Below are 121896 nucleotides of genomic sequence, written 5' to 3'. Positions count from 1 at the left end.
CACACATCTCATAATGGTGAGTAACAACTGTCACTAAGGCAGGGTGCTTTCCTTTGATCAGTTAAAATTTTTCTAAAGGATTAAAGGATTGAAAGCTGACTAGAAAGCAATGGGGCTGATATATTTTTTTAAGTACCAAAATTTATTTATTCAGATTGGAGTTGTCCTTCAAAGAAGTAACCCTGGGATTCTACACCTTATTCAAATGATTGCTCAAGACATTTTTGGAATGCCTCTCTTGGAAATGTCTTTAGGGATAGCTTACTAGCCACATGAAAGATGGCATCATCACTTACTTCAATACTATTTTCCTCCTTGCTGGCTAAGATGTGTACACTCCTGGAATTCAAAGCTGCCCAAACTGAGAAACTAACTCTAAAAGCTAGGCGTGTTAAGTGCAAAGCGGCATTTTTTTCCCCAGAGAGAGTAGTGTGTCACTTCAACGGTGTCCTTATGACAGACACACAGCAAGTAAAAGTAGCAGAAAGCAACCATGGGCCAGTCCCAACTGTATCCAGTGACTCTAGAGCTCCAGAACAAAGCAGCTCCAAGAAGCCAGCAGATTCCTATGGGGGTGCCTGCCTGGAGGCCCCAGATGTTCCAAGGGTCCTTTTATTTGAGACAGAGCTTGTTCCAGGAAGCATCCCTATTTGGAAATTTTGAGATATCATTAGATGGTCTCAGAGGAAATGGGCTAAATTGACTGTCAGGCCCTTCACCTTCCCAACCCCTCTAACAAAAACAAACAAAAACACACAAAAAAACACATCATTTAGACTAGGAGTCACACTAGTAGGGCCAAACAGCAGAATTACAAAACTTTGCTGTTGGCTTAAATGATGATGGATCATCTACAGGTTAAGAAATAACTGCCCAGTGACCAACCACGTGTTTCTGAATGTGCCTGACATAATCTTCCAAAGTGCAGGCCAAGGAAAAACTTAATGCTCACCACCCAGCACAGGCCTCTTACCCTAGGAGATGTGGAGATACAGGAAATCTTGTGCTACAGCCTATGTGCAATATTAGCAGCTGGAGGTAAAGGAAGTGTTCCCTTTGCTTCTCATTGATACTGCCAGATCATTCTCTCTCTCTATTCCCTAAAACTCTGATTTTGAAATTAGTCATTAGCCTATAGCCTCCTAAGACCATTCTCCTCGATTCCTTAAAGATTTAATTCCTGGCTTACACTCACTTATATTCATTCTAATCTGGGCATAGTCTTTGTGCTTGCACAGTGAAATAAATGATGTTTGCAATATTGCAGCTTCTTTGACCTTCTCTTCTCCAGAGATAATGTTTTCCTCCCCATATCAACAATCATTCCTTAGGCCGTTCCCTCCAACTTTGTCAGTATCAAGAACTGCTTGCCCACAATCTTGAATTCAAACTAAGATCAACATCTCCTGTCTTTCCAGCTTACTCTCTCAATTCTTTGACATCACTGGGGCCTTCAGTCAATTGATCTTGCCCTCTTCACACTGTCTCCACATCCCTCACACCCTCACTTTCCCCTTGGCCCCATTTGGGTGCCATAGCTAATTATTATACATACTTAGGTCCTTAGACATTTTGCTCTTTTGTTGCAGTTACCTAGCAAAGCCCAGTTCTAGGTTAATTTCCAGTTTCTCTACATACTGCCTACACCCACAAAGCGGAATGTGGCTGGAGCAAAACAATCAACTTTACGGGCTGCTCTCATAAATTCATGTTCTCTAGTTTCTTGAGAGCCCTTAAATGCAGCCTGGAAATTCTATTACATGTCCCTAGTCCTTTCCCTTTCCTTTTCCCTATGGGACTACTTTACACCTCCCCCGTCTTTCTCCTCAAACCTCCATCATGCCCTCCCTCATCCTAATTTTCTGCTGCAGACCTTGATTCCTTTTTTACTAAGAAAACTGAAGCAGTGAACAGACGTACTTGCTTTCCTACAACACACAAAAGTCCACCTGCATTCTGCATCCAGATATTCTTCCTTTTCCTGTCTCTTCTATTTCCAACCTGTTCACGGGTGTCCTAGATTCCATCCTGTCTCACTCAAAGACACTGCTTCAGTAATTGTTCTCTCTCACTCCTGCTTCATAAAATTTTTTGCTTTACTGGATCATTCTCATCAACATACACACATGCAATTTTTCCCCCTTCCCAACTTAAAAAGTAACACAACTCTCCTGAATCCATCCATATCAATGTCATACTGTCCCATTATAGCATCACTGTTTGCAAGTCTGTCAAGATGATCATCTCTCATGTCTCTTTTGCCATTTCCCCTAATTCTATTAAACTTTTGACCTCACCATCCACACAAACTGCGTTGATCAAGGTCACCAAGGAGCCCCAAATTGTTAAAGCCCCCAATAGTCTTTTTTTCAGTCCTCACCTTATTTGAGGAAACTCCAGGAGATACCGGAGGACAGGGAAACCTGGTGTGCTGCACTCCATGAGGTAGAAAAGAGCTGGATACTACTTAACGACTGAACAACACCTTACTTGACACAGATTAGTCCTTTTCCAGAAAACATCTTTTTCACTTGTCTTCCAAGGCAACACTCCCTCCCGGTTTTCCTTCTATCATATTTGTCTTTATCAGTCCTGTTGCTGCTTATTTTCTTATTTCCTTCTACCTTGAAATAAGGTCAGTCCTTGGTCCTCCTCTTTTCTCTGCCCGTGATTACTCGTTTAGAGATTTCATCAAGACTCTTGGCTTTAAATGCTATCTCTATATTGACGACTCCCAAATAACATCCCTTGCCTGGACCTCTCCCTGACCTCTTTAAATATCTAACTGCTCACTAAACATCTCCACATGTCCAAAATGAAATTTCTGATCTTTCTAAATTTTCTCCTTCCACAGTCTGTCCCATCTCAGTAACCAGGGACTCCATCTTTCTAATTTCTTAGGTCAAAACTCTTGAAGTTATCCTTGACTTTTTCCTCTCTCAAATATCACAACCAAACTATCAGCAAATTCTGTTACCTCTGCTTTCACAAATATCACAAATTTGACCACGTCTTACAACTTCCATTACTATTACCATACTCTTAGCCTTCCTTCTTATAGGGATGATTAAAATACTTTCCTAACTGGTCTCCCACTTCCATCTCTGCCCCCTATAGTCTATTTTCTAACATAATAGCCTGAATGAAACTTTCGTAAGTTAAACCTGCAGTGGCTTCCCAATTCCATTCCCCTAAGGTAAAAGCCATGATCCTTACAATGTCCTGTGAGGCCTTGGCCGTGCTCCGGTTACAGCCTCATCAACCCCTCTCCCTCTCATTAACTTGACTCTGGCCATGCTGGGCCCCTTGCTATCCTTTAACAAGTCAAGCAGCCTTCTGCATCAAGGCTTTTGAGTTTGATGGTCCCTCTTTCTGCACTGGTCTTCCCCAGATGTTACCTCACTGTCTTCCTCACCTCATTCAGTGTTTTGACTAAATTTAACTCCAGAAAAATCATCCTTTATAACCCTGTTTAAAAGAAGTGCTCTGTATTAGTTTGCTAAGGCTGCCCTAACAAAATACCACAGACTGCTAAACAACAGGAATTTGTTTTCTCATAGTGTGGAGGCTGGAAGTCCAAGATCAAGGTGTTGGCAGGTTCAGGTTTTATTTCTTCTGAAGCCTCTCTGTGTATCCTGCAGATGGCCACCTTCGCCTGTACAGTCCCCATGTGGTCTTTTCTCTGTGCATGAGCATTCCTGGTATCTTTCTAATGTCCTCATCTCCTTTTCCTATAAGGTATCAGTCAGATTGGATTAGGACTCACGCTAATGATCTCATTTTAACTCAATTTCCTCTTTAAAGGCCCTATCTCCCACTATGATCACTTCTAAGGTCTTGGGGGCTAGGGCCTCAACCTGTGAATTTTAGGGGGTTGAGGAATAGACACAATTCAATCCATAACACATTCCACCCCCATTTTCTTTATATCTCTACATAGCACTCATCACATTATGACTCACCATTTTCTTTCCTTGTTGGTTCATTGTCTGTCTGTCTCTGCTACAATTTCAGTTCAAAGAGGGAAGGGATTTTTGTCAGTTTTGTTCACCACTGTATCCTCAGTGTCTAGCACTGCCTGGCACATAGTAAGTAGTGAAAAAAAATTTAAATTAGCTAATGAATTTACATAGTTTGGAGTCATTGAACGTGGCAGCTCCTAAACCCTCTCTATCTTCTCAGGACTGTTTTCAGTCAATAAGCATTTATTTAGCACTTACTCTGTGCCCAGTATTGTGCCCCAGATCATGAGTAGTTTATAAGATCAATAATTAAAAAAGAAAACAATATTTTTGCAATGGTATGTGCTCAAAACAATTACAAACAAGTATATATAAGAGAAAAAATAATAGTAATTTATGGCACAAACTTCAAGTGCAATAAATAGGTTAGTTGGTGCTGAAGGACACAGGGAAAACTTATCTATAAAATGAGGATAACAAGCCTTATGCTTGATACAGGTTTGTGAAGATGAAATATGGTTATAGTTTATCAAACACTTCTTCATATATTAAATTAGGAAAAGATTAGAAATCTACAAGAATTAAGAGACTTCTGGGGTCACACAAACTCTCTTGTTGATGAAGGAGTTAACCTCCCTGGCAGTGCACAGGGGTCTGATGGGTCTCGTCAGCCAATATAAGCAGATTGCTGTGATGTCATTCTTGTAACATGATTCCTCGCTGGGGTGCACCAGTGGGGCATATTGGAGCCTCACAGAGGAGCCCCTCTCTAGCCTGCCCACATAGTTCAATTTACTCTCAATAAAAATGCAATAAAAAGCTCACTTGCCTTCAGACTGTTGAATGCTTGTGACTCCAGATTATTTGGAATAGAAATCCTGACTGACAGGATTTGGGAGAAAAAGATGGATGAAATATCCTTAAAGCGAAAAAGCAGGAAATGAAGGAAATAAAGTGGTTGTATTTTACCAAACTGGATGGTAGTTCAAAGACCCTGCAAGATTTTGGAAGTGCATAAGCCAGGGCTAAAATAATCTCTAGCAGCAAATGATGTTGTGTTCCTAATACAAGGTGATGGAATCAAACCGTTTCTTCTAAAGATCCACATGACTTTGGGGAAGCTGGGCAATGCTAACTGCCACCTCTTCATTATCAGAAAGAGTCTAAAGTTCCTGAGTCTCAAGATTGGCTAGTTTGAGGGCATGCTAATGCTTCTCCCATATTACTGCATTATCCAGAGTATTTAGCTCCTGTGCTAAAAATGTAAGATCAGCTTGCTGTGTATAGCGGTAATAACATTTTATTTAGCTTTTGGATTATCTACAGGTTTCAGTTATCTGCGTTGTCCCCTGTTAATGTGAATAATAAACTGGCTTTAATCTGAAATCATAGCACATGCTTTTATGAACTGCATCCATTGTCTCCCTTATTTCTTCTACTTTTATCACCCATCAAATCTGAAGTGTGTACAGGTTTTATACAAAAGACGCTAAGCACAAGAGTCCTTCCTTTCAGTCACCTGCCTTTCCATCCCACCACCAATCCCACACTGGCCTAGTCTGACCTAGCCTGGAGTTCTGGACACTGATGATAAGACAATAAGTGTGGTGACAGCAAAGACTGTAGTTTCCGTTCATGATATTGACGTCAGATACTTTCAGAAATAATTTAAACATTCCTAACTTGTGCTTAATGTAATTTTATGACTTTCTCACTCATTAATTTAATCCACACTCAACTGTTTTTATTTCTAGGCCATATAACCCTTTATAGGGTAATAAGTACTGTAATTTTACTACCCACAGTATAAAATAACTCCCTTTTCTTATTTGTCTCTCTTGGCTTCAGGAGACTTTCATTGGTTCTAATGTTGATAACCAAATTTGTGTTGACCTACAAAAGTAACTTCATTTATTTTCCCTTTTAGGATTTGCATAGACCCAAATGACCTAAATTTTTAGGCTGTCTATAAATAATCATATATATAAAGAAAAATAGTCTAAGTTAAATTATTTTGAGTTAATCTGATGAAAAAGGTGAGTAGACAGGAAATAGAAAGTCAAGACAATAATTACATTTTTGTGATTGGTTATCTATTTGCATGCCTTTTACTTCAATGTAAACTCCTCAGCTGAGGCTGGGTTTTATTCCGTTTTTATCTGCCCAGTATGTGATTCTCAAACATTAATGTGCATCCAGATCAGTTGGAGGGCTTGTTTAAACCAATTGCTGAGTCCCACCCCCAGAGTTTCTCATTCAGCAAGTCTGGAAAGCAGTCTGTGGGTTTGCACATCTAACAAGTTCCCAGGTGAGGATGATGCTGCTGGTCTGGGAGCCATACTTTGAAAACCACCACCATACACATAGAAGGCTCACATAAAATGCTGGTTGAATTGTAATAATCCAATTGCAGGAAGACATTGGACAAAGAGGCCAGTAAGGTATTAGTTGGGGTAATAGCGAAGGTACTATTACAGAGAGACCTCAAGTTAAAGTGGCTTAAATGTGATAAAAGTTTATTTCTCACATAACAGTCCCAAGGTACATGGGCAATCCAGGATAGAAAGGCAGTGCTTCTTGCCAAGTCCAGGGACCCAAGATGGGGGTTGACCCTTCCCATCTTTCTCTTGTGGCTTTCATCAATGGGTCCAATGTGCAGTTCCAGGAAGTGGGAAGAGAAAGTAATTTCTGTTTAAAAAGATGTGAATTGGAAATTTCACATGGGACTTCCCTGGTGGTCCAGTGGTCGAGACTTCACCTTCCAATGCAGGGGGTGCATCGAACCAATGCAGGTTCGAAACCTGTTGGGGGAGTTAAGATGACATATGTCTCCTAATCAAAAAACCAGAACATAAAACAGAAGCAATATTGTAACAAAGCCAATAAAGACTTTTGAAAAAATGGAAATTGAACATAACACCTTTGTTACATCCCATTGGCTGGAATAAATTTATACCTTCCTGCAGAATGGGTTGGGAAATGTAGTTCCTACCTGTGACTATATGCTCTGCTAAAATGAAGGGTGAGAGTTCCATTCCAAAAAGGAAGAACAAGAGACTGGATACTGGGGCATAGTTAGCAGTCTCTGCCACAACTTTATGGCAAACCTGTATAAAGGGACAAAAATCTAAAATACAATGAGAGTTCTTTATGTATCTGCACATATTATTTTCTGAGAGGAGAGGAGGGATGGGGTGGGGTGGAGAAACTTTTATGCTTAATACAGAGGTTTTTACTTTGGAATTAAGATGGATCAAATGGTAACAACTCTTTCATTTACCTTGACAAGTCAATATGCCAGTACTTCAAAAGGACATTGAAAGGTTCTTTCCCCAATTCCTCTATGGCTGATTCATGTTGATGTATGGCAAAACCATCACAACGTTGTAAAGTAATTATCCTCCAATTAAATTAATTTTAAAAATGAAAAAAAAGAAGAAAAAAACAAAAGGAAGAATATGGAGGAAAAGGTGGCTTGATGAATATGAAGTTGTAGAAGGTGTGAGAATGGCATTGAAGTCATGATAGTGGCTGGTGCAGAAAGGACAGTGGGGCACAGAGTGGGTAGGAGTGATGTACACAATGGTAGTTATTGTAGAACAGTGGGAAGGAAATAAGGAGGAATACACAGATGCCCAGGAACTGGCAGAAGGAGCTTATGTTGGCTATCATAATGTGAGACGTCAAGGCCGACTTGAAGAGAAATGAAACAGACACAGGCATCAGGGAAGATCTTGAAACAGCAGGGGTGGGAGAGCTAGCAGAGTGCCAACGTTGAAAGGTCTCAGGAGGAGGTGTGTTTTGCTTATTTGTCTCTCTAGAGAATAGTAGAAGTAATAGATAAGAGAAACGACAGCAGTAGCTAGACTGGCATCCATTCAGATATGGGGAGTGGGGAGGAGATGCCCAAGGATGAAAGCACATGCCCCTTCTGCATGATGTGGTGCACACTAGTTACCACGGAATTCTTTGTACTGAGCTTGCAGGAGTTTTAAAGATGATTAGAAAGTAGTGAGTAAAAAAGGCAGGCCTAAGAACAAAGTAATATAATAATGGTTGACTGGGGAACCACCAACCTCAGCAATTCCACTATTTGTTAATCCTAGGAGAGAAATCCATCAGAAAGCAGTTTGTGGCTTTGAATTCCCATCAGTACTTGCCTCCCCTTCCAGTATAAGAATAACCCTTCTGCCTGGTTCATGGTGGGAACACTTCTATCCCCAGGTCTGACTCCCATGTCATGTCTGGACAAGCCACAGAGTTTAAAAAAAAAAAAAAAATCACCGGACCTCCTTTTGGGGTGGAGGCTGCTGCAAACTCAGGGAACTCTCTGGACAAACTCTATTTGAACTGACAATTGCTCTCAATGAGCTTCCTTGAGGGCCAGGCTAGTGTGGGATGTGGTTGTAAATGCCAGGCCCACATGCATCTTCATTCTGTGTTCACAGATAGGACTGGGGACGTGGCTTTCTTCCCAGGAAGAGTCTGTACTTTAAAATCTTATTGGAAAAAGTAATTAAGTTGGACATGATGAGTTGGCAGTGACTATGTAAAATCAGATCATTTTATTCTAAACAGAGTCCTATAAAGTCACATCATTTGCTTTTTGAAAACACTTCTAGAAAATGAAGACCATCAGCCTGTTTTACAGTGTATGTGGGCAGGAGTGGAAAGGGAATATTTCAAAGAACTAGTTTGCATTCCATAGAGCCAACATGGTTAAATATCAAATACTAAATATTCTGTCTGAGAGCCACTGAGTACAACACTTAGAAGCCATATTTCAAATAATGCCTTAGTTGATATACCCTGAAGACATACAAGACTCAGAAGACTTTGGTTCTAGTTGCTCATCTGCCTCTCACTGGCTTTTTTTTTTTCCATTTATTTTTATTAGTTGGAGGCTAATTACTTTACAATATTGTAGTGGTTTTTGCCATACATTGACATGAATCTCACTGGCTTTCCATGCTCATCTCCACAGAGGAAACGGGGACTCTGAGGGTGGGGATTGTGTCTCATTCCTAATTCTTGGTGCTTAGATGGGGCCTGAAAAATAGGCATGCCACAAAATGCTTGTTCATTGGACACAGTGGGTGGATCCACATGCAACTAACTGCCAGTTTTGTTGGTATAATCAAGTATTGACAGTTTCATATGGTTCAGTCTAATATTTGCATTCTCATTTTGTTCATATACTGTATAGCTTGGCTTTTCCCTAAATGCAAATTTCATGTTTCTGGGTCCTTTCCTAGTTGAGATAGAAAAGTCCTTTCTCCTATCCTATATCTGTCTTCTTTCCTAAATATCTTGGTCAATTGCTCATTTCTATGCTCATCCAATATTTGCTAGCTAGTATCTCTGTGTGTGGGCTCAGTGGTTAAAAAAAAAAAATCCTCCTGCAATGCAGGAGATGCAGGTTTGATTCCTGGGTCAAGAAGATCCCCTGGAGGAGGAAATGGCAACCCACTCCAGTATTCTTGCCTGGAAAATCGCATGGACAGAGGAGCCTGGTGGGCTACAGTCAGGGTGGCAAAGAGTCGGACATGACTGAGACTGAGCGTGATATCTGTGTCTTCCTCTACATTATAGGCACATTGCATTTCCCCTGTGCCTTTCACAAAGCACACCCTACATGAACTTTTGTCATCATGTTGAATTTCATATCCGAGGATCAGTCACTAATGCTCTGAGCCAGTTTCCTTCCTGGAGAAATAAGATAATCCCAGCCTGGCCAATATAACAGAACTGTTGAAAGTTAACATAAGAGGGCTTAAATGATTAACAGTAAAGCCTCCAGGTTGACTGTCTGTGGGGGTGTTTGAAAATGTTACATGCTAGCAGTAGGCAATCTGTTTTCAGCTCAATTACAGGGAGAAATGGACTCTTCCCAGCCAAAAAAAATTCCAAAGTCCCCTCCAGTTGACAGAGTGAAAAGAGAACATTAGTCACACAGGGAGAACACACAGTGGATGAGAACAGACAGAGTCATCATGTTAAAGAGACCAAGTGCTGCCCCACAGTACTTTGCCTTTACCTAGAAACACAGGCATGCAGTGCTGGACAGGGTGAGCTGCAGGAAATGACGGCAGGGAGAAATCGGCCTAAGGACCACCCTGCGTGCACAAACTGAGACCTTTAAGGGAATTATCATAAGAGCATTGAAGGAAGAAAGGAGGCAGGGAAGGAGATGTGAAGGCTAAGATAATGGGACATGCAGGAGAGGAACAGAACCCAGAGTAGTCAAGAAGGGGCATGTCACTTCCTTGGGCACACTTAGAGTTAAGAGGTACCACTGATCTCCCAACTAGAAGAAACTACAGATTAATGGCAAATGTGTGAGTCTAGCCAAGTTACTGAATCTTTCTTTACTTATTTGAAAAAGTAGCACTAATAGTTTGTCTTATGATATAAATAGTAAATGAGATATTTCATATAAACACACAAAGTACCCAGCAAGTACCCAGAATACATAGCAAGTACATATGTATTCTTACTATCTAAGAAACTGAGAAACTATAGATACTAAGTTGTATCTGTATCTTCTGGGAAAGATTGAAGTCAGGAGGAGAAAGGAACGACAGGACAATGGTTGGATGGCATCACCGACTTGATGGACATGAGCTCGAACAAGCTCCAGGAGTTGGTGATGGACAGGGAAGCCTAGCATGCTGCAGTCCATGGGGTCGCAAAGAGTCAGACATGACCAAAGGACTGAACTGAAGTTTGGGAAACTATAAGGTCTGTCATTCTCACCTAATCACTTTGCTATCTTCATGAATTCTCTAGTTGAAGAATTCTCCAGGGAGAGTCCTCCACTGTAGGTGCTTGACCTATTACAAGCAAAATCAGTAAGCTGAAGCCTTAAAGCAGCAGGGTCCAAGAGACATTCCTGTGGTACTGAGATACTCCCACCTGTACTGTGCAAGATGCTAGTCACTAGTTACTGAGGCTGTTGGGCCCTTGAAAGTGCTGCAGAGGAAATGCATTTTTTATTTAGTTAGTTTTAATTAATTTAAATTTAGATGGACATATATACCTGTTTTTGAACTGTGATGTTGGAGAAGACTCGAGAGTCCCTTGGACTGCAAGGAGATCCAACCAGTCCATCCTAAAGGAGATCAGTCCTGGGTGTTCATTGGAAGGACTGATGTTGAAGCTGAAACTCCAATACTTTGGCCACCTCATGCGAAAAGCTGACCCATTTGCAAAGACCCTGATGCTGGGAAAGATTGAGGGCAGGAGGAGAAGGGGATGACAGAGGATGAGATGGTTGGATGGCATCACCAACTCAATGGACATGAGTTTGAGTAAACTCCAGGAATTGGTGATGGACAGGGAGGCCTGGCGTGCTATGGTTCATGGGGTCGCAAAGAGTCGGACACTACTGAGCGACTGAACTGATATACCATATTGGACAGTTCAACCTCAGTACATGACCCCAAACACACCAGAAGACATTGTGCAAGATCCATTGTGGCCTAGTAGGACCCTGGATCAGACGACCTGACTCTAACCCTTGGAAGCTGGACTCTCTTAGGCAAATTACTCAACCTCCTATGCCTCGGTTACATCCTTAATAATGTGAGATTGACAATAGTTTCATTTTATTGGGCTATGAGAGCTAAATGAGAGAATTCATATAAAAGTAGTTGTTCTTTTTTTTTTTTTTTTCCCAGTGGGTTTTGTCATACATTGATATGAATCAGCCATGGATTTACATGTATTCCCAATCCCGATCCCCCCTCCCACCTCCCTCTCCACCCGATTCCTCTGGGTCTTCCCAGTGCACCAGGCTGGAGCACTTGTCTCATGCATCCCACCTGGGCTGGTGATCTGTTTCACCATAGATAGTATACATGCTGTTCTTTTGAAATATCCCACCCTCACATTCTCCCACAAAGTTCAAAAGTCTGTTCTGTATTTCTGTGTCTCTTTTTCTGTTTTGCATATAGGGTTATCGTTATCACCTTTCTAAATTCCATATATATGTGTTAGTATGCTGTAATGTTCTTTATCTTTCTGGCTTACTTCACTCTGTATAATGGGCTCCAGCTTCATCCATCTCATTAGGACTGGTTCAAATGAATTCTTTTTAATGGCTGAGTAATATTCCATGGTGTATATGTACCACAGCTTAGTTCTGGCCACAGCAATCAGAGCAGAAAAAGAAGTAAAAGGAATCCAGATAGGAAAAGAAGAAGTAAAACTCTCACTGTTTGCAGATGACATGATCCTCTATATAGAAAACCCTAAAGACTCTACCAGAAAATTACTAGAGCTAATCAATGAATATAGTAAAGTTGCAGGATATAAAATTAACACACAGAAATCCCTTGCATTCCTATATACTAACAATGAAAAAACAGAAAGAGAAATTAAGGAAACAATACCATTCACCATTGCAACAAAAAGAATAAAATACTTAGGAGTATATCTACCTAAAGAAACAAAGGACCTATACATAGAAAACTATAAAACACTGATGAAAGAAATCAAAGAGGACACAAACAGATGGAGAAACATACCGTGTTCATGGATTGGAAGAATCAATATTGTCAAAATGGCTATTCTACCCAAAGCAATCTATAGATTCAATGCAATCCCTATCAAGCTACCAACGGTATTTTTCACAGAACTAGACCAAAGAATTTCACAATTTGTATGGAAATACAAAAAACCTCGAATAGCCAAAATAATCTTGAGAAAGAAGAATGGAACTGGAGGAATCAACCTGCCTGACTTCAGACTCTACTACAAAGCCACAGTCATCAAGACAGTATGGTACTGGCACAAAGACAGAAATATAGATCAATGGAACAGAATAGAAAGCCCAGAGATAAATCCACGAACCTATGGACACCTTATCTTTGACAAAGGAGGCAAGGATATACAATGGAAAAAAGACAACCTCTTTAACAAGTGGTGCTGGGAAAACTGGTCAACCACTTGTAAAAGAATGAAACTAGAACACTTTCTAACACCATACACAAAAATAAACTCAAAATGGATTAAAGATCTAAATGTAAGACCAGAAACTATAAAACTCCTAGAGGAGAACATAGGCAAAACACTCTCCGACATAAATCACAGCAAGATCCTCTATGACCCACCTCCCAGAATATTGGAAATAAAAGCAAAACTAAACAAATGGGACCTAATGAAACTTAAAAGCTTTTGCACTACAAAGGAAACTATAAGTAAGGTGAAAAGACAGCCCTCAGATTGGGAGAAAATAATAGCAAATGAAGAAACAGACAAAGGATTAATCTCAAAAATATACAAGCAACTCCTGCAGCTCAATTCCAGAAAAATAAATGACCCAATCAAAAAATGGGCCAAAGAACTAAACAGACATTTCTCCAAAGAAGACATACAGATGGCTAACAAACACATGAAAAGATGCTCAACATCACTCATTATCAGAGAAATGCAAATCAAAACCACAATGAGGTACCATTACACGCCAGTCAGGATGGCTGCTATCCAAAAGTCTACAAGCAATAAATGCTGGAGAGGGTGTGGAGAAAAGGGAACCCTCTTACACTGTTGGTGGGAATGCAAACTAGTACAGCTGCTATGGAAAACAGTGTGGAGATTTCTTAAAAAACTGGAAATAGAACTGCCATATGACCCAGCAATCCCACTTCTGGGCATACACACTGAGGAAACCAGATCTGAAAGAGACACGTGCACCCCAATGTTCATCGCAGCACTGTTTATAATAGCCAGGACATGGAAGCAACCTAGATGCCCATCAGCAGATGAATGGATAAGGAAGCTGTGGTACATAAAAGTAGTTGTTCTTTAATTCTAGCATACATCAGAATTCCCTGGAAGGTTGTTAAAATGGATTGCTGGGGTCATCCTCAAAGTTTTGCCTCAGTAGATCTGGGGTAGAGCCAGAGAATCAATGGGTTCCCAAGTGATGCTCATGTTGTTGGATCAGGGACCACATTTGGAAACATACTGTTATAAGATGTTGAGTAACAGTGCCTGATATAGAGTGAGGACTCAAGTATTAGTTATTGTTTTATGATTAGCACTTTTATGGTCTGCATCAAGAAGGTTTCTGAAAAAAAAATCCATACTTCATTAAGACTCTCTAGCCCATGTTCTGACATTATTTGGATAGATGTTTACCAGGCACCTACAAAAGGCAAGATACATCCACTGTATTCTGAATGACAGTCTCTCAACATGGATTGGAAGTAGGGCTTGTCAGGGGGCACAGCTACAGAGCACTAAGTTACCTGAACATTATCACCATCATCTAAATATTTTTCATCATTTCAACTCTCCACAAAACATACAGGAAAAACAATTAAAATCACCTTCTGAGAGAAGCCACAAGCTGAATTTCACTCTAATTTTTTATCTTGATAAAAAGACTATGTGGAGGCCTATAAACGCTAAGTGGAAGGGATGTGAAAATAAGTCCAGGTTCTAGCCTTGGCTCCTTTATCAACTTACTGAAATCAAGGGGTCACCTCTATCAATCATTATGGACTTGGATATTAGATGTGATGAGTCCTCAGGTCACTTTCAAAGAATAACAACAGGATTATCCTGAGCCTAACCTCATCTGCACAGGGATTTGCTCCTTAGAAGTTACCACAAGTCTTCTAGTTTTTCTTCTCTGAGATTCTTTCCATTGTGCCTTTAGTTCTTTGGATAAACGGTGTGTTAAGGTGGTTAAAAAAAAAAAAAAACACAGACAGTCTGACAGATCCACCTTTAATTTAGTCATTTTTCAGGATTCATACTAGGATTTCTTTTAAAGGCAAAAAAAAAGAGCCTTGGATAAATATGCCAGGAGGCTCTAAGACTCTAGACACCCCTTTTCAAGAAAAGATGCAAAAAGGATCTTTTAATTCAGATTCTGGGAGGCAGTGTTAGGTGTATTAACATCTACTCTGATAAAAGGACCACTCTATTTCCTTCTCTTTAAGAAATGCGAGTAAAAATTCTTTGCCCAGCATGCTCATCTCTCATGTGTAAATGGTGAACATGGTACTCACTGACAAAAAACTTATAAGCAATTTCTGTTACAAAATCAATCAGGCCCTGGTGTGGTGAAGCACAATTATCATTTCCATTTTCAGATGTGGGAAAGGGAAGTGCAGAGAAGCTAGGTTTTAGAGCGACTTGCTACTACTTAGACTGAAGCAGATGTGAGATGAGAAGCTTCCACTCAATGGGGAAATCCAACTCATCGGGCCAACTACTTTTTTTTTGATTGTGCCACATAGCACGTGGGATCTTAGTTCCCCAACCAGGGATCGAACCGTGACCCCTGCAGTGAAAGCTTGGAGTCAACCACTGGACTGCCAGGGTATTCTCAGGCCAACTACTCTTATAGTCAGGCAGAATGTACTTTGAAGTGTTTCTGAGGTAAGCATAAGGAGCCAAAACTTGGGACCTGCCTTGGGGATTCTGAGTAGCAAATGTGATCAAGTTTGGCTGAATCCAGATTTACATCTAGCAGCTATTAGTTGATTTGCTGATATAAACAGTGTCAGTAGTTCAGGTCTTACATTTCCAGTTGTTTATTCGCTAAGTTTGTGTCCAGCTCTTTTTTGACCCCAACGACTGTAGCCCACCATGTCCCTTTGTCCATGGGATTTCCTAGGCAAGAGGGTTCTTTACCACTGGGCCACCTGGGGAGTCCTATATTTCTAGTACTCATCTTCAAAATAAGAATGCTTGCGGTCTCAAACATGCTGCCTCTCCACGTGCTGATGTAAAAAGCACTACTTAGGAATAAGGAGTAAAGGTTTTGATCTTGGATTTGCTTCTTACGCATGGAGAGATACTGTACAAGCTAACAGTACTCTTTGAGCCTCATGTTCCTCAGATATAAAATGGCAGTTCCTCTCCTATAGATTTCATGATGGGTTGATGACATTAAACTGAGGGACAAATGCAAGGCAATACATATTAAGAACATAATCCATGGACCTGGGCTTTAGTACAATAAATAAATCAAGTTGAAATAGTTCAACCTTCTCAGAAGGTTATATCATGTATCTCTGAATAAAAAATATAATAATAATACTTTCTAGAAAAAAATCAGTGTGGTCTCTTGGGAAATAAGCAGATTAAATACAATAAAGCAGGGATCATCTCAGTGACAAATGACTTATTTTTATGAGCTCTGATATGAGATCTGAACACAAATTGGTCCAAATGGCATTCCAAGGATTATAAGTCTAAGACTTCTACACATTACTTTTTAAAAAGGTTGGGATAGATAAAGGGAGCACCTGTGATGGTAAGGACTCCAGAGAGAGACAAAAAAATGAAACACTCATTGGCAAATTAACTACTACTTACCTCAATCACATTTGTGTGAATAAATTAAGGCAATGAGCATGCATCAAGTAATTGAGGATTCAGATAGTTATGCCTTCTGGGCTTTTTTTTTTTGCTAGAGAATTTGGGATTCGGAACACTGCTTTATTTGAAACCTACAAATCATTATTCATCAAATGAAACCAATGATCAGATGTACCAAATTATGTGTCCCTAAACTCTAATTGTTTGCTTGTGAGAAAAGCTGCTTTTATCGGAGTGCACAGACCACAAGATAGAAAAGTCTTTTGGGGACTCACTGAAACTTCTTATAGAAAGCCCACCAATTTCATCACCTCCTGGCACACGGGATATGCTAATTCTTTGGCTTTTGCCGACCCAACTTGCAAAACTTTCTCTAAGTGGTCCTTGTTCATCTTCAGTTTTTCAATCTCACTCTTAATTGGAGCAAATTTCTCAATCACAGCATCTGCCACCACCAGCTTGTAACGAGCAGTGTCCATCCCAGCACTGCGGCGGACCACCTCCTCCACGGGGAGCCCGGTCACCGCTGCGTGAATGGCCACCAGGTTGGACACGCCCCCTCGGCTGGCGGGCTCGTAGGTGACCTCCGAGGTGAAGTCCGTCATAGCCTTGCGGAACTTCTGCACTATCTCCTCCGGGCTGTCGGTTATTCTGACAGTGGCCAGTTTATCGGGGTCTGATTTTGACATTTTGGCAGAGGGATCACGCAGGGACTTTACCTTCTTCATTGATGCTGGGTAGAAACACCAACACACGTCCCGGGTTGGGGTGGGGGCGGGGGGAGATGTAAACAAAATAACAAAACACCAATAGAAATGTCAGTGTCTAGATCTTAAAAAGTAGTGAGAACATCAAATAACTTCATTATTTTTATCTGATTAAATAAATAACAAACATTCATTGTAAAAAATTCAAGCAATTGAGCAAGCATGAAAGTAAATGTGTACTATATGTAATAAAATGTTAATATTTTGATCATATTTTCATGTAGCTTTTAATGCATATATACACATAAAAACATATGATTTTATACAAGTGAATTTGTATCAACTATACTGTTGTGCCAATAGTTTAAAAAGTATTCTGTTTCTTTCCTCTTTGCTCTTCCCTATTGGCTAATCACCCCCTGCCAACAACTACTGCCCTTCCTTACCTCCATGCCAGTTTTCACAACCTATGGCATCTTTCCATTTTTTACCATTAATTAGGTAATTATTACCTAAAATTACCAACACACACACAAACACACATGCACGCACACACGCATGAGAGTGAGAAAAGTGACTTTATTGCTCTGATAGAATAAAAATGTTATGCTGTGCTTTATAAAACCAGTATTATTAATAATTGCCTAATTTATGGATATTACAGAAACATATAAAGTTTATATAGGTAAAATAAAATTGACCAAAGCAAGAGAATAGTCCTTATTGCTAAAAGAAGGTTGATTTCAATGCATGGGGGGCCCTAAATATATTTGTATGAACTGTTGGAATAACTTAGGAATTTATATCCACCTTCTGCTTCTAAATTGATACTAGGCACATGTTATATTCTTTAAAATGCTGTCAGCTTAATAAAGATGGGCAGAGTTTAGGTTCAGCGATCTCTGATCCTGCCATAAGTTAACACTGCTACCAAAATATTGATAGAGATTTACAGCTTCTTTCCTCAATAAGATTCCAGACTAATGTAGCTTTGCAAGCTGCAGGTGAGGTTTTGGACTCAGTAGGTAGAACTGTATACTCCATCTTAGTTGCATGTTGTGCATAAGAAGGCAAAGTATGAGGATTATCAGTGCCCTCTTGGTTTATCTAGATTATGATCCAGTGGTCTCACTCTTAGTACTTTTGTTCTACTGTGAACAGAGAAGGCAAGGTCAGCTGGCTTTGGAACAAGAAGAGCTTGGTGTAGGGTCCAGCTTTGCAACCAGCTAGAAACATGACTTGGGCACAAAGCCAGCCTTGCCAAACCTCAGTTTCCTCATCCACAAGATAGGGAAAGATACCTGCTCTACCAAATAGGATGTGTTTATAAATACATATATATGTATGTGTGTGTGTGTGTATATATGTATATATACACATATATATATATTTCTTCCCAAGTGGTGCCAGTGGTAAAGAATCCATCCACCAATGCAGGAGATACAAGAGACACAGGTTCAATCCCTGGGTTGGGAAGATCCCCTGGAGAAGGAAATAGAAACCCACTGAAGTATTCTTGCCTGGAAAATCCCATGGACTGAAGAGCCTGGTGGGCTATAATCCATGGGGTTGCAAAAGAATCAGACATGACTGAGTACACACACACACACATATATATATATGCTATTTTATAATGAAAATTATTATTTGTAGTTTCTAGTCCCTCTCATATTTTTCAAACTTCCTTGGTTATTTTATTCAATAATCCAATGAGGCCTACTAGTCCTACATTACAGAAAAACATGGGATTCTCATTACAAATCTTGACGCCTGTTCATGACAAAGCCAAATATAGTCCTAAGAAAGTTCCAAATCTCTTACTCCATCATCCAATCCTCTCTCTTCAAAATGCAACCTGATTTGACAATCTCATATTTGCTACTTACTCAGAATGGACTTGGGTACTGGGAAGAACTCCCCATACTTCTTGTTAAAACTCTGTGCTAGATCCTGAACTAGCTCCATGTGCTGGACTTGATCCTCCCCAACAGGAACGTGTGTGGACCTTTAATAAAAGACAGACAGAAGAACTCAGCAAGGCTCCTGCTTATAATGAAATGATATTGCAAGCAGCTGCATTTCCTGTGCCTATGTCATTGGTGGTGTTCAACAAATGCTCACCAGCTATAGAGGGAATGTTGAGACCCAAGTCTTTATCTGTGTATCAGACAGATGCCAAGGAGATGTTTGTCTACCCTAGTTCTGTGTCTTCCATAGCAGAAGAATACAGCCTTCAGCACCAGCATGACAGGATCTTGCTGGGAGAGAGGAATGGTATCCTAAAGAGCATATGCTCCAAGCATAATTGTATTTTAAAACACTCCTCTTCCCCTCACCCAGTCAGCACATATTATCCTAGCTTTGACCAGATGCTTTTTACTTCAGCGCTTGCATTCACACTGGAAAGACACTCCACCCCACTCTTCAAATCACAGATGGCAGAAAGTTCTTCAGGCAAGAGTTTCCCTCCCTGTCACACAGGGAGTGACTCAAAGTCTTTTTTTGGAATATTGTCTGTTTTTATGTAAATTGCAATCATAGAACAATCAATATGCTAAGGGAACTTGAACAAAATCCATTAGTACAATGTAAACGGATCTCAAAAACAATGTTGAGTGAAAAAAGCATCGCAGAAGATGTGTAGAGTACACTGACATTTATCTTAAAAGTACATATGACAATAGTACATATTGTTTATAGATGCATATATAAATATAAAAACATGCTGGAAGCTTCTCCAAAGATTCATGATCATAGCTGCTTCTAAAGAAGGAAAGAGAATGGGTCTGGGGAAAGGAACAAAGGAGGTCTTGATTTTATCTGCAATATTTTATTTTTATTTATTTAAAAAAAATAATTTATTTGATTTTGATTGCACCATGTTTTAGTTACAGCATGCGGTATCTTTGATCTTTGCTGCAGCATGCAGGATCCTTTTTTTTTTTTTTTAGTGTGACATGTGAACTCTTGGTTGTATGTGGCATGGGAGATCTAGTTCCCAGACCAGGGATCGAACCTGGGCCCCCTGCATTGAGAGGGCAGATTCCCAACCATTGGACCACCAGGGAAGTCCCGGCAATATTTTGTTTTATTAAAAAATGAAAATGAAAATGGGACTTTCCCTGGCAGTACAGTGGTTAAAACTCTGCCCTTCCAATGCAGGAGGTTCAGCTTTGATCCCTGGTGGGGGAACTAAGATCCCACAAGTTCCGTGGTGTAGCCAAAAAAAAAAAAAGAGAGCTGTAAGATGAAAATTATCAACATATAAAGACATAGTTTATAATGATTTTAATCCCATATATAAAGCTTGCTGTGTTGGAACATGAGGAGGTATATCAAACAAAGGAAGATGAACCATTATAGAGAAGTCTTGATGGGGAAAACATTATACTGAAATATCACTAAGGAAGGAGACAGGTGATTTTAAGTACGTAGTGTTGGCCTAGGAGTTGACATTTGACAATATAGTTAATAACAGTGTTGTAGTTTCTTGATCAAGGATGTTTAATATTCTGCCTGTGGAAGCATCAGCCTTAGAGTACACTTGAATATTTAAATGACAATTGTACATATGAGTGGAAAAATAATAACTGTTCAAAACAGCCACAGAAAAGAAAAACTGCTAGAAAACTATGGTACTTTGTTACAGAGAGAATCTACTAGCTTCGTGGTTAATTAGTGGTCCCTGGAAAACTGGAAGAGATTATTTTCCTTGTGCATTACTGTCCACAGGCTACTGGTTTATTTGAAAAAATTGTCTAGAGTATGAGGAAGTGAAGGTAGTTTTGACCAGCATAAAGACTAGCTACTTTATCCCTGATTTAAAGCTATATTACAAAGCTACAGCAATCAAAACAATATTGTACTGGCACAAAAACAGACACACAGATCAATGGAACAGAATAGAGTCCAGAAATAAACAAGTGCATGTACAGTCAATTAATCTATGACAAAGGAGGCAAGACTATACAATCGAGAAAAAACATTCTCTTCAATAAATGGTGTTGGGGAAAATGGACAACTACATGTAAAAGAATCAAACTGGACTGGTATCTTATATCATATACAAAAATTAACTGAAAATGGATTAAAACCTTGAATGTATGGCCTGGAACCATAAAATTCCCAGAAGAAAACATAGGTGGTGATCTCCTTGACATTGGTTCTAGGGAAATTTATTTTGTATCTGACTTCATAGGGAAGGACAGCAAGAGCAAAAATAAACAAATGAGATAGTACCAAACTAACAGGCTTCTGTGTGAATGAATTAAAAGTAAAGTGCTGAAGGTGAGAGACAGAAGCAGGATGAAACCTGGGAGCAGGTATCCTGATGACTGTTCTTTTTCATGTAATACATCTGCTCAGAGAATGAAAGAGCCAGGCAGGCAATAGGAGAAAAATCTATCTAAGGCACAAATACTAACCTAGTTGAGCAACACAAGCAACTGGCTGGGGCACAGCACACGATTCTGCCCTCCTGCTGAATTCTAAGCAGGGAACTCAACTAGCATCCCGGTAGACAGATGGCAGACACAAGGGTCTTCATAGATTTTTGTCTGCTGGCAAACACTATTTGAATATAGTTTTCTTGTTCTGATATGGATTTTAAAAATCCAACACATAAAAACAAATCTATGAGGACTTCCCTGGTGGCCCAGTGGTTAAGAATCTGCCTGCAATGCAGGGGACATGGGTTCAATCCCTGACAAGGGCAGATCCCACATGCTGAAGGACAACTAAGGCCGCACACCACAACTAGAGAACTAGACAGTAGCCTCCACTCCCTACAATGAGAGAAAAGCCTGTGCAGCCACAAAGACCCAGTTCAGCCCCCTCCCCAAAAAGAAAGAAATCAGTTGATCAAACAAGTGAAAGACCCCAATACAAGGCCTATGAAAAATATCATAGAATGACACAAAGGGAACTTTATTTACCCTTCAGACCCTGAGCAAGGTCAAACTTTTGAAAATGAACTTTCATAAGAAACAACTGTGGTTTTGTTTTTTTTGTTTTTTTTTAAAGAAAACTGCTAGGTAACCTCAATAGGATTCAAAAGGGCATGGCTGTTATTACACATGAGCGAGAAATCACAATAGAAGAAAAACAAACATAGGTGTGGTGACAGAAAACCATGAAATGAAGAGAAAGTAAGATGATGAAGGAAACCAAACAGATAATCGAAGAACTGGGAGCAGTAGGAGCAGAATCCTAAGGACGGGATGTATCAGTGACCCGGAAGAGAAACTTGAAACTCTTCGAGAACTCAGAGCAAGAGGAGAAAGAGAGAAGCATGATGTGCAAATGACAGGCTGGAGGGCCATCCTCTGACCTAGAGCATGGTCCTCCTCAGGAAGACATCAGGACAGTGTGAACAGAAGAAATAACCTAAAACAGGAGGAGAGATTAATGAATTAAGAACAAAGAAGTAAGCAAACAAAAGTGAGTATACTTACTGAAGGAACACAGCAAGTTTCAATTATAAAAAAAAAACCTGGGACTTCCCTGGTGGTCCAGTGGTTAAGACTCCACAGTCCCAATGCAGCAGGCATGGGTTTGATCCCTGGTCAAAGAAGATCCTACATGCCTGGTGCAGAAAAAAAAAAAAAAAAAAAAGGAAAAAAAATCCTCGAGAATCACACCAAAACACAATCCAGAAAAAATGTTACATTACAAACTTAAAGAAAAATCCTATAAGCCAATAGTTAGAAATAAAGACAGAAATAAGAGAAATAAGGTTGATAATACAACATTGAAACCATGTTTATAGGGTTGTGAGAAAAAAGTATTAAAAGCCTAGCCAAGCTGTGTTTTATATGTGAACTATACTAACAATAATTGAGGACTTCCCTAATGGCTCAGATGGTAAAGCATCTGCCTACAATGTGGGAGACCCGGGTTTGAGCCCTGGGTCAGGAAGATCCCCTGGAGAAGGAAATGGCAACACATTCCAGTACTCTTGCCTGGAAAATCCCATGGACAGAGCAACATGGTAGGCTACAGTCCATGGGGTCGCAAAGAGTTGGACATGACTGAGCAGCTTCACTTTCATACTAATAATTGGGCTTCCCTTGTGGCTCAGATGGTAAAGAATCTGCCTGCAATGCAAGAGAGCCAGGTTCAATCCCTGGTTCAGGAAGATCCCCTGAAGAAGGGAATGGCTACTCACTCCAGTATTCTTGCCTGGAAAATCCCAAGGGCAGAGGAGCTTAGTGGGCTACAGTCCATGGAGTTGCAAAGAGTTGGACACAGCTCAGCAACTAACACTTTCACAATAATAATGATGATGATGATGATGATAAAATAACTGATAACTATTGAACACTTCCTATATGCTGCACACTTTGCTAAGCACTTTTAATGCATTTTTATTGTATGTAAATCAATTTTACAGATGAGGTAAGCTGAACAGAAAGAAATTCTCAGAGTAGAAAAAAAACTGTAAAGGACTGGAAAAAAATTTGAAGTAAATCTATGGACTAAAGAACTCAGAAATGGAGATGCTGAGGTATAAGGACTAGCTAAAAAAGACTAAGAACATAAAGTCTAAATTTTGGTTACAATTTGAAATAGGAAATGATGTAGTTTGAAATCAAGTCATTTATGTAACAACAGTCAATTGAAAATCCCAGGTTAGTTTACAAAATCAAAAGCAAGTGTGAGTATAGACTCAGGATCTGCAAGTGTAATGAATAACCCATCTTAACCACACAATATCACAACATTTTTTACTTGAAGAGATTAATGAAAGAGTCAAAAATATATTTTTGAAAAGAGACAAACTGGTATACAGATGGACAATGGTGAGACATTCTATGACCAAAAATCTCTGACCCAAAACCTCTGGAGCAACCAACCAAGGAAGAGAAACCAGTCTCTGCAGGAACGGACCCAGCATGGTCAAGACTTGGTTAATAACTGCCAACATCTCAATTCTTTGTCCAACTTAGGACCAACCAAAGAAAGTCAAATATATTTTCCAAACCAATCACATAAGATGCCCCATTTCTAGTTAGCCTCCAGGTTCCCCATGGCAACAATCTCTAAACAGAGCATCCCTGAAGACCTCCTTTCCTATAAAGCCTCTCTACTCCCCCACCTGCCTGCAGAACACAAGTGATGGTGGCTGAGTCTCTTGCTGTGGCAAGCTCTGAAAGCCTATTTGTTCTCATTTGGGTGGTCTTTGTTTAAAGATGATCACTACTAGAATTAAAACCAGAAAGCACACCTTCCAAATCACTGGAATAGACAAAAGCAAAGAAAACACAATCTCTCTATAGAGCAAAAGGCCCAAAACAAAGACAACATTAAAATCATTAAAAACATAAAATATTTAATGATGTCGAAAAACATAAGACAAAAAAAAAAACCCCACTCAGGATGCAAACTTTTTGGAAAATATATATAATGTGCATTCAGATAAAGAAGAGGCCATAGTGGTTAGTGTGGGTGCTCTGGTGTTAGGCTGGGGTCAAGTTCTTGCTCTGACACTCACCAACTGGGTGTTCCTGGGTGAGTTGTTTAAACTAAATCCCTCTTTTTAATTTTTAAAGCTGACTAATAATAGTTCCTACTCACAGAGTTGCTTGAGGAATGAGTAAAATAATGCATGCAAAGCTCATAGTTGGTGCCTAGCATATAGTGTGCAAACAAGGAATGTTAGCTGCAAAATCTGGTTTGGAGGAAATGGCATGTGTGTGTGTGTGTGTGTCTGTGTCTGTGTGTGTGTGCATGTGCTCAGTCGTGTCCAACTCTTTGCGACCCCATGAACTGTAGCCCACCAGACTCCTCTTGTTCACAGAATTTTTCCAGGCAAGAATACTGGAGCAGGTCACCATTTCCTACTCCAGGGGATCTTCCTGAACCAGGGACTGAACCTGCATCTCTGTGTCTCCTGCATTGGCAGGTGGATTCTTTACTACCAGCACCACCTGGGGGAAATGTACCAATATGTTAAAAGCATAGAAATAGTAGAAGTGATTTCTCACTTTTTCCTGGTTGAATATAGAATTCTTAAATTATATCAGAACAATTGAAATGAATTTGTGAGAGACTTGACTCTCCTGCTACTGAACTCTACAAAGACAGAAAACAAGATGATGAATCCTGGAAAGTTTATAATTCAAATATTTAAGGCAGGGAGCTGGATCTGTTGAATGTATTGCTCTTGTATTCTACTAGAATGTTCTTCTCTTAACTCTTACTGGTGCCTTGATTTCAGGTCTAAGCTTAAATATCACCTCTTTGGAGAAGCCTTCCCTAACTCCACTTTCCAAAGTTAGCTTCCCTGTTATTCTTTTTTCACAATATCTTATTTATTTTCTTTATAGTGTTAATCCTAGTCTAATAATTTTACTTCATTTGTTTGCTTATTTAATTGTATCTTGCTTTCTCTCCTGCTAGCAAATAAGCTTTTTGAGACCTTGTCTTGCTTTTCAACCTATTTCCAACACCTAGTAGAGTTGCTTGGTAGAAGGAGCTCAATAAATATTTATTCAATAAATGAATGATCTCAGGAGGAAGTAACTATAGTCTATATAGGTTTAAACCAAGAGAAAATTATAATAAAATCCACTCATGATCAGAATGAGTTAAAATCATAGCTTCGCTAGCTACTATTGAGTTACCATAGCCAAGTTTCTCACTGTTCTAAAGCCTCCATTTCCTCTATAAAATGAGGATCATAATGGTGCTGACCTCTTACTGTTTTTTCAAAGATTAGATAAGCTAACCAAGCATAGTCCTTAATAGTAAGAGCTCAATATACATGGGCCATTAGTATAATGTAAACTTATTAACATCTGACAGCATGAAGGACAAAATGATACAAGAATGATAATATCGGGACCTTGATGTGTGGTACATTGTGACTCTTTTCAAACCAGGACTGTTTTCCTTTTTGATAGCAGACTCATAGCACAAACATAAATATCAACATAGAATCCCAGAGACAGCCACAGACCTGGGCAGCAATCCTGACTTGGGTAGAAAACATATTACAAACTGGCAGTTCATATATCTGAATAGGTAATCCCCAAAAATAAATGGTATGATATAGGACTTCTGAGGAGTCTTTTAATTTAAGGAAAATAGGGACAGGATAATGAAGGGAAAGGGAAAATCCAGGGACCATGACAAAGGGTCAGGAAGTCATTTCTCTTCTTCGAAGGTCAGTAGATTTATTTAGGAAATTCTACAAAATCATGTCCAGTGATCTCCTCTCACACAGCCTGGAGCAGAAAGTTACTGACTTGATGAGAAATGAAAACAAAATTCTTCCTTTTTAAGTTTCCCGCAGTATCCACAACCCTGTACATGCCCCTATCTGAGGTGTACATGTACTCACCACACCTTCCTAAATTTCTCTTCTGTGACTGGACTTTGCACTCCTGTCTTGTAATTATAGTAAGGCTGACATGCAGAGGTCATCTTGACTGCCCCAAACCAAATTAGCCAACAGGGTAGGTTAAAAAGCAATTACAGTAGCCCATAGGAAATTACAATGGACTGCAAATAACACAGAAAAAACAATTACCATAATCAATACACTTTAAGCACATCAAAATGAATATTTCCACATGTCAAAATGGTTCCAGATTCACAAAGCAACCAAACTAAACAGAAAACACATTTAGTTTTCATAATGACTCTGCACAAGTCTTTGCCTTCTGTCGGATCCTTGCCTCTTTGCTAACAATCCTGAGAGGTTTTGCTTTTACAAAAAGGGATTAAAATTTTTTTTAATTTTTTTCACCTGGACCGATTGCTCCACTTGGCTTTTTCATCTGATTTTAGTTTGTTTGTTTCTAGTCTTTCCTCCCTCTGCTCCTGCTGCTCCTTCCACCTCCTATAATTTATCTTGGCCCTTCCTTTGCATCCATTGAGTTTACACTTTACATTAATTCAGCCTGTCTTTGATTCTGCTCACTTATGGGGCTTATTCTCTTCACATTTTCAACCTCTCTCCTCACAGTCTTCCTTTCACTTCAAATAATTTAGTGCTGTTCTTTTAAAATTTATACCCTACATAATGATCTCCATATTAATGTCTTCTCTTTTTCCCCATTTTCTTTTTTTTCCTTACCCTGACTGTACTTTCTTAGACACAACATAAAACAAAAGTCTTTCATAATTTTGATTGTTATAACTTCTGTCACACAGCAATGCGTCTGATCTTCTTTGGTGACTAAACCATGTTTCTTTTGCTTAGTTCCTTGTTGCATCTACATTCACTTGGGATCCACCCCAGCCCACAGGCAGAATTAGTGTCCAGATGAATAATCATTGCTCACATGTATCGGCTCACAGAAATTTGTTCCTTTTTTTTCCCCCTACTTCTTTGGCTGTGTTTGTGCATTTTCAGTGCTGCTGCCTTTAACCAACCTGGCTGGAATAGGGCTTTGGTGCTGCTCTTCCTTTCATAAAGGATGAAATCACCACCACTGGTTGCTTGTCTGATACACTGTAACGACTCCTTAATTTAGCAATTATTTATTGAAGATCTACGATGTGGTAGGCCTGGTGTCAGGACTATGCGAGACATAAAGAAGGTTTTAACTTCTAGGGAGTTAAAGCTTCCAGAAGAGAAAACACCACGTGAAGTTGTAAATTCTTCTGGCTAGTCCTCCTACAGTATTCCCTATCTCAGCGGATGGCAACACCATCATCAATCCTGCTGTTTAAGTCAGAAACCTGGGGACATCCCTGATGCCTTTTTCTCATACACATCCAATCCATTACGAAGTCTTATCCATCTTACATCTTAGCATCTTTTAAATTTGTCTCTTCCCTTCATCTTCACTGCCACCTTCGTGGTCTAAATGGACTAATGAAAGAGCCTCTTAGTAGCCTACCTACCTTGGCTGAGCCCCTACAGCTCATCCTTTGTATATTAATCAATTCTCTTTTAAAAGTATAAGTCGGATCATTTCACTCTGTTCTTAAAAATACACAGATTCCTTCCCCCTGCTTTTAGGAGAGTATACTGAATTGTCTGGGGCTTCCCAGGTGGCTCAGTGGTAAAGAATCTGCCTGCCAATGCACGAGATGAAGGTTCGATCCCTGTGTCGGGAAGATCCCATGGAGAAGGAAATGGCAACCCACTCCAGTATTCTTGCCTGGGAAATCCCATGGACAGAGGAGCCTGGAGGGCTACAGCCCATGACATCACAAGAGTTGAACATGACTGAGCAACTAACACTTTCACTTCACTTTCTCAAGCTTAAGATGGTCTCAAAACCTCCATTCTTGGGTTCTTACAGAGTTCTGTCAAAACATTTAGGTAAATCTTTCATACACTTAACTGGAAAGCTCCTCTTCCACTGCCTTCCCTCATGTTTGTTCTCTAGCCCATCATGGGCCACTCATCCTAATGCTGATTTTGACAAAAGAAACTTGAAATCTATAATAGCTCTGCACATCAACATATTATGAGGGGCCACAAATAGATTTGCTCGTGAGAAAAAAATATGAATTTTTTGGTATATATTTTTGTTTTTTTGTATTTATCTATATTTATAGTGTATATATTCATAAACATTCTAGTTATCATAGTTTTCAAAATTCAGAAATATCTCAAACAAAAAATACCCCAAGTGTTTGAGCTCTGTTGTAGGGAAAACAATGGTACAGGCTAAAAATCAGACCTGGCTGAGTTCTGCCTCTGGTACTTATTATCAAGCAATTAGGAGTCTCTAAACTTTGGAAGGAAGCACAGTAAGACAGATGAGACCTGTATGTCAGCAGAGTAAATGCTGCAGTAAGCAGAGCTGAGTTTACTGTACTTGTCTGCACACTTTGCAGTGGCCCCAAAGGACACACATGCCCAGGAAATGGGGGGTGTGCATAGCGTGGCAACAGTACTCCTGGGAACAGTCTGAAGGAAGATGGCAGGAGAAGAAAGTCCAAAGGGACAGAGTCTGTGAGCTGGAGCATGTGTGGCTGGTAACAGGATGTCTGGCCTGAGACCAGACAGGACAGGAACATAGGGTTGTTTCTCTTAAGAAAAGGAGCATGCAGTTTCTAGCTCCACATCTTTGATCTGATTGTTGCATTACAGGTAGATAGCTTCTAGGCTAAGGTAGGAGACAATCATCTTGAATATAGATAATTACCTTGGATTAAAAAAAAAATTTATTTATTTATTTTTGCTACCCTGGGTCTTAGTTGTGTCAGGTGAGATCTTCGATCTTCATTGTGACATGCGAGGTCTTTTAGTTGTGGCATGCAAACTCGGTTGTGGCATGTGGGAACCAGTTCCCTGACCAAGGATTGAACCCAGGCCCCCTGAATGGGGAGCACAGAGACTTAACCACTGGACCACCCTGGAAGTTCCAGTTCCTAGTCTTATGGAAAAATACTTTTGTTTAACAAGTTAATATATCAGAATCCTGACAGGAATAGACAAAAATCTGCCACCGTAATTTTCCTCTCAGAAAACAGGAAAAATGAAGGAATCTGATGGCATTCTTAGTGTATTTTCTAACCACTAAATAGATCAGGAAGAGTTAAAGAAGGAATATTTATAGCATGAGTTTTTTTTTTTTTTTTTGGATACAGGGGGATAATTGAGGGTGGAAAAGAACTACTAATCCTTAAGTCTTAACCAACTGTGAGAACCTGCTGATGCTGGGCAGAGTGAGACAGACAGGAAGCTATTGGAAAGCTCTTGGTGTTTACCTGCTACATCTGAAATAACTATTGCTTTATGTAAGAAAAGAGGACATTGTCAACCTCACACTTGGGTTGAAAGAAAGGTAGATGACATGATAAATTTGAGGATGTTAAGGAGCTACTTTTGCCAATGTCAGTCTTTTAAATTGTTGTTTGTACTCTTAAAATCTCTGTATTGAGTATATACTAGGTGATATCAATTTACACAGAATTTAATAAGACCCTGAGCTATGTACCATTAACCCACTTTACAGATGAAAGAAACTGTAGGATTTTTATCATTCTGCCAATTATATTTTTGGGCAACTGATGAAAACAAATTCACAATCACTTTGGTATATATGATCTCATACTGCTCTGGTTATTCATGTGATGATCTTGCCTCCTAACATAACTTATGACTGGCTCCTTAAGGAGGGTGAGCACTGGCCTCAGGAGACCATGATCACACCCTGAGCCTCCTCTGTCCATTGTCTGGCTCCACAGCTTTGGACAGATTGCTAAGCCTGCCTGGGCCACATTAGTAGAGCAAGGGATTTGGAGAAGAGGCCCTTTAGAGCTCCCTCCCACTCTCTGTTCCATGGTATTACAAAAAGGGCAATCATTCTTGTCCAAGTTCACCTTTTTTTCATAGCGCTGAGTTTAGAGGACTCTCCCATGAGAGCTCTTGAACTGTTAAAGAAATCTGCTATGTTTGTGTGCTTCCAGATCCTGGCACTGAAAAATCAGCCTTTGGTTCTATGTAGAAGTAGCCCTTGAAAATGGAACTAGACATAAGACTGTGATAGTCAGAGATATCACCATCAAGCATAGACAAGGGACGTATTTCATTACAATCCTTTAGGAAGGATTTTTCTCATCTTTACAGGTGACAAAATCAAGGTTCTTTGTAGAACCTTTCTAAGTAAATATGCTACTTCAGTGGGGAACTATATTATTAGATCCTTCTTAGACTTTCATTTGCTGCTCCTGGAGAAAAATGTGCTAGATTTCCCAGGATAAGTCAAAAGTTACTTATTATAAATAATAAATGCTATCAGGGGCCCAGCATTCAAGTTAAAATAGCAAACAGACACATAATCATAAAGTGAATCAAACTTAAATTTAATGAAATGAAGACAGCTTGTATGTACTAATGAACATTCCTTATATGCAAAGCTGAGCAAATATTTTTCTGGCTGTTTCCACCATCATGGCACAGGGCTCTGGGGTCATGTCACAAGGAACATGCACTATCATCTCCATGCTATTATCACATTTACATGCAAAGAATTCCAGTTTTCCCACAGAAGAGGCACTTTTATGGGGGTCAGGGCTTTAGGGGAAGGGAGTAAAAAACACTCATTGAATTTCTCTTTTTCCTCAGAAGCTTTCACTTTAACAATGCTTGGCCATGAGTGCCTGCTGACTGGGAGGTTTTATCTCTAAATGGCCAAATAGGTGTCAAGGGAGGTGATGTGGGGATAGCAGGGAAGAACTGGAAGAGGAATGGGGCCAGAAGCCCTGGCCAGTCCTACAGAGAGTGGAAGGCATTGGCATCCTCAGGTTGTAGAGTCTTGAGACCTGTAAGTGGCGGCAGTAGCTGATTTATAGATTATGGGTTCAGGAAAAGTGAGGGAACCTTATAGCATGTTGAAAAACTTGCTCTCAGGTCCAATACAGTAGCCACTAGCCACAGGCAGCTCTTTAACCAACTAAAGTTAAATTAAAGTTAAAATTCAGTTCCTGTCAACATTTCAAGTGTTAATAGCCACATGTGACTAGTGGCTCTGGTCTTAGAGCAGATAGAGAGCATTTCCATAGCTGCAGCAAGTGCTATGGAATAGCATTTCTTGGGAGGCTAAATTATCTGAGAAATCAATATTTAAAACGCTTGAAGTGAAATTATTACTAGGGAAGGCTATATCCTATAGTGGTTAAGAACACAGACTCTGTACCTAAACTTCATAGACTCAAATCCTAGGTCCAGGCCTTGCTATCACCTGACCCCAGGCAAGTTACTAACCACTCTGTGCTTTGGTTTCCACATCAGTAAAATGAGGTACAGATTCTAAAGGTTGTTGTGAGGATTAAATGGGTTAATGTATGTAAGTTACTTATGACTGTTTGCAACCCATAGTAAGTGCTATTTAAATGCTACTTCTTAAAATTATTAGTTTCACATTTAAACATACTTCTATTTGCTGTGGTTCCGTCACTCAGTCGTCTCTGACTCTTTGCGACCCCATGGACTGCAAAACGCCAGGTTTCTCTGTCCTTCGCTATTTCCCGGAATTTGCTCAAATTTATGTCCATTGAGTTGGTGAGTTGGTGATGCCATCCGACCATCTCATCCTCTGTAGTTCCCTTCTCCTCCTGCCCTCAATCTTTCCCAGCAACAGGATCTTTTCCAATGAGGTGGCCAAAATATTGGAGCTTCAGCTTCAGCATCAGTCCTTCCAAAGACTACTCAGGGTTGATTTCGTTTAGGATTGACCGGTTTGATTTAGCATTACTACTGGGGAATATATGCAAATAGATTCATGTGTCTGCCCCTTGCTGTAACCATCCTTCCCCGCGAACCAAATCTTTCAGAGCTAAGTGACACTCTCTTGCCAGCATGACTGCATTTAGGGCTGGCTGAACTCTGCTCCTTACTTGTACAACAGAATGTCAGCTGCCTGGAGCACCGGGTATGTGAGCAGCCCCACGGTTCCATTCTGCTTCTCCTTGGCAGTCTTTGCCTGTAGGACGAAAAGACAGGAGAGAAACAAATCTGACATGAGCCTAATTATAATGCCAAATTAAGAAATCTTAAAAGCAAGCAAAGGGTGATCTGAAGCCACCTGTAACAACATCCTGACTCAGTTCCTTTTAGCAAATCTGGCCATCTTCTGGCTGGCTTGTCTCCACATTCCAGGCCTAGGCAGGAATAAGGTGAATCCGCTTCCCCACTGTACCTTGAAATGATCCTGCACTGCCACTATTTCTTTTCCATTTTATTAAAATAAAGGTCCAAGATTTTCTAGACTCCAAATCAGATAAATTCCAGATTTCACAAGGAAGGTCAGAAAATATCAGGGAATTATATTAGTTAATATCAAACTGTTTGTGGAAACTTTCCAGAAGTCTCATACTGTGCTATTAACAAAACTGTAATGCCCCCTTAACATCACATTAAAACAAAACCCTGAAAATCATGGCATTAAAAAACAACGAAACTAAGAGAAATTTTCATCTTACCAATTCTAATGATCTGTCATGATCTTCAGGTGGGAAAGCAGTGAGAGTAAAGTGATTTCAATGAACAGTACAGGTTGTATAGACCAAAATATTTCCTTAACAGCGAAGCTAATGGAAACACCAGAGGTGATATAAGAAATATTTAACAACTGGTGAGTACTGGGTGCTGACTATAAACTACTGGTATGCACACCATGAATATCAGCCCTAGTGGTACTAACCCGCTTGCTACAGGAAATTTGGCTTTCTGGGTAGAGTTGCTTATTAGCAGGGACTATTGTGTGCAATTCACTGGTAACTGCTTCCAAGGTCTAGGTATATCATACCTGTAAACCGATAAATGGGGCCTCCGATGAGGCACAGTAGTAAAGAATCTGCTGGCCAATGGTTCAATTCCTGGGTCAGGAAGATCCCCTGGAGGAGGAAATGGAAACCCACTCCAGTATTCTTGCCTCGAGAATCCCATGGACAGAGGAGCCTAGTGGGCTACAGTCCATGGGGTAGCAAAGAGTTGGACACAACTAAGCACGCACGCTAAATTGATATTTTGGTGTGTAAATAAGTTTTATTTGTTTATCTAATATGAATTACCTCTCTGAAATCCAGTGATTCCTGAATGAAATGAACAACTCAATTTATAAACTTGCGTGATTCCGAGAATCAAGCTCATACATGCCCTCACAACTTGGGCTTCCTAAACCAAAATGCAGACATACCTTTTGAGGCTGGATCTGAATACAATAGTTTCTCCCTTTAATCGTCTTAAGGTTCCATAATTTAGTTACAGGCTCTTCTCGTTACTTCCAGCAATTTTTGGCTTGTTTTTGTTGCTTAGTCTCTAAGTCATGTCCAAGTCTTCTGCGACCCTACGGACTGTAGCCAGCCAGGCTCCTTTGTTCATGGGATTTCCAAGGCAAGAATACTGGAGGAGGTTGCCATTTCCTTCTCCAGAGAACCTTCCCAACCCAGGAATCAAACCCGCATCTCCTGCATTGGCAGGAGGATTCTTTACCACTGAACCACCAGGGAAGCCCAGTTTCTGGCTTACAGCACTTCTACTGCTATAGGCTGTTCATAGGAAATTTGAAAGTTGACCATACAATTCCTTCAGTACATCTCATTATAATGTCCATGGTAAAGGCCAGTTTGCACTGATTATCAGGTAATTCTAACAAAAATTTAATTTGGAAACAAACAAATGAGAAAAGAACCCAACTTTTGAAAATTGCTACTGTATTAGATTTATAGTCTTTTTATATTAGAATACTAGATCTTGAAACTACAAAGGAAGTGGGGAGATGTGGGGAGTTCTAATATTTATTGGATGCCTATTATGGGCCCCAGATGCCTCACACCTGTGTTATCTCATCATTCCTTCAAATAACCCTGACCTCAGCAGCCCTGATCCTATACTTCTACCCCACTGTTTTGCCCCTCACTGCCCCAATCAAAACCAAGCTAGGAGTTCTTAGATCTTCCCATAGAACTGGAACCTTGTTCTCTCAAAACTTCTCATACTTTGATTTTTTGTTTAACTGTGCATGCATGCTAAGTCGCATCAGTCGTGTCCAACTCTGTGCAACACTATGGACTATAGCCTGCCAGGCTCTTCTCTCCACGGGATTCTCCAGGCAAGAAGACCAGAGTGGATTGTCATGCTCTCCTCCTGGGGATCTTCCTGACACAGGGATCGAACCCACATCTCTTAAGTCTCCTGCATTGGCAGGCAGGTTCTTTACCACTGGTGCCACCTGGGAATCTGTTCCAAAAGAGACTACAAACCTCACGAAAGGTGCTGCATCGATCCATCTTGGCGACTGTGATATCTCCAGCACTTAGCGTGCTATGAGACTAGCAGAAGGCATCATCAGTATTTGTTAATGAAAGAATGATGCTCGAAGGCATTTTCAAGCTCTAGGATAAGACTAGCTTCGAAATCCGTATTTTCCCTACAAGTAAGAAATCACAGACTAGTGGAAGGCTTATTCAGAATGCATTCACTGGCAACATGTTACCAGGAGATCCTTAGACACTATTTTAAAGTGGGAACATTTCCTATTAAATCAGTTATTTTAAAAGTGTTTCAGTGTTCAGTTTAGCATTACCATATTATGATAAAATGGGAAAGTCTTGCTGCAAAGCAACATATGATAAAGAACATTATCAAATTTTGTTTCTAACTCCTGGCAGGTAATGATTCTACAGCACCACCAGTATGTCTAATTCAAGTACTGCCAGTTTAAAGCTCTGCTTCTCTCTGTAGTGTATGTGAAGCCTTCTGAACAAGCTTTTAAGGAACTCAGTGGCCCTGAAAATATGCTAGAAAGAAGCCTGATACTAAAATTAGTGTTGATGTCCTGGAGGGCTATGTACCTTCAGGTGTGATCCAATTGCAAAATTACATGGGAATACTATGAATTACTCAATTTATATTTCTCAGTTGAACTTCTTAGAAAAAGAACAGACTTAATTTTTCTGTGAGTTTAAACTGTTGCTTAGACTCAATTTGTTTAAATGTGGAATAAAATATGTAGTCTCTTCTCCCCACAATGATAACCTTCAGGCCTTAATGGCCAGTTAATTCTGGTGGAGGCAACCTCAGGGTCTAGTAATCCAGAAATGGTGACTGTTTGTTAATTAGACTGTGGCACATTCAAAGTTATTACCAAGTCTATCTAACGGTCACTCAGGACTGACCAGGCACAGATAAAATCAAATAATGGATATTTTAAACCAGTTTTTCAGTTCGAAAGAATCTTGGAGAAACATTTTATTTTCTGTTTCATACCCTGAAGCGATGAGGTTAAAGACACTGGTCTTGCTGGCCACTAGTGCATAGCAAGCCAGAAAACTCAGGATTCCCAGAGCCTAACACAAAAATAAACAGAGGGGGAAAATAGCTGCAGTGGGGACTGAACTTCTTTCTGTTTATTAATCAGATCACTGGCATTTACCTTCCACTGGTGTAAATGTTGTAATCGAGGTAATCTGACCATGCAGGTAAGGATCCAACTTAATTGTGTGTGCTCAGACACCTGAAGAAATAAAATAGAACATTAACAAAGGTGGTCAATATCATCTTGCATGTAAGGCAAAACTAAATGGACAACATTACCTTGATTAAAATATCCCAGATCATGGTAATTTAAAAAATCAAGGGAGTTAATTCATAATGCATAGAATTTTAGATGCAGAAGACACCTTAAAAACTACCCAATACCATTACTATTCTAGTATTTTAATCTTCTTCACAACATCCCTAGCCAGCAGCTGACCAGACATTGCTTCAGCATCTTCAGTGAGGGGACTTTATTATGTCCTGAGGCATCTATTTCAGCACAGGGGATCTAGTCAGGATTTTATAATAACTTTGTATGGGGTGTAATCTATAAAAATACGGAGTCACTATGCTGTATACCTGAAACTAATATAATAAGTCAACCATATGTAAAAAAAAATAAAAGCCAAAGAGAAGACACATCCATATACACACATAAACACGCATACACACTGGTCCAATCCTCTAAATATATGAAAGCAGCTGTAACATCTTACATGTAAATGGCAAAGAAAAAGGTACTGGACTGAAAATTAAAGATTGAGTCCTTTAGACTCAGAGTAGTTTGAACTTTAGGAGTCAATTTGTCATCTGAAAGGGTGTTTTTATAGTTTCTATGTTTTCCTTTTTTTTTTTTAGAAGAGGTTTAATCAACAAGAAAATATAACCTTTTCCCAATTTGTTTTTGTTTTAACCAAATTAAATCAAGTCACCAAATCTGGCAACAATTGGGATGATTCTTGGGTCTGGGCCAGGTTCTAACTGGTCACTGAGAATTTAAGGCCTATGCATCCCGTTTCAGGACCCTGGGGATGCTGAGCCCTTCATCCATTGTGGCTTTGTGTGTGTGTGCCCATCTGATTTCCTTAAAAAGCAGAGACTGTTGCCAGCTCTGGAAAGTGGCCCCAAATGTGTTCTTTGTGGGTTTTGCAAATGGAACATAAAGGAATGAAGCTGAATCAGCCCAGGCCTATTTTACTAGCAAGGAATCGCCATCTGGCATAAGATAGTTTCTCGTTTTTTTTTTTACCCCTCAAGTCATGGAGAGGGAAGAGTTGTTTTTCACATGTTTGACAAGGAATCGCTTTTAAAGTTTTGCAAGTTGCTGGGCTGAATCTGTCATCTTTCTTCCAAGAGGCATTTGGGGTTCATTGAGGGCAGTGACTTTGACAGCACTGTCCATGCGAATTGCTAACTGCTGCTGTAAACAAACAGCTATCAGACAGAAACAGGAACCCTGGCTGGGAGCAAGAGGATTATAGTCACTTCCAGTCACCAGCAAAACACATTCCCACTTGAGCTAATAAAACAAGAGCTGTTTTTTGACATGAAAAACTAGGAGAGATTTTTTTTCCTTCTTTACTGAATTAGGAAAGGAATAAAAACACTGAAAATAACCATGAACATGTGGAAAGAGACAAGATGATCCCTTTCCTTCAACTAGGGCTCAAGAGCTCAGCTCTGGTGATATGCAAACAGTTACCGCGACGTCTCTATAAAGTCAAGTGTTTTCCTTGGAGTAGCTTTATATTTGGATATATGGAATGAGACCTATTGAATATTCTGCAGAGATCTTCCTGGTGTTTCCAAATAATGTGGCATAAAATTAATTCAACTATTCTTATATAGAAAAAAGTAAGACTTTTTGGTCAAAGACAATTAATTTTCACAATTTATCATTAATAAGTACATCAGAAAGGTACTATACTTTAGGATTTGGCTCTCTTAATTTATTCATACTCATGGCTACTGCTTGGAAGCGATCAGATTTCTATCTGGAGAAAGTGAAAATGGTATTAAACATAGTACATGCTGACTATTGTTGTGAAATCACAAATAAAATAAAAATATAACCTGTTTCAGCCACAGAAAAACAAAAGCATGGAACAATAAGGTGGTCTGTTGACCATCCACAAACAAGTCAGCAGTGATTTAAGATTTCTGACCTCTTAATCATAACAAGTGAAGACATATGTCTTCTGCAGCTACAGTCATTTTGCCTACCTTGTCCACTGCTGTAAAACAAGAGTCTGGCACACTATAGGTGCTCAATAAATATCTGGTGAATGTATGAACAGCAACAAAGGCTGCAGAAAGAATGGTTAGGACCACAAAGAATCCATTAGCTTTAGCAACAGACTTGGTAATCTGGCCAAAATCAGTTTCAGGGGAGTGACTGGGATGAATGCTGAACTATAAAGCGGTGGTTGAAATGTGACTAGGAGGCAGCATATACAGACAGATATACAAGTAAAGCATTAAGTAGAGTTCCTTGTGCTACACAGTATGTAATCATTTGTTATTTATTTTGTATATAGTATCAATAGTGTATATGTAAAGCAACTATATGCCAGTAAAAATTAATTAAAAAAAGAGTAACTAAACAAAATGCATGGCAAACACCTGTGAAAATATGAAATATCAAAGTAGTATCCACTAAGTATGGAACAAGAAAAAAAAGGAAATAAAGGAAATAGAGTAGAGTTCATAAGAGCTCTCTCTCTGAGGTTAAGCCATGGTTTCTGAATGCTAGTTCTGCCACTCATTGGCTGGATAACCCTGTATAAATGACTTAACCTCTCTGTGCCTCAGTTTTATCATGTATAAAATGAGATTAACAACAGTATTCACCTGACATTGCTTGGTAGAGTACCTAGCATACAGTAAGCACTCAATAAATAATTGCTGTTCTTGTTCGATCACTAAGTGGAATCTGACTCTTTGTGACCCCATAGACTGCAGCACGCCAGACCTTCCCATCAATTACCATCTCCAGAAGTAAAGTCGCTCAGTCATGTCCGACTCTTTGCGACCCCATGGACTGTAGCCTACCAGGCTCCTCCGTCCATGGGATTCTCCAGGCAAGAGTACTGGAGTGGGTTGCCATTTCCTTCTCCAGGGGATCTTCCCAACCCAGGGATCGAACCCGGGTCTCCCTCATTGCAGACAGACACTTTAACCTCTGAGCCACCGGGGAAGCCCCTTCTCCAGAAGTTTGCTCAAATTCATGTCCATTGGTTCAGTGATGCCATCTAACCATCTCATCTTCTGCTGCACTCTTCTCCTTTTGCCTTCAATCTTTCCCAGCATCAGGGTCTTTTCCAGTGAGTCAGCTTTTTGCATCAGGTGGCCAAAGCATTGGAGCTTCAGTTTCAACATCAGTCCTTCCAATGAATATTCAGAGTTGAATTCCTTCAGGATTGACTGGTTTGATCTCCTTGCTATCCAAGTGACTCTCAAGAATCTTCTCTAGCACCACAATTCTAAAGCATCAATTCTTTGGCACTCAGCCTTCTTTATGGTCCAACTCTCATGTCCTTACATGACTACTGGAAAAACCACAGCTTTGGCTACACAGACCTTTGTTAGCAAAGTGATGTCTGCTTTTTAATACACTGTCTAGATTTGTCATAGCTTTTCTTTCAAGAAGCAAGCATTTTTTAATTTAATGGCTGCAGTTACCATCAACAGTGATTTTGGAGCCCAAGAAAATAAAATCTGTCACTACTTTTACTTTTTCGCCTTTTATTTGCCATGAAATGATGGCATCATATGCCATGATCTTAGTTTTTTGAATGTTGAGTTTCAAACCAGTTTTTTTAGTCTCCTCTTTCACCCCATCAAGAGGCTCTTTAGTTCCTCTTCATTTTCTGTCATTAGGGTGGTGTCATCTGCATATCTGAGGTTGTTATTTCCCCCAGCAATCTTGATTCCAGCTTGTGATTCAGTCATTATAATTATAGAAATTTCAGAAAGAATCTTTTAACTTTTTATGCTGAGATAATTATAGATTTACTTATAGTTCATAGTTCAGTTGCTCAGTCGTGTCCGACTCTTTGCAACCCCATGAATCGCAGCACGCCAGGCCTCCCTGTCCATCACCAGCTCCCGGAGTTTACTCAAACTCATGCCCATCAAGTCGGTGATGCCATCCAGCCATCTCATCCTCTGTTGTCCCCTTCTCCTCCTGCCCCTAATCCCTCCCAGCATCAGGGTCTTTTCCAATGAGTCAGCTCTTCGCATGAGGTGGCCAAAGTATTGGAGTTTCAGCTTCAACATCAGTCCTTCCAGTGAACACCCAGAACTGATCTCCTTTACGATGGACTGGTTGGATCTCCTTGCCGTCCAAGGGACTCTCAAGAGTCTTCTCCAACACCACAGTTCAAAAGCATCAGTTTTTCGGCACTCAGCTTTCTTCACAGTCCAACTCTCACATCCATACATGGCCACTGGAAAAACCATAGCCTTGACCAGACGGACCTTTGTTGGCAAAGCAATGTCTCTGCTTTTTAATATGCTATCTAGGTTGGTCATAGTTGTAAGAAATAATACTACTGAGAGATCCAGTATACCCTTCACTCAGTTTCCCCCAAAGGCAACACCTTGCATAAATACAGTACAATCTTACAACCAGGAAACAGAATTTGATACAATCCATCCACCCTATTTAGACTTCACCAGTATTACATGCACTTATTGTGTTGGTGTATTTAGTTCAATGCAATTTTATCACATGTGTAAGACATTTCTCTTTTAGGGAGGACAGAAACAAAGGTAAGTGGTAGGGATTGAGAACAAAAAATTTGTTTGTTTTTTTAAGGTAGGATAAACCTACATCTTCCTCTCACACATGAAGAAGAGAAATAAATACAGATGAGGATCTATCTTGTGGGATAACAGTGGAGAGCAGAAAGTGAGAGAACTTCAACTCTAATGGGCTCCGTTATCTCTGAAAACAGAAGACAGGGGGATTACAAACAAATGGGCTAAGAAATATACTCAATGGAATTGCTGGGCTTGATAGGAAGGAAAAAAAACTATTCTGGAATAGAGCTGTGTAAGACTTGATTCTTTGCTGGTGCTTTTGTGAATGAAAGAGGACAATCATCTTTAGAATACACTCATGAGGAAACACTGGTATTCTTCAGGGCTGGCTAAAATTTTTTTGCCTAAACATTTTTTAAAATTTGTAGAAAAAATAAACCAGTTCATTGCATCTTTAATTTCCTTTGGTCAGTAAGAATTTTTAATAGGATCTGAAAAGCACTAAACAGAAAGCAAAAATCTTTGCTTTAATTGCAACTAGATTAAAATTAATAACATGTTTTTATCACACACCACTATTAAAAGGGGCTTCCCTGGTGGCTCAGATCATAAAGAATCTTCCTGCAATGCAGGAGACCCATGTTCGATTACTGGGTTAGGAAGATCCCCTGGAGAAGAAAATGGCAACCCACTCCAGTCTTCTTGTCTGGAGAATTCCATGGACAGAGGAGCCTGGCGGGCTACAGTCCATGGGGTTGCAGAGTCACACATAACTGAGCGACTAACACTTTCACACTGGGTGCTTTGCTTGGGAATTCTTTCCAGGCAGTAAACTGGAGCCATTGTCTCCCATCTCTCAGGGATCACTCCCTGTCCTTCTTCGCCTGATGCTGAAGTCTCCTGAACCAGTAAGAGAGGGGAAAAGGGACTTCCCTGGTGGTCCAGTGGTTAGGAATCAACCTGTCAATGCAGGACATGGATTCACTCCCTGGTTTGGGAAGATCCCACATGCTGGGGAGCAAATAAGTCCGTGCACTGCAACTACTAAAGCCTGGGTACTTAGAGCCAGAGCTCTGCAACAAGAGAAGCCACTGCAGTGAGAAGCCAGCGCACTGCAATGAAGAGTAGTCCCTACTCGCTGCAAGCAGAGAAAGCCTACATGCAGCAAGGAAGACCCAGCACAGCCAAAAATAAAATAAATAAATAAAAATTATTTTTAAAAAAGAGGAAAAAAAGGCAAGTCACAGAGTGGGAAGGGATGTTTGCAAACAGAATATGTAAAGAATGCCTACAAATTGATAAGAAAAAAGCAGTATAACCTTATGAAAACCGACCAAATGTTCTAAGTGCAAATTAGTGATACCACTATACACTCACCAGAATGATTAAACTGAAAAACCCAAAATACTACCAAGTATGGTCAGGATATTGAGTAAACAGAACTCTTATACTGTGCTGAAGTGAAGTGAAAGTCGCTCAGTCGTGTCGGACTCTTTGCAACCCCACGGACTGTAACCCACCAGGCTCCTCGGTCCATGGGATTCTCCAGGCAGCATACTGGAGTGGGTTGCCATTCCCTTCTCCAAGGAATCTTCCTGACCCAGGGATTGAAGCCTAGTCTCCTGCATTGCAGGCAGATGCTTTACCATCTGAGTCACCAAGGAAGCCCTTTATACCGTGCTGTGGGAATGGAAACACTGTTCCACCACCTTTGAATGCTGACTGTATCCACTAATACTCAGCATTCATATAACACATGACCCAGGTATTCCATTTCTATGTATATACCTTAACAGAAATGTTTACATATGTTCACAAAAATACACGTGCAAGAATGTACAGTAATAGCCTCATATTGTAAGTAATCCAAATGTCCTCCTACATAGAATGCATATATTGTGGTATACTCACTCAAGGGAATACTACAGCAATGGGGAAGACTAAATTACATTTAACAACATGAATGAATCTCACAAACATAATGTTGAATGAAAGAAGCCAGATGTAAAAGAGTATGTACTAAATTATATTGAATTTAAAAACAGGTTATCTTGGGAAAGGGATGGTTAGTAAATGGAAAGGGGAATAAAGATCAACACAAATTACCCATGTAACCTGCACATGGGTGTGTTCAGCTTGTGAAAATAGGCAAAAGGCTTGTAAATCTAACTACATTTGGTCTTGAATAAAATAAAATGAAAACTTTTCTGGTGCTTAGAAAAGGTGGAGGGACTGCTGGAACAGCAGAGTAACAACCTCTGAAAATCTGCTCTTCCATAAACACTATGAGAACACAAGCAAAAACTGTCAAAGTCAACTTTTATAAAACTCTAGAAAATTAACCAAAGGCTTGCAATCATCTGAAGAATAATTCAGAAAAACATTACAGTCTCAGTAAGAACAGAGAGCCTGGTGGCATTTTAACTTGCCTGATCCCCATCAGTCTCTCCCCATGTCTGTGAGGCCATGAAAACAGCAGCCTAGCAGCCAATGGTAAGGAAAGCAGATGTCTGGAGCTCCTCATAAAGACCCAACCCCAGAGAATCGTCACTACTCAGCAGACAGCTGCCCATTTGGAAAATGGGGAAAAGCCCCTCATTTGCAGGGCTGGCGATTATTTGACCTGATTTAGAGTTCACTCAGTCAGAAGAGCCTTCTCCTTAGGACATGTTTCAAAAATAATCACCAGCAATGACTTAACATTACTGCTGCCTGAGGGGCTGATCCCAGGAGGAGAAAAACAAGATGCTGGCTAAAAAATCTTATGGAGAAAAGCTGGGAAATGATATGCTTATGGAGGGCTTTGAAAAGCTCTGACATGTTCCTGGGCCTCTGGCAAGGAATGCCCAGGAAAAACGTGAGAAAACCCCAATCTCTTACCTCTGGCTCATCTTGAGGCCCTGTGTAAGCCCCTCAGCAAAGGGTTGAAATATAGGATCAAAGCATTTAGACATTTCTGCTCAATCATTAGTGGGCTCAGTGGTAAAGAATCTGCCTGTCAATGCAGGAGACACAGGTTTGATTCCTGGGTTGGGAAGAGCCCCTGGAGAAGGAAATGGCAACCCACTCCATTATTCTTGCCTGGGAAGTCCCATGGATAGAAGAGGCTGGCAGACTACAGTCCATGGGGTCACAATGAGTTGGACATGACTAAACAACAATAAGCTCAGTCTTTACCTGAACACTAAGCTAACCCAGCAGAGATTGTAGTGACCACAGAGGACTGTGAAGATGGACTTTACAGATTTGCTGCAGAAAAGTCAATAAGCAGACATAGCAACAACAACGAAATGAACCCTCGGTGGTGGGTAGAGAGCAGATTTCACTAGTGAATTCCTATAAACATTGAAAAAGTTAATACCAATTCTTCACAATCTCTTCCAAAAAAATAAGAGAAGAGGGCACTCTTCCTTACTCATTCTAGGAGGCCTGTATTACACTGAAACCAAAACCAGGCAAAGGCATCATAACAAAATAAACTATAGACCGATGACATGAATATAGATGCAAAGCCCTCAACAAAACACTAGCAAATTAAATTCAGCAACATACATAAAGCATTACACAACATAATCAAGTGTGATTTATTCCAGAAATGCAAGCTTATTTTAACACCCCAAAATCAATCAATGTAGTACTATACTAATTTAGAAAATGTAGTACTGGTATAAAGATAGAACATCACTGCAGATGGTGACTGCAGCCATGAAATTAAAAGATGCTTGTTCCTTGGAAGAAAAACTATGACCAACCTAGACAGCATATTGAACAGCAGAGACATTACTTTGCCAACAAAGGTCCAGCTAGTCAAAGCTATGGTTTTTCCAGTAGTCACATATGGATGTGAGAGTTGGACCATAAAGAAAGCTGAGCACTGAAGAACTGATGCTTTTGAACTATGGTATTGGAGAAGACTCAAGAGTCCCTTGGACAGCAAGGAGATCCAACCAGTCCATCCTAAAGGAAATCAATCCTGAATATTCATTGGAAGGACTGATGCTGAAGCTGAAACTCCAATAGTTCGGCCACCTGATGCAAAGAGCTGACTAATAATTGGAAAAGACCCTGATGCTGGGAAAGATTGAGGGCAGGAGGAGAAGGGGACAACAGAGGATGAGGTGGTAGGATGGCATCACCAACTCGATGGACATAAATTAGAGTGGACTCTGGGAGTTGGCAATGGACAGGGAGGCCTGACATGCTGCAGTCCATGGAGTTGCAAAGAGTCGGACATGACTGAGAGACTGAACTGAACTGAACTGATAGATCAATGGAAAAGAAGTGAGAGCTCAGAAAGAATAGTCTCTTGGAACTATCAAGAAAGTAAAAGACAATTTACAAAACAGGAGAAAGTGAGTGAAGTCGCTCAGTAGTGTCTGACTCTTAGTGACCCCATGGACTGCAGCCTACCAGGCTCCTCCATCCATGGGATTTTCCAGGCAAGAATACTGGAGTGGGGTGCCATTGAAGTCACCTGTAAGTCATGTCTGATAAGAAAGTTGTATCCAGACTATGTAAAAAACTCATCCTTCAACAATGAAAAGACAGATAATTCAATTTAAAATGGGCAAAGGATTTGAAAAGACACTTCTTCAAAGAAGATACACAAATGACTAACAGGCACATGAAAAACTGCTCAACATCATTAGTCATTAGGAAAATGCAAATCAAAACTACACTGAGAAAAAAACAATACATTGAGCTATCACTTTACACTCATTAGGATAGTTTAAAAAAAAAAAAAAAAAGATGGGCAACAAAAATGTTTGAAGAAAGAAATGAAGAATTTGGACTCCTATACAGATCTTCTTCAACTTACAGTGGGGTTACTTCCTGATAAATCCATCGAGTTGAAATATCCTAAGTTGAAAATGCATTTAATACAGCTAATATATAGAACATCATAGTTTAGTCTAGCCTACCCTAAACATGATCAGAACATTTACATTAGCTATATTTGGGTAAAATTATCTAGGACAAAATCTATTTTATAATACAATGTTGAATGTTTCATGTAATTCATTGAATATTGTACTGAAAATGAAAAACAGAATGGTTGTATAGGTATAGAATTGTAAGTGCATCAGTTGTTTACCCCCATAATGGTGGGGCTGCCTGGAAGCTGTAGCTTGCTGCTGATGCCCAGCATCATGAGAGTTGCTAGCCCTGGGGGAGAGGGGAAATTAAAACTCAAAATTCAAAGTACCATTTCTGCTACAATATTTATTGCTTTTGTACCATTGTAAAGTTGAAAAACTGTAAGTTGAACAATCTTGTCAGGGACCCTTTGTACACTGGTGATAGAACTCTCATACCAAGTAGTGTAGCCACTTTCAAAACCCTTTTTAACAGTTCCCCAAAATGTTAAATATAGAGTTACTGTATCACCCACCAATCTCATTCCTAGATCTACACCAAGATAACTGAAACATACAACTATAAAAAAACTTTACAGAAATTTTCTGAGTAGCATTTTTCATCTGGAAAATATCTGGAAAAAATGCATGCATGTTCTGCTGCTAAGTTATGTCCTACTGTTTTGCGACCCCAAGACTGTAGCCTCCGAGGCTCCTCTGTCCATGGGATTTTCCAGGCAGGAATACTGGGTTGCCTTTTCCTTCTCCAGGGGATATTCCCAACCCAGGGATCGAACCCACATCTCCTGCATTGGCAGGTGGATTCTTTACCTCTGAACCACCAGGGAAGCCCCCTGGAAAAGTGGAAACAACCCAAATACTGACTAATGAATTCACTGACTAATGAATGAATGAACAAAATGTGGTATATCCATACAACGGAATATTACTCAACAATAAAAACAAATGAAGTACTGATAAATATTACCAAATAGACAAACCTTGAAAACACGATGCTAAGTGAAAGAAATCAATCACAAAATGCACTTGTATGAAATGTTCAAAACAGGCAGACTCATAGAAAACAAAAGTGAATTAGAGATTGCCACGGAAAGGGGAGAGGAGCAAAGGAAGTGACTGCTCATGGGTACTGGGTTTCATCATGGAGTGATGAAAATGTTCTAAATTTGACTGTGGTGATGGATGCACAACTCTGTGAACACTAAAAGTCATTTCATTGTACACTTTAAATGAGTGAATTGTATGGTCCTTACCATGGTCTATCATGATCATCTCTTCCTACTCAACCCTATAATGTCTGGATTCTAATCCTCCTTCTCACCCTCTTTGCTCTCCCTTCTCCAGCCATGCTGACCTACTTATGTTTCCTGAATATACCAGACACACTCCCCGCTTAGGGGCTTGGCACTGATTCTTCTCTGATAGCAATTCTCTTTCCCCACATACTCATCTCACTAACTCCCTCACATTAAGTCTTTGCTGTAATATTATCTTATCTTACCTTGTCTTAGCCAGCCACGCTGTCTAAAATAACAACCTGCTTCCCTCAACACCACTCCCAATTCCCCTTAGCCTTTTTCTATATAACCTATCACCTTCTAATATACTTTGTTTGGTTTATTTATTATAGTCATTATTTATGTCGTGTCACTTAAATACAACTTAAGTACCATGATGGCAAAGATTTTTGTCTCTTTTCTTCATTGATATGAGTATCTGACACAGGATCTGGGACATTGTAAGTATTCAATAAATATTTGTTAAATGAATGCATGAAATGAAAACATTAAAGGTTTATCAACAGGGTGATATCTAGATAAAAGGTGGCATATTTGTATAATGGCACACTAACCAAATATAAAAAATTAACATGAGATCACAAAAACATACTGCTATGTGGGAAAGGGAAATTGCAAAAAGATGCTACAATACAGCACCACTTGTATTATTTTTTTTAAACCACACAATTGAAACTATTGTATATTGCTCATGGGATTGCACATGAAAACAGGTGTGACAAATTGGCTAGATTGATACAGGCCAAGTCCGAGATTTCACTGCCTAGGGATAGAGAAAAGGGATGCAGGGAGGAGGGGTGAGAGGAGTGGGCAAGGAAAGAAGGAAAGGTTCCTTCAACTTTAATACAGGAAATTTAATACAGGAGATCAAGCAAATATGACAAACTGTCAACAATATTCACCCTTTGTGTTGGGAACATGAGTGTCTGTTTTACTATTTCCTGTGTTTGCTGAATTTAAATTTTTTCAAAAACATTTAATTAACAAGTACAGCAGAGCATGATACAAAAAAAAAAAAAATACAGTTGCTAGGTATTGATCAAATCCATTCAAGCAATTAGCTAATTCAATAAATCTTAGATCAACCGTCTGAGTGCCCCTTGGGATTTTACTATTTCCTACATAAATGTTATCTTCCCAGGAATCAGGTACTTTTAAATTTTGGTTTGGGCACTTGTAAGACTGTTCAGATACAAATTCCCATTTATTGTTTTCTCTCAAAAACTAGCAATTTCATGCTGAGTTATCTTTATTAGACTCTTATCATCCCCATCACAAATCTCCTTAACAGGGGCTTTGTTTGGGGATCTGATTTTAATTAAAAGAACTCTGATTTTAATTAAAATTAAAAGTTTATCATTGATAAACTTTCATTCAGTCTCTTCAACTGGTCTGCCTCCTGTTGGTACTTCTGTTTGCCAATGAATATCTATCTGTACACATTTGGATTTTTCTATACTTTTTTCTTAGTCCAATACTTGCAAAGCTAAATAAGTAGCTATTTAAGTCTACCCCAGACTGAAAAGTCACCTCCCTCTAAGTTCTATTGCTTAATTTATACATGTGTATGTGTAAACACATGTATTTTTTTTTAATCTATAGCAGTATATTAGTCTGCTTTTTTTTAGCTTATGCTGGGTAACAACCCTAAATAAGCCACTCACAGCAATGGTTTCTTCTTCATTCACATCATGTATTAGTAGCTGTAGGCTGGCGTGTGTGCGTGTGTGTGTGTGTGTGTGTGTGTGTGTGTGTGTGTGTGCGCGCGTGTGCACGTGCGCTCAGTCATGGCTGACTCTTTGTGACCCCACAGACTGCAGCCCACCAGACTCTGCCTATACGATTTTCCAGGCAAGAATACTGGAGTGGGTTGCCATTTTCTCCTCCAAGGGATCTTCCCAACCCAGGGAACAAACTCGGGTCTCTTGTGTCTCCAGCTTTGGCAGGTGGACTCTTTACCACGGGTGCCACCTGGGAAGCTACTTGGGAAGTTTACTCTGCTTTATTTACCTTCTCATTCCAGGACCTAAATTGAGTGAGGAGGAAGGAGAAAGCGCAAGAGAGTTAGAACAAACATGGAATGGCTTGTAAAGATTCTGCTTGGGCATGGTGTGTATCACACTCACTCACTTTCCATTGGCTAGAACAAGTCATGTGGACAAGCCCAACAACAGTGGAGTATGACCAGATGTTTCTCTGATCTGATGCACTGCCTGCTGGTCGCATGGCAGCAGATGAGGACATATAATCCCCATACAGTAGGGGTTAGCAAACTGCTGCTCAGAGGCCAAATCTGTGGTTTCAGATATGTTCACACTGAGATTTTTTGAAAGATCTCATAGAGAGGTGTCTAGAAGATAGCTAGAAACACACAAAAAAATGTCTGAAGTTAGGAAGAAAGGTCAAGGATAGAAACAAAATTTGAGAGAAAATAGCTGAAAGTCATAGAAGCAGATGAAACTTCACGAGGGCAGAATATATATAATAGATCTATCTACTTACACCTACCTACTACTTCAGGACAGAATTCTGGAGATTAAAGATGAATCAGTGAAGGAAATAAATGAATTATCAGAGTAGAAGAAAAATGAAGTTACTGCCTTAACATTGGGATCAAGAGAAAATCCTAAAAGGAATGAGGGAATCAATATATCAGTGAGTCAGAGCAGTAAAGAAGTATAAGAAGAAAAGACTAAGGACAGGTAAATTAGAGGTCACATCGTGCTTCATTAAAAACCAACAAACACTGAGTTGTGTTCTTTATTTTGTAATATACAACAAGTAAGTACAAAATATGTCTGTAAAAGGTATCTCTCCCTACATATATTTGTTGCTGTTTTGATTGGGATAAATAATATTTAAACAAGGAAAAACATGAATTAAAAATAATTTAAAAACAAACAAAAATGATGGAAGTCTTAAATCATAAGATGATTTTCATATTCTTAAACTCTTTTATCTCTTGACTGAAATTCCCTAAAATTCTTGGCAGAAAAGATCTTGTCAGTCTAATTCAAAGCACTATCTCAGGCAAAGCTTCTTTCTTTAATACTTCCCTTGGAGTGAGGTCAACAGTTGCAACACTTGGTTTCACAGTGCTTCTTGCTGGTTTTACAAGATGTTTATGGAGCATGTTACAACAACATATCAAATAATTAGTTTACTGACTAAATTTGTGAGCAAGTTGTTTTTTAGTTACATAGTGAATAGGTGACTCGAAGCTCGCATGACATTTTCATACCATATTAACTTTGCCTTTATCATTTTAAATGTCTGAAAGACAACTACATTGAACTATCTATAGTGTTCTCACACAGTTTCATGGGTTTTTCTCTTTTTTTTCTTTCGACTTATACAACATTCTAAGTGCCTACTGATTGTAAAAAATTTTTAATATTAAATAAACTTTAGTAAGGCATAATGTACAAACAGTAAGATGGACCCATTGTAGCTGCTCAGTCTTAGGAATTTTAATAAATCCATACACATGTGTAACCACCACACCAATCAAGATACAGGGCAGTTCAATGCCACCCGAAAGTTTCTTCATACCACTTTGCAGTTAATTCTTCATCCCTTTCTCACCCTTGCTCCTGGAAACCACTGATCTGCTTTTTGTTATTATGGGTTAGTTCTGTCTGTTCTAGAACATCAAATAATGTTAGTAGATAATATCAATTATTCTCTCGTAGGTTTCTCTCGGCATAAAGTTTCTGCTATTCCTTCATATTGTTACATACTACTTTTCACTTTGAATAGCTTTGAATATTTGAATAGCTTTCACTTTGAATATTCTACAATCATTTATTTATTTGTTGATGGACATTAGTATTGTTTTTACTTTGGTACTACTGCGAGCAAAAACATTATGTACATTTATGTGGTGGTTTAGCCACTAAGTCATTTCTGACTCTTGTGACCCCATGGACTATAGCCTGCCAGGCTCCTCTGTCCATGGGATTCTCTAGGCAAGAATACTGGACTGAGTTGCACTCCATTCTCCAGGGGATCTTTCCAACCGAGGAATTGAACCTGGGTCTTCGGTATTGCAGGCAGATTCTTTGCCAACTGAGCTACAAGGGAAGCACAAGTCATTTTGTAGACAATGTTTTCATTTCTCTTGAGTAAATGCCTAGGGAATTGCTGGGTCACATGATAAGTATCTGTTTAATTTTATAAGAAACTGACTTTTTATACTCTTAATAGCAATGTATGAACTCACATTGCTCTATATCCTTACCAAAACTTAGCCATATCAGTATTTTTCAATTTTAGTCATTCAAATGGGTAAAATGGTTTTTAAAAAAGAGTCATATATTTGGAAATTAAAACACCTGCTTCTAAATAAATCACAGATCAAATAAGAAATGACAAACTAGAAGTCATTTACAAATGAGTTATGGTGAAAATACTACATACCGCAACTTTGCAGATGCTGACAAAGCAGTACTTACAAGGAAATGAATATTTACATTTATATTAGAAAATGAGAATGGCTAAAATTAATGAGGTCCACTTAATAAAAATAACAACAAAGTAACATCAAAGACAACAGAAGCAAGAGAGGAAACAACAAAACTAAGGAAATAGAAAAGAAAGATACAACAGCGCGCGCATGCATGCTAAGTTGCTTCGGTCATGTCCGACTCTTTGCGACCCTATAGACGGTAGCCCTCGACTCCTTTGTCTGTGGGATTCTCCAGACAAGAATGCTGGAGTGGACTGCCATGCCCTCCTCCTGGGGATCTTCCTGACCCAGGGATCAAACCCATGTCTCTTATATCTCCTGCAATGGGAGGTGGGTTCTTTACCATTAGACCACGTGGGAAGCCCAAGATATGATAGAGTCTCACAAAACCAAATCTGTGCTCCAGAAAGATTAACAGAGTAGCCTCTAGCAAAAGTCATCAAGGGAAAAAAGGGAAGATGGGAATCTCAAGGAAAACAATTCACAAAAAGTGTTGCTAATGATAAAACATCAGATTTCAAGCAAAAGTTAGAATTTTGGAAAATATGCATCCATTACATGTACTAGACATCTTCCCAGTACTTAAAGACACTGCTGATATGATCTGTGCTGATAATTTCAAATGTGGTTTTTTTTAAAAATAATGCAAATAAAATCTGCCAAAATGTGTATGATCTAAAGATGGTAAGATTTATTTGTAGATAATACTGAAATGGGAAAAGCAAAACTTTAAAACATTTAGAAAATAATCATAAAGAATAGCTTTATGACATTAGGCCAGAGAACAATTTCTTGAAAAGACAACCAGAACCACAAAACCATATAGGCAAAGGCTGAATTGACTGCATTAAAATGAACACTTCCATATAATAAAAGACAGCATTTACAAATTTAAAAAGACAAGCAATAGACTAAAAAAAAGGCCATGTAAAACAGACAAAGGATTAATATTTAGGATACGTAAAGAAATAACTTCTACAAACAATAAAAAAATACAATTTTTTAAGTGGGAAAAAGGGGTGAATAAGTAATTCACAGAAGAAAACAAAAGGTTTTAAACATGAAAAAATGCTTAACTTTACCAGTAGTCAGGGAAATGCAGATTAAAACAACAAGACAAGATATTCCATCTTTTATAATGGCAAAAATAATGTCTAATTATAAAAAATATTGCCATAGACCAAAGGGAACTCTTCTTTTGGTGGGAACCAAAGTTGGAATGCCAGTTTGGAGAGCAATCTGGCAATATTCCTTGGAATATTTTTTCCAATAGTCAGGTACGGATGTGAGAGTTGGGCAACAAAGAAAGCTGAGTGCCAAAGAATTGATGCTTTTGAACTGTGGTATTGGAGAAGACTCTTGAGAGTTCCTTGGACTGCAAGGAGATCAAACCAGTCAATCCTAAAGGGCAATGGTCCTGAACATTCATCGGAAGGACTGATGCTAAAAGCTGAAACTCCAATACTTTGGTCACCTGATGCTAAGAACTGACTCATTGGAAAAGACCCTGATGCTGGAAAAGACTGAAGACAGGAAGAGAAGGGGATGACAGAAGATGAGATGGTTGGATGGCATCACTGACTTGATGGACAAGAGTTTGAGCAAGCTGATGGACAGGGAAGCATGGCGTGCTGCAGTCCATGGGGCCGCAAAGAGTCGGTCACTTCTGAGTGACTGAACTGAACTGAGCTGGCGATAATTCACTAACATTGATGTCATATATCCTCATGATTCCACTCTTGGGTAAATACACCTAGAAAAGCCTTTCAGAGGTGAACAAAAAGCATATGTAAGTATGCCCACTGTAGTATTATTCAGAGTAACAAAAAGTTAGAAAAAATCTAAATATCTTTTGCCAGGAAAATAACAATAAATTAAATAAATTGTGACAGAGCCAGACAATGGTATATCATACAGCCATCAAAATGATTAAATCTCAAACACATAATTAATGCTGCATACAAAAAATATAGATTCAGGAAGATATGTACAGCATGAGGCTATTTATGTAAAGTTCTAAAACATACAAAATAAATAATATAGATTGTTATGGCCAAATCATATGCAATAAAAATGTAAACAGGTACATGGGAATGATGAATATTAAATTCAGTAGAGTGGTTCCCTCTGGGGAGGCTTTCAGAGGTGCACAAAAAACATATGCAAGTATGCCCATTGTAATAATATTCACAGTAACAAAAAGTTGGAAAAAAATCCAAATATCTTTAGCCAGGAAAACAACCAATAGATAAATAAATTGTGGTAGAGCCGGACAATGGGATCTCATACAGCAGTCAAAATGATTAAATCTCCTGCCTGCAATGAGGGAGACCCAGGTTCAATCCCTGGGTCGGGAAGATCCCCTGGAGAAGAAATACTCCAGTATTCTTGCTAGGAGAATTCCATGGACAAAGAGCCTGGTGGGCTACAGTCCATGGTGTCACAGAGAGCCGGACACGACTGAGTGACTAACACGTTCGCACACATTTTCTGGGGAGGCAGAAAGCAGAAAGAGACTAGAGAGAGCTTCACAGTTTTGACTATACTTGTAATGTTTTATTTCTTAAAAAATAAAAACTGCATTCAGCAAGTATGCCAAAAGGTTAGCATTTTAAAAAGCAGCCATCCATACTCAAACTCTTCTCAATGCTTGAAATATTTCTTGATAACAAACTCTTGTGAAAATATTTTGTCATTGGGAATAAAGAGAGGCACTGTTACTAATTTGTTCTTCATCTTACAAATGCACTCTATCCTTAAATCAAGAAGCCTGGATTGGGGACAGTACGTGTGTGGTGAGGTAAGGTGAGAGAGAAAGTTAATATCTGTCAGGAATCATATATATACATCATATTATTTAAATATCCTTATTATAGACATTATAAAGGGGGTTCAAAGAGCTTCAGTAACTTGCCCAGTATGCCATAATGAGAAGAGATCACAGTGAGATTCAAACTGTATCTGGCTTCAGAGCCCATACTCATTGCCCTGATAGTAAAAAAGCTCTTCTTGGAGGTGTAATTAAGATATGACCTAACTCTGTGCTCCAGGATGGAAGCAACACAAATACAATAGCTTCTCATCAAACCACACATGAGTATAGATCTAGGCAAGGAAGTGATATTAGTGGAAACCTTTTAGAGAAGGAAATAACATGAGACGTTTGGGTATTTTAATAATTTTCCTAACTTCTCTTTATTATTTATTCCATGGGTCATTTAGAACCTCTGCCTCTCCCTGGAAACTCTGGAAGTAATGCCAATTTTACAAATAGATTCCTCAAGACCATTGACTTATATAGAGGTTTGTTTGCTTCCTTTCTGAGTTGAACGTATACCTGTTGTCAGTGGCCTAACAACTTGAGAGTTTAACAAATATAAATACATACTTAAACATGCTTCCAAAATTATGAGGATAAATGAAAACACAAGAGATTCCCTGTCCGAGTTTAGGCTTTGGCTTTGTATCTCTAAGACAAGCACCATGGGTCAGGTACAAATTTTGTTTGTATTCACTGAGCCAAGATTCATGCAGTCAGTTCCGCTGGCCCTCATTCGGAAATTGGTTCCTTCATAGTCCCCCTTCCTGTATTACTATTATTGATTTCTGTTTCCTGGGAAACCAAACCTCGCTCTAATTAGAGAACGAGGCCATATTCTGAAGCTGCAGATTTCGTTTTTTGCCCTGGACTCTTCCCTGGACTGTTTCGGACCCTCTGTAACAGGAGGTCTGATGGCCAAAGCTGTCCTTTTCTCTTAGCCTTGGCAGAAAGCCAGTGCCTAAAGCTATGAACTCCAGCTTTTATCTTCCATCTGCAGGGTGACTAAATCCCAAGCAAAGTAACAACTAGAGATGTGGAGACATGCACCTCAGAGACAGCTGCAGGAATCAGATTGGATACGCACTCAAGCCTGCTAGAAATAAAAGACCACTGACTTTGGCATTCGGATGGAAAGCTCTGCCAAGCACACACACAGGCAGGCGTCTTCTTTCTCCCTCTCTCACTCACATACACACACACACACACACACACACACACGCATGCACATAGGCACACCTTTTAGAGGAGAAGCACTGAAGAATTCCCCACATATGGCAAACATATTTTAGGGGAAGCACCATGACTAGAGGCCAGTGGGAAAGAAAGAAAAAGAAAATAATGAGAAAAATCTTCAATAAGTCTCAATCGTTCCAGTCAGACTGCTGAGAAAGAATGCAAAGGACTGGAGATAAAAATAATTGATAAAATCAGCATCCCAACATAGCTAAATTCTTTCCCTATTTCAAACAATTACTAGAACTTACTCTGGTAGACAACAATGGCCCGGGGAACTGGTCTCTATATTTATCTGTAAGTACTTTGCTTAACACAGTGGATGAACAAGAAAAGAACACTTACATAATGTAAAAAAAATTTCTTTTCTAACACAATTTCAAAAATTCTTCTTTTTACTTGTAAATAATTGTGTGTGTGTGCAAATGCAAAAATAACCAATTTTAACTGGTACTGGCTCCCAATACTTTGTTTTTAAATTCCTATCATATTTTATGATCAACTAAATGCTTAAAAGCACTACAAAATTCCAAATATTAAAAAAAACCCTTGTTATAATTACATAACTGATCTCTAATTTATCTGTTTTATAAGTTAAGAATTGATTTATCAAGTTTTCTCAAAATAAAACATGAAAATATTCTAACTTCTGCTTTAAAGAATTCTTGATAAAAGTTAATCAGATCATTTGAACACAAAATAACTTGTGATAAAAAGTGATGGAATGGAAGAAACACTGACCTGATATTCTCAGGAACCTTATGATTGAAGGGTTTTCTAGAAACTGAGTTTAGATTTTTGCTTTGAGGGTAGGAGAGAGGTGCTGGTTTATTTTAAGTAGAAAGAGCACATGGCTACAATGTGGGGAATGGACCGTCGATTGGAGAGACTGAGGCAGGAGTGAAAGGGTAATTTAGTAGTCCAGGGCCTGGAGGTCAACTCTGGCTCTGTACTGCCTCTCTGCCATCAGCTCCTGAGGCAAAGGCATAGTGGGAGACAGAATAAAGTTCTCTCTCCAAGAGTACTCAACTTACAATGGAGCCACGTCTTGATAAACACACCATTAAGTTGAAAATATCCCAAGTCGAAAATACATACAGTATACACAACCTTCCCAACATCATAGCTTAACCATGCTCAGAACACTTACATCAGCCCTGGTGGTGGTGGTGGTGGTTTAGCTGCTAAGTCGTGTCCAACTCTGTGACCCCACGGACTGTAGCCCATCAGCCTCCTCTGTCCATGCGACTTACCAAGCAAGAATACTGGAGTGAATTGCCATTTCCTTCTCCAGGGGCGCTAACACAAAACCTATACTATAATAAAGTGTTGAATATCTCATGTAATTTATTGAGCACTGTACTCAAAGTGGAAAACAGATTGGTTATGTCTTGATCATTTACCCTGGTGATCTTGTGGCTGACTTGGAGCTGCCCAGTATCACAACAGAGTATCTTCTACATATTATCAGCCTGGGAAAAGATCAAAATCTAAATTTCAAAGTACAGTTTCTATTGAATGTATATAGCTTTCAAACCATCATAAGTTTAACCACTGTAAGTCAGAAACTGTCTATATAACTTGCAAAAGTAGTGCCTTAGGAAGAAAATTAACGTTCATGTTTAGGTCCAAAAAGGCTAATTATTTATAGTGAGTAAAAGAAAAGCTGATTAACATATTAAAGGCATGAAAAAAGTGGTAGCACAAAACTCAAAGTTTTAAATGAGGAAAGATTAACTTTACAGAAATAAAATGATCAACAAATCAAAAGGCATGAAAAACAAGAGACTTAAGATCCATAATCAAATGTTATTTGTAGACCTTGGTTGGATCATCATTTCAATAAGCCAACTATAAAACACATTTTGGGAAAACCAGCATAGTTTGAACATGGACTGGGTATTAGATGATAATATGGGATTATCATTAACTTTGTTAAGTTTGATGACACTATTGTGGTTATGTAAGAAAACTTCCTGAGTTTATAGAAAGGCATGCTAAAATATTTAGGGCATGAAATGCCATGATGTAAGAAAAAAAAGAAATGCCATGATGTGTGATATCTGCTATAAAATACTTCAGCAAAGAAAACAACATGGGATCTTCCATGGTAGTCCAGTGATTAGGAATCTGCCTTCCAATACAGGGGATGTGGGTTCAATTCCTGGTCCAGGAACTAAGATCCCACATGCCTCAGGGCAACCATGCCTGCATGCAGCAACTAGAAGCCTCTGTAGGCCACAGTGAAGATCCAGCATAGCCAAATAAATAAATAAATAAAATTGGCAAAGATAACCATGAAGAAGTATATTAAAAAAAAAAGAAAACAAAATTGGAGAGACTAATCACAAAATGTTAATAAATGATGGGGGTAAAGTATACTATTCTCCTACTCTTCTACATATATTTCAAGTTTTCTTCATTAAATATTTTAAACAGGAAAGAGAATCTGATACAATAACCAGTCTACCCACTGAGTTGTAATAATGTTGGTGGCCTGAGTTCAAGAAGGAAATGGCCCAGACCAAGAATGTCTTGAGGACAGAAAGACATCTGAGGAAGCCTTTCAACTGTCTTTGTGTGACAAAAACTGTGGAATATGGGCTCATGAGTACTCTTCTCAAATTTTACCTGGCAAACTATTGAAGTTCTCCCAAGGGAGCTGAAGTCAGGGATGGTAGGAGGGGACCTGTGAAACAGTTTATAGGCCATCAAGGAAACAGGCAGCACAAGTTGCCTCCACTCTCTGACCTAGACCTACAATCAGTTGGGGAACCAGAGAGCTCACTGTGTAACATAAAAAAACCAAAGGGAAGGTGAATTTTACTATCCCTCACTTATGAAAGAGTTCTTATAAAGCTCCCCATATTGTGGGTTACTCTTTCAATTGCTATTTTGAACAACACTATACCATGTGGAAGAAGATACCTCAATAATTGCAAATTTTTATATATTTATGGAGGTCACTGCCAAAAACTCTTTACAACAGAGAACATATTTAAAATAGAAGAGTTCCTTCTGGGGCTATGAGCTCAAAGTGCAAGTATTGGATGCAGTTGTACATAAACCTTTAATTTTAAAAGTTGCTTTAAAAAGCAGTCTGACAAGTGGCTACTTTGTGGAGATTGGACATTTTCACCTAGATGAATTATGGAAATATAATATAATTTTTAAAATTGATACAACCACTATGGAGAACGGTATTGAGATTTCTTTCAAAAAACTAGGAATAAGACTACCATATGATCCAACAATCCTACTACTGGGCATATGGCCTGAGGAAACCATAATTGAAAAGGACACATGTACCCCCATGTTCATTGCAGCACTGTTTACAATAGCTAGGACACAGAAGCAACCTAGATGTCCATTGACAGATGAATGGATAAAGAAGTTGTAGTACATATACACAATGGAATATTACTCAGTTATAAAAAAAGAACATATTTAAATCAGTTCTAATAAGGTGGATTAAACTAGAGCCATTATACAGAGTGAAGTAAATAAGAAAGAAAAATGAATGTCATATATCAACATGTATATATGGAATCTATATATACATATATTAACATGTATATATGATCTCTGTTCCTTTCCAAGGCAAACCATTCAATATCACGGTGATCCATCTATGCCCTGGCCAGTAATGCTGAAGAAGCTGAGGTTGAATGGTTCTATGAAGACCTACAAGACCTTCTCGAACTCACACCCCAAAAAGGTGCCCTTTGCATTACAGGGAACTGGAATGCAAAAGTAGGAAGTCAAGAAACACCTGGAGTAACAGGCAAATTTGGCCTCGGAGTACAAAATGAATCAGGGCAAAGGCTAAAGAGTTTTGAAAAGAGAATGCACTGGTCATAGCAAACACCCTCTTCCAACAACACAAGAGAAGACTCTACACATGGGCATCACCAGATGGTCAACACCAAAATCAGATTGATTATATTCTTTGCAGCCAAAGATGGAGAAGCTCTATACAGTCAGCAAAAACAAGACTGGGAGCTGACTGTGGCTCAGATCATGAACTCCTTATGGCCAAATTCAGACTTAAATTGAAGAAAGTAGGAAAACCACTAGACCATTCAGGTATGACCTAAATCAAATCCCTTACAATTTTATAGTGGAAGTGAGAAATAGATTTAAGGGACTAGATCTGATAGACAGAGTGCCTGAAGAACTATGGATGGAGATTTGTGACATTGTACAGGAGACATTGTACAGCAAGACCATCCCCAAGAAAAACAAATGCAAAAAAGCAAAATGGCCATCTGAGGAGGCCTTACAAATAGCTATGAAAAGAAGAGAAGCAAAAAGCAAAGAAGGAAAGGAAAGATATACCCATCTGAATGCAGAGTTCCAAAGAATAGCAAGGAGAGATAAGAAAGCCTTCCTCAGTGATCAATGCAAAGAAATAAAGGAAAACAATAGAATGGGAAAGACTAGAGATCTCTTCAAGAAAATTAGAGATACCAAGGGAACATTTCATGCAAAGATGGGCACAATAAAGGACAGAAATGGTATGGACCTAACAGAAGCAGAAGATATTAAGAAGAGGTGGCAAGAATACACAGAACTGTACAAAAAAGACCTTCATGACCCAGATAATCACAATGGTGTGATCACTCACCTAGAGCCAGACATCCTAGAATGTGAAGTCAAGTGGGCCTTACTTGCATCACTATGAACAAAGCTAGTGGAGGTGATGGAATTCAGTTGAGCTATTTCAAATCCTAAAAGATGATGCTGTGAAAATGCTGCACTCAATATGCCAGCAAATTTGGAAAACTCCGCAGCGGCCACAGAACTGGAAAAGGTCAGTTTTCACTCCAATCCCAAAGAGAGGCAATGCCAAAGAATGCTCAAACTATCGCACAATTGCACTCATCTCACACGCTAGTAAAGTCATGCTCAAAATTCTCCAAGCCAGGCTTCAACAATACATGAACTATGAAATTCCAGATGTTCAAGCTGGTTTTAGAAAAGGCAGAGGAACCAGAGATCAAATTGCCAACATCTGCTGGATCATCGAAAAAGCAAGAGAGTTCCAGAAAAACATCTATTTCTGCCTTATTAACTACGCCAAAGCCTTTGACTGTGCAGATCACAACAAACTGTGGAAAATTCTGAAAGAGATGGGAATACCAGACCACTTGACCTGCCTCCTGAGAAATCTGTATGCAGGTCAGGAAGCAACAGTTAGATCCAGACATGGAACAACATACTGGTTCCAAATCGGAAAAGGAGTACGTCAAGGCTGTATATTGTCACCCTGCTTATTTAACTTATATGCAGAGTACATCATGAGAAACGCTGGGCTGGATGAAGCACAAGCTCGAATCAAGATTGCTGGGAGAAGTATCAATAACCTCAGATATGCAGATGACACCACCCTTATGGCAGAAAGTAAAGAAGAACTAAAGAGCCTCTTGATGAAAGTGAAAGAGGAGAGTGAAAAAGCTGGCTTAAAGCTCAACATTCAGAAAACAAACATCATGGCATCCAGTCCCATCTTCATGGCAAACAGATGGAGAAACAGTGGAAACAGTGACAGACTTTACTTTTTTGGGCTCCAAAATCACTGCAGATGGTGACTGAAGCTGTGAAATCAAAAGATACTCCTTGGGAGAAAAGTTATGACCAACCTAGACAGCATATTAAAAAGCAGAGACATTACTTCGCCAACAAAGGTCCGTCTGGTCAAGGCTATGGTTTTTCCAGTGATCATGTATGGATGTGAGAGTTGGACTGTGAAGAAAGCTGAGTGCCGAAAAACTGATGCTTTTGAGCTGTGGTATTGGAGAAGACTCTTGAGAGTCCCTTGGACAGCAAGGAGATCCAACCAGTCCATCATAAAGGAGATCAGTTCTGGGTGTTCACTGGAAGGACTGATGCTGAAGCTGAAACTCCAATACTTTGGCCACCTGATGCGAAGAGCTGACTCATTTGAAAAGACCCTGATGCTGGGAAAGATTGAAGGCGGGAGGAGAAGGGGACAAACAGAGGATGAGATGGTTGGATGGCATCACCGACTCAATGGACATGAGTTTGAATAAACTCCAGGAGTTGGTGATGGACAGGGAGGCCTGGTATGCTGCAGTACATGGGGTCACAAAAAAGTCAGATATGACTGAGCGACTGAACTGAACTGATGGAATCTAGAAAGACAGTACTGATGATCCTACTTGCAGGGCAGCAAAGGAGACTCAGACTTGAAGAATAGCCTTTTGGCACAGTCGGGAAGGACAGGGTGGGATGATTTGAGAGAGTAGCATTGAAGCATACACAACACCATATACAAAATAAATAGCCAGTGGGAATTTGCTATATGACACAGGGAACCCAAAGCCAGTGCTTTGCGACAACCTAGAGGGGTGGGATGGGGAGGGAGGTGAGAGGGAGGTTCAAGAGGGAGGGGACATCAGTATACCTATGACCTATTCATGCTGATTCATAGCAGAAACCATCACAGTATTATAAAGTAATTATCTTCTAATAAAAATAAATTCTTTAATAAAAGAGTATCATACAAGGATCAAAAGAGCTTATATCAAAAGCAGCTAAGATGGAGTGAAGATGGTATGCCTTGGAAAATGCATTAGGTGACTCAAAAACTGGCTCTGATAATTATTAGACTGGCTCTGATAATTATAATGTGAGAGAGGGGTGTGAAGGGCTTGTACAGACATTGTTTCATGAAATATGAGAGGCATCATCTTTTCAGAGAAAAGGTAGGAATGCTTCTGAGGTAGCTCAACCAAGAGGGTGAGATATCTAAGGACAGCTAGTATGAAGAAGGTAAGTCCTATGGAACAAGGACCCGGAGGGTAAGGATGATGGACAACCAATACCTCCAAGTATTGGAATAGCAGTCATGTGGAATACAGAGTTTATTTATTATGTATTTTCAGAGAGAAGTTAAATGAGTGGCTGAAAATTACAGGAAGGCAGATGTTTGCTCAGCATAAGCAAGTTCTTGATAACAATTAGATCTGTCCAAGATTCAATCTGAAAAGTCATACATAAAGAAGGCCTTCCTGACCAACTGTGAAAAAGGAAATTGAGGTAAATTGCCTTTAAAAGTCATGTTAAGGCTGATTCATGTCAATGTATGACAAAAACCACTACAATATTGTAAAGTAATTAGCCTCCAACTAATAAAAATAAATGAAAAAAAATAATAATAAAGGGATGAAAAAAAAAGTCACGTTAATGATTAGATTCTATTATTCCTTCAGATTATATCTAAGCTGGCAACAAGTTTAAGTTGATAACTGCATTTATTTTTTTGAAGATATTCTTCTCATTCATTACATATTTTTAAATGGTTTGTGTGTGTGAATCATTATATTAAGTTCTGTGGGTGATTAAATATGCCTAAAAATGAGTGTCAGAAGTTTATGATCAAGAAAAGAGTTGTACACATGTGTAACACGTACCACATTTGCATACATGTTAAATTATGCCAAAACATGTATAACATACTATTCCTTGGCTGGGGCTTGTCATCAGGTTAAAGAAAACATGTAATGTAAAGCATGATTCAGTTAAAACTCTCATCTTCTTTGCTAGGGAGTCTCTTAAGTGCTCTGTCTCTAGGCCAGGTTATCTGCCTGTCCAAGAGCAAACTGATTCATCCATAGTAAAGATATGAGTCAAATATTCTGGCTGTGTTCTGAGGCCTTTCTTGGCTTGGACTCAAGACACTGGACATCGTCTTCCAATTTCCCAGCTAGCTCTTTCAAATCTTCTCAAAAGTTATTATACAAAGAATGAACAATAGGAATCATCCAGTAGACCTTCCAAATGCAATACCCAGCAAAGCAACATTGTAGTTACGTAAAAACATCAGTTGCTAAATTCTATCCCTCATCACCAGGAAACCAGTCAACAGCATGAATTCATCAGTTTGAATGCAACCCAATATAGAAAAACAGTTCTTGAGTTAGAAGTAATAATAGGATACAATTTTTTGGTATATGAAGCACTATAAACTTACCAAGTACAGTTGAGGAAAAAGCTGAAAATATTATTGCATTATAATAATACTCAATGACATGAACACAAAGAAAAATGAAACAGTTACATTTTATGAAGTCACCTTTGAACGCTCAAAAAAAAAAAAAATCACAAACAGGAGCTGTATAAACCACTGAATTTTTTCCTCAAATAATCTGAAAATAAAAGTTTTCTCAGTTCCAATCTGAGAAGCTGACCTGAGATTGCTGGAAAAGGATGCTCTTCTCTGGGTTTATGCCACAAGCGAGAAGAGCAGCAGTCATGTCCAAGATGCTCTGCCGGAGGATGGCTGGGTCTCGGGGGACAGTGACGGAATGCAGGTCAACAATACTATACATCACGGAGTCGTGCTCATCCTGTAACCTCACCCAGCTCTCAATGGCTCCCAGATAGTTGCCGAGGTGGGGGATTCCTGTAGGCTGAATGCCCGAGAATATTCGCTTCACAGCATCTTTCTGAAACAAAGGAGAACAAACAAAATTGCTTTTGAAGCAGAATCCATGAATCTGATGCCCATGTTACCACAGCTATGATGGCTACTCCTATTTTTTTTTTTAAATAAAATCTGACAGTCATCATCCTTATGCATTTATTTTGTTCCAACTTGGTGCAAAGCACTATGTTTGGTGCTATTAGGGGACAGAAGATAATAATATATATATATTTTCTTTTTGCACTCAAAACCTTACAAATGCAAAGGCACGTAAGAAAAGGTCTGTATCTCCAATCTAATTGGAGAGAGAAGATATGCTTATGAAAATAAAAGGAACAATACAACATGACGACACAGTCATAACCAGTTTGGAAAGATAAATAGTGGGGTACAGGCAGGAATTCCCAAGAGCAAAAGATGACTGTGGTTCTGGTGGTCATTACAAAGACTTCAGACATAGAAGTGAAATTTCACTGGAGGTTAAAGGGGCTCCAAGGGTTTGTTATGACATGATTCACTCATTGTGCAGGTAAGGCAATGAAGGCCATAGTATTAGGGCTAAAGGTTACTGCTACTTAATTCAGTTTTCTTGCTGATATAATTTAATGTGCAGAATCTTGGGTTACCCACTTAGATAGCATATTAAAAAGCAGAGACATTACTTCGCCAACAAAGGTCCATCTGGTCAAGGCTATGGTTTTTCCAGTGGTCATGTATAGATGTGAGAGTTGGATTGTGAAGAAAGCTGAGCGCCAAAAAATTGATGCTTTTGAACTGTGGTGTTGGAGAAGACTCTTGAGAGTCCCTTGGAATGCAAGGAGATCCAACCAGTCCATCGTAAAGGAGATCAGTCCTGGGTGTTCATTGGAAGGACTGATGCTGAAGCTGAAACTCCAATACTTTGGCCACCTGATGCGAAGAGCTGACTCATTTGAAAAGACCCTGATGCTGGGAGGGATTGGGGGCAGGAGGAGAAGGGGACGACAGAGGATGAGATGGCTGGATGGCATCACCGACTTGATGGGCATGAGTTTGAGTAAGCTCCAGGAGCTGGTGTTGGACAGGGAGGCCTGGCGTGCTGCGATTCATGGGGTCGCAAAGAGTCAGACATGACTGAACGACTGAACTGAACTGAATTGATACTTCATTTCTGGTATTACTTCTTGATAAAGTTATTTAGCATTTTCATGTTTTGGTTTCCTTTGACTTTTGATAAAATCATTTTTTTTTTATTTCTTCAAAAGAAGTTTTTAATTTTGCATAATTTTTAAATTATAAAATCATTTTTGACATGCTTTTCCACTGACCTAATTTGCTGTTATTGAAGTCATAATAGGAAGTGAGAAAAAAAAAATGTGCTTCAGTATTTGAAAGATTTTGAATGCAAAAAAAATTTTTTTTGCCATACCACATGGCTTGTGGGATCTTAGTTCCCCAACCAGGGAATGAACCTGTGCCCCCTGTGGTAGAAGCATGGAGTCCTAACCACTGGACTGCCAGGGAATTCCCCTGCAAATTTTTTTTCAAAAAATATTTTCTGTCCCTAAAACAGGGTGAAAAAATGCCATGTTTCCTTTTAATCATTTTGCATTCTATAGTAAAAAAACAAAAAATGAATGTATATAAATAAATGTGCTATAACTAAAAGGCTCTGAAAAAATAAAATGCATCCTTATCATTTTTAACAATAGTAAAAATATTACTAATAACAGTTGTAATTTACTGGATAACTACTATGTTGCTGGCATTTATGCTCAGTGCTTTATATGCATTAATATATTTACCCCTTATAATACACAATATGGTAGGCATATGATTACCTCCAATTTGCAGATGAGAAAACTGAGGTTCAGAGATATTAAGATATTGACCATGGTAACACAACTCATACATGAGACTGAAATTTCAAGCCACGTATCACTGACTTCAGAGCTCATGTATGCTCCTTCCACTGGCTATCATGTTTTGCTTAGCCACCAACTATTAAAACTTTTTACATTCATAGCATTATTTTGCCAGCTCTCTGTCGCAAAAAAAAAAAAATGTTATGGGTGAAAAAGAATATTCTTATGTTTACTTCTGTACAAATTTCTCTAGTGTACATAGTTAGGAGCTGAATTGCTGGGTCATACGGCCCAGCCAGGAAAGAATCTGTCTGCAATGCAGGAGACCTGGGTTCAATCCCTGGATTGGGAAGATCCCCTGGAGAAGGAAAAGGCTACTCGCTCCAGTATTCTGGGCTGGAGAATTCCATGGACTCTATGGTCCATGGGGTCACAAAGAGTCGGACATGACTGAGCAACTTTCACTTCACTTCAAGGTATGCATTCAGTTCAGTTCAGTCGCTCAGTCATGTCGGACTCTTTGCGCCCCCATGGACTGCAGCACGCCAGGCTTCCCTGTCCATCACCAACTCCTGGAGCTTACTCAAACTCATGTCCACCAAGTCAGTGATGCCATCCAACCATCTCATCCTCTGTCGTCCCCTTCTCCTCCTGCCTTCAATCTTTCCCAGCATCAGGGTTTTTTCTGGTGAGTCAGTTCTTCAAGGTATGCATATGTATTTTCAATTGTACTACAGTGTGCTAAACTGTTCCTAAGTATGCAGCTTCTACCACCAATTCCTGTTGGTCCACATCCTTACCAACACTTTGCCAGTAGTTTTAATTTTAGCTCACTGGTGATATGAAGTAGAATCTCATTACAGTTTAATTGCATTTCTTTGATTATTTATTAGAGAAGCTGAGAACTCTTATGGTTATTGCTATTTTAATAACCATATTGCTCTCCCCTGTAGAGAGCCTATTCAGGTTATTTTGTCTATCTTTCTGAAGTTGGAAAATGTTTTTATTGATTTAAGAATTTTTGTATATTCTGGATCCTACTATTTTGTCAGTTATATGTGTGGCCAATATATTCTCTCATTGTGTGGCTATTTGCTTTTTTGTTATCTTTTGATAAAGAGATGTTCCTAATTTTACCAAATATGTAATCTTGACTACAGATTTTTATGTCATAGAACAAATCTTCCAAAATTGCACATTTATGAAGATATGTGTATTCATATATAAAACATATATGTATGTGCATGTTTTAAAGTTTTATTTTTCACATTTAAGTCTGTATCAATTTGGAGATTTCTACATATGGTGTGAGGCAAGCATCTGCTTTATTTTCTCTCCTTTTTCTTTTTCTCTGTGTGGATACCTAATTATTCTAGCACCATTTATTGAAAAGATTGTCTTTCCCCACTGCTCTAGAATGCCACTTCAGCATAAATCAAATATCTCTTTATGTCTGAGTCTGTATCTGGTCTTTCTATTCTGTCTCGTTGGTTCACTGGTCTCTTTGTCTATTTCTGCACCAGTATTACAGTTGTCTTTTTAATAAGTCTTGGGACCTGGTGGAGCAAGTCTTTCTGCCTTATTCTTCTATAGTATCTAACCCACCCTTGGTCTTTTACACTTCTCAATGCATTTTAGAGTCATCTTGTCAAGTTCCAAGAGAAAAAAAAAAACCTGTTGGGATTTTTGATTGGGATTACATTGAGTCCATAGATTGCTTTGGGGAGAACCAACATCTTTATAATATGGGGTCCTCCAATCTTGAAAACCATACAGCAAAAGAGAATTAATGCAAAACATGATGACTATAGTTGATAACACTGTGTTGTGTAATTGAAATTTGCTAAGCGAGTAGAACTTAAATGTTCTTAAATGTCCTCTCACACACACAAATATGTAAGGTGTTGGTTGTGGCAATAATTAACTAGATGGGGGATCTTTTTTTCCTTAATTTATTTACTTTTACTTGAAGAATAATTACAATACAGTGTTAGTTTCTGCCATATAACAACATGGATCAGCCATAGCTACACATATGCCCCTCCCTCATGAGCCCCCGTCCCATCTCCCACCCCATCCCACTCCTCTAGGTTATCACAGAGCCAGAAGCGGGGGATCTTTGCACAATATATATCAGATTACCATGGTATATGTGCACTTTAAATATCTTACAATTTATTTGTTGATATATATCAACAAAGCTGAAAATTTTTTAAAAAGAATGTAACATTTACCACAGAGTTTATATATAACATTAGCTCCTAAGAGCTAGTCTACTTCAGATATGGGAGTGCCAAGACTACTTAAATTTTGCCCTTTCCTATTCCCTAGAATTTCAAATCCTAAAATATAGTCTATTTCCCCCATATCTGCTTATTTTCCTCTTTATTCTTCAGATGACAGCTATAAAATAGAATGCTACATCATAGTTCCATGATCCAGAATTGTGCTTGATCCAAGCACTCAGGAGACCTAAAAGATTTGTGGCTCTGAGAATATGAAAAATAATTTTTAAGTAACCGAGAACAAATATGATCTTGCACTTAGAATCACACACATGTACACACACACACACATGTACGCACACACACACAGACTCCACACGAGGACCTCAATGACTAACTCCTGAAATCATAATTTAGAGACATTATTTTAAAAATAGTTGGCAGCTGAGAACTGAGGCTGAGAGATAGAGGTGGGGGTTGGACAGGGGGAAGGGGAGAAAGAAAAGAAAGGGAGAGAGAAGAGTTAGCATAGAATAAGTACCTATCAGGGAGGCTTTCTCTAGTGCCTTAGGACTGTAGTAAGCCCTGGGCTCCTGATATGGGAATAAGTAAAGAAGTTTTCAGTGAGGTTAAAAATGATTAATGGGCTTTAGGGACTGATTGATGAAGAGACAAAGCAAAGCAGAAAAACAAGCTCTGAACTTAATAAATGGAAAGGAAAAAAAAAAAAATACCATCCAGAAACGCTTGACCCAGGATGAAAGGGGACTGTTTATGGTCATGTAAAAGATTATAAGGACTAGGACTATCGAGCTGGGGGAAAAAAAAGAATATTTCCACACAAATTCCTCCATGTTCAGGAATTATCCCCCAGGACAAATGGAGACACTAATTCTTGAGAAAACTAGCAGAGAAAAGCACTAGAGGACAGACTGTGGGAAAAAAAAGAACTGTGACCAGTGGGAATGAACTAGACATGATCTAATACATCTTTTTCATTCTCTAGTTTCTGTGATTCTATACATCCAGGCAGAGGGAATGATGTTATCAAGAAGTAAGAGCAACAAGAAATGGTTTGTTCAATTTTCAAGGAGCTATTAAGAAAATACAGGCTCTAAATGAGAACTGGATTCCTGGCCTTAAAAATATACAGAGAGTGTCTTGCTCTTCTGTGGTGAGTTTATGTTCCCGTCTGTTCCCCCTGCAAGAGTCAGCAGGCAGCCTGACGGCATGGCAGGGGAGATACGCCTGGTACCATGAAATCATGGGGCTGGAATGTGGAGTTTGGGTGGTGGGAGGATGGGGGTTCTGTGTTCAAAAGCAGTAGAGCTGGAAAAGAATGAAAATGAAAGGAGCATGGGCTTCCCAGTGGATGGGAGGCAAACCACAAAGAAAACAGCTTCAAGACCAGCCCACAGGCATTCACTCCTCGGGCAGCCTGGAGCATCAACCTTCAATCCCTTTGCAGTGAACGGAGACTAAAAAGAAGGTTCGTTTTACAAAATAGGTCTTCATTTTTATTTCAGATGTATTTCTGTAACAAAGGCCACTTCCAGTCAATGCAGGCCTTGGCTAATTTTGTTAACAGAATTAGCATCACCAATGGGCAACTTCAATTCTGAGATTTGATATATTCCAGAAGAGAGGATCGGAGTTTGAATTTGAATCAGAGGGAGGACAGATTTATCAACCTGACAGATGTAGCTCAAATCATTCCTGTTATAAGGTACTGAGCACATTCCAAATTTGTAATTATCATAATTTCAATGATTACATCCAAAAGCAGTTGAAAAATCCCAAGCTGCTAATTATGGCAAAAGATAATTTTTCTGATCAACTAAAGAGAGCTTCTGATTTTATTCCCAAGTGCATAATATATGTCCAAAAAAGCTTGCCTACAAGCTTAGAAACACTTTCAACTTTGGCGTGGAGGTGGCAACCAAAGACTTCGACTAAAGATTTCAAGATTCTTACTACAAAATCCTGCTTGTGTCCAGCTGGGGCATCAATTGTGTATTCATCATACCTGTTTTAACTATAGTCAATGGTAGACCAAAAACTTGGCTAAACAACCATCATTTCTAACTGTTTCCATGAAAAGCATGTTATCACAGACTGTGATTGAAAAGGAATCAGCATTATCAACTAATTAGGTTGAAAATCTCTTTTTGTAAGTCTGTTTATTCTGCTAAATAAAAAATACAGCTTAAGGAGCTCTCTGTTAGGGCTTCTCAATTCTATCATGTATAGCACCCCATCATGTATATCTAGGCCCCTTGCATATAATTTTCAACACTTCCTTGAAAATGTCTCTACCGCGAACTAGTGATTTAAGAGCTGAAACATAGGAGACCCAGCATAGAAAAACAGCACTTCCATCCTGGCTGGGAGGATCCAGGTGTTTCTCTGAAGCTTTCTTTGGCCACGGCTCAGCATTGTTCTGCCACAGTCAGCGCTTTCTTTCAGAAAGCACAGAGAGCCATGAGTCTGGTGAGAAAATGCTGACTCAGCACACACACACAAAAAAAAATTGGGTTCGTTTCTGCTTAGAAATGAAACCAGATGCTCAGACCTGGGAATCAATATAGTAAATATTAATTCAATATAAGAGAAAGCAGGTCTTATGTCATCCTCAAACCAGAAGCAATATGTAGACCAGCAATTAAAACTGTAGGAAAAAATCATCAAAAAGAAAAAAAGAGGATTGACTAATCCATTAGACTGTGAGTTCCATAAGGGCAGAGACGAGAAGCACTTTCCACATATTGTTAGGCCAGGGAAGTAGTCTGAAAGGAATAAACTTGAGTTTTTAAAACAGTTTTCTATAAACTTATTTAAGCCACCTCCAAATTTTAAGAGCTGTGCATCTGTTCGCCACCCCGTGCACTGTGCTGTCCTTCCATCACAGAGCAGAATGCTTTCACAGATGTATTTTTCATTCTTGTGCTGAACTCGAGCAATCAGAAAGATTCCCTGGCAGTTGCATGGACCTCACTGCATGTGACGGAGGCAGGGATTACCGGCCTTACTTTCCAGGAAGGACACTGGAAGGTTAAGTAACCTGCACAAGGTCACAGGCAGGTGGTCAGATCTGAATCTCAGCTCTCAGAACTGGACTCGCCCACCTTCTCACTGGTCTGCATTCAGGTCAGAACTTCTTGACTTAAAGATTGGCCTGAACTTTAACTACCTTCACTCCCACCCACAGCTCCCGTCTCTACACACATGCTTCTCAAAAAGGGAAGGTGTGCTTCTCAGAAAGGGAAGGAGATGTCTCCTGAGAGGCCCAGGTAACAGCTGGTGGCATAGCTGGGACCAGAATCCAGACCTCCAGAGCTAGGCTCACCAGACCACACGATGCTTTTCTATTTACATTTATCACATTCCTTTCTCCTGCAGCTATTTCTTTTGTACCTCAGCATATCTTTGGGCTTATTTTCTTCATGCCTTTCTCTTCTGTTTTCTTTCTTACACAACAGTGAATAGCACCTCAGTCAATGTCTCTTCATCAGATGATGAAATATAAAATCTAGGGACTCTGGCTCCTAGGAGGGAATGCACTGTCACCCAAGGGAAGCTAAGCTATGTTGAAATGCAAAACTTATATGTAGGTACAGAATAATCTGGCAAGCCCTTTTAGTTTTTATTGGAAGAGTGACTCAAATATATTATCTAAACACAACATAAATAATTATAACATGATATGTAGTGAGATCTTACACAACAGTGAATAGCACCTCAGTCAATGTCTCTTCATCAGATGATGAAATATAAAATCTAGGGACTCTGGCTCCTAGGAGGGAATGCACTGTCACCCAAGGGAAGCTAAGCTATGTTGAAATGCAAAACTTATATGTAGGTACAGAATAATCTGGCAAGCCCTTTTAGTTTTTATTGGAAGAGTGACTCAAATATATTATCTAAACACAACATAAATAATTATAACATGATATGTAGTGAGAAACACTTTTAATTTCTAACAATAATACTGCTTCCTAAACCAAGTGAGCCAGGGTCAAATTCTTGACATAAACATCTTAACCACCACTACATAATTTATTTTTACATTGAATGGAACAGTAAATACAGGCAAGAGATCAAGAATACTAAATTTTTTTAAGTATAAAGAATGATCTGAAATGCTTAAGAAAATATTAGTTTTTCCCCATAAGAAAATTTGAACACTGATCTTAAAGTGTTAGAGAAATCATTGCCTAGAAAGATACGACGTTTTTTTTTTATCATTGCCTTTTTTGGTAAAATACAGGCTTATGCATGCATGCTTGGTCATGTTCAATTCTTTGCAACCCTATGGACTGTAGCCCACCAGGCTCTTCCATCCATGGGATTTTCCAGGCAAGAATACTGAAGTGGGCTGCCATTTCCTCCTTCAGGGGATCTTCCTGACCCAGGGATAGAACCCGAGTCTCAGTTTCAAATGTAATATTCTTACTAGATATGCCCAATGTGTAGAAAAGTCCAAAGAAAAGCTTGGTGTAGAGACAACAGTAGAGTCAGTGAAGGAGCCCCAGTAGTCAGCGCCCCGTGGGCTCTTCTGCCTTCACTCCAGCCAGCCTCTTGAGGGGCTTCCTAGAGCACAGCTTTGGAAACAACTTGATCCAGTATATTTTCGAAATATCAATATGTTGTTGAAAAAAAATATTCCTCATCAGGGTAACAGGAAATATACAGAAAAGAAAGTTTTCACACAAAAAAGGCTGGGATAAAGACGTAAATACCACATACACAGACTTAGCTGTACGTATACATCTTTTCCTTTCTTCCTCTGGGGTAAGGCTCAGCCATTATGTGACCATTAATCCCCTTCCCAGTCGTCCTCCCTTATCTTCCATGAGGAGCTGACCTAGTTACTTGCCACTCTTGTATTGCTCGTTCCCCTCTGCCCTCAGACTCTTGCCTCAGCCTGGATATCCTTCATCCTCGTCTCTGCCTAGAGAACCCCCTCATAGTCTTCAAGGCCAAACAATCTTTCCCTGATTTTAAACTTGCTAAATATACCTTCTCCCTACCAAACACACACACACACACACACACACATAGAGTCACTCTCTCCAGGCAGAACAGATCCTTCTTTCATCAGTTCTTCATTATTGCACATATCACACTGGTAACTTGGTAAATATTTTCTTATTTGCTTAGTAAATATTTTCCCACCTAGAATATGAGCTCTCCAGGGCTGGGGCTGTCTTTTTCATCTTTATATCCCTAGTACATAGCAGTGCCAGGTACATTGTGAGCATCTAATAAGTGTTAGTGGAATAAATGACAAATCTCCCACTCCTACCCCTGACTTTGGCTCCATGTAAAGGGCGAAATAACTATACACAAAATGAACCAAATGTTCCAGTTATAGGGAGTTCCTAAACAAGTTATGTTCATGTTTGAAAACTGGTTTTCTGAAACTCAGAAACTCAATTCTTTAAAAGGCGGTTAAACTCCTGGAAGGCAGCCCATGGAAGCCTCATTGAACCCACAGTACTCCTGAAGGACAGTTTTAACAGCAGTATTTCAGCTGCACCTAAACACCATTCATAAAATTGTTTCTGTGGGAAAGTGAAATCCAAGTTCTATTTTGGGACACACAAGAACTACCTACCCAGTGGTGTCTCTGACTTCAGAGCAGAAAGCACTTAAAGGAGCAATCTGGTAGGAAGAGCAGGCTGTATTTGCATACAGACTTTTGAGACTAGATTTATGATTATCTGGAGGTGGAGGGGACGACAGAGGATGAAATGGTTGGATGGCATCACCGACTCAATGGACATGAATTTGAGTAAACTCCGGGAGTTGGCGATGGACAGGGAGGCCTGGCATGCTGCAGTCCATGGGGTCGCAAAAAGTCGGACACAACTGAGCAACTGAACTGAACTGAACTTGAGGTGGAGCAACATATGGGAGCTTCCTCCAGCATTATCAGCTTACCTAACACTGATATTGTGTGTACATGGTCTGTCCTGGAGGTGGCTGCCCTGGCTGCCATTGTTGAGAAGAAAGTTCAGAAGGTGGAAGGCAGGCACTAGAGCAAAGCTTCCCACCCTATGTCTCTGTACCTGCAATATCACCTGAATAGGGATCTCTTAGGAATGCAGATACCTGGGCTCCAATCCAGACCTACCAAAGGTGGGCTTATTCCAGGAGAAAACTTACAAGAGTTATGCAAGCTGTGCTTTGACAAGCCTTCCAGGTGACTCTAATGATTGCTCATTTGAGAGGGGTTTTGGGGGCACTCATATGTAGTCTTAAAATTCATTTAAACTACATAAAATGAGGTGCAGATGAAAACATTTGAATAAAAGAAGATACCTTTCTTAGCTACCAGTTCTCAATCTTGTCTGTACAGTGATCACCTGGGAGCTTTAAAAAATACCAATGCCTGGGTCTCATCCTCAGAGATTTTTGATTTAATCAGTTTGAGATTTGGCATGAGCATAGGGAATTTTTAAAAGTTCCCTGTGTGATTCTAATGTGTGTCCAAGATTCAAAAACCACTATTCCCAGCCAACTACTACATAATTACTCTCCAAAACTGCCAACCTGATTGGAAACATAGAAACACACACACATAAACAATCACATACACACACACACATGAACATACAAATGGACTACAAAAATGTGAAAAGTTCACTTGCTTATAATTTACATTTCAAGGTAATAAAATCCCTGAGCATTTATGCATTAATCCATGGTCAAGGATCCCTTTGGCTTCAGGCAGAAGTTCAGCAAATTATGGTCAACAGATCATGAAGGTGTGGCTAGAGTCCCTGCGTTGGTAAGAAAAGACCAAGTAAGCACACCACTTTCCACCATTAGGTAAACTTACTTGGTAATGCCCAGTTTCATAAATCCTTATGGCTCAGGGATTCAAGAAGCTTCCCAGGTGGCACTAGTGGTAAAGAACCCACCTGCCAATGCAGGAGACATATGAGATGAGGGTTCAGTCCCTGGGTCGGATCCCCTGGAGGACAGCACGACAACCCACTCCAGTGTTCTTGTCTGGAGAATCCCATGGACAGAGGAGCCTGGCGGGCTACAGTCCATGGGGTCATAAAGAGTCAGGCAAGACTAAAGTGACTTAGCATGCAAGCAGGGACTCAAGAAGCACCTATAGCCTAGACATTGACAAGAAAATAATCCTACTAAGATTTTGATATCAGAATTGTAATGGATAGAATACAAAATTATCACTGTAGAGAATGCTCTTTTCTACCTATTTCCCTGTGTGAAAAACTCTCTAACTTCCTCTCACCCCTACAGAGTCTGAATTCAACACTCAGGCAGTTGTAGCTGGGTTTCATGGTCAGCTCAGTCAGTTGAGGAAAACCTGAACCAATCACTGGTGGCCTTGGATAAGTGAAACCAAGATGCCAGAAATTCTTGTATCCAACAAATGAAGGAACTCCATGACCTCGGTGTTCTGAAACTTTGAGAGACAGCATGAATGTCTTTCAGGGTTCTCTGGTGACTCAGACAGTAAAGAATCTGCCTGCAATGCAGGAGACCCAGGTTTGATCCCAGGGTCAGGAAGTTCCCCTGGAGAAGGGGATGGCTACCCATTCCAGTATTTTTGCCTGGAGAATTCCATCGACAGAGGAGCCTGGCGGACTACAGTCCATGGGACCACAAAGAGGCGGACACGACCAAGCAACTGAGCACACACATACACACAATACTACAAACAGAGAAAAAAAAATTCTAAAGTTATTTTCTTGGTATAAAAATATTTCACCAAAAAAACTCTTTGACTGTCCTAATACTACTAGGTGAAAGAAGTCTCATTTTGCAGGACCCACGGCCCCCTTTCTCATCTTCCAACCTGTAGGCTGATACAATTCCCAGGGTTGTTTGAACAGCATTTGTTTCAGTTCAGATCCTTCTGTCAGCTCATTCTGTTAAATCAACTTTAGAATAAGTTAGAAAAACGACAAAGTCAAGCAGTAAAATACGATGACTGTGATAACTTGTCTGGTTATTTATTGTGGTTAAGCAGTAGGCTTTAGCACCACACTGCCTGGGTTGAGTCCTGGCTCTATTACTTATATGGTCTTGAACATCTACAAAATGGGGATAATAATATACCAGACTCCCAGGGTAGATGACAGGATTGTGATGAGTTTATTAGTGTAAAGTGCTCAGTGCCTGGCATGGAGTAAGCTCTCCAGAAGTTATCTGATCATGGATGGAGGTCAAATTTTTAAGTGTTTAAATATTTTCACCCAACCATCCAACAATAGGGTTTCCCAGGTGGCACTTGTGGTAAAGAACACACCTGCTAATGCAGGAGACGCTAGAGAAACAGGCTTGATCCCTGGATTGGGAAGATCCCCTGGAGGAGGGCATGGCAACCCACTCCAGTATTCTTGCCTGGACAATCCCACGGACAGAGGAGCCTGGCAGACTACAGTCCATAGGGTCACTAAGAGTTGGACATGACTGATGCGAGTTAGCATGCACATATGCATCCAACATTCAGAAATGTGTCCTACAGGAATACTCATATCAGAATGTAAGTCTACCTGGCGTTCCCTGTGTGACTGATGACAGAAGGACTACAAGCTACTAAATGTCCATTAGGGAACATACAAAAGAAACAGTAGTTTTATTTTTATATGATGGAATACTATGCAACGATAAGAATGTAAGTACTAAGAGCAGAGTGGAGGTGAAGAGGTCGAACTCTGGAGTCAAAGGGCCAAATCCAATACCAGCTCTGCACATACTAGCTGTGTTTCCTTGTACAAGTCACCGAACCCTCTCATCTGTAAAATGGGTGTAATAATAGCACCCTCCTCAAGGCCTGAGAACAATGCTTAGCCCACAGCAGTTCTATACAGACATTTATTAAACAGACGAATGCTGACAAGGAAGGCGAATACACATTTAACTTAGCAGTGGTTACCTCAAAGAGTGGGAATATGCAGTGATTACCTTTTTGACACTCTTGTACTTATATTACTCTTTTTAAGGGCATGAATGTTTTTTGTAGCCAAATAAATGCCTGGTTTTACTGCATATGGCCTGACGATGATTAATTGACATATAGTTACAAGAGTCTCATACCAAAAGGAATGTCAGGTATTATCACTTTCATTTTACATAATAGGAAATAAAGACATGAATAAAGTGAAGTGATTGACCAAGCTCACACATGAAGTTATCTGTAAGATGGAACTAGAACGGAAACAACATACTGTAATAGAAAACACATTTTGGGGATCAGACAGTCCTGTATCAGGTTCAATTCCTTCTACATATCCCAGCACTTTGTGCAAATTATTTAATCTCTCTGAACTTCAGTTTGATCATCTTAACAATGAGGTTAATAATAATAATGGTTAATATTTGTTGAGTGCTTACTGTGTGCAAATACTCTAGCAAGAGCTCTGAATACATTATCTCATTTAACCCTTACAAAAAGCCTTATGAGGTAGGTAGTATTATCAACTCTGTTTCATAGGTGAGGAAACTGAGGCACAGAGGGGTCCAGTGAGCAGTGCATAGCTAATAAATAGTGGAGTCAGGGCTTAAACAGAAGCAGATCAAATTCAGCTCTGTATGCTTCCCTTAGTCCAGAGACGGTGCGGTCACATGAAGGAGAGGGACCCACCGCAGGACAGAGTGGACTCCTGGAACCACCAGCACGCCTCCCTGTGAGACTAGGCTCTTGCAGATACTACAGACGGAGTGTACGAGAATACAACAAAGCGCTCAGTAAATTATTTGCTTTTATCCCTCTGCTTCAGTAAATGACGCTACCTCCTAGACTGTACAACCTCAAATCTGCCGTAATTTTATGTTCACATAATGAACTTCTATGGGGATGTGTGATTCTCTCTCTTGCACTGCACACAGTAAAGATAATTGCCCTGTGTACTTCTTGTTTTCCTTTAGAAGTGGTGGCCAGTACAGGGCAGGTGACAGGGACAGTGGTTCTTATTCATCTGGGCAGCAGCTTCGGTGCTAATTCTAAACACAGGTGGTGAGAGAGACAGCCAACAGGAAGGGGGAAGGAATCACTGCTGACATGTGCAACTGGCAAGATTGATGGCTTCCCTCTCCCTTTCTCCCCAGTGCGTCGGCCTGGGGGCAGAGACGCAGGAGCTGCTGTGCCGGGGACAGTAAAATACACAGCACAACGTCTACCTTGCGGCCACGCTGATTAATGAGACTGAAATGACACAGAAAACAGGCGGTGCTTCCGAAGGAGAATTCACAGGCCTTTCTTTCTTTAATGATTTCAACAAAAGCAGTTCCCATAAACAGCTGGGTTTGAACTGGAATACCCCGTGGTTAGAGCAAGGCAGGGGTGTATTTGGTGGAATGTGTGGAGCAAAGGGTGAGGGTATAAGGGGAGTTTGTAATGAATTAAATTCACTTGTGATCACTGGGTACAAATCATAATGAATGAATTCCTTTCCTCTGTCTGCTTGGCTGAAAAATGTCATAAAGTTCTGGGTAAGATATTTACTTACCTAACCATGTAAAGAGGACAGAGGAATATACTCACAAAGACTTTTCACCCCGATGAAGGCACTCATTTAGTTCTTTAGAGCTGAGAGACGGTATCATCTATTTGTCATGTTTTACCACAGCTACATAATGTATGTACTAAAACACAGTACTTTCTTTTTGAGAAAAGATGAGTTTGAATACCAAATATTATTTCTAGTACTTACTATCAACTATTTACAAGATATATTCATTTGGATTTTCCACCAGCAGTTCTTCAAACTTAATATGATATCCAAAATTAGATCTACTGACTCGCAACCTTCCAGTAAACTGCCCACAAACCTGCTCTTCCATATTTTCAATCGTGGCTAATAACAGAACCATCCACTCAGTCTCCCAAATGTAGCAGCCGCCCAGATTCTTTCGTTTCCTTCACCAGATTCTGTGGGTTAAAATCCTGACTCCTTCAATCACTAGATATGTGATCTTTGGCAACTATTGGGTTGAACAGAAAGTTCATTTGGGTTTTTCTGAAACAGTGTATGGAAAAACCTTAACGAATGTTTTGGCCAACACAATATTTGTGCCTCAGTTTCTTCCTCTGAACCAACAATTTAACATATTAATACTACTTCACAGGGTCATTATAAGAATTAAATATATTAGTACATAAAAAGTGCTTAGAATAGTGCCTGGCACAAAGAAAGTACTCAATAAATATTAGCTATGATTGATCTTAAATGTGCTCACTGCATGTATACACATAAAATTACATGAGGTGGTGGATGTGTTAACTAACTTCATTGCAGTAACCACTTCACAATATATATGGGTAACAAACCATCTTGTTGTTCACCTTAAACATACAATATGTCAAATATATCTTAAGCTGGAAAAAAAATAAGCTGTTATTATTAACATTACCTAACCAATTGCTAAATCTTCAGGGATAGTTTCCAACACAATTTCACTACTCCCTCTCCATCAACAGTCCAATCTCCAGTCACTTCACCTGTGCTGTTTCAGTGGCTTCTGTCTAGCATCTATATCCACCATATCACTATCTGAACTATCTTTTTAAAAGAGTGAATCTCCACTGGTTTGTGCTTTTCTACAGAGTCAAGTCCAAACCCCTCAAGTTAGTGTATAAAATCCTTTATAATCTGACTTCACACACATACAGATAACAGACCTGGTAGGGGCAAGTAGCTCCCAGAATGAACCCTAGTTAAGCAACTGAGAAGTCTCATGAGAAATTCCAGGTTAATGATTTATAGTTAGTATTTTATAATATGCTATTTTTGATTTATCATCCTTAGCATCAGAGCCAATATCATATTCAATTAAAACCACAAGAGCAATCTTCAGGATCTATAATTTAAAACCCAAATGTAAAAAATATTTATATGCCAACTGATATTATTCTAGGTCAAATTAAATTTAGAGCATTTCCACTGCTGGGTGTAGTGGGTTGAGTATGTCCCTCCACCAAATTCATGTCTATCTAGAACTTCAGAATGTGACCTTACACAGAAGTAGGGTCTTTGCAGATGTAATTAACTAAGATGACGTCATACCAGATCAGAGTAGGACCTAAATACAATGAATACTGTCCCTATAAGGATAGGAGACAATATATAAAGATACAGAAGGGGAAAAGGTCATGCGCCGAAGGAGACTGAGATGGCAGTGATGTACCTACTAGTCAAGGAATGCCAATGTTTGCAACAAGTCACCAGAATCTAGAAAAGAGTCCAAGAAGGATTTTTCCCTAAAGCCCCTGCAGAACAGCATGGCCCTGCTGACACCTTAATTTTAGACTCTGAGCCACCAGGCATGTGAGAGGATATACTTCTGTTGTTTTAAGCCATCTGGTTTGTGACACAGTTAACGCAGCCTTAAAGAATAATACACTTGGATAATGTGGTAAACTAATACAATGAGTCTTTCAGGGTCAGTCTGTTAGGATACCAAGTTTCTTCTCCAGAGCTGCCCAAGCCCATGCTGGGGCCAGGCAGACTAGAACACGAGCATTCTGCATTGGCTATCGTGAATGGTCAGACCACAACCACACATACGCAGGTAGTGGTGCTGAGGTGAAGGAAGCATTTTTATTAGGTAGACCACATCAAATAAACAAATAGCTAAGATCAATGACAGGGATGTAATGAGTTGCTGTTACTTTGTTCTGGGAAAAATCAAAGTTCTAGGACCATATTTACATTGCTTCTACAAAATTACTGTATATAGTTAGCTTTGCTCCTTTTATTCCTTCCATTTAAACAGTAGATCTGAAATTTCCCCACACTATAATGACTGAAATAGATGGGGAAACAGTGGCAACAGTGTCAGGCTGTTTATTTTTTTGGGCTCCAAAATCACTGCAGATGGTGACTGCAGCCATGAAGTTAAAAGATGCTTACTCCTTGGAAGGAAAGTTATGACCAACCTAGATAGCATATTAAAAAGCAGAGACATTGCTTTGCCAACAAAGGTCCGTCTGGTCAAGGCTATGGTTTTTCCAGTGGTCATGTATGGATGTGAGAGCTGGACTGTGAAGAAAGCTGAGTGCCGAAGAATTGATGCTTTTGAACTGTGGTGTTGGAGAAGACTCTTGAGAGTCCCTTGGACTGCAAAGAGATCCAACCAGTCCATTGTAAAGGAGATCAGTCCTGGGTGTTCATTGGAGGGACTGATGCTGAAGCTGAAACTCCAACACTTTGACCACCTCATGCGAAGAGTTAACTCATTGGAAAAGACCCTGATGCTGGGAGGGATTGGGGGCAGGAGGAGAAGGGGATGACAGAGGATGAGATGGCTGGATGGCATCACCAACTCGATGGACATGAGTTTGGGTAAACTCCGGGAGCTGGTGATAGACAGGGAGGCCTGGCATGCTGCGGTTCATGGGGTCGCAAAGAGTCAGACAAACTGAGCGACTGAACTGAATTGAATAATAACTCAGAAAATGTAAACTTACTCTTAGCAAATACCATTTCCTTTGGTCCAAAAAATATTGATTGTGCACCATTCTTTTGATGAAGCAGTATGATACGTACTATTTGAAGAAAAGCTATGACAAACCTAGAAAGCATGTAAGAAAAGCAGAGACATCATGTTGCAAATAAAGGTCCATATAGTCAAAGCTATGGTTTTCCCAGTAGTCATGTATGGATGTGAGAGTTAGACTATAAAAAAGGCTGAGGGCTGAAGATTTGGTGCTTTAGAACTGTGGTGCTGGAGGACTTTTGAGAGTCCCTTGGACAACAAGATCAAACCAGTAAATCCTAAAGGAAATCAACCCTGAATATTCATTGGAAGGACTGATGCTGAAGCTGAAGCTCCAATACTTTGGCCACCTGATGCGAAGAGCCAACTCTTTGGAAAAGACCCTGATGCTGGGAAAGATTGAGGGCAAGAGAAGGGAAAAATAGAGGATGAGATGGATAGATGGCATCACTGACTCAATGGACATGAGTTTGAGGAAACTCAGGGAGATAATGAAGGACAGGGAAGCCTGGTATGCTACAGTTCATGGGGTTGCAAAGAATCAGACATGACTTGGCGACTGAACAACAATAACAAACACTGCTGTTCTCCTCTGAAAGGACTTTTTTTTCCTTTGAAACCTTAAGAGATTATTTTTTGGCATAATGACCCTGGCCCAAATCATTGTGAGATGCAGGTTTTCTTAGATAATAAACAATGAACTATTTCTCTTAAAAACTAAGAAAACATATCTATCATCTTTCTTTGAAGCTCTTTAGAAAGATCTTTTTTTTTTTTTGGCTGTGCCATGGGGCTTGTGGGATCTTAGTTCCCCAACTGGGGGTTGAACCTGGGCTTCAGCAGTGAAAATGTGGAGCCCTAACCATTGAACCACTAGGGAATTTCCTATAAAGAATTCTTATAATGCTTTGTGTGAAATAAACTTGGGGGGACAAAGGGTAAAATTCACATTTGGAAACCAGTGTCAGCTGATCATTAATTCACCATCCCTCTTTATATTTGAAAGATCTCAGGAAGTTATCAATGATAGCCCATAATGTAGAAGAACAAATAACCCAACATATTTTCGACATGCCACATAGTTTCCTGCTTGTCACATTTTTTAGCCTCTTATACACGTTCTGAAAAATCTGGTAACTTATGTAGATCCAGAGGCTGTGTCGTCAAAAAAGTGTCAGCATAGAGGTCATTTCAGAGTTTCCAATTCTTTATACTTATTAATGTGTGTCTGACTTTTCTGCGACCCCATGGACTGTAGCCCGCCAGGTTCCTCTGTCCACGGGATTTCCCAGGCAAGAATACTGGAGTGAGTAGCCATTTCCTTCAGAAGAATCTTCCTGACCCAGAAACTGAACACATATCTCCTGTATTGCAGGCAGATTCTTTACCACTGAGCCACCAGAGAAGCCCCACTCTTGTTAATAAACCTTAGAATTTTTCACAGTTGAGTTTTTAGCCCTTCCTCTAAAACTTCACCACCCCCACATTTAATTTTCTATTTATGTTTAATGGAAATGTCTTAGTTCTGATTTGCACTCACTGTGTGTGTATACATGTACAAAATAACTCTTCATTCCTTAGTCAGTTGTCTCATTGTGCCTAATGAAATTCAAGAATATTTCTTTAATTAAAGGAGACTTGTTTTTTCTGATTGTTTATACAAATTGATGACATTTTTTCATTCTGCTTTAAATTGTCTCATCATCTATCATCAACTGAGCTGAAGAAACATTTATCTCATTTATAAAGTAATGCAGTGTCGTAGTTTCATTTCTCTGGTTCCAATTATTTTATTTAGAATTTGTGCATTTTTGTGCTGATCAAGTTGTAGAATAGAAAACAAAATAATCATTCTCCTTTATATTTTAGTTTGATTTTCAATTCCAAAAACCTACCTTTATTCATCAATGAATATTTATCATGTCCCTTTTGCAGTAAACACTGTTTTCCAATAAATTTCCAAATCTGACTATTTTTACATAGTTTTTGCATCTATATGAGCATATTCTATTTTTATAAACATACTTTGAGTTAAAAATGAAAAATTTTCAACAACTTCACCACACATCGGCACGCACATTCAAATTGTAATGATTTTAAATGCAATTTCCCTTGGCATTGTTGAGACCCTTTCCTCTTCAGCTGTAAATTTATTGGTTGTACCTAATTCTTTTTTGTGACTAAATATTAGTGAGTAAAATAATTAGTGTAAGTAACAGAAAATTCCCATCTTCAACAGTTTCAATCAGATGGCTTGAAAGTATATCTTGAAAGTGGTTACCTTATTTTTCAACTACTTAGATGACAAATTACTATATACTGAGTAATGATTAATGATGAAATACTTAGTACTACAAACGACACTGGTACTTCCTCAGTTCTAACATTTTTATGAAAAATAACACTAACTTTTTATGTTACTATTAAAGAATCACAGTTATTGAGAAAGTAACCGCAGATGCTTGTGTCGTAACCATCAAATAGTGAAGAGCGAGAAATGTATGTACCAAGTAAAACAAAGCTGTTTTGTGTAGACAGGCAGAGCCCCAGCTGTGTAAAAATGATGCTATTGAAATGTCATCAGTTGAGTTATACTAAAGTATAATACAGAGATGATTTTCTTTTTTTATTTTCCATCTTGATGACTATTTTTTTTTTTTTAAAAGCACGGCTGGAGAATAAATAGCCCAATGACCTACTAGAAGAATTACATAACAAAGTATTTTGCAAGTTCTCTTGTGTTTCTAGCAATTTTGCTGGTTCCTATAAGAAAGGCAATCCCAAAGAATGCTCAAACTACCGCACAATTGCACTCATCTCACGTGCTAGTAAAGTAATGCTCAAAATTCTCCAAGCCAGGCTTCAGCAATACGTGAACCGAGAACTTCCAGATGTTCAAGCTGGTTTTAGAAAAGGCAGAGGAACCAGAGATTAAATTGCCAATATCTGCTGGATCATCGAAAAAGCAAAAGAGTTCCAGAAAAACATCTATTTCTGCTTTATTGACTATGCCAAAGCCTTCGACTGTGTGGATCACAATAAACTGTGGAAAATTCTGAAAGAGATGGGAATACCAGACCACATGACCTGTCTCTTGAGAAACCTGTACGCAGGTCAGGAAGCAACAGTTAGAACTGGACATGGAACAACAGACTGGTTCCAAGTCGGAAAAGGAGTACGTCAAGGCTGTATATTGTCACCCTGCTTATTTAACTTATATGCAGAGTACATCATGAGAAACACTGGGCTGGGAGAAGCACAAGCTGGAATCAAGATTGTCGGGAGAAATATCAATAACCTCAGATATGCAGATGACAACACCCTTATGGCAGAGAGTGAAGAGGAACTAAAAAGCCTCTTGATGAAAGTGAAAGAGGAGAGTGAAAAAGTTGGCTTAAAGCTTAACATTCAGAAAACTAAGATCATGGCATCTGGTCCCATCACCTCATGGGAAATAGATGGGGAGACAGTGGAGACAGTGTCAGACTTTTTCTGGGGCTCCAGATCACTGTGGATGGTGACTGCAGCCATGAAATTAAAAGATGCTTACTCCTTGGAAGGAAAGTTATGACCAACCTAGATAGCATATTAAAAGGCAGAGACATTACTTTGCCAACAAAGGTCCATCTGGTCAAGGCTATGGTTTTTCCAGTGGTCATGTATAGATGTGAGAGTTGGACTGTGAAGAAAGCTGAGTGCTGAAAAATTGATGCTTTTGAACTGTGGTGTTGGAGAAGACTCTTGAGAGTTCCGTGGACTGCAAGGAGATCCAACCAGTCCATCCTAAAGGAGATCAGTCCTGGGTGTTCATTGGAAGAACTGATGTTGAAGCTGAAACCCAGTACTTTGGCTACCTCATGCAAAGAGTTGACTCATTGGAAAAGACCCTGATGCTGGGAGGGATTGGGGGCAGGAGGAGAAGGGGGCAACAGAGGATGAGATGGCTAAATGGCATCACTGACTCGATGGGCATGAGTTTGAGTCAACTCCGGGAGTTGGTGATGGACAGGGAGGTCTGGTGTGCTGTGATTCATGGGGTCACAGAGTCGGACATGACTGAGCAACTGAACTGAACTGATCCCACCAGCACTGATGAGTTAAGAAGACCCAAGAAGACTTAAGAAGTTAAGTGTATTTCTTCAGCCTTTTTGTCCTCACTGCTTTACTCCATGAATTGTCTACTTCTTTCAGTTACCTGAAGAAGCCATATTACTTCCAAAATTGAACCCTTTGCACATTCACTTCTCTCTGCCTGGTGTGCCTTTCACCTGCCAAATTTCAATTTATCTTTTAAGACTCAGTTCAGCTGTCACCACATTCATGAAGTCTTCCCCAGCTTCCCTAGGTTTAAGTTGAGTTACTTGCTCCTTTAAGTACCCACAATGCTTTGTTCTCCCTCTAGCACAGCATTTGATGGTGCTATAATTTACTTTTCCACCAAGTCTGCTACCCTCACCAGCCAGTGAAATTCTCAAGGGCAAGATCCATGTTTCTTAACATTCTTAACATCAACAGACTGCAGGTTTAATATATGTATATAAATGAGGTAGAAATGAATACTAACTGTATGATACTTCTACAGTGCAGGAGCTGTAAGTCTGGTCTTATCTTACTCAGCATCCCCAGGGAAGAAGAGAATGAGGGAAGGATATTCACAAGACTAGAAGGACATTTTCAAATTATCCTTTCCCAGGTTACCTATGCATCTTTTAGTCAACAACACCTACAGCTATCAGAACACCTTTCCGAATTCTTAATGTATAGCAATCTTTTTAAGATTTTGTTGATTCTTTATTTGATTTGTTACATTCTTGTTTCTGTTTTCTGTTTTGGTTTTCTGGCCCCAGGGCATATGTAATCTTCACTCCTTGACCAGGGATGGAATCTGCACACCCTGCACTGGAAGGCGAAGTCTTAACCACTGGACGGCCAAGGAAGTCCCTGTGATGCAATCTTAGTTGAATCTATAACAACACACTATTAGAATAAAATGTGCTGAAAAGACTATTTTTATGAACCCTTGATAAAGTTCAACTCTGCTCAGAATGTAAGCAATTTTACTTTAAGGTTCAGCATGGATTTTATGTGATAATTTCCTGATTTTAACAAGGTACAGTCAGAAGGCAATTTGCAAGCATACAAGGAGCTCGTAGTGGAAACTCAATTTGACTTTTGACTAGTCCTGCCTTTGGGTAGAGTGTGTCCACCCTAGGACACAGCACTATTCCCTTTTCCTGCAGGACAAGCACAGCCTGCACTGCTCCCACCCCAACCCGCTGGCCCCCGCCCCTGCCCCGCCCCCAAGGAGCCCAGGAGCACGCCTAATCCCGCAAGGGCAGAAACACAACAGAACTCTGCAGGATCAGGATGTTTTGAGTTGAGTGAGGGGATGGGATTTATGGGAAAACTGAGTGGAAATGTGTTTATGTTTTTTAATCTGAATGCTTAAAAAGGATACATTAACAATCTCAAAATCAACATCAGATGTTGTGTGATGACTTCAACATAACAAATAACCTCTTAAAACAAAATATTTTGAAATCCAGTTCCTCCTTTGCTCACCTGCTGTTGCTCTGGTTCAAGGGGCCAGGGCTTCCACTGTGACATTTCCGAACAACCAAAAGCAACCTGGAGAAAAATGCTTTGGTCCTACTAGAGTCCCTGGTGGAAATGAAACAGCAAACTCCTGGCGTTAACTGGCAAGTTGGGCAGAAATGTATGTTTTAGTATCAGAATTACTTCAACTTCCCCTCACTGGGAAATAATCAGTTTGGGATATTAGTTCACTGATTTAAAATAAAAACAAGCCCATGCTATTTTTTAAATAAAGGATAATAAAACAGTTTTCCCAGTTAAAAAGTTACACTTTACTAGCCTCATGCTTCTGTATACCACAGGTGCTCCAACTATAATCACTGACTAAAGGAGAGTGTCATCACCAGTTTCTTCTCTTAGAAAAATAAAAGACTAGAAGTCTTTTCTCTTTTCTTTTTCAAGCACTGTCTGTCCTTGCCTTCCTTTCCCTTCCATCTTTTACTTTTTACTTGTAAAAGCACAAGCCATTAAATCTGAAATCTGGATCTTCACTTATTACATCTGATACAGAATTCCTAACATGGGTTCCAAGTCTCTCTAACACACAAGCCAATCATTCAGCTTTAAGTAAGGACAACTGAATTATCTAAGTTAACCAGAATTTAGTAACTCAGATGAGGAGGCAAAAGCAGGAAGGTACAGGTTCTTTGGGGGACCCTGAAATTGCAAATAGGGGCCCAAATATGACATTTCTGAACCTGGGCCAGAAGCTATAAGCAGCAGAATAATGTGTGCTAGATCTAACAACTCAACCAGCCAGCATTGCCAAAATACCACTGCCATCCCTCATCCCAAGGAAAGTGAACAAAAATTGAGGGTTTAGAGAAAAGGTGTCATATATTAAGTCCTGTTTCCAAACTGCAAACTGTTAAGGGCTTAGTTTAATGACTATACTTGATTTCACCTAGGTCCTCATTTAGGGTCAAGAATAGTTTAATTCAATTAAAGTAAACTTTCAATACGCACATGTAGGTAACAGACCATCCATTCATCCACCAATCCTCCTTTCCTTCCTTCCTTTCTCCCTTCCTTTCTTCTTTCCTTCCTCCCATCCATTTATCCATCCATCCACCCATCCTTCCACCCATCCATTCAAATATTTATTGAGGACTAACTACGGTACAAACACTGTGGGGATACAACAGCAATACATGATCCCTGCCCTTGAGAATTCTGTAGCTCAGTGACTACTGTGCCATGTCTAGCAATTCACTGGTCCATTTTATTTACAGCTAATTAATTGATGCTTTTGAACTGTGGTATTGGAGAAGACTCTTGAGAGCCCCTTGGACGGCAAGGAGACCCAACCAGTCCATTGTAAAGGAGATCAGTCCTGGGTGTTCATTGGAGGGACTGATGTTGAAGCTGAAACTCCAATACTTTGGCCACCTGATGCAAAGAGCTGACTCATTGGAAAAGACCTTGATGCTGGGAAAGATTGAGGGCAGGAGGAGAAGGGGACAAGAGAGGATGAGATGGCTGGATGGCATCATCGACTCGATGGACATGGGTTTGGGTGGACTCCGGGCGTTGGTGATGGACAGGGAGGCCTGGTGTGCTGTGGTTCATGGGGTCGCAGAATCGGACACGGCTGAGCGACTGAACTGAACTGAATTTTAAATCTCTAGTCTACTTAAGACCCAGGAGCTCCCCTCTTATTAGATGACTCCAATCCATTTTTACTGAGTTAATATGTAGCATCAGCTTCCCTACCCTGTACAGCCAAATATTTCCATGTAGATAACCATCTTCTTTCCTCTTTTGTTTTAGAGAGAAAAATCCCTCTAAGATTAATCTTTTCCCACAGTGCTACCGATTTTATACCTTCTTATGTTCTTAGGGCTATTTCGCCACCAAGTTTTCTTTTGCTTTCTTCCATCTTAAATCTTACCTGTTATACATTCTTCCCCATTGTGTAGAAGTACAGAAAGAGGTCTAGCCCTATATGGAGTTATTTCTCCCTTTTCTACTCTTCCCCCACATTACCATGAGAACCCCGCACTTGCCCCCACCACTCTAACTCCCCATAAAGTGGTTTCCCAGCCACCAGGTTGCTACAGCTCTTCTAAATCAATAATGGTTCCTTAATCCTTCACTCCAACAGCCTCATCTGCCTTGCTGTTCTCCAGTGACCTCTTTGAATCTCACAACTGACATTCTTTATTATCATACTTCAAAACCCTCTCCTCGATTTCCACAAAACTACACTGTGTTGTTTGTATGTTTGCCTACCTGGTATCTCCAATTTTGACTTCGTTGATTCCTGATTTTCCATTCTTACTTGCTAAATGGCGTCCTACGCCACAGCAGCTGTTTTTACCTTTGTTCTTCTATAATAGATAACTCTCACTGAAGGAAGAGACTCCCTTCTTCGCCTTTTCTTGCTCCCCACTTGGGTCAAAGAATGGCTCATTGAATTGATCGGTTTCAAGGACCACGCCTGTTTGTTACCAGGTGAATTCTGCCCTTTCTGCCATCCCTATGAGCCTGCCTGGAGCCAGGTTCCCCAGACTCCCCTTTTCCCTCATTAAGAGGTCAAGTTGATCTCTTGCACCCTCTATCTCAGGCTGCTGGTAATTCACATCCCAACATTTGAGTCTCGGTTTAGGTAAAGAGTCTCTGGCCTAATCAAGTTTATCAGAGCTACACATTAGGGTATCAGGCCCATGCTAAGTTGATGATAAAACAGTATTTTAATTCTCAGAGGCCACCGTACCCAGCAAAGCTCACACAGAGGGGATACTTTAAAACTTAGAAGGGGTCCAGACAGAAAATGGCACTAAATAAAATTTTCTTTAAAGGACAAAAGTAAATAAATATCTTTCAAAAAGGGACTCCCTGGTGGTGCAGTGGTTAAGAATCCCCTTGCAGTGCAGGGGACTCAGGTTTGATCCCTAGTCAGGGAACTAAGATCCCACATGCAGTGGAAGATCCTGCATGCTGCAGTTGGGACCCAACACAGCCAAATAAATAAGTATTAATAAAAAAAAAATCACAGGACTCTGTGAGGGGCTGAGCTGAGATAAGGCACAGTTCTAGACACTAGTAAAACAAAGGTGAAGGAAAAGATGTAATCCCTGCATTTCTGGAGCTTATCTTCCAGTGAGCTGAGCATGCATGCTAAGTTGCTTCAGCTGTGTCTGGCTCTTTGCAACCCTATGAACTATAGCCTGCCAGGCTCCTTCGTCCATGGAATCTTCCAGGCAAGAAGACTGAAGTGGGTTGCTATTTCGTCCTCCAGGGGACCTTCCCAGCAAAGGGACTGAACCTGTGACTCCTGCATTGCAGGCAGATTCTTTACCGCTGAGCCCCAGGACAAGCCCCCAGCTATAGCTATAGGGACTTTACATAAGAGATGGGGCCACTCGGTTCCTCCTACTCATTGTGTTCTGCTGCAGCTTCAGAGCCAGCAGGGCAATAACGTGATCTGAAGACCCTCCCCCGCTCCAGTCTTTCCCGCTTAGGCATCCCTGAAATTATTTTAGCAGAACTCAAAATCTTTTTCATGTTCAATGAATAAAAAAGGACTCAAAGTGCTAAATATTTGGTTGAAGTAAAAATAATAAAATCCATTTTTATTAAAGTACATCAAATAATAACAACAGTAGCAAATATATATTGAGCGCTGTGGTATGCCAGGCTCTTTTCTTCACATTGCTGCTTAACTGTTGCAACAAACCTACAACAAACCAGTAGGTACCATAACTAGTCCCATTTCACAGATAAGGGGACTAAGGCACAAAGAGGGTAAGTAACTTGGGAAGGAGGTGGCTGGGCCAGGAAGTCTGGCTCTGATAATGACTTGACATCACCGCCTTCCCTTTATTTTGCTTTTAAGCCAGGGAGGGGATCTGAGAGCAGGTAAAACTATAGAAAAAACAACTCGCCAACTACAAAAACGGTTAGTCCAGCCCGCATGAGTGTGTGCGTGCTTAGTCATATCTGACTCTTGCAATCCTTTGGATTGTAGCCTGCCAGGCTCCTCTGTCCATTCTCTAGGCAAGAATACCGGGATGGGTTGCCATATTCCTTCTCTGGGGAATCTTCCCGACACAGGGATCGAACCTGAGTCTCCTGTGTCTCCTCCATTGTCTGTGGATTCTTTACCCACTGAAACACCAGGGAAACCCCCAGTCCATCCTGGGGCTAACCAAACAAAAGCTGTGAGCATGTACAGAGCTTAGTGGGGATAATGCTGCTTTGCTTGATGTATGGTTTGGAGATTTCACTTGTGTTTCTTAACGGAGGAGAAGTATTTGTTGTTCTCAATGCAGTATCTAAATGGAAAAGAACAGGAAGATTCCGAGAATAGAGTCCTAAACAGTGAGAGTGTGGACGGTACCATTTTGGAGCAGAATAATAGCTCAGTAAAGAATCTGCCTGCAATGCAGGAGACCCAGATTCAATTCCTGGGTTGGGAAGATCCCCTGGAGAAAGAAAGGGCAACTCACTCCAGTATTCTTGGCTGGAGGATCCCATGGACAGTGGAGCCTAGCAGGCTACAGTCCATGGGGTCGCAAGAGTCGGACATGACTTAGCGACTAAACCACCACCACCATCTACTGGATAACCTGAACAAGGTACACAACCAGAGTGCTACTGTCCATGACACCCTTTTCAGTAAGCTAGCCAGAACCCAGCCAGGATTTCTCCAGCTTCCGAGATCAGCATGGGAGACTTGGGAGTTGCTTGGCGACCATTCCTGTCCACAAGGAAAATTAATGTCCATGATTAGGGCTTGGCAACTCTTCCTGCTGCCCCCTACCAGCATAAGAGACAGAGCAGCAATTGTCCTACAATTATACCTATTGCAGAAGCTATAAATTCATCCCTAAGTACAATCTGCAAAGACCCAAACTAATCTTGCTTTATCAGAGCTTAGAGTTAGATGGCCTCCAGCTACCTTAAAACACAGCCATATGCCCCTGATATTATAGAACCTATTATGCAAGGCTCCTCCCAATCCCAGGGGATACCAAATGACATGCCATTGCTTGCTGTTGCTTCCTATCCACATTTTTAAATAACAGAATAAAACGGAAAAAAAAAAAAAATCCAGCCACAATTGGCTCCAGTTGGTGTGAATAATGAGATGTGGCTGTCAGAATCCTGGAAAGCTGCCAGCTTGGTCATTAGCTGGCCAGATACTGGGCCCACTTATAAAGAGGGAAAGGAATACAGCTTTAAATGAGGTCAATTTTAAGGAGACTTTAAAAATGTGGCATTTGGGTGTGAGATGAAACAATCTGAGGAATTAAAATCCTCCTTGTATTAAGTGCCCTCCTTAAGAAAGGGTACAGGTTGTGATGAGATGAAGCTTCCTCAGTTTTGGGAGTCAAGCTTTGCCCAATTAAAATCTGGCCCCCTTTTTTGAAGTGTATGATGGAAGAATCCTAGCTTTGACAAGTTGGCAGTAATCCTTGTGATCTATTTTACTGGGATATATATTGTCACTGCAAAAATAAAACATACTACAAAACTGGAGAGCAGACCCTGCCTGTGATCATTAGACAGACTGGACCAAGTGCCTCAAGCCTTTGATGCCCCTGACATATTATTTTCTGGATGGTGTCCAGCAACCCAATGCAGAATAGCTTTTTCTCTACTGTATCCAGATGGCAAATGGAAGAGATCAAATTCAACAGTTTCAGAGCTAACCTTAATGGATGTGAAAGGCTGGCTTCTCCACCAGCTTTTCAGGGATCTACAATACAAAAAAGGCCTTTGAACAAAGAGACAAATAATTGACTTTTCTTCCCCCCTCTCTCTTCAAAACTAAACCATAGATGTAGTAATCTGGTTCAAATCCATCTTCTGGTTGAAAAGGACAGCCAAATATCTGATCAGTTCTAATCACTGGCACTCTCATGACACTTTCTGTGAAGTTCAGATGGGTGTTGCTCTTAATATTCTGGACAGCTTTTTTTTCCCCACCTTTTAAGCAAATATTTTCAATCTTCCTCTGTTTCCTCTAAACTTTAATTTTATATATATATATATTCTTAAATGTTTAGGCAGGATAATTTTATAGTAAGAGTCACACACCACTTACTAAAGACTGAATTTCAGAATTGGTGAGCATGAGCCTTGCACATTTGTATTATTGTATACACACACACTAGAACTTCACTGAGTCCTTTTGTACAGGAAGGCACGTGGTATGACAGTCTACCTCCTTCTTCAGACAAAAGATTTCACTTATTGAAGTGAAATCATTCACTTCATTATTAAATAATTTCACATAAAAATCCTATGGTATAGATCATAAGACCAGCTTTGTAACTAGTAAGTGAGTGGTACAGGAGACAACAATTAGGAAGAGGGCTTTCAAAGAAAGGAATAAGTTTACCTTCTACAGGCCAACAAAAGAGAAAGAGAAAGGTCAACTTTAAGTAGGAGTTCCTAAGCTGGGTTCATGGACTTGTAAAACTGCACACAAAATTTTGAGAGTTTATGTACATATTTTTCTAGGTAGAAGGTCCATATTTTAATCAAAGGAAATAGTGACATGCCCCCACCCCCCAAAGTATAAGAACTCTGAGGACAAGACTTAATGGAAACAAGATGAGGTACATTAACATATCTAAAGAAAGAATATGCCTCCTGGAGGGGTGGAAGCTTAGAAAAAGCAGCTCCTTTGGGAAAACTTCGGCCATCTGTTTTAAAGCCACGTCCAAGGGAAATGGTGTTATGACACCAGTCAGGAATATGTTGTCCAAGGAGCATGTATGCTCCAAAGTGAGGGTGGAGTTTTGGGTTATCACAGTTTAATTACAGTCACCAGTGAGGTGACCCAAAGACCACCTCCCCACCCCCACACACCTTGTTCTGATCCCACACCCATCAAGCTACCTTATTTAATCACCTGGTTTCTCAATTAATTTTTCCTACAAGTAGAGAAATTAAATTTTCCTGCAAGTAATCAGTAAAGAAAAGTAGCTGGTACCCCTGATCATTCTGTCTTCATATAGGATATGATGTGTGCACGTATGCATGTGCAAAAACGTGTGTTTGCCTGTCTGTGTGTGCTGCACAAACACACAGATGCATGTGAACTGGACTCCTACCTACCTGGCTACTACTATCTTGGCTAGTTCTCATCATTCCAATCTCTTAATGTTGAAATGCTCACAGCTTTAGTACTTAGACCTCTTCTCTTTCTAAAAACACTGCCTAAATGATCACACCCAATCTTATAGCTTTAAGCACAGTATACGCTGAAGACTTACAAATTTATGTCTGCATCTAGATGTCTCTCTTGAGGTTGGGTCTCATATATTCAACTGTCTACCTGACATCTCCATTCAAATGTTCACTAGTCATCTAAATTCCTGATCTAAACTACTCATCTAAACTCTTGATGTCTAAAACTCAACTCCTGACCTTCAACCCAATCCCCAACGTCTTATTCCTCTTGCTGTCTTTAGCATCTCAGCAAGTGGCAAATTCATTCCTATACTTGCTCTAGCCGAAAACCTTGGAATCAATCTTGACTCCTTCCTCCCATCATACTGATTAATCAGTAAAAACCAACCAAACAAACAAAAAAAACGTGTTGACTGTACATTCTTTAAAATAAATATTAAGAATCTGACCACCTCTCATCTTAGATGAACTCAACTTACTGAACTTCCCTGGTGGCTCAGATGGTAAAGAATCCACCTGCAACGTAGGAAACCCAGGTTTGATCTCTGGGTCGGGAAGATCACTGGAGAAGGGAATGGCTATCCACTCCAGTATTTTTGCCTGGGAAATCCCATGGACAGAGGAGCCTGGTGGGTTACAATCCATGGGGTTGCAAAGAGTTGGACACGACTAAGCGACTAAACACACAAGCACATTTTTATTACTCATCCTTATCCAAGCCACTATCATCCCTTGTGCAGATCTTGTACTGGCCTCTGATTGGTTTTACTTCCATCTTGCTCTTCTATTTTTAACGTAACAGCCAGGGTAAGTTTAAAAACTTGTGTCAGCCTTCCTTCCCCTAAACAAAGCCTTCCAATGGCTTTGCGACTCAATCCTAATAAAAGACAAAGTCTTTATAATTGCTTCTAGATACTACACAATTGTCTTCCCCACGTCCACCCTCCTGTTAGCCATCTGATTTCATACCCCCATTATGTCCTGACAGCCATGCAGAAACTCCAATCCTGGGTCAAGGCTAAAAAGCTCATTCTTCACTTACATATTTTGGTAGTTGAGCACTTTTAGTGAGAAATCTGAAAACAATGTAGAATCTACCCATAAATCTAAGTTATAGTTTCTTAGGCCCTCGACTCTCAACACTGCTTAATGAACCATTTTTAAAAACTTAAGTAGTACTAACGATGTGCCTGGTACTGGTCCAGACACATAAATATTAACTCACTTAATCCTCACAGTAATTCTGGGAGGTAGACATTTTTATTGTCTCCATTTTACAGATGAAGAAGTTAAGGTATAGAAAAGTTAAATGACTTGCCAAGTACGTATTGCTAGCTGGCAGGAGAGCTTACTAGCTCCAAACTCTGGCAGTCTGCCTATGGAGTTCAAGCTTTTAACTCATCTTACAGATGAGGAAAATGAAGTATAGATGTCAGTAACTTGCCCAAGGACTTCCAATTACCGAATAGAACTTGACTTTGAACCCAGGCAGTCTGACTTTTAGTGCTCATCTGCTAAACCATTACCTGATTCCATTATCTCAGGACTTAAGCTCCCTGAGTGAATTTATACCCATCAGGTTTTGGGGTTCCTGAATTTCCCACCCCAAACTCATCTAGACCCACAGTCATCTCTACCCTCTTTCTGCCAGCCTCAAAGTTGATCTGTTTTTCCTGGTGCTCAATCACGTGCTCTGGATTGCATTTCTTTCCATCTCTTTCCTGTGTCTGCAACCTCTCCATCTTTACTGGCTCCTGCTACCATGCTCAAGTCTCCACCATCCCCAAAGACCTTACCTCCAAAAAATTCTCTTGGTCAGACCATTCTTTAAAGCTCCCTTCTCCCGCTCTGGCACGTCATTCTCATTCAGGCTCCTCGCAAGAGCAGTCCCCACCTCCTCACCTCTCATCTCATTAATTTGCACCAGTGACTCTTCTAAAGCTGCTGTTGTTGCTGATATCATTACTGATACACCAGTTATAAACCCTGAGAGCTAATTTTTAGTCTGTATCTTACTATAGCACTATTTTGCTCTTCATTTTTCCTTTGAAATTCTCTACCCCTTGGAATCCTTCGACCCACAATTTAGTGATTCTTCTCTCATCTCTCTGTTGGATTTTTCAACTCTGGACTCTCTCAGTTTAACACTATGAAGGGTTAAAAACTGCTAATTTTTGAAAATTATTTTTCCCACTTTATGTGCTTTTCTTGATGATCTCTCTAAACACATAATTTAAAGTGCTACTCAGCTGACAGCTATCTTGTCAGGGATCTTGGCTTTGTTATTTTTTTTTTTGGAAGAGCCCCTTCTTTCTCTCCCCATTCCTTCTTACATGTGGTCCACATGGAAGCTGGGTGACCCTCTCTCCACAGTCAGTGTAAAGGCAGGCGTTTGACTTTCAGGAAGACAGGAGTCACGGAACACTGACCAAAAGTCTTCTATTTAGACAGAAAAGTAAGATGAGGGGAAAGCTGTGTCTCTGTTTGAGTCATAGATATGTTAATATATTCCCAATCAAAATTAAGGACACATGGTCTGCTAAAGAATTTCTGTTCTATTTTAGAATGTGAAAAACAATGTGGGAGATGTCATGTGGATGCTGAAACATTGGAATTTCCAAGACATTTTAAAGATTGATGGGTACAACTCATCCTGGGTTTAACAAGATATTTGGCCACTGTAGTCACAAACTTATCAGGAAGATGCTGCAACTAAACCCCATCTAACAGACAGACATCCTATCATAAAACAGTTCTGTGATTATGCTAGGTTGATTTTGGGTTTTATTAAACATGTACATGATAAATTGGTAAGGAAGTATAACAATAAACTTTCCTTAACAACTACTAAAATGTCAATAGGCCATTTTAAAAGAAGAAAATGTAAGTTCTTTGTAATGTAGATATAAATTCTTCTTGAGCCATATACTACTGTACGTGTGTATGTGTGTGTGTGTGTGTGTGTGTGTGCATGCTCAGTCACTCCGGGAAGTTGTGTCTGACTTTGCAACCCCATGGTCTACAGTGCACCAGGTTCCTCTGTCCGTGGGATTCCCCAGGCAAGAATGCTAGAGTGGATTACCATTCACTTCTCCAGGGGATCTTCCCAACCCAGGGATCAAACCCACGTTTCCTGCATTGGGAGGCAGATTCTTTACCCCTGAGCCACCTGGGAAGCCCCACTGTACTCTATCATGATTCAAAGAAAAATGGAATAGCACCAGATGGGAAGCTTGTTATTGTTGTTTAGTCACTTAAGTCATGCCTGTTTTTTGCAACCCCATGGACTGTAACCTGCACTCCTCTGTCCATGGGATTTCCCAAGCAAGAATCCTGGTATGGGTTGCCATTTCCTTCTCCAGGTGAGAAGTTTACAGATGGCCTTACTGTCTACACAGTGTAACAGTACAATGAGGCTTAGGGCTGTTTTCTATATCTCTGCAGAGCATATCAAGGTCTGTAGAGCAAAGGTCCTAAGGCAGGCCTTCACAGGTTGCTTTAAAGGAACTTACAATGAACGATTAAGAAAAAAGGCAATGCTGATACAATAAATGAACATTTTACTTCCTTCAGGAGTTGAAAGCATACTCTTAATACTACAAAGCAGGATGTCATTTGTTGTATAGATAATACTCATGTTTGTTGAACTAGACAGTCTCTTGAGGCAAAACTACACTCAAAATAAAACCTTCTCATCTTAATTCTCAGTTTGTTTATGCTTTTCTATATACAAAGGTAACAAACTTTAGTATAATTTACAGAGGTAGCAAACCCCAGTATAATTAGATACACTTATGAAAAATGGAAGCTGCACCTGTGAAACAATGTATATATCATAAACTGGTTCCTGGTGGAGTGTTCACAAAAAAGTCTGAATAAAAAACAACTCCCTCCCCATATCAAGCTTTCCATCTGTCTTAAAGCAAATGTCCATAAACAGAGAGAGTATATAAGGAAGGATTTGTTAATTTCTATAAGAAAGGTACAAAGTCCTATAAAATTTCAGAATGGGAGCAATCATTTCCAGCTTAAGAACAGTTTTCCACACATGAGTTTTGTTTTTGTTGTTTGCTTGTTGTTTCTTTTAAAGAATCACCACTCTTGAAAGATTGATGGGTACATACAAATTAAAATGGGAAGAAAGGTTTTTACAAGGAGAGACAGTGACATTAACAAAGAAGTCAAAGGAAATAGCTCTGAGCATACTTGGAAATTCTATTAACTCCAGGGCAGAGGACCCATGTAGGACAGCAGTGACCTGCTGGAGAAGTGTTTTGGATCTGGACTGTGAAAGGAAGGTCGGCATGTGGGGTTATAAGGAGTCTAAACTTTATGAGAAGCCCTCCAAGATTTCTGAACAAGAGAACAACATCTTTAGCACACTGCTTTGGGGAGGCTAATCTGGTCAGACTGATTCTGGGGGAGGATGAGGGGAAGGATAGCGTGGAGATGAGAAGAATCACAAGGTTCTTAAGATTGCTAAGAGGTAGAGGAGAGCAAAGTAGGTGGTTAAGAATTATGTATTATTGAAGACATAATCATCATGAAGCACAGCGTACCCACCAGGTGTTGTGCCCTGGCCAGAGGACTTTACACATATGATAGAATTTTGAATCCATATAAAAGTTTTACCATGTGAGTATTACCATTAATACTTTGCAGATGAGGAAACTGAGGTGTAGTGAGGTTGCATAACTTGCCTGACATCACACAGTCAGCATGTAGTCTGACTGATCCCAAAAGCCATGTCCCTTCTGCTTTACCACACTTCCTCTTCGTGAGAAGTCAGTCAAGTTTAAGATGACAAGTGTAATGTTTGTATGACTGTTGAGTCTCTAGACACCAGCTTCTCTGGGTTACTGAGTTTCACAGCTTGGCAGCATGGGGGCACCTGGAAGCTTGCCAGCCATGAGAGAAGCCAATATTGCCTGCACAGAAGGAATTTCCTTCACAACCAAGATGGCCAGGTAACCAGTATCCACGGAGGGCCAACCTGGCTCTCTCCCCAGAATTGGCAAGGGCTCCACATCATCTGGTCCTTAACATCTCCCTTGGGACTCCACCTTCATGCTGCACACTTACCCCCAACCCAAGAGGCTCTTTTCTCTTCCAGTAAATTTATGAACTGGCTGCTCAGAGCATTCTCCCCCTGGGAGGACAGGAATCCAAATCAGGGATTTAAGTAAACAGCTCCATTTCCCTTCACAATTACATTCTCCTGCTCCCCAAAAGGGGCTCAACTATTAAAGTGAGGCTGAATGAATATAAAATAGAATGGTCCCTGCAAAGTCTCTGTTCATGGGAGTTATAAGGAAATGTTCATGAGAAGCCCTTTGTCTGGTGTATAAAATAAATTCTATGCAATGTTGGTAATTGTGAAGCCTCAACAGCATCCCAACTAATGTACTAATTAGTAATAACACTTCAATTCAATTCATAACAGACTCTACTAAGAACTTATTGGAATGAGAATCTTTTAGAATAAAATTCTTACTTATTCCTTGCAGAAATGCCACACAACACTAATTACTTTAATCTTTCCCATCTTCTCACTTTGCACCTCTGTTACTTTTGAAGAAAGTATTCTAGCCATAAATCCCAACTAGAGCCTAGATAGTGGTCCCCTGGCCATCCATAAGCTTCAGCACTCACCACCTTCCCTCCGCCTGCAGGGGTTGCACAGGTTGACCTTGCAGCTATAGACTGTGTATAAACACAACTTCCTACATGCACCTAGGGACTTATGTGTTAAAAGCCCTTATTTTACACAGGGTAATCCTAGTGGCAGTAGCCAAAGAGAGACATGGAGATAAATTTATAAGACAGCTTTGCTCCTTTCTCATAACTCATTGAGCCAAACAAGACTGTAGGTTCAGCAACAACAGAGGATGATTTATAATTTCTACTCTGCATGTTATCATGGCAAGATATATAAGTGACTTTCACAGAACAGATTTAAAAGTTTGCATGGCAGTTATCAGCATATTAACATGGGTAATTTGCTTGAGAATTTAACGTCTTTTAATAAATTTAGTACACAGAATTTGGAATCAGTACTGCCTAGGGTTACCATCTTGGCTTTGATACTTGCTATGTGACCTTGGGTGAGTTATTTAACCTCTCAGTAGCTTCATCTGTAAAATGGGGCTAATATTAACAATGACCTCATTGCATTGTTAGGATTAAACAAGCTAATGCGTGTCAAGTGCTTCAAACAATGTATGGTACATGGTAAACACTCAATACAAGTGTGCTGGTATCATTTCCTGTCTCATCATATTCCGTAATAACTGAAATGATCACAGTCCCATCAGACCAGAGTCCCAAAATGAATTAAACATTGAATTAATTTTAGTACAAATAAGAAAATAATACCTATTGAATTAAAGTTTTAAAGGATACTGACATTTACTTATTTAATTCATCATCATTACAGAAATGGTAAAAAAATAAATAAATAAATTCTTCAAGGGCCAGGCGCAATTCTGAACATTCTGCTCTAGAAACATGTGTATCTAGAGTGAACAAAGTCTTTCCAAGAAGAAACAAAGGTCAAGCATAGAGGGGCTGTGTGGCTTTTAATAGCCCTACTGCTCAGGAGTGCCCTGGGCTTCAGCTCAAAGTTGGGCCCACCTGGCTGAGAGCTCCAGAGAATGGCCAGGTCCCCTCTGTGTCCTCAGCCTGAGCCTTAGGACGAAGGTGACTCCATCCTGTGTCTCAGGTTGTCTTTTTTAGCAATGTCCCAATACTGAATATGTAAACAGTTCCAAGAAACCCCCGCTGCTGGGAAGTGAAAATTTCATCATTGAAACTGCCAATATCGCCAGGCTTCTTTTCTGGGAATTGTTACATTCAACCTCAGGACAGCTTCATATTGTGCTGATTTGGTTCCAGTTATTTTTATCATCCTAAATTGAGCATGCACTGGTGGATGTATGTACTATTAGTTACGAAAGAACACATTTGTAAAGTTATACCCTCCTTTGGATATATATTACAAGGAAACACATTTGAAGCTTGCCTCCACAATTCCAAGATTTTGAATAACTGAAAGAATATGGATACTTTTGTTTTAAAAAGTTTGCCCACCTGCTGAAATACATATAGAACTGACTGTTTAAAAAGGCCAATGTGTTGTTCCATAGAAGCTAATTTTTTGTATTATTTTTTAGAGAAAGGCAAATAAATACACAGTGGATTCTTCTAACAATAAATGATGATGATAATAAAAAATGGGAAGATACAATGAAAATTTAATCAATAAGTAAAAATTTTAGACAGCTAAATAACAAAAGATTGTATGTTGTCCTCAAGAGTAAAGGAGAAAATGGGAAGCATTCTGAAAACTACAAAGTGTTATATTAGAGCAGAATATTATTAATGGAAATAACAGATTCCACTTGAAAATTGTTATTTGTGATAAATTATGTTATTTTATCACCACCCTTATGGCAGAAAGTGAAGAGGAACTAAAAAGCCTCTTGATGAAAGTGAAAGAGGATAGTGAAAAAGTTGGCTTAAAGCTTAACATTCAGAAAACTAAGATCATGGCATCTGGTCCCATCACCTCATGGGAAATAGATGGGGAGACAGTGGAAATGGTGTCAGACTTTATTTTTTTGGGCTCCAAAATCACTGCAGATGATGACTACAGTCATGAAATTAAAAGACGCTTACTCCTTGGAAGGAAAGTTATGACCAACCTAGATAGCATATTAAAAGGCAGAGACATTACTTTGCCAACAAAGGTCCATCTGGTCAAGGCTATGGTTTTTCCAGTGGTCATGTATGGATGTGAGAGCTGGACTGTGAAGAAAGCTGAGCGCCGAAGAATTGATGCTTTTGAACTGTGGTGCTGGTGAAGACTCTTGAGAGTCCCTTGGACTGCAAGGAGATCCAACCAGTCCATCCTAAAGGAGATCAGTCCTGGGTGTTCACTGGAAGGACTGATGCTGAAGCTGAAACTCCAATACTTTGGCCACCTCATGCAAAGAGTTGACTCACTGGAAAAGACCCTGATGCTGGGAGGGATTGGGGGCAGGAGGAGAAGGGGACAATAGAGGATGAGATGGCTGGATGGCATCACCGACTTGATGGGCATGAGTTTGAGTAAACTCCGGGAGTTGGTGATGGACAGGGAGGCCTGGCGTGCTGCGATTCATGGGGTCGCGAAGAGTCGGGCACAACTGAGTGACTAAACTGAATTGAACTGATGTTATTTTATATTTCTGAAAGCATTGATGAAAAATCTACAATCATTATCCCAAGAACCTTAAACAAGAAGCAGTGTAACCAAGATCATTAGGGGCTCCATCCACGGTGGAGTTATCTGGGACTGTAGAATCTCACTAGAACACCAGGACAGGAATGCAGAGGAGAAACTGACAACTCTGTCTGTCCACTGGTTGGTGTCCCAGCCTAGAGGGCAGGGAATGTAAAAGTGGAAATTGAGAGAACCTCTATGGGTTAGAAATCAGGGTGGTCAAACTGTGCTTTTGAAGAGACAAAAGGGCAGTCAACAATGCAGTTCTTAGCCAACCAGAAGTAGGCTCAATGCGAGGAAGACTGTGCCAAAGAAAAAAGACAGCAGTAGATGAATTTTGGTAAATGATTACAGAACCATAAACAGTCAGATGATGGAGTGGGATGAACCTAGATATGACACTGCTTTGCTCAGTAAGCAGGGTAGTTAAGAAAAAGTGTTAACACCAGTCAGAATGGCTGCTATCCAAAAGTCTACAAGCAATAAATGCTGGAGAGGGTGTGGAGAAAAGGGAACCCTCTAACACTGTTGGTGGGAACACAAACTAATAGGGCCACTATGGAGAACAGTATGGAGATTCCTTCAAAAACTGGAAATAGAACTGCCATATGACCCAGCAATCCCACTGCTGGGCATACACACTGAGGAAACCAGAATTGAAAGAGACACGTGTACCCCAATGTTCATCGCAGCACTGTTTATAATAGCCAGGACATGGAAACGACCTAGATGCCCATCAGCAGACGAATAGATAAGAATGCTGTGGTACATGTACACAATGGAATATTACTCAGCCATTTAAAAGAATACATTTGAATCAGTTCTGATGAGGTGGATGAAACTGGAGCCTATTATACTGAGTGAAGTAAGTCAGAAAGAAAAACACCAATATAGTATACTAACGCATATATATGTAATTTAGAAAGATGGTAACAATAACCCTGTATGCGAGACAGCAAAAGAGACACAGATGTATTGAACAGTCTTTTGGACTCTGTGGGAGAGGGTGAGGGTGGGATGATATGGGAGAATGGCATTGAAACATGTATATTATCATATGTGCAACAAACTGCCAGGCCAGGTTAGATGCATGATACAGGATGCTCAGGGCTGGTGCACTGGGATGACCCAGAGGAATGGGATGGGGAGGGAGGTGGGAGGGGGGTTCAGGATGGGGAACACATGTACACTCATGACGGATTCAAGACAATGTATGGCAAAACCAATACAATGTTGTAAAGTAAAATAAATAAATTAATTAATTAAAAAAAAGAAAAAGTGTTAAGCTTCTGACTGGGAGTAAGAGGTAGGGTATGACTTCCCTGGTGGCTTAGACAGTAAAGCATCTGCCTACAATGTGGGAGACCCGGGTTTGATCCCTGGGTGGGGAAGATCCCCTGGAGAAGGAAATGGCAACCCACTCCAGTATTCTTGCCTGGAAAATTCTGTGGACGGAGGAACCTGGTAGGCTACAGTCCATGGGGTTGCAAAGAGTCGGACACAACTGAGCAACTTCACTTTCACTGCTAAGAAATGATATAAAACTGTTAATGCCTGAGCAGGGTTAAATTCAGTCATGTTGGAGTCAATGTATCACCTCTGTGCCTATAAATTATCTTTCTGCATCTAGTGTCTCACATGGGCAGAGCAGCTTCTATCGTAAGCCTGTACATTTATCCTATGGAAATTCAGGAGGAAGGCTTAGGCCTCATGCTGCTAGAAGAGAGATTCCTGAACCCCTGAAAGGTGGTGGTAAAACAGGATCAAGAGCAGAGCTGAAGAAAGTACTCTTTGGGAGGTGGCTCTAGGCCAGGTGGGATGATGGTGAACAACTTGCCTGCCAGTGCAGGAGACATAAGAGATCTGGGCTCGATCCCTGGGTGGGGAAGACCCCCTGGAGGAGGGCGTGGCAACCCACTTCAGTATTCTTGCCTGGAGAGTCCCATGGACAGAGGAGCCTGGCAGGCTACAGTCCATAGGGTCACAAAGAGTCAGACACAGCTGAAGCAACATAGCACGCATGCACAGAGGCTAGGTTGTACATAAGCACCTGCATATTATGCAGAAGTAAACTGTGTTTGGATGAAAGAAAGAAGTTAGAAAAGAAAGAAGAAAGGAAAGAAAACTGACTGCTATTATCTCAAGTACTCTCCTAGCTTAAGATAAATGGAACAAAGGTTGCATCTTATTAATAAAATATATACATACCAACTCATTTATAGAGCAGCTCCTTAGAAATCCATCCATCATATGTGGTCCTAAGCCAACAAACTCACTTGGATATTTAAGGAAGCTGAAGTATTTTTCAAACTTCATCTTAAGAAATCCAAGACGCCGTGGCACCATCTTAGCAGTCCCTGGTTGCATGTGGAGGGAAGGTGGTAGAAAGGCATAGGAGGGGCCAAGCAAGTGGGGCCAGAGCTACTTTACTATTTAGTAAGTCAGAAAAGCTCTACTTTTTATTTTTAATTGGAGGATAATTGCTTGACAATGTTGTGCTGGTTTTTGCCATATGACAACATGACTCGGTCATAAGTATACATAGGTACCCTCCCTCTTGAATCTTCTTCCTACTCTCCTAGGTTGTCACAGAGCCCTGGGTTGAGTTCTCTGTGTTATAACAGCAACTTCCCACTGGCTGTCTATTTCACACATGGTAATGTACATGTTCCAACGCTACTCTCTCAATTTGTCCAATCCTCTGTGTCCTCTGCTTTCTACATCTGTCTCTATTTCTGCCCTTCAGATAGGTTCATCATTATCATTTTCCCTAGATTCCATATACATTCACTAATACATAGTATTTTTCTCTTTCTCATTCACCTCACTCGGTATAACAGGCTCTAGGTTCATCCACCTCACTAGAACTGATGCTAATTCATTCCTTTTTATGGCTGAGTAATATTCCATTGTACATATGCACCCCAATTTCTTTATCCATTCATTTGTCGATGGGCGCCTAGATTGCTTCCAGGTCCCAAATAGTAAGTAGTGCTGCAGTGAACATTGTGGTACATGTGTCTTTTTGAATTATGGCTTTCTCAGGGTATATGCCAGGTTGTGGGAATGCTGGGACATACAGTAGTTTTATTCCTATATTTTTTAAAGAATCTCCATACTATCCTCCACTGTGGCTGTATCAGTTTACATTTCCACCAACTGTACAAGACGGTTCCCTTTTCTTCACATCCTCTTCAGCATTTATTGTTTGTACATTTTTTGATGATGTCTGTTCTGACTGGCAGGAGGTGATACCTCGTTGTAGTTTTGATTTGCATTTCTCTAATAATGAGCAATGTTGAGAATTGTTTGTGTTTACTGGCCATCTGAATGTCTTCTTTGGAGAAATGTCTGTTTAGGTCTTCTCCCATTTTTGATTGGGTTGTTTGTTTTTCTGATATTGAGCTGCATGAGCTGCTTGTAGTAATATATTTTGGAGATTAGTCCTTTGTCAATTGCTTCATTTGCAATTATTTTCACCCACGAGAAAAATGCTCTACTTTAATCTACTTTATCTAAGAGGGATTCATACAGGATTTTATTTGATAAGAGACCACTGGTCAAGTAGGAAAAGCTGAGTGGGAATCCTGGCACTGCCATTTATCAGCTCTCTGATGGGAATATTTCCTAACCTCTTCAAATCTTAGTTTCCAGTTTTATAAAATGAATAGAATAATATTTACAGGATTTTTGTGAGAAGTAAATAAGATAAAGCTGTAGAGTACATAGCAAGAAGGCTTAGCACATAACAAGCCTTAGCTAAATGTTAGTTCCCTCTCTGAAAAACAGAAGGATATGCATACATATATGCTTAAATATACAAATAGATACATTATATATGTGTGTGTGTGTGTATAGATATATACAGAAAGAGACTTCCCAGTTGGTGTTAGTGGTAAAGAACCTGCCTGCCAATGCAGATGTAAAAGATGCAGGTTTGATCCCTGGGTTGAGAAGATCCCCTGGAGGAGGGCATGGCAACCCATTCCAGTACTCTTGCCTGGAGAAACCAATGGACAGAGGAGCCTGACAGGCTACGATCCATTGGGTTGCAAAGAGTTGGACACCACTGAAGCAACTTAGCATGCATGTGCTCACACACACACACATACACACACATTTGCATAAGCCTCCACAGACAGTTCTATAACCTGTAGACATGCAATAGGTATACTGAAAGATTCTGGCCGTCAGCAGCCTCACCCTCTTCAGCATTTCCTGACTGTGGCCGCTAGTATAAATGCTCAGCATTGATTCACACTTTCTCCTCTGTATTTTCAGCAGTTACCCTCAGGTTTCATCAGCTACACAAAGAGATTTTCAAAGATTTTTAAATACTATTGTTTTGAATAAGCTAAGTCAGTTCACATGGAAAATTAACCTAAAAAGCATTTTAAACAAATGAACTCATAGACTGAGCTTAAAAGGAGCTTTAGAGTGGATCCACGCAACATCCTTATTTAAGAAAATCACAGAGAGGAGGTAGCCAAATCAAACTGGCACAGTGAGCAGCTAGTACAATTTCCAGAGGGTCGTAGCAGTCCTGACAGCTTTCCAGGCTGATTAGTTCATGTTGCCAGTTGTACAGACAATGCAAGGCAGAGAAAAGCTAAAGGGAAGAGTCACTGGGAATACTATTCTAATTTAATGCCATTAAGATCACAGAAATCTCTAACAACAAACACTAATTGCAAAATACAGAATGAAATGCCAACAGTCAATTTTACCATCCTAATTCATAGTTAATTAGCTTTGTGACATTAGGCAAGTTACTTAACTAAAGTCTACTTTGGATGCTTAAAATAAGGTGTTAATACCTATCTTAAAGCCTTGTTATGAAATATTCTAGAGGATTCTTGCCAAAATCCATAACCTCAGTATAATCATAGAAAAATATCAGACAAACCCAAACTGAGAGACATTCTACAAAATAAATAACCAATTCTCTTCAAAAAGGCCAAGGTCATGAAAGACTGAGGAAGTGTCATAGGTTGGGGGGAGACATGACAACTAAATGCAATAAGGGATCCCGGATTTGATCCTAAACCAGGTGACTAGTGGAAAAATCGGTGAAATGTGAAATTGTCCCATGTTAATTTCTTGGCTTTGGCATGTATATTATGCAAGATGAAGCTGCTTGGTGAAGCATATACAGGAATGCTCTGTACTTAATTTTGTGACTCTTTATCCCAAGTGATTTTTTTAAATGCTTTTAAAAAAAGAGCAATTTTTTAAAAAGCCTTGTTGTAAGAACTAAACACAAGATCAGAAACCTAATACATTGCCTATTTTTCTGCAGGCATGATTTCTTCATTGAATAACCACAGGTCACATTTAGTGACCATAAACAGTAGAAACAGTATGTTAATACTGGCCAAACCCAGCATGGGACAGCTAATAAGAAGCGTGTTGTTCAACAGTGATAAAATGTGGACATTTTATACTTCACCTGAATGATCACAAATATTTTTGCAAAAGTCTACTAACCATCAATATTTCACTCTTTGCACAATACAATCATAAGTTAGTGCTTAAATAAGTGTGGATTCTGGGTTTGGTCAATGATGACAGGCTTAAATTTACCTAATGCCATCAGTGTTTAAGCATAAAATGTCAGATCTCCATTCCTCTGACTCTGTGACTACTCTCATCTTGTCAGATTTCAATGGTTTTCTGTCAGGTAACACCTGGCAAAATAAACCGCTTTCATATAAATTGTAGACATTCCTAATGAGTAAGGCTTGATATACCATTATTTCTGTTTTCTCTCTAGCTTTCATTTTAAACTTGATTCTACATTTAGCCTTGAAAGGCAAAGGCCTCTTGAGATAACTAAAGGTCTCCAATGCCAAGGTTATTAACCAAGATTTTGCTTTCATAGGAAATCATTAAAACAACCTATGAATCCCAATACTCTGGCAACATACTGCCGTGGTTCATCCACTTTTGCTCCTCACCTCAGGAAGTAACTGTACAGCCAAAACTAATAAGAAGCAAATTGCTATTTCTTACTTGTTGATAGAATCATTCATGTGATAAATATACATTTCTTTCCATTATATTATAGCCCTGCAAAATAATTTTTGTTTTCTACAAAGGTTATGAGATATCATAAAAGTGTCTAATGCATCTGGTTTAAGAATCCAATTCTTCCTTCACATATTTCTGCATCTGTTCACAAAATCTCTTTGACTTCAAAGGAAGCTTTTCAAGTGAAAAAGAAGATACATACAGGAAAAACGGCCATAAATTTTTCATTTTCTAAAGCCATTTTAATAACTTTTCTAAGGCCATTTTGAATAACAGCACTGTGGGGCAAGTACTGTCCCACAAACTCTCCCTCAGAGATCTACAATAGCACAGATGATATAATGGCTATGCATTCATCTGAAGATTTATGTTTTAAGACTTTTTTCTGGGTCTGAGAGTGGTATCTCTTCAATTTAGAACATGTGAAAAATACAGAAAGCTTAAAGAAGAACACTTAAATCACTTTTAATCCATTATTTAGGAAGACCAAAGAGAAAGCAAAAAAATTAAGAATAGTTGTTTCCTTCTAGTCTTTTTTCCTGTACATAGATACTTACATAAATATTTGCAAATATAATATTATAATGACACTGTGAATATAATTTTATATCTTTTCTCAATTGGTCTTTCAAAAGACTGCACTAGTCCTTCAAACCATCATTTTTAATGACTGAAAATTATAGGAGGCAGTGGAGGGATAAATTAGGGGTTTGGAATTAGCAAATACAAACTACTATATATAAAACAGATAACATGGTCCTACTGTATAGCATAGGGAACTATATCCCACATCCAGCAATAAGCCACAATGGAAAAGAATCTGAAAAAGAATTTTAAAATTTATATGTAAAATTATGCTTTAAGAAGTGCTCTCTCCTATATTTAATTTACCAAAAGCTAAATTATAGGTTTGAGAACACTATTTTGGAGAATCTACATCTTGAAACAATCTAGATTAACAGTTGATTAAGATAACTGTATTCATAAATGCCACTGAAACAATAGTAGAGATTTAAAATTCTATTCTTTAGTGTTTATACTGATTTAATGCCCTAAACTTCCTGGGACAAGCATTAGCAGACTGTAGTTTTTCTTTTCTCTTTGATTCTGTTTCTCATGACATTCACAACTCGAGTTTGTTATGAGAGGGAGTTTGGGTCTAAGATTTAGTAACTTTGGATTCACAGGTTTTATTATGCTACTATTAGCTAGAAATATAGTATAACTATAGCAATCAACCAAATCTTCCCCCACCGTCAGCTTGTGGGATCTTAGTTCTCCCACCAGGGATTGAGCCCACACCCTCAACAGTGAAACCTCAGAGTCCTAACCACTGGACCGCCAAGAATTCCCAGTAATCAACCAATTCTGGTACTACAGAATCAAATCTCCAAACTTCAAAGTGAAGGATATTTGCTGTATTTATCTAATTCGCAGTCAATTCTTACCTAACTATGCCACCCGCAATTTAAAACCACATTTAAATAACTGTTTTGATAAATAACTTTCCAGCATAATGTTCTCTATTCCTATAAGAATCTGGTTAGGCCAACATCTATGAAGAACACTTAAGTACAGAAAGTTAAATAATTATGTGATGATTAGAAAACCAAGTTGAATTTATATCTGGGTTCTGATAATCAATATCAATGCTTTACTTTGGCTTCATTATCGTGGAGCCACTCATTTTTCAAAGCTTGAAGTAACATTGCCATCAGTCTAACCCTTCCTCCAGCCATTTTGCTGAAGAAAGTAAGTCCAGAGAGATAAAGTGATTTGTCATGTCATACTTCCTTGGTGGCTCAGATGGTAAAGAATCCGCCTGCAATGCGAGAACCTTGGGTTCAGTTTCCTGGGTTGTGAAGATCTCCTGGAGGAGGGCATGGCGACCCACTCCAATATTCTTGCCTGAAGAAATCAATGGATAGAGGAGCCTGGTAACAGCAGTGCTACCAGGACAAGACCACACTTTTGGAAAGCTTGCTTAAATTCCTTCATAGAACCTTCTAGATACAGGTCTGCTTCCGGACAATGGGGAGAAATCAAGAGTGGAAGATACACTGTCATTGCTCAAGTATCGCCCTGCCAGAGGGAGGATGCCAAAAGGGTGCACCTTAAACAGTCTAGTTACTAATAAGATGTCTTCTCCAATTTCTCCGCCAGGTCCCTTGGCTTACTGTTAGGGAAAGGAAAGTAAAAACAGCAACATCAGGACTAGGTGCGCAGTGCCGGAGAGACTAGCTCTCTGGTGTCTGACAACGTCACACAGGGAAGAGCTTCCCGGGTTGCCCGGCAACAGTGGAGGTGCGGCGCTCAGAGCGGAGGGCACTAAGGGCCAAGTGGGCAAGCGGCGGCGCGCTCCTCCCACCAGGGGCGCGTTACGTCACGCGTATCTTTGCAACGTCGCCACGCTCCGAGAAGGAAGGCAGTCTTGGGCGAATCAACCTTAGGAAGGGAAGAGCTCGGTGCTCTCCAGAGAAAATGGGAAGGGTGAAGCAAAAGGAGGGAGGAAAGGGGGCTGAGAAGGACCTAGCGAGATGGGAAACCGGCGGAAGAAGGACCAGCATTGGTTACCTGGGGAACGGGAGCAGCGTCGGGTCCTTGATGAAGTGCCCGGATGAAGTTCCAGCACTCACGCGCTTTCCGCATTGAGTGCAGCGCCATGTTGAAAAGGGCGGAGCCGTCTTGTCTTGAGTGACATCTGGTCAGAGGAAATCCCAGATTCGCCGAGTGTGTGCTTGCTGCGCATGCGCCCTTGCTCTCGGGGCGGTCCTCTGAGCTGGTGCATGGGGGAGTCCGGCGTTCGCAGAGCAGGTGTGGGTTAGGGTCCGGATGGGTCTTGACTTTAGTATTTGCCATGGAGACCTAGTATTTGTGCAGGTTTCTTGAAGGACGGGATATTAGTAACAGCGTTTTAAACTGGAAGAAAGCAAAAAAGCCTTTCGGATCCTAACCGTCCTGAGGCAAGCTTTTAAGAAGTTCCTCTGGCAGTGGGACCTCCCTAATCCTCTTAGAGGGCAGTAGGTGGTCTTTTGAGATCTATGTGGCCTCATTAATGCATTTGATCTGCAAACGTTTGCTGAACCCGGCCGTCTGCTAGGTATTGAAAGTGCGAAGAAAGACATAATCTTGCCCTCAAGTAGTGTATGGGGTAATGGGGTAGCAGATAAATGGTGCACTGTTGTAGGTGTTAAAGAAGTAAATGCCAACACTGGGAAAGTGGGATGGTAAAGACTGTGGTGCTTCAGCCTCCCCTAAAGAAGGCTTCAGAAGGAAGAAGATACTTGATAGAAGAAAGTGTTTTGAGTTGTAGCTTAAATTATGAGAAGAGTTAACAGGGTACTCCTACCTCTGTTAATGCACCCAAAAATCTGTCAGTAAAAATATAATTGGGAAAGATTTTTTAGAATTCCTTTATGTGTTTTGTTGTATTTATTCATTAGGGAGAGGTAGGAGATAAATGCAGGAGATAAAAAGATACCGATACACTTAATGGAACTGAAATCTAACAAAGACAAAACTATTCAACTAAAATCATACAGTAAAAATCTCCTAAGAGAGGTACAGAGTACTAGTGAAGTTCAAGCATAATTGATGTAATTCGGAAATAAGCAGAGAAGGAATCGTAGGAATGAGGGCAAAAAGAACAAACAAAAACACTAAGGAAATCAAGTCTCATTCTTCGACAGAACTAATCTGTTTGGTTGTCTCAGTTAAATATGAGGTGCTTGTAGTACTTGCAAATATGGCACCAATTAGATAGATAGGTCTGGACCTCAGGAAAGAGGTCTGAGCTACAAAACAGATGGTAATTGAATCCAAGGAAACCTTTGAGACTAGGAGGTAGAGTTTGTGGAATAAAAGTAGTCAGATGATAGAAATTGAAAGGAGTTGCCAAAATATGTTTAAAAGTCCCCCAAATGTGATATTACTGAAACCCAGGAAAGAGACCTTGCCAGTAGAAGTGATGATTGATCCTTATAAAGATGTAAACTTATAAACGTGCAGTTTTATAAATGCCTTGATGTTTTATACTCGTGTGTACAGTGAAGCATTAACATTCTAAAACACAGGTTTTTTAAATTGGTATATTATTAATTAGATTTAATGACCCTAGGAATTAGTAAAATTAGACTTCTGACTTCCTCAGCCATCTGAATTATAAGATAATGCCTAACAATTGAAGAGGAAGGTTTTGGTGTCACAGGACCTGCCCACTCTACTTCCTCAAGCAATTTAGTCTTTTATCTCTGGAGACTCAACATGACTGATGATATTTTCATGGGACATATTTCCAAGACACACTTCCATTGAAGAAGGTCTGTCAGGACAGCAGCAGTGTAATCACTAAAGTATATATTTTTTAAAAGTAAGTTCTTTTCTTAAGGACCTACTGTATAGTGCAGGGTGCTGAATCTTTTGTAATAACTACAAGGGGAAAAAAGTCTTCTTAAAAAGTGTGTGTGTGTGTGTGTGTGTGTGTGTGTATAGGGGCTCTGTGTGTGTGTGTGTGTGTGTGTATAGGGGCTTCCCATGCCTGCAATGCAGGAGACCCGGCTTCAGTCCCTGAGTTGGGAAGATCCCTTGGAGAAGGGAATGGCAACCACTCCAGTTATTTTTGCTTGGAGAATTCCATGGACAGAGAAGCCTGAGACTATAGTCCTGGGGTTGCAGCGAGTCAGACGCAACTGAGCAACTAGTATATATATACATGTGTGTATATATGAGATATATATATATATATATCATATACACATGAGCATAGAATATATACACACATATATATATCTGAACCATTTTGCTGTACTTCTGAAATTAACATTATAAATCAACTATTCCTCAAAAAAAAAAGAAAAAAGTTATTTTCAAACATAGAATAAATTGTGTTTCCCACCAGAGTGGTGACCTGGTAACTGAGGTCACTTAACCAGCGTGGTGATTTCTTTTGTATTTCTTAAATTTCCTCAGCATCTACTATATAGTACCTTGCACAGAGTAGGCACATCTTTTAAATCTAAATTTTAGTTTGACAAAGTAGACAAGCAAATAATTGACAGATTGATACACCTTTAGACCGAAGGGACAACTGACAGCAGAAAAGACACTAGTGAAAGCAAGCTAATTTTGTCTGCTTTTACACTTTCACAATGGCGTTCTGAAACCTTTTGGTGTTGGTGAAAGTGTCACCAGAAAGCTCACCATCTTCTGCTCTTCTAAGAAGTGCAGTATATTCAGCATATTTTAATAAGCATTTTAAACCTTAACCCTGAATCTTCAGGGAAAGATTTGTTATTCAGTGTCTCTTTTAGAGAAAAATTTGTAACTTTTGGAAAAGTTTCCATGTAAAATGGTTAACATTTTAAAGCTTTGTATAAGGCAGGGTTCCTTTGGTTACATGGGAAGTTCTCTTATAGAGTATTTCATTGTGCAACAGTGTTTTTTAAATGAGGTGCCACTATATTTATTGGCATTATTTTACCACGGCTATCATTTGGTAAGCCAAAGAGCTTTAGTAAAATGAGATATAAATGTATTAAAAGCAGACTTTAGATATACTTACAATTAAAACCTTTTACTGTCTAATACTTGCAGCGTGCACTGTATGTCTACATGTGTTCATGCTTACAATTTTGAAAGCTTGTTTAAAATTTGATTTCTCATCAACACTTTTATAGTAAGTTCTGGTAATTTTGCTCTTTCCTTAACATTCCCCGCAAATCCCATCTTGCTTGAAACAATAGATTAAAACCAGACTGGCAGTTGGGGAAGGCTTTCTATTGCAACCATGTGTGTCAGAAGAAAGGATTAGGTTTCCTTGTCCAAGAACATCAAGGGGAAACCTCCACCTCTGTAGACACACCTCTATTCCTCAGTAATGGAGAGTTTATATCTAGTTAGATTTAAATGGGATAAGGAAAGAGTTTAAGTCCAGTCTTAGCTCTTGTAGTATAATCAGCCCTCAAGTCTCAAAGTATCCAATTTTGTTTTCTCTAATTTAATTCCAAGTGTCAGGTTGGTATTAGATGCTGATCAAGGTAATGGAGAGTTACCCTACACATTTATTCACTTAAAGAAGAATTTTGCAGAATGCAAAGACTAGATGGCATCTATGTTCAAAACTTACTTGAAGTGCAATCCATTCACCTCTGACCTTTCATTTATATTAAATATGTTTTTAAAATACAGAGGGAGAGATTGCACAATGAAGGCAAACCTTTTTCTCCATAATCTGGATATACAACCACAGTTCTCTGGCCATACCATCTTTTGCTGGACTCATTTTATTATGATCTAAATCAAAGTGAGGCAGAGTCTACCTTAAAGTGAGACAGCTTCCAAGAGTCACTAAAATACGTGGGAAATAATAACAGTGATTTGGACAATGTTCTTTTATACTTTTGGTTTAATTCTAGTTCTACACCTCATTTTATATCTGATGAAACTGGTCCAGAGATACTCAGTACCTTGCTGAAAATGACACAACAGATAAGAGCAGAAATAGGAAGAATTTGTTCTCCAATTGAGAGCTCTACTTTAAGTGACACCACTGTGAAGCTGAAGGAGATAAGACTGATGCTGGTCCAAGCAGGGTACAGTTTCACCCAAGAGCACATCCTTGTCATACTTCAAACTCAGAGTAACTAAATGGCTGAATCTTAGAGGGTTGATGGGCTCATCTTTCCTTCCCTAACATTCAAAGAGGCTGTTTTTCCCTAGTAGTTTTTGGGGACGTGCAGGTTGTAGCATCTTCTTTGAGTGAAGGTAGTAATTAGGAGGCTTATCTGGTCTTTAGGAAAGCTAGGGCTTTAAGGGTGCAGTACTATCACTTTTTTCCTGGAAGATGCCATCTAGTAAAAATCAAGGGAGAGGCTAGGTGATGTGGATTGCAAAGTAGAATTTTTCTCAAAGTATGTTTTTCTTAAGTTTAAGGATCAAAAAAAAAAAAAAAATTTAAGGATCAAGGTCATAGTGTTTTTCAGATTCAACTTCTTACCTTAAGGACTCTTTCTTAGTGCACAACAATGAAGACATTTTGATCGGGGTTGGGAGAAGCTGATAAGGATGGGGAAAGCCAGAGCAGACGTAAATGAATAATTTATTGATCTTCAGACAACTAATTGCATTACCTGTAGAATTCTTTGTGTGCAATACTGGAAGACTGTTTATATGAGGATGTTACAGGCCCTGGGATTCCTGTTTGTTTTCTATATTTTCTCTCCATATTCTTTTTCAAACTGCCTTTTCAATATTAGAATACAGATTTTCAGAGAAGATAGAGAATTGCTTCCTTAATTTCCTTAAGTGGGTCTAGAATGGCGAGAATAATTTTGGAGAAATGTAGGATTTTTTTCAGTGTTTCCCACCCCCACTGTTTACCTGCAATTGTAGGACGTATGTTCCTTGCAGGAAATGGAGCTTAGAAATGAGCAAATTAAAGTTTTGAAGGAGCATCTTACTTTACTGTCTGTTTTTGCATGCTGTATCTTTTCCAAGTGGTGTGGCCCTAAAGACAAGCTCTATATGTAATATGCACAGTCATTCTGTCTTTAAATCGCCACTCTTCGCTCTCAGCTACTTCATCACTGGGGTGAATAGACTTACTTCTTCTGGATTTATGTTTTACAAAAAGAACTATAGCAAGGCCTCCAAAAAGCTTCCTGGAGTGTCTTTAGATAGGCTCTTTTCTATTTTGTCTATGTAATCAAACTACATCATATTCCTTCCCACACTGGTGGCTAGCTGTGAGCACAGAAAGTCAGACATAACTCTTAGGTCTTGATCTTTCTAAAAACAACCTCAAAAGATACCTGAATTTCTCTAAAAATCAGTGATTGTTTTTTCACTTTTTGTCCTTAATAAGTAGAACTGAGCATGAATTTGGAGAAAATTTGCATGGCAGTTTCATTACTGATCTCAGTGAACCATTTAATCATCACGTACCTCTTTTTCCCTTAGTAAAATGAATAAAAAAAAAAAAAGTAGGAGGGCTAAATGACGCACATTGTAACTCTTGGAATTCTAGGAACTGGTTTCTGTCAGAGAATCTAATTGTCCCAGATCAGATACAGTCAGGATCTGCATTTCAGAGCATATGCCCTGACCCATACCCATGGATGATACTGAGATACAGATATTGAGAACAGGCCCCAAAACTTTTTCAGTGCTGTACCCCAGGCAGCTACTCTCACCCAGATAAAATTGGGCCTACTTGTCATCCTGGTTTGGGAGGGTTATCTTTATGAAAAACAGAGAATATGAAACTTTTCGCACCCTGTGAACATGAAGTGGCTTTGCAAAGATCTCTTTTCAGAGGGTAGGCGGGCAGAGTATCTTGACCTGTGACTTTAGGTAGCAGTTCACCTTGTTCCCAACTACATTGGTTTTTTATATTTCTCAGAACTGTATTTATGTCAGTGATTTATAGGACAGCTGCTAATCCAAGAGTTTTAGGAGAGGGTAACCTAGCAGGTGCTGTAATCTTAGGAGAGGGATGTAGCCACTGTCCACCCACAGCTTGGCAGGCGTGGGGAATGAGAATAGCCTTGCCTGTCTCTCCTCCCATGTTCTTATCTTCTGATTTGTTGATTTCTGTCATTCTCTGAACTCCAGGGCAAAAGGACACGAAGATCCCTACTCCTCAAGAAGCACAGAACATGTTGCAGAATGGTACAGTGTAGATCTGGAAGGCCAAATGAAATACTCAATACAGAACAATCCATAGAACTTTTTAGAATTATAGAACTAGAAATATAATTTTAAAAAGTGAAAGAAAAAAAAAAACCCAGTCTTCTTAGGATAACATTTAATCGGGCATTAAACTTGAGGGAAAACCATGTTTTCATCTCTAATACCTGGGACATCAGAGAATCATCATAAATATTGGCAGATTAATTAAATGAATAAATGAACACTTGTGAGAAGGAGGAGGGGGAGTATCCGGTGGGATAGTTTAAAGAGACAGTGCAGGGAATTGGGGGAAAAAATGTAAAGCCTAAAATAAGTCCTGGAAGCATTTTTTAAATCTCTAATACATACTTTCTTTCTTGTGGTTCGCTTTTTCCACTAAAAGGCAGAATGCATAAAATATTCTGATTAGTTGAGGCTTATTACTCAGGTTCCAACTAATGTTTTATATATAAATCTCAATTACTTCTTTTCCTCCATTCTGCTTCTCTTTCTGTTTGGTCAGATCCCTGTGGGATGGAGTAACATTCCTGCGGTGGGTAAAATAATTTCTATGGAAATTATTCAGAATGCAATTTCAGTAAACACTATGTGAAGATATGATTTATTTCTGGATTCAGCTCTTGTGCTTGCATCATCTCCCTATTTATCATCAAGTTCTCTGCCAGCATCTCTTTTTAAGGATTTGTTCATATCAGTTTTGCATCTTAGAGGATAAACTTCCATCAGGAAGGTTGAAGCAATGGGAAGCAAGAGAGATGAGATTGTATGAGAAGAGACTGTTCCAGGAAGTGATGAGAGTTCTGAATGGACTTCATTACCAGTCCCAACTCTGCCATACCTAGCAGAGTGACATTGGAAAGTCCTTAACCTCTCAGCTTGCTTTTTATTTGAAAAAAATGGGAGTGGTTGAACCAGATCGTGTTCAAAACTTCCTCCAGCCCTTAACTATATAAGCTTATAGTCATGCGGTGTTACATGTTCAACCCAGACGTCTCCTAGTGCTTTGCAAATACATCTACAGGCCAGTAGGCTGAACTGTCTTCCCATTTTGTCCGATAGTTCCACTGGCAGCTCGGTGACTCTGTAATCATTTCATTGTAAGTCTATGAAAGATCTAGGAACTGTGTCTTGGGTACTGTGTTGGAGGCATCAAACCAAATTGTGACTAACTTGAAGAGAGTGTTGGTAGTGAGAACATCATTAGATAATAAATTTTTAAAAAGTCTTCTAATATTTTCTAACAAATAAATATTTTCTAGTATTTTCTCCTAATATCTTCTAACAAACCAGTCTTCTAATATTATCATATGCACTTGGTTAGGGGGAGGTGGTATTTGGGAGCTGGTGCCAGGGAGAGAGCCTGGAGGCAGAGGAAGAACTGAAAGAGATAGGAGAACCATTTATCTGTAAAGTTGTCTGACAAATGTACTATTACTTTTATTGATTCATACTATTCATGCCTTCAAAAATCATTTAATATGTGCCTACTGCATACATACTCCATAAAACTAAAGGACTAAGAATGTAATCTTTCTGTCCCTACAAGTACCATGTGATACTTCTTATATTTTATCATATGTATCACCTCCTTTGTTTGGCTCTAGTTTTCTAGTTCCCACTTTGAAACCTCAGAGACGAAAGGAATTGGAAAGCCAGCATTCTTTCTTGCCTCTCGCCCATCCTTCCTTCCTACTTCCTTGTCATACTTGTTGACCACCTACTGTTAACCTGAGACTGTCTGAAGTGCTGGGGACCTGCAGAGTATCAGGACATGGATTCCGCCATGGAGAAGCTGAGTATTACAGGGAAGACTACTCATAAACTTGCTAAAATACAGCAGCATCGGAACCATTCTCAGGTACCCCAATTTCTAAAATACTAGCAACCAGATCACTAAATATGAGTCCCCAAAGCCCTTGACAGAACAAGGATGCACTTCTTGGGACATCTCTCCTGGTTGACACGCACAGCTCTTATACCAGCCCCAGCTACACTGATTAATTCTATTATCACTGTAGTCAGGAGATGGTAAAGGACAGGGAAGGCTAGGGTGCTGCAGTTCATGGGGTGGTAAAGAATCGGACACGACTGAGCGATGAACAACTACAACAACATCTAAATAAAAACAAAATCCACACACCTAAGGCACAGAAGGTCACACAAAATATGACTGTGGGTTCTCCTCAAGGACTAACACTCCATTAGAGTTTATTTTATTGCTGCTTATTTTATTCCTGTTGTCTTAGAACCACTTGGGAATCAAGGAGGGAAGGTAAAGAAAGGGTTCTCTAGCTCTGATCTTTACTGTGTCAGGAAGATCCTGCCCCAATCCTGTTGCAGATCCATATGTTAAATAATAAGACCCCTTTTCCTAGAACAATCAACCTAGGTCTTGGAGAGTCTTAGACCTTTAAAGTTGTCTGACACTCAATGCCAGGAGGCCCTGGGGTGAAATTTGACAACATGATGCTAATAACACATTCCTCAGGGCTTGACATTCTGTTACTTATTCATCTAGCAAAAACTTACTGGGTGTCTAGCCTATGCCAGCCACCATGCTAAGCAGTAAGTACACAAAAATGAATAAGATAGTGTCGATGCTCTTCCAGTTTAGTTTAATGAGGGAAACTGCAAACACAAACAATTTCAGGGAAAATATCTTTGCATCAAGAAGATCTTTAAATTTTCTTCAAATCACACTTTAGGGACAGTCCTGGGTCCACTACTTACTATTTGCTATGACCTTGGATAGGCAGCCTCAGGATATTTACCCCACTCTCCTCACCCAAAGATAATGAGTTCCTAAGTGCCCTTACAGCTCTGAGATGAGTGCTGAGCTGGCTCATGAAGGAGGAACTAAGTGGAATTTCAAATTGGAAAGAGGAGCTGGATGCCTTTAGGAGGGATAACCGCATGATGGAAGCATGGATATGCAAATGTAAAGGTGAACAGAGGAGTGAAGTTAGGAGAATAAGGTGTTAGCATGTCTCCCTGCATCCGTTCTTGTCCTCTTCAGTTTATTCTCAACCAGCAGCCAGAGTAAGCCTTTAAAACTGTGTTAGATCATGGCCGCTCTGTTCAAAACCTACCAGCTTCTCATGTCATTTGGAAAAAACCCAAGGCCCTGCCAAGACCTATAAGGCCCCCATGGTCTGCTTTCTCCATCCCAGCCTCCCTTTCTGGCCTCTGGGCCCACTGCCTTACTTTTACCTGGTTCTACCCTGGACACGCTGGTCTCCTCAACAGGCCTCAGTGCGTATCACCATCTAACATATTTTAGTTTACTTTCTCATTCTTTAGAATGTAAACATCATAAGAGCTGGAACTTTTGTCTGTTTTATTCTATATCTAAAATTTAGAAAGTGTGTAGCTAGCAACATACTTATTAGATAAATTTCTCTATTTATGGATTAAGAAATTAACATCAAAAGAGGGAAAGTAAGGGAGGTCAGAGTGCTCCTTGGAAGGAGAGGCTGGACACAGTAAGACTTAGATCTTCTGTCTCTCTGCTCTCTAGGCTCTATGGTAGACAGAATAATAGACTCCAGAGATGTCTACACCCTAAAGCCAAGAAATGTGGCAAAAGGGCCTTTGCAGATGTGATGAAGTTAAGGATCTTGAGATGGGGAGATGATCCTTTGGACTGTTGGCTTAACTTCTGACATTCCTTCCCTCAGGTTCTTCCACTCTTAAATTTATTTATTCACTCAACCAACATTTACTATATATATATGTATATATAAATCTATTTTAGCAAAAGAAAAAGGAAGGATATGAAAAAGGAATTTTTAGATCCCTGTATAATTTTTTTTTTGAGCTGTGGGATTAAGTATGTGTGTTTGTTCTGCTTCAATTTGCAGATTTCTAGTGTTTTTTAACTTAAAAGATTGTTGTTTTCATTGTTTAGTCATATTCAACTCTTTTGCGACCCCCACGGACTGTAGTCCGCCAGGCTCCTCTGTTCATGAGATTGCCCAGGCAAGAATACTGGAGTGGGTTGCCGTCTCCTTCTCCAGGGAATCTTCCTGATCCAGTAATCGAACCCACATCTCCTGCACTGGCAGGCAGATTCTTTACCACTGAGCCACCAGGGAAGCCCATAAAAACAATTTTCTGAGAGGTACTCTGAGCCACATACTATGGTAGATCTTAGAGATAAAAGAAAATTCTTCAGCTACATACACTTAGAGCTTTATAGGGGTGACAAGTGAGCAGAGGATCAGATTGTCCCTCCTCAAGCAAGTGACACCAGGGAGGAAAGCAGGGTTTCGGTGGAGGCCCAGAGGGGGAAATGAACTCTGCCTGGAGGACAGCACCGGGGTGGAGGGGTAACTATTGGAGAATCCCAGAAGTAATATCTCAATTCAGAGGTCTGATCCTTATCAAAGTTTGCCTGTCCCTGGCCTCAGGTGTTTTGCTAACCAGAGCCAGCTGTTCTGTGGGTGCCTTCTCCCCGCTGTCCTACTGTCCCTCCTTGGCCCCTCCACTCCCTGCCGCCCATTCCCTGGCATGACACAGACATTTTCAGGCCCTTTTCCCAGGAATTTATTTAGAGCCAACATCCTGTGTGGCTCAAAAGGAACCACAGCTCATGATGAGATATGGGAGGGATTTGGAAGAAAACATGATGAACGTGGACAAAGTCAAGGGGGAAGTATGCATGTTTTCATTTGCTTTCGCCAAACAGGATGCTTTCATATCATTTCCCATAATCCAAGCAGTATGTTTCTCCTTAACATACTGTGAAGATGTGGCGAACATCCATTTTAAAGCCCCATGAGACATGTTTTCCTCCCAAAGATGAGGTTAGCGTGCCAGCTGGTGCTCCCTTCAGCACCCTATGTTCCCATATCTTAGAGGGTCACTCACACTGTGTCCCAATGCCATGACTGTCTGTGTTCTCCATGGACTCCCAAGATCCTTCTAGAGCAGCCACTGGTTTACCTGAGGTTGTATGGCGTAGGCCCTGCATGCA

The 121896-nt window shown here is 39.8% G+C and overlaps 1 protein-coding gene across 5 annotated transcripts; it reads right to left on the bottom strand.

The window, feature by feature from the left end:
- Window positions 1-6451: 6451 nt before the first annotated feature.
- Window positions 6452-110923, bottom strand: WARS2 (tryptophanyl tRNA synthetase 2, mitochondrial). Of its 5 annotated transcripts, XM_043459583.1 has the most exons (8): window positions 110808-110923; window positions 63413-63670; window positions 35854-35934; window positions 32315-32400; window positions 18895-19013; window positions 17021-17034; window positions 10719-10795; window positions 6633-6763 (listed from the first exon to the last, which is right to left on the bottom strand). In XM_043459583.1, exons 1-7 carry the CDS (start codon window positions 110895-110897, stop codon window positions 10748-10750), a joined length of 696 nt encoding a protein of 231 aa, XP_043315518.1. In that variant the 5' UTR covers window positions 110898-110923; the 3' UTR covers window positions 6633-6763; window positions 10719-10747. The 5 variants fall into 5 exon arrangements, with proteins under 5 accessions (XP_043315511.1, XP_043315493.1, XP_043315518.1 ...); XM_043459576.1 differs by lacking the exon at window positions 10719-10795 and having other exon boundaries at window positions 6452-6763; XM_043459558.1 differs by lacking the exon at window positions 10719-10795 and having other exon boundaries at window positions 6625-6763; window positions 16577-17034.
- Between the last annotated feature and the right edge of the window lie 10973 nt (window positions 110924-121896).

Source organism: Cervus canadensis, chromosome 2 (genome assembly GCF_019320065.1).
Source record: "Cervus canadensis isolate Bull #8, Minnesota chromosome 2, ASM1932006v1, whole genome shotgun sequence".
NCBI lineage: Eukaryota > Metazoa > Chordata > Mammalia > Artiodactyla > Cervidae > Cervus > Cervus canadensis.
Note: the sequence above shows the minus strand (reverse complement) of the source record. Positions and strands in the feature narration are given on the sequence as shown.

Coding starts and splice junctions, on each gene's coding strand:
- WARS2 (XM_043459558.1), bottom strand. CDS start 110,897: ATGGCGCTGCACTCAATGCGGAAAGCGCGTGAGTGCTGGAACTTCATC. Junction 32,401..35,853: donor AACATTTACACCAGTGGAAG/GTAAATGCCAGT, acceptor TTCGTCCTACAG/GCAAAGACTGCCAAGGAGAA. Junction 17,035..18,894: donor AGTACCCAAGTCCATTCTGA/GTAAGTAGCAAA, acceptor GTTTCTACCCAG/CATCAATGAAGAAGGTAAAG.